The 121,361-nt window shown below is 43.3% G+C and overlaps 3 protein-coding genes, 1 long non-coding RNA gene and 2 pseudogenes across 10 annotated transcripts; 4 read left to right on the forward strand and 2 right to left on the reverse strand.

The window, feature by feature from the left end:
* Positions 1 to 25,733: 25,733 nt before the first annotated feature.
* Positions 25,734 to 29,448, reverse strand: LOC139563966 (myb/SANT-like DNA-binding domain-containing protein 4). 2 transcript variants are annotated; one of them, XM_071383070.1, is made up of 12 exons: positions 29,067 to 29,448; positions 28,717 to 28,787; positions 28,453 to 28,629; positions 28,301 to 28,362; positions 28,132 to 28,218; positions 28,003 to 28,044; positions 27,762 to 27,934; positions 27,647 to 27,682; positions 26,994 to 27,548; positions 26,809 to 26,924; positions 26,601 to 26,712; positions 25,734 to 26,506 (listed from the first exon to the last, which is right to left on the reverse strand). In XM_071383070.1, exons 1-9 carry the CDS (start codon positions 29,222 to 29,224, stop codon positions 27,392 to 27,394), a joined length of 963 nt encoding a protein of 320 aa, XP_071239171.1. In that variant the 5' UTR covers positions 29,225 to 29,448; the 3' UTR covers positions 25,734 to 26,506; positions 26,601 to 26,712; positions 26,809 to 26,924; positions 26,994 to 27,391. The 2 variants fall into 2 exon arrangements, with proteins under 2 accessions (XP_071239171.1, XP_071239170.1); XM_071383069.1 differs by lacking the exon at positions 26,809 to 26,924.
* A 22,079-nt stretch (positions 29,449 to 51,527) lies between these two features.
* Positions 51,528 to 53,000, forward strand: LOC139564076 (IgGFc-binding protein-like; annotated as a pseudogene).
* A 3,613-nt stretch (positions 53,001 to 56,613) lies between these two features.
* LOC139564077 (alpha-tectorin-like) lies at positions 56,614 to 57,387 on the forward strand (annotated as a pseudogene).
* Positions 57,388 to 73,205: 15,818 nt separating this feature from the next.
* On the forward strand, positions 73,206 to 102,987 carry LOC139563979 (FXYD domain-containing ion transport regulator 6-like). Of its 6 annotated transcripts, none has more exons than XM_071383087.1 (10): positions 73,211 to 73,625; positions 85,127 to 85,183; positions 85,362 to 85,388; positions 86,205 to 86,231; positions 87,973 to 87,993; positions 88,475 to 88,498; positions 89,031 to 89,105; positions 91,343 to 91,379; positions 102,486 to 102,526; positions 102,649 to 102,987. In XM_071383087.1, exons 2-10 carry the CDS (start codon positions 85,132 to 85,134, stop codon positions 102,657 to 102,659), a joined length of 315 nt encoding a protein of 104 aa, XP_071239188.1. In that variant the 5' UTR covers positions 73,211 to 73,625; positions 85,127 to 85,131; the 3' UTR covers positions 102,660 to 102,987. The 6 variants fall into 6 exon arrangements, with proteins under 6 accessions (XP_071239191.1, XP_071239188.1, XP_071239190.1 ...); XM_071383088.1 differs by lacking the exon at positions 73,211 to 73,625 and adding an exon at positions 84,881 to 84,899; XM_071383090.1 differs by lacking the exon at positions 86,205 to 86,231 and having other exon boundaries at positions 73,206 to 73,625.
* A 2,909-nt stretch (positions 102,988 to 105,896) lies between these two features.
* On the forward strand, positions 105,897 to 108,109 carry LOC139564179 (uncharacterized). Its single transcript, XR_011672706.1, has 2 exons — positions 105,897 to 106,761; positions 106,848 to 108,109. It is a non-coding gene; the product is annotated as an uncharacterized lncRNA (long non-coding RNA).
* Positions 108,110 to 116,358, reverse strand: LOC139564178 (NF-kappa-B inhibitor delta-like). Its single transcript, XM_071383439.1, has 11 exons — positions 116,192 to 116,358; positions 112,928 to 113,089; positions 112,557 to 112,798; positions 112,231 to 112,436; positions 111,938 to 112,043; positions 111,648 to 111,794; positions 111,484 to 111,535; positions 111,195 to 111,361; positions 110,782 to 110,898; positions 110,379 to 110,543; positions 108,110 to 110,285 (listed from the first exon to the last, which is right to left on the reverse strand). The coding sequence occupies exons 1-11, from the start codon at positions 116,205 to 116,207 to the stop codon at positions 110,214 to 110,216; spliced, it is 1,452 nt and encodes a 483-aa protein (XP_071239540.1). The 5' UTR covers positions 116,208 to 116,358; the 3' UTR covers positions 108,110 to 110,213.
* Between the last annotated feature and the right edge of the window lie 5,003 nt (positions 116,359 to 121,361).

Here is a 121,361-nt window from a genome sequence, read left to right on the forward strand (position 1 = left end):
TGCACACAAACATACCATTTTTCCCATACAGGCAGCTAGATGAATAAATGCCACTATTTCTGTCTCTCACGAACACACACTGCTGTCATGACTGACGTGAGTGAAAAAAAACACTGATGTGGCAAGATAGCTGAGAAATGAGGAGAGAGAGAGAGAGAGAGAGAGAGAGAGAGAGAGAGAGAGAGAGAGAGAGAGAGAGAGAGAGAGAAGCTAGATTAAGCTTTTATCATACAGCACAGTAAGAACATACATAAATATAAAAAGAGAGCAAAAGAATAACAGACAGAACGAACCAAGTGAGCAAGAGAGGGGGAAAGGGAGAGGGAGAGAAAGAGTGAACTCTACCTGATGATTTGTTATTCATTGCCATTCAATTTCAAAATGTAGTGGCTCTGCTTTCTATTGTTCAGTGAGAAAATATTCATATTGAAATGTTTACTCAACTGCCCCCTCCACAGAAGCTGTTTATCTAGGTGAGTTAAATGCAAATAGCCTCTTTCTATAACCCATAAACAACAAATGTCCCTTACACTATGGCAACAGGCCACAAACAGCAATTATGGAGCAGGTAAATACGTACATAAACACAAACAGTACAGTCAGAGCACATTACCTGCTATTGAGAGCATGCACACAGGTTGCCATGAAGCAATTCAGCATCAGGCAACATAAAAGTGTGGCATTGGGCTGGCTGCGTGTGTGAACCAAATGAAGAAATGGGCCGTTTCAGCATGAAACCCACAGTGGCAAAGTACACAGAGAGGATGTGACAATCCTTTTGCAGACATGCCATCATCATCGTCATCACAGAACCAAATGGAACATTTTTAACAAGGCCCCAGATTCTGCTATCTGTCTGCCTGAGTGTCTGTCTGACCATCTGTCTTTCTGTCTGTCTGACCAACAAAAGGAACTACAGACAACAGAGACCGTCACAAGACTAAGGAAGTGATTCTAACATGATGATGACCACTGTGCTGACTGCCACTACCACCATTACTGAAGTACAGTACATTGTACATGTGATGTGGTTGGCCTGTGGCACGCTGACTTGCATAACAGTGTTATACAGGATTATACTGTGTCTCTTTTAGGGAAACTTTAATGCTATTCAATTAGACAAACATCTCTAACAGCCATCTGATGGAGAGATGCCACTGCTGTTCTTTGTTTTGTTAATGCAACAGCACTATCACCATGACCAGACTAATCCCTACACCTAGACCAGACCAGTGTTTTCCCTACACCTGTAAAGGTGTGGCGGGCTCCTCAACCTAGCTCTGATACCTAAGAGAAGAAGTCTTCAAGTGATTTCAATTGAAACTTTTAGAAGCCCTGTATACTGATGTATGGGCCTTTGCATCCTGCCTGGAAAATAATCTAGTCTAACACTGACATAGACAGTGAGCTTGAAATCCTTCAGTGAGCTTGAAACCTGAGGTTTCAAGCCCACTGAAGCATTTCAGTATTCCATGTTCATCCGAGCCTCTTTATGATCTAGACCTTCATAGCTGGGTCTCACATGCCTCTCAGAAATACAGTCGATTCAACAAATGTTCAAAATCCTCTGCCTTGGCTGCTCTGTGCACAGACTTCTCCCACCAAGTTTAAACCATATGATGTCAATGTGGGCTCCCACCACTCTTTGGGAGGAAACTTGAGTTAGTATAGTAGAACTAAAGGTCTCTAAAAACGGAATTGTTTGATCTGAGAAAAAATTCAGGTTAGGCTGACACACACATGCAAACACAAAAACACATTGTAGACACACAGGCAAAACATATGCACGCGTGTACAAGACAGGAGGTGAGAGAATGACTGCCTTGTCTGTGTTTCATGCTAAGTCATGAAGCCTGACTGTGTGATCTCTCCTTATCTGTCTGAAGCAACAGCCCTTTTCAACACAACTGGTTAAAGGCAAAAGTGCAGACCATAAACCTGCTTACTTATGGGTCTTTACATTTGAATTGCAAATGTAGCTTACTGTAACTATTTGGAGTGCATCATATAAAGGGCAGTGAGGCAGGTAGCAGCCTATAGGTCCAATGTTAATGACTGCTAATAAACAAACTTCACAAAACACTAGTATCACCTCAACTATGTGGTTGAGAATAAATATGCCAAAATGTTATAACTGCTTCAGAGTTTCAATCCAGACACTTTTTGAATGAGAAAACTTTCTGTGATTCATTATCATTACACAGTTAGGACAGCTTACAAACAGAACGTTTAGGTTCAGTAGCCTGCCTGGTGGTTGGAAAAAATATTTCCAATCTTAGTCATAAGTTGGCTGAGAAGATATTTATAAAGGCAAACTCGTTCTGCTTTGGCAGCTGTGCAGAATAAAAGACAGTACACTGCAGTGCACATGCAGGGTGAATGGTTTCTGTTCCAACTGAGAGCAATATTGGCAAGACAACAAAACACATACCAATAAGCCTATTTAGCCTTGGTAGAAATCCATAATACCCTTTTCTTCAACTTTCGCCATTGTTTTTGCTCTCATATGAAAATGATCATAAAAGAGGCAAAAAGATGTTCACCTTGTTCAGGTAGCCAACACATTACAGAATCTGAGCAAAGGTTTCCTGGTCGCCTATGTAGGCAAGACTGAGGCTACTGTAGACTAATTGATCATGTTTGTATTAATATATCAGCCCCAGACAACCAACAACAGAACATGAGCTGACATTTACTCAACTTGTGTCGAGGCATTGCAAGACCATTTAAACTATATATTTCAATAACACCAAAATATTTAAAATAAAGCATTTTGATATAGTAAACTTCCATACTCTCTTCTATAATATCATAGTCTATAAATGATAGGGTTGTCTTAATATTATAGATTTGGGTCTGTCTGCCGCCCACTCAAAAGGTACTCACCTACACTGACTTTCTGCACCGCGCGACTGGCTGTGTTTCACAAAAGGCTATTATGAGACTAAAATGAACCTGCAAGATGTTCACGCGCCGGTGGCAGGAAGCACTGTGATGCAGCAAGGGCCAAGTTCAGAGGAACTTGTTCGAAGCAAAAAGGGAATTCATTGGCGGTGTATCACATCGCTAAGTAGAAAGAAATACCCTAAATATGTTGTTGACATGTTTGTGCGGATGTTTTGCAGGGAAGATATGAAAAATTCCCTTGTGTTACAGTACGCCTAGGCCTATACAATACACAGACACATATGCAGCGCGGCAGTTGTCTGAAAGTTTGAATTTTCCATTGCAATGTTCTGAAATGAAAGCTCTATCATTTGGTTGTAAAATTGAAGTCAATTTTACAGCCCTTCTTCGACAGAAAGAGGTATTTCAGTGTGACGTGGTCATGTTGTTCCCTCCATGAGCTCAAACTCATCTGTCAATCTGAGCAAATTAGGGCCAGCTGTCAACACCTTGCCGGTGTTCGAGGGAATCAAATCCGTGATTGTTATGGATTTGATGAAAAATTAAATGATGTATACATTTAACGTAGAGCTATAACTAACAGAATACTACCCTATCACTGTATGATTGTATGAAACCTATTAGAATCATAAAACTAATTCTAATGTGTGTAGTTTTAGTCAAGAATTAGAACAAGGACTTTCTGTTCCTTTTTTGTCAGACAAGCTGGAATACTATGTTCCTTACAGGACATTCTGTCCCCACCCTGGGAGGGGAGAGACCTTGGGCTTGTAGTAGATTGTTTAACAGGTGGCAGACAACGTGTGAGTAGGAGAAGACTTGTGAACTATGTTGCCATTGTATCTGAGAGGAGGAGGGACATTTATGACGAAATGTGAGGTATATAAACCAATGTACAAGAAATGATAGGCAGCGCGCTCTCGTGAATAAATTATCTGACTATTGTAACTGGGCCTCCGTCTGATTCATTCCAACCAGTTTCTTACAAATACTGGGTTTCAGGCTGAGTAATTAATACAGTTGGGTTTATGAACACTGAGAACATAATTCTCGTGACAGTGATACATTGTGGGCAAAGTGTCACTGTCTGACTGATCTATAAATAATAATGAATAGTTATTTATAATGCAAGGTGATTTGTAGATCAGTCACCAACTGCAATTCAGTCCATGGCTGCGTTTAGACAGGCAAACCAATTTTTTCTTCTTCACTAATTGGTATATTGAAAGTTAAAAGATCTGATATGATTGGTCAAAATACAAATTAGTGGAATAACTATCAGAATTGGGCTACCTGTGCAAATGCTTCAATTTTCATTAATGATGCTCATGTGTGTGAATTTGGGGTTAGCAACGTATTTTTTCAACAAAAAATACGACAACTTAAATTTCATTTTATCCAACTAAATAACTGTTATTGTTCCCAACAATTAAGTGTAATTGCCGTTCCAGATGTAAGTACTACATTCTTATTATGGTTTAGCAAGCCTTTGCCTGTTGTACATTTCCATATATTGTGTATGTGACTTCTGTGTGCAAGGTCATTGGAAAATTCTTGAAATAGATTGATGGAGCCCTTCCGGGTATTTCTGTGTTCCCTCGTGGGCCGGCCCTGGACATGTGACATAGGCGGCCCCTAGGGCCCCGGCTGAGTTGTGTGTTGTTGTTTTTAAGAACTCAGTCGGGGTCTCAACTTACTGTTGAGCGTTTGAGTAGTAGAATACACAAGGTGCAATTTCTAATTTGATTGAGCATCAGTAGTTTACCTATTTTTAATCAGTCATTGAATTAGCTCACGTCAGCTATTATTTTTAATACTTTTTTTTATATGTAGATTGGTAAGTTAGTTTACCCAGCTATCTAAAACTTGTAATAATAATGGCTGAATTACCGACTGGGCACGTCAAGAGGGCGTCCACTCAAATGTCTACCCATGAGGTGGGGGCCCCGAAAAGGATAAGGCTGGCCCTGGTTCCCTCATGCTGCCTTTGCCTGTTACAAAGTCTGCCATCCCATGTCATTCCCATCATTATTTCTCAAGTGAAAGATCACCCTGTTTGTTTGATTATGCAAGACAAAGGTTGTAGGTCTTGGCCCAAGCCTTGGATTGATATGCAGGCCATTTAGGCCAATACTGAGTTGTAAGCCTTCTCTTAATAAGTTATACCATAGCTATTTGATATGTATTGTTAGATGGGGCCCCTATGCTACAAGACAAACAATTATTTGATTATTTAATAAAAAGTCCCTATATCTACAGTGGGGAGAACAAGTATTTGATACACTGCCGATTTTGCAGGTTTTCCTGCTTACAAAGCATGTAGAGGTCTGTAATTTTTATCATAGGTACACTTCAACTGTGAGAGACGGAATCTAAAACAAAAATCCAGAAAATCACATTGTATGATTTTTAAGTAATTAATTTGCATTTTATTGCATGACATAAGTATTTGATCACCTACCAACCAGTAAGAATTCCGGCTCTCACAGACCTGTTAGTTTTTCTTTAAGAAGCCCTCCTGTTCTCCACTCATTACCTGTATTAACTGCACCTGTTTGAACTCGTTACCTGTATAAAAGACACCTGTCCACACACTCAATCAAACAGACTCCAACCTCTCCACAATGGCCAAGACCAGAGAGCTGTATAAGGACATCAGGGATAAAATTGTAGACATGCAACAGGCTGGGATGGGCTACAGGACAATAGGCAAGCAGCTTGGTGAGAAGGCAACAACTGTTGGCGCAATTATTAGAAAATGGAAGAAGTTCAAGATGACGGTCAATCACCCTCGGTCTGGGGCTCCATGCAAGATCTCACCTCGTGGGGCATCAATGATCATGAGGAAGGTGAGTTATCAGCCCAGAACTACACGGCAGGACCTGGTCAATGACCTGAAGAGAGCTGGGACCACAGTCTCAAAGAAAACCATTAGTAACACACTACACCGTCATGGATTAAAATCCTGCAGCGCACGCAAGGTCCACCTGCTCAAGCCAGCGCATGTCCAGGCCTGTCTGAAGTTTGCCAATGACCATCTGGATGATCCAGAGAAGGAATGGGAGAAGGTCATGTGGTCTGATGAGACAAAAATAGAGCTTTTTGGTCTAAACTCCACTCGCCGTGTTTGGAGGAAGAAGAAGGATGAGTACAACCCCAAGAACACCATCCCAACCGTGAAGCATGGAGGTGGAAACATCATTCTTTGGGGATGCTTTTCTGCAAAGGGTACAGGATGACTGCACCGTATTGAGGGGAGGATGGATGGGGCCATGTATCGCGAGATCTTGGCCAACAACCTCCTTCCCTCAGTAAGAGCATTGAAGATGGGTCGTGGCTGGGTCTTCCAGCATGACAACGACCCGAAACACACAGCCAGGGCAACTAAGGAGTGGCGCCGTAAGAAGCATCTCAAGGTCCTGGAGTGGCCTAGCCAGTCTCCAGACCTGAACCCAATAGAAAATCTTTGGAGGGAGCTGAAAGTCCGTATTGCCCAGCGACAGCCCCGAAACCTGAAGGATCTGGAGAAGATCTGTATGGAGGAGTGGGCCAAAATCCCTGCTGCAGTGTGTGCAAACCTGGTCAAGAACTACAGGAAACGTATGATCTCTGTAATTGCAAACAAAGGTTTCTGTACCAAATATTAAGATCTGCTTTTCTGATGTATCAAATACTTATGTCATGCAATAAAATGCAAATTAATTACTTAAAAATCATACAATGTGATTTTCTGGATTTTTGTTTTAGATTCCGTCTCTCATAGTTGAAGTGTACCCATGATAGAAATTACAGACCTCTACATGCTTTGTAAGTAGGAAAACCTGCAAAATCGGCAGTGTATCAAATACTTGTTCTCCCCACTGTATATACCTTATTTAAAAGTTATCACTTGAATGGGGCGGCAGCGTAGCCTAGTGGTTAGAGTGTTGGACCTCCAACGCCGAAAGGTTGCAAGATCAAATCCCCGAGCTGACAAGGTACAAATCTGTCATTCTGCCCCTGAACAATGCAGTTAACCCACTGTTCCTAGGCTGTCATTGAAAATAAGAATTTGTTCTTATCTGACTCGCCTAGTTAAATAAAAGTAAAATTGATTTAAAATGGGACTGCACAGAATTGGGTATGTGTGGTGTGAATCATCACTCAGGGTAGACCATATACATGACATATCTTGTGAAATATCTCATGTAATCCACACATGCAACATACTGCTATGTTGCCTCTCCCTTAAGCCACTCAAAACTCATCAGTTGAGTAACTACTTGTGTTATTAGTGGGGTGGGGCTACCTGTGTCTGTTCATGAGATAATGAAGACATTGACCTCCCTGGATATTGTGCCATTTAATGTCATGGTAATGCTGGGGGCACCTTCGTAGACTCCTAATTAGGCCCCTCTCTCCCATTGTTAGTCAGGTGGTCATGTGTCCTCCAATGGAAGCTTTCAACCATCTGACAAGCAATGCCAGATTAGTGCATTGTCTGGCAGCTTATAATGGCTTTTGACATGCAGCATGTAAAGTGTTGTAGCTACAGTTTAGATAGTCACCTCTCTTCCCTTTCTGTCTTATTCACGTTAGTCTTGATTAAAACTAAGCTATGTAGGATTGTTGACAGCGCAGTAACTGAGGTTTGGGTTTAAATTGAACATACTGTTAACAGAGCACCTTGTCTGTAGGCTATGCTTTAGGGAATGTCCATATTAAAACAAAGCTTTTCTGTAGTGGCTATCCCTCTGTAAGCATTATACTGTAACCCCCTTGTTGACTGTCAATCATGAACTAGTCTAGCTCCGAACCTGTGTATTATAGAGTTTAGTTTTACTGCTCATGCAAAAAATACTAAAGCCGTTTCATCACAGTCCCACCTCCTAAATTATACAAGATGGTGTTGAAAGTGGATAGTTTTAATGTAATTTTAGCCTTACATCTGACACATTAAAATCAAGGCTCTTGCTATATTCTAAGTTTATACTGGAAATCATCACTCACCTCAAGTCGTGTTGACACTTCTAGCTGTGCTGAGTTGATTCTAGACCACTGCTATGTTTTGTTCCACTGTCGTTGTGATCCCTGGCAACATGGGAGCTTCCTGAGAATGTGCACATCAGACAGAGGTCAGGAACCAGGATCTGTGCTCTGAGTTCTCTCATTGGCTGCTGAGCCAGGTGCAATCTGACACCTGCCCTGATAGTGTTATCTGTTTTCCAGTACTTGCACACTGCTCAGTGCTCTTAGCTTGATGTGAAACATATACAGTAGGTTTTACTTACAGGTGATCAGTGTGAGCTGTGAAAGTAATCACTTTTCTGCAAATGCAACGTTCCAACAATTAGTTTCATAAAATGTTAATTTGCTCTCCTCGACTAGTGTTTGTACAATTTATAGCTTTTTCAGATTGAAGACATCTCATTAGCCCCATTTTAGTTTTACCATGGGAATGTCCTATAGCCTGATCCTCCACATAGGCGCTGGAGAGGGTTCAGCTCCAGAGTAAGGCCACCCTGTCTAGGACAGGGATTCTTTCTCAGAAGGCTGTAGGTGTTGCAACAGGTTACACATGCTCTAAACAGGACATTGACAACTGCACTTACGGCTTTGCTGACCTGAAGCCAGTTTCTAACTTGGAGTCTGACTTTGTTTTCCCTCCCCTGACTAATGCTAACATGAACTATCCAGCCATGTGTAAAAAACAAGGTATGTACTACAACTAGAGACGAGCTCATGGCTCCATAGGTGATTTTACTTTTCAACCTTTTTAATTAAAAAAATAAACTGTAAAATTTGGTTTCTTCAGGTAGGTACAAGCAAACTAACCACTGACTACTTTGTTTTTGTATCTGCAGATCCTTGTGAGGAGATGCACTGTGGACCTCACAGGCTGTGTGTAAAGAAGCACGGAAAGCCTGTCTTCTCTTCAGAGTCTAACATCTGCTCTGTATAGGGGGATTCTTACTACCGCACCTTCGTCGTAGTAACACTTTGCCGTGATTGTGGCTAGTACGTGTCCATACTGTCTCGTTGCTTTTGCAGATCAATAGTCAGAGGAGGAACCTGCCCCTAGCCCTGGGCGCCGGCTCTCTGCCTTTATACCCTAGCAGCTCCACCGTTGTCTTGGAAACAGACTTTGGCCTGATGCTGCGGTATGACTGGCATCACAACCTTGAATTGGAAGTGGCACCGGAGCTGTCTGTTTCACTGTGTGGTCTCTGTGGAAACTACAACCACAATGCAACTAATGACTTTGCCACCCCTGATGGAACCGTGGCAGCTGTGGACTTCGCGCTTCGCTGGAAAGTGGACACTGACGGAGCCTTATGCACAGAGGAATGCAGCGCCTCATGTCCTGTGTGCAGTACAGGCCAAGTGAACTCTAAACCTGCATTGGGTTCGGTTTCAGGCTGCTGCAGAGCCACGGCCATGTTGATCCTGACCCGGACGTCCGCAGCTGCAAGGCTGACCAGCGTGCTGCCGATGGAGCTCCTTCTGCTGTTTAGGTCGATGCAGGCCTACTCTGACATATGTCAGAGGCTGGGGCTCAGAGTCTTTCAAGGCCGGCTACCTCGCAGTGCAAGGCTGGCTACCTGCTCAGTGGCAGCCACTGTGTCCCATACAGCAGGTGTGACTGCAGACATCAGCGTCTCTACTACCTCCCCAAGGAGATGTTCTGGATGGACTGCCAGTGTCGGAAGCAGTGCACCTGCCAGCCTTCCTCCAAGAACGTCACCTGTGTCCAAGCCCAGTGTCAGGAGGACAAGATGCGCAATATTCTGGCTGGGCTACCATAAGGAAGAGCTAAGGGTGTGCACAGCTCAAAGGGATCGGCATTGCACCACTTTTGACGGGAACAGGTATGACTTCCAAGGCACCTGTGCGTACCAGCTGGTGAGGCACTTCCCTAGCTCGGGAGACCTGCCTGGTTTCAGTGTGGCGACGCAGAACAAGAGGGGGCCGACACCAACACATGGTTACTCTATTGAGATCTCTCATTACTGGGATGAAGTAGTTGTGGTGAGTTGGCCTGTTTTGGATACATATTGAACAGAGTTCCTGTCTGCACTATTGTCTAAAAATATCAGTGTTAGAAGATTTGTAATATCACCTCGTCTTGGACATGCCCTTTTGACTACTTCTCAATCTTGTTTCAGGTGAATGGGATTATTTTGAGCCTTCCTTCAGTGTTGAGCCAAGGCAAAGTGAAGATCTACATGATTGGGCTCTCCAAGTGTATTGAGACTGACTTCGGTGTCCCGGTCACATACAACCGGGACCTCCTGACTGTCCAAGTGCCCAGGGTCTTCTCTGGCTCCCTCTGTGGCAACTTCAACACAGGCCCAGAGGACTATCTAACAGACAATGGGGACATCAATGCCCGAAGTTGGAGGCAGCTTATGATAGAGAAATGAACATTACATTCTCTGGCAACAGCTCTGATGGACATACCTGCAGTCAGCATGCCAAATCCATGCTCCCTCAACTTGAAACATCTGTGGCATTGTGTTGTGACAAAACTGCAAGTTTTAGAGTGGCATTTTGTTGTCCCCAGCACAAGGTGCACCTGTGCAATGATCATGCTGTTTAATCAGCTTCTTGATATGGCACACCTGTCAGGTGAACAGATTATCTTGGCAAAGGAGAAATGCTCACTAACAGGGATGTAAACAAGTTTGTGCACAAAATTTAAGAGAAACAAGCTTTTTGTGCGTATAGAACATTTCTGGGATCTTTTATTACAGCTCATGAAACGTGGGACCAAAACTTTACATGTTGCGTTTATATTTTTGTTCAGCATGCATTTTCTGAGTTGTAGTCATTGGTACACACCTTTGCAAAATGTTTTGCATCAGAAAATAATTGTTTGTATATAGTAGTCCTGTTTGGTTCCAAGGGAATACATTTCTGTTATACATGCTCTGACCAGAACATTTGACTGTTTTCTCATGTTCCAAGACTAGAGGTTTGATTACTCGGAGGGCGTAGTCAGTAATGACACATTATCACATTTATTATGACATATTATTTATCATCAATTCCCAAACCTGAATTTATGCAGCTCTAATGCGGCTGTAATCCCTGACATGTTGCCACAACTACACCACAGACCAAAATGTGCCATGCTTCATTTAGCCCAGGCTGTCACAAACAGCCCTATGATTAATGTCTTAACTGTATGTGAGTCACTACACCTGTGTACAGGACTTGACTAATCCCAAAACCTTTGTGGGGTGTCAGTTGAAGGGAGGGTTGTGTAACAAACACACACTGACTCATTGTGTTTCTGCAGAAGTGGGAGGTTTCCTGGTTGGATGGGTGCTCTGAGGTGTACATGTTCCGCCCCTGGCTCCCTGCGCTGAGATTGCAGCCTCTGCCCTAAGGGTCAAGCTGCACCCTTCTTGAAAGTTCAACAACAAACACAATTTAATTTTACCGATGGCAATTTGAATGCACAGAAATACCATGGTCAGATCCTGAGGGCCGTTCTTTTTTTAAGGTATCTTTGACCAACAGATGCATATTTGTATTCCCAGTCGTGAAATTCATAGATTAGGGCCTAATGAACTTATTTCAATTGACTGATTACCTCATGAACTATAACTCAGTAAAAGCTTTATTGTTTTATGTTGCGTTTATTTTTTTGTTCCGTATACGTTGGATGTATTCGGCCTGACGTATTTACTAGGATTTATACTATACCTATGATTCATACTTCCTCAATGCTTTCATTCTCCCTGAGTTGGCAATGACCTTATTTATTTCACCATTTTGCACACACTTTACACCAAATCTTGAATGCTAACCTACAGGGGCTAGTGGAATTGTTATTGTCAATCAAAAACTTGGTCAGAATTAATTAACCTGTCAATTGTTCAGAAGCTAACGGCATGCATGTCAATCTCTATCACACTGCTGGTTGAGTATACATCAACTTTAGAAAGATTCCAACAGCGCAGTTTTTTCCTCTGTGCAGATTAGAATGCCTGTTCGGAATATTTGATGCCACTCAATAGTCAACGCATTTATAATCATCTACTTTAAACGAACAGACTGTAATAATCACAAGAACAATGGACAATTTTGATATGCTTTGAAATTTGATACATTCAATTAGGAACACGGTCAACTGCAGTAGTCGTCAAATCTGTGTGAATTCTCTCAAGAGCCTAATTCTTGTTGCCTGTCTTTCCAGTCCAAGCCCTTAATCTGTTGACCTGGCCCAGAAAGCTAATTGCTGGGTGCTCGGAGGCCACCACTACTGCACCTTTGATGGCCTGGTGTTTAACTAACATGGAAACTACTCTGGTCCAGAAATGCACCCACGCCAGTACGTTACAAATACACACATGCATCCTCTGGGCATGTCTATTTGTCAACCGTTCTGTAATTGTTTTCCATCGAGTGATTGTTTAACATCCCTTTTGTAATAAGAGTTCACTGGGTCATTCTCTGGGTGACTGATGGGCTGTGTTTGAATAGAAATTTGTGTCAAGTTCAAGTCTGTATGGCATTTTAGCCAGACTGGGTGAAAAATGGAGATTACAGAATTGTACAAAGCCTTTCAGGGAAGACATTTTTAATAAGATAAAAATAAGTTATGTTTCAGTGGAATGACTTTGAAGTGGAATGATTACTCGGGTTGATTGCACAATTTGAGAGCTGCCAATCACATGTTCCAATGCCATTTTAGTTAATCATTGCCTATTGACACATTTGATTATATTAATTATTCCACACAAGTAAATGTTAACATTAAATACATCAACCCTCTACTCTGAAATTACCCTTTGTCTCCTTTCTCTCTTTGAAGGTGAATGGCCAGAGAAGGCTCCTGCCTGTGACTCTCCATTCTGGCTCGTTGAAGATCCATCAGAGCAGTCTGTTCTCGGTCGTTGACACCAGCTTCGGCCTCCATGTCAAATACGACTGGTTCTACTACATCCTGGTAAGCCTGCCCAAGAGACGCTCTGACATGTGTGGCAACAACCATGGCAACAAGGATGATGACCTTCGCACACCAGAGGGTGCTACTGCTGTGGATGAGGCGGCCTTCGGCTGGAGCTGGAGGAGGGTCTTGGACTAGGAGGGTCAGTCCTGCCATGCGGACTGTGGAGGCCCCTGCTCCAACACGGATCTACAGTACAGTAAGGAAAGCTCCAGGACGTCTGGGATCTGGTCGCAGCAAAACCCTCTCAGTTGGTGCCATGATGTGGTGGACCCTAGGGTCTAATGTCATCAGTAAGTGCAAGAACCAGGAAGTCCTGTGCCAGGCTCTGCAGGCCTACACCGGTGCTTGTCAGTCCGCCCAGGTTCCAATCAAGCCATGGAGGAGCAGCACCTTCTGCCGTAAGCATTCAGACTGGTGTTACATTCAGACATGTAAATGTATTTGACATGGCTCTGCAGTGTCGTTTGTCTTTTATGTAGTTTTAATGTCACATGCACAAGTACAGCGAAATGCCTTTCTTGCAAGCTCCAAACCCAACAATGCAGTAATCAATGTAGCACAAAAAAGGTTAGTGGTGGAAAAAGTACCCTATTGTCATAGTAAAGATATTGTAGATTAATAGAAAATTATCAGAGTAAAAGTGAGTCATCCAGTAAAAGTCTAAAAGTATTTGATTTAAAATATACCTAAGTATCAAAAGTATAAATCATTTCACATTCCTTATTAAGCAAACCAGACAGCACAATGTACTATTTTATTTTATGTTTATGGCTAGCCAGGGGCACACTCCAACACTTACGCAATCATTTACAAAAAAAGCATTTGTGTTTTGTGAGTCCGCCAGATCAGAGGCAGTAGGGATGACCAGGGCTGTTCTCTTGATAAGTGTGTGAATCTGACCATTTCCCTATCCTGCTAAGCAGTCAAAATGTAGCAGGTACTTTTGGGTGTCAGGGAAACTGTATAAAGTACATTATTTAGGAATGTAGTGAAGTAAAAGTTGTCATACATAAATAGTAAAGTACAGATACCCAAAAATAGTACTTAAGTAAAAAATACTTTACAGTACTACTTAAGTACCTTACACCACTGTGTAATGTAGAACAAAAACACACAATAAATATGATCCAATACCATTTTTACAATGTGCAGGGTTACTGGAGTGATAGAGGTTGATAATGTATGTATAGGGGTAAGGTGACTAGGCATCAGGATATGATAAACAGAGTAGCAGCAGCATACATGATTGTGTGTAGATTCAGTATAAATGTGCATGTTATATGTTTATGTTTTTGAGTGTGTATAGAGACAGTGCAGAAATAAAATACAAGGGTCAACTTGGTCCGTGTAGCCATTATGTTAGCTATTTAGCAGTCTAATGGCTTGGGGATAGAAGCTGTTCAGGAGCCTGTTGGTGTCAGACTTACCACTTGCATCGGTACCGCTTGCCGTGAGGAAGCAGAGAGAACAGTCCATGGCTTGATTGGCTGGAGTCTTTAACGATTTTCGTACCTTCCTTTCACACCACCTGATATAGAGGTCCTGAATGGAAGTCGGCCTCAGTGACGTACTGGGCTGTCTGCACCACCCTCTGTAGCGCCATGCGATCGAAGGCAGTGCTGTTGCCATACCAAGCAGCGATGCAGACAGTCAAGATGCTCTAAATGCTGTAAAACTTTGAGGATTTGAGGGACCATGCAAAAACGTACTTTTTAAATGTATGCATGTATGTAGTGCATTAGGTAAGTATTCATACACCTTCCCTTTTTCCAACTTTTCTTATGTTACATTCTTGTTCTGAAATGTATTAAATATTTTTTTTCATCAATCTATATATATAGTTCAAGACCTATAATGACAAAGCAAAAACAGGTTTTTAGAAATGTTTGCACATTTCTTAAAAATGAAAAACAGAAATAACTTGTTTACATAAGTATTCAGACCCCTTGTTATGAGACTCGAAATTGAGCTCAGGTGCATCCTGTTTCCATTGATCATCCTTGAGATGTTTCTACAACTTGATTGGAGCCCACGTGTGGTAAATTCAATTGCTTGGACATGATTTAGAAAGGCACAGACTTGTCTGTATAAGGTCCCACAGCTGACAGTGCATGTCAGAGCAAAAACCAAGCCATGAGGTTGAAAGAATTGACAGGATTGTGTCAAGGCACAGATCTGGGGAAGGGTATCAAAAAATGTCTCCAGCATTGAAGGTCCCCAAGAACACAGTGGCCTCCATCATTCTTAAATGGAAGAAGTTTGGAACCACCAAAACTCTTCCTAGTGCTGGCCGCCCGGCCAAACTGAGCAATAGGGGGAGAAGGGCCTTGGTCAGGGAGGTGACCAAGAACCCGATGGTCACTCTGAAAGAGCTCCAGAGTTCCACTGTGGAGATGGGAGAACCTTCCAAAAGGACAACCATCTCTGCAGCACTCCACCAAATCAGGCCTTTATGGTAGAGTGGCCAGACGGAAGCCACATGACAGCACGCTTGGAGTTTGCCAAAAGGCACCAAAAGGACTCTCAGACTATGAGAAACAAGATTCTCTGGTCTGATGAAACCAAGATTCAACTAGCATCACATCTGGAGGAAACCTGGCACCATCCCTACGGTGAAGCATGGTGGTGGCAGCATCATGTTATGGGGATGTTTTTCAGCGGCAGGGACTGGGAGACTAGTCAGGATCGAGGGAAAGATGAACGGAGCAAAGTACAGAGAGATCCTTGATGAAAACCTGCTGCAGAGCGCTCAGGACCTCAGACTGGGGCAACGGTTCACCTTCCAACAAGACAATGATCCTAAGCACACAGCCAAGACAACGCAGGAGTGGCTTCGGGACAAGTGTCTGAATGTCCTTGAGTGGCCCAGCCAGAGCCCGGACTTGAACCTGATCGAACATCTCTGGAGAGACCTGAAAATAGCTGTGCAGTGACGCTCCCCATCTAACCTGACAGAGCATGAGAGGATCTGCAGAGAAGAATGAGAGAAACTCCCAAAATACAGGCATGCAAAGCTAGTAGTGTCAAACACAAGAAGACTTGAGGCTGTAATCGCTAAGTACTGAGTAAAAGGTCGGAACACTTATATAAACCAGATTTCTTTTTGAATTTGCAAACAAATCTAAAAATCAGTTTTTGCTTTGTCGTTATTGGGTATTGTGTGTAGATTGATGAAAAACCAACAACAATTGAATCAATTTTAGAATAAGGCTGTAGCGTAACAATGTGGATAAAGTCAAGGTGTCTGAATGCAAATGCACTGTATATATATATATATATATATATATATATATATATACAGTGGGGAGAACAAGTATTTGATACACTGCCGATTTTGCAGGTTTTCCTACTTACAAAGCATGTAGAGGTCTGTAATATTTATCATAGGTACATTTCAACTGTGAGAGACAGAATCTAAAACAAAAATCAGGAAAATCACATTGTATGATTTTTAAGTAATTAATTTGCATTTTATTGCATGACATAAGTATTTGATACATCAGAAAAGCAGAACTTAATTTTTGGTACAGAAACCTTTGTTTGCAATTACAGAGATCATACGTTTCCTGTAGTTCTTGACCAGGTTTGCACACACTGCAGCAGGGATTTTGGCCCACTCCTCCATACAGACTTTCTAAAGATCCTTCAGGTTTCGGGGCTGTCGCTGGGCAATACGGACTTTCAGCTCCCTCCAAAGATGTTCAATTGGGTTCAGGTCTGGAGACTGGCTAGGCCACTCCAGGACCTTGAGATGCTTCTTACGGAGCCACTCCTTAGTTGCCATGGCTGTGTGTTTTGGGTCGTTGTCATGCTGGAAGACCCAGCCACGACCCATCTTCAATGCTCTTACTGAGGGAATGAGGTTGTTGGCCAAGATCTCGCGATACATGGCCCCATCCATCCTCCCCTCAATACGGTGCAGTCGTCCTGTCCCCTTTGCAGAAAAGCATTCCCAAAGAATGATGTTTCCACCTCCATGCTTCACGGTTGGGATGGTGTTCTTGGGGTTGTACTCATCCTTCTTCTTCCTCCAAACACGGCGAGTGGAGTTTAGACCAAAAAGCTATATTTTTGTCTCATCAGACCACATGACCTTCTGCCATTCCTCCTCTGGATCATCCAGATGGTCATTGGCAAACTTCAGACGGGCCTGGACATGCGCTGGCTTGAGCAGGGGGACCTTGCGTGCGCTGCGGGATTTTAATCCATGACGGCGTAGTGTGTTACTAATGGTTTTCTTTGAGACTGTGGTCCCAGCTCTCTTCAGGTCATTGACCAGGTCCTGCCCTGTAGTTCTGGGCTGATCCCTCACCTTCCTCATGATCATTGATGCCCCATGAGGTGAGATCTTGCATGGAGCCCCAGACAGAGGGTGATTGACCGTCATCTTGAACTTCTTCCATTTTCTAATAATTGCGCCAACAGTTGTTGCCTTCTCACCAAGCTGCTTGCCTATTGTCTTGTAGCCCATCCCAGCCTTGTGCAGGTCTACAATTTATCCCTGATGTCCTTACACAGCTCTCTGGTCTTGGCCATTGTGGAGAGGTTGGAGTCTGTTTGATTGAGTGTGTGGACAGGTGTCTTTTATACAGGTAACGAGTTCAAACAGGTGCAGTTAATACAGGTAATGAGTGGAGAACAGGAGGGCTTGTTAAAGAAAAACTAACAGGTCTGTGAGAGCCGGAATTCTTACTGGTTGGTAGGTGATCAAATACTTATGTCATGCAATAAAATGCAAATTAATTACTTAAAAATCATACAATGTGATTTTTTTGATTTTTGTTTTAGATTCCGTTTCTCACAATTGAAGTGTACCTATGATAAAAATTACAGACCTCTACATGCTTTGTAAGTAGGAAAACCTGCAAAATCGGCAGTGTATCAAATACTTGTTCTCCCCACTGTACATACAGTGGGGAGAACAAGTATTTGATACACTGCCGATTTTGCAGGTTTTCCTACTTACAAAGCATGTAGAGGTCTGTCATTTTTATCATAGGTACACTTCAACTGTGAGAGACGGAATCTAAAACAAAAATCCAGAAAATCACATTGTATGATTTTTAAGTAATTCATTTGCATTTTATTGCATGACATAAGTATTTGATCACCTACCAACCAGTAAGAATTCCGGCTCTCACAGACCTGTTAGTTTTTCTTTAAGAAGCCCTCCTGTTCTCCACTCATTACCTGTATTAACTGCACCTGTTTGAACTCGTTACCTGTATAAAAGACACCTGTCCACACACTCAATCAAACAGACTCCAACCTCTCCACAATGGCCAAGACCAGAGAGCTGTGTAAGGACATCAGGGATAAAATTGTAGACCTGCACAAGGCTGGGATGGGCTACAGGACAATAGGCAAGCAGCTTGGTGAGAAGGCAACAACTGTTGGCGCAATTATTAGAAAATAGAAGAAAATAGAAGAAGTTCAAGATGATGGTCAATCACCCTCGGTCTGGGGCTCCATGCAAGATCTCACCTCGTGGGGCATCAATGATCATGAGGAAGGTGAGGGATCAGCCCAGAACTACACGGCAGGACCTGGTCAATGACCTGAAGAGAGCTGGGACCACAGTCTCAAAGAAAACCATTAGTAACACACTACGCCGTCATGGATTAAAATCCTGCAGCGCACACAAGGTCCCCCTGCTCAAGCAGGCGCATGTCCAGGCCCGTCTGAAGTTTGCCAATGACCATCTGGATGATCCAGAGGAGGAATGGGAGAAGGTCATGTGGTCTGATGATTCAAAAATAGAGCTTTTTGGTCTAAACTCCACTCGCCGTGTTTGGAGGAAGAAGAAGGATGAGTACAACCCCAAGAACACCATCCCAACCGTGAAGCATGGAGGTGGAAACATCATTCTTTGGGGATGCTTTTCTGCAAAGGGGACAGGACGACTGCACCGTATTGAGGGGAGGATGGATGGGGCCATGTATCGCGAGATCTTGGCCAACAACCTCCTTCCCTCAGTAAGAGCATTGAAGATGGGTCGTGGCTGGGTCTTCCAGCATGACAACGACACGAAGCACACAGCCATGGCAACTAAGGAGTGGCTCCGTAAGAAGCATCTCAAGGTCCTGGAGTGGCCTAGCCAGTCTCCAGACCTGAACCCAATAGAAAATCTTTGGAGGGAGCTGAAAGTCCGTATTGCCCAGCGACAGCCCCGAAACCTGAAGGATCTGGAGAAGATCTGTAGGGAGGAGTGGGCCAAAATCCCTGCTGCAGTGTGTGCAAACCTAGTCAAGAACTACAGGAAACGTATGATCTCTGTAATTGCAAACAAAGGTTTCTGTACCAAATATTAAGTTCTGCTTTTCTGATGTATCAAATACTTATGTCATGCAATAAAATGCAAATTAATTACTTAAAAATCATACAATGTGATTTTCTGGATTTTTGTTTTAGATTCCGTCTCTCATAGTTGAAGTGTACCTATGATAAAAATTACAGACCTCTACATGCTTTGTAAGTAGGAAAACCTGCAAAATCGGCAGTGTATCAAATACTTGTTCTCCCCACTGTACATACATACATACACACACACACACATACATACATACATACAGAAAAATTAGAAAAAAAACATCAAGTGCTTCAGTATGATGAAACTGGCTCACATGATGACCGCCACAGGAAAGGAAGACCAAGAGTTACCTCTGCTGCAGAGGATAAGTTCATTAGTGTTACCAGCCTCAGAAATTGCAGCCCAAATAAATGCTTCAGAGTTCAAGTAACAGACACATCTCATCATCAACTGTTCAGAGGAGACTGCGTGAATCAGGCCTTCATGGCCGAATTGCTGCAAAGAAACCACTACTAAAGGACACCAATAAGAATAAGATACTTGCTTGGGCCAAGAAACACAAGCAATGGACATTAGATCAGTGGAAATCTGTCCTTTGGTCTGATGAGTCCAATTTTGAGATTTTTGGTTTCAACCCCCGTGTCCTTGTGAAATGCAGAGTAGGTGAACGGATGATCTCTGCATGTGTGGTTTCCACCGTGAAGCATGGAGAAGGAGGTGTGATGGTGTTTTGCTGGTGACACTGTCTGTGATTTATAAAAAATTCAAGGCACACTTAGCCAGTATGGCTACCACAGCATTCTACAGTGACACACCATCCCATCTGGTTTGCGCTTAGTGGGATTGTCATTTGTTTTTTAACAGGACAATGACCCAAAACACACCTCCAGGCTGTGTAACGGCTATTTGACCAAGAAGGAGAGTGATGGAGTGCTGCATCAGATGACCTGGCCTCCACAATCACCTGATCTCAACCCAATTGAGATGGTTTGGGATGAGTTGGACCGCAGAGCGAAGGAAAAGCAGCCAACAAGTGCTAAGCATACGTGGGAACTCCTTCAAGACTGTTGGAAAAGCATTCCAGGTGAAGCTGGTTGGGAGAATGCCAGGAGTGTGCAAAGCTGTCATCAAGGCAAAGGATGGCTACTTTGAATAATCTAAAATAGATTTTGATTTGTTTAGCACTTCTTTGGTTACTACATGATGCCATGTGTTTTTTCATAGTTTTGATGTCAATTGAAGTGCATGTCCAGACTGACAAGCATCAAGACTCTCCTACGAATTTACTGGTCAAGGTGAATGGCACCATCGTGGAGATTACCATAAAAACATTGAAACTGTACAGGTAGGTTTTCACAATAGTGAATAATAATAATGTTTAATAATAATTAAACATTGCCAGTATAGCCTACATCTATTCAAGGCACAGTAACAAGAGGCTGATTTATTTGGGGCATCTTTGAACAAGCAGTTTTTCAGTCATTGTATGTTTAAATATAAAAAGGGGTATATTCGATTTGACACTTCAGGCAGAAATTCCAGCCCTAATCTGTGAATGGTCATCATTCTGAAACATTTGAGGTTAGGGTTTCCTCCCCCTACAGGTGAATGGAGTCCAGAAGAACATGCCCCTCCTCTTCAGTCCCTCCACAGTGGTTCATGCTGTTGGTCTGATCATCTACATCCACACAGACTGGGGCTTCTCCATCAGCTTGAGAGTAAAGGCAAATATTGCCATCATCCTCTCTGGAAAATATTCCAACACCACCTGTGGCCTGTGTGGCAACTAGAACTCTGACCCTGCTGATGAGCTGACAGGGAGGGTTTCAACAGAGTTCTTGAAGTTGTGGAAGAGTGGAGACTACCCATGGTGTGTGGACCCCGGCTTTGGAAACTGTCCGAAATGTTCCCCAGAGCAGCTGACCCTCTTCTCCAGCTCAGGGGTATTTGGGAAGATTTTGTAGGTCAACGTAACTTTCCGAGACTGTCACGTCAAAGTGGACCCAGCTGGATTCTTCAACCTCTGTATTGGTGACCTGCGTGTCATCACAAAGACCAACAGCTTGCTCTATGTTGGTGGCTGGCTGAATAGGCTGAAGCCTGTAAGATGGACAGTGCTGAGGTTCAAGCCCAGAGGAGCCCCAACTTATGCTGTAATTATGCACCTCTATCAGCTTGTTCCACAAGCAAAAACGAATTAACATTCTCTGGAATTGCAACACTGCGCTGTTTGGCGTTAAGCATTGCTGTGTACTAAATGAAATTTGGACGGCTTGTAGATTCTTCTGAAAGTGTGGTATTAACATTTCATTGTGTTTGGTTAGTTGATATTGATCACACATCGTTGGGAGACACACCGTAGGGAAATGCCAGAGCAGTGGTATTATTAGCATTCACACTCAGATACTTGCCTTGTAGTTTTGCACCATGGATTTTTTACATGCAATTTATTCTCCAGCTAAGATGTTGATAGGTTTTATAAGGCTGAAAATGAATAGCAGGTGCTTGTTTAGAAAACGGTTACTATTATTCAGGCAGTGCCTCTGCTGCCTCTTTACCACTAGATGGCAGTAACACATCATTGATTTACCCAGTGGAGCCAAAATCACTCATGCCTATTCACTGTATAACAACTAAACAATGCCATTCTCCCTTCACAGACAGAGCCTGTCCAAAAGGCACAAGCTACACCTAACACTGCTCTGGTCCTACTCTCATCTGCGAAGGTTGGCTCAACAAAACTGTGGCGCTGCCTGCAGACCACTGGGAGAACTGCTTCTGTGAACTAGGCCTGGTGCTCAGTGGCTCCCTCTGTGTCCAGCCTGAGAACTGCGGCTACTTCCACCATGAAGAGTACCTGGTGTTGTCCTGTGAGAAGAGATGTGTGCCGTGCAGGTGGACACGTCTTGCCATAAAATCTCCCATTGGGAGGGGGAGGAGTGTGGGGTTCAGAAGGGAGTACATGGCAGCTACCCAAGCCCCAGTGTGGCACACTGTCTAGTGGATGGCGGATCCCACTACAACACGTTTGACGGGCAGGCGTTTGAGTTCCATGGGATGTGACTACATCCTGCTCCATACCTGCCAGCTGCACTCTAAAACTGTGGAGGAGTTTATGGTGGCTGTGCGTCATGGCAGTGAGAATGCATCCCGGGAAATACACATGGTCATCAATAGGATGAAGATGGGTCTCTGGCCATCTTGGAGAGGTTCAGGTAAAGGATGGGTTTCACCATCAGCATTAATATTTTATGTAGTTTGATGCAGATACTGCCTTTTTTTTTCTTTTTTTTTTGTATTATTTTACAAATTAACTTTACATAGTTAGGACTGACTGTACAATATGTAATCAACAGTGATCTCAACTTTCCCTTTTCCCCAGGGTCAATGGAGTCCTTGAGAACCTGCCCTTCTCCCACAGTGATGTGAGTCTGCATCAGAATGGTCATCTGGTAACCATCCAGGCGCTTGGGTCAGTCCAGGTCATCTCCAGTCTACACAACCTGCTCCTGGTAAATATCTCTGACTCATCCTACTAGAGCATGGCCTGTGGCCTGTGTGGGAACTACAACAATGACCCCATGGATGACCTACAGGTGCCCAGGGGAACCCTGACCTCTGACCCCGATGGGTTTTGTGTCACCTGTTGAGATGGGTCATGTGCAGGCCTGCGTCCCCCTGCAGTGATGGGTTTGGGGCTAACTTCCCCCTCTGTCAGTGCCCCTGCATGGCTGTGAGCTCTACTGTGGCCTACTCACACTGCCTGGCGGCCCCTTCTCCTCCTGTCACTCTGTAGTCCAGCCACAGACCCACTACTCCCACTGCATGGCTGACCTGTGTGTGGCAGGGAACCAGACCCAGCAGCTGCTGTGTGAGCAGCTGCAGGCATATAATGTGGAGTGTCAGGAGGCAAGGGTCAAGGTGGCTGTGGTAAGTTTCCCCTCTGACAGAAAATGGCATCATATTGCTCAAATGTGTCCCTCACAATGCATTCAATCTATAAAACTCTGCTGATTACCCTTTAATAATTATAATATGGAAACTTAAGCTAAATATATATTCTCATGAATGAAGCCAAACAAGATGCCATAAATGTCTAATTAGTCATCTAGGTCTTCACTGGAGATCTGTTTAACATTAATGTGGGCCTATTTACAAATGCATGTATTAATCATTACTATTCTATTCCTCAGCTCATTGCCCCCAGTTCAGCCACACAGCCTGTGTGCCAACGCTTGTTCCTCTCTGTGCCCTGGAGCGGCGGGGTCTGTGCCGTGCCCAGATGGCTGTGAGGAGGGGTGCCAATGTGACCAATGGTCAGTCCTGCGTACCAGCAGGGCAGTGTGGCTGCTGTCAGGACGGGAGGAGGTTTTAGGTATGTTTATAGAAAAGCCTACTGATGGAGTAAGCAGAGCTGATTATTCATCAAATAAAAGCAAATATTGAAATGTCAATCTCAATATACTTCCCTTTAAAAACTCACCCAAACAGCACATCATGCATATCAAAGTCATAAGTCTATGCTATGGTTGAACTGGTAATGTTTAATTACTCTGTATAGTTTGTTTATTCAAACCTGTGTCTTTATCCTTGGCCTCAGAGAGCAGGCCTCTCCAGGAGTGCACTATGATCTGCACCTGTGGGGCTTCCCTGGTCTGTGAACCATTTGCTTGCCCTGACCAGCATGTCTGCACTGTCTCAAATTAAGTCCTCGGCTGCCACAGCACAGGTACAGTAGGTAACATTACTGCTCTTGTCCCTGCACCAGCATAGTCATCTATAGTCATCTACTGTAGTCAGCAATATGGACTGTTAGGCTGAGTTAACATGGAGGGGATTGGAAATAGGGACAACCCTGTGCTACATTCACTTCCCTTGTTGGAGTACATATAACATATAATATTTCCGGAATAAAACATCTCAAATTGATTTCTCTCCCCAGATGTGATCTGTCCAGTGATCAGCTACTGTGATGACTGTGGGTCAGCCTATCCACACACACACACCTGTGAGTCCAACTCCAAAATGTACATCCAGATCTGTGTGCAGGGCTGCTTTTGTAATGCCGGCTTCGTCCAGAGCAGTGTGGCTGTACTGATGCCAGAGAAATCTACCACAGACTCAACACCACCTTCTGGACCCCAGAAGACTGCGGACAGCTCTGCCTCTGTGACCCAGCTACCGGGGAGATCCTCTGCACCCCTGCCCAGTGCCCCACATGCTTACATCTGTAAGCAGCTGGAGGGCAGGCGAGCCCACGACCCCTCAACTGTACCTTGATGGGTGGCAACATTTCATTCGTTTTGACAGGCAAGAGTTTTACTTCAGGGATAGCTGTTCATACATGCTGGCTCAGTCGAGCTCCAATCAGACAGGGTTGATCCCCTTTACCGTCAGCATCTCTGCTGCCAGCTGCAACAGCAGTTTAACTTTTTCCACCTCAGGTTAATGGCCTGCACAATCCCTTACCATACTCCTTCCAGAAAGGCCTTGTGGTGACCTCTCTCCCCCTCGTCCATCGTCATCCAGATTGAGTTTGGCCTGCAGCTGATTCTGTACAAGACTGGCACCACCATGGTCATCCTTCCCCGCACCTACTACTCTGCTGTGTCCGGTCTCTGTGGCAACGGCAACAGACAGGACGACTCCCTGCTGCCGGACGGCGAGCGTGCTCAGAACACGCTGGAGTTGGCCCACAGCTGGAAGACGACAATAATTGCTTGCCCCAGACACTCTGCCTACCTGGATTGCTCAAGGTGTCGGCTACTGCCACCCTTTACACCGGGACTTCTCAATTCCGGGCCAAAACACTTGTTTTTTGTTTCTACCTGGTAGTTCATTGCCCTCACCTGGGGCCTGTTGCACAAAACTAGGATAAGGGATTAAGCCAGGATATCTTGGTGATCCTGGCTCAATTGATCCGTAATCCGGTTGCACTAAAGATGGATAGGGGGCAGGAGGATATGTTATGGTATAAATTACCATGGAGATTTATTCTGTGGAGCTAGCCTGCTCCAGACCAGGCTAAATTCCAGGATCTATTTAATCTCATCCCTAATGTCAGTCAGCAGTCACCACAAATGGAAACCAATAGTTATTTCACTGCTCACTATACATTGTTATCACATATAACTAGACCCACTGTTATTATTTAAACGTTTGTGATCATTAATTTCAATGATTTTGGATAAAAAATGATTTTTAGATGATGTTGCTATCATTAGATAATTTACAGTTTCCCATAGACTATAAGGCTATATATAAAATGATAGAATATTAGGGCCACAGAGGGGAAAAAAACACAAGTCATAATATTGTAACCAGTTGTTTTAAAGGAGGACAGTTGTTAAAATGACAGATGTGGGGCATTTCGTGAAATTGTACTTCAGTATGGTTTCATAAACAAAGACATGCTGATGTGCCAGAATATTAAGTATCACATTGTCATAAGTATCAAAACTGTAAAAACAATATGTAGCTTTTCTGCAGAAAGAACCAGCCTCATAAATTTATGACTTTATCCTTTTTCTTCAGTGTGGCCCTAGTACTCTGTCATATAAACAAATACACATTCCATATGAATATAAAAACACAATGTGTAACATTATGTTCCTTTATTGAATAAGGACAAAACAAAGCAGGTAAACCATCAGCTCCTTTCGAAACTGAAGTCACAGTGACTCTACAAGATGGAAAGCACAGAATCCAAGCATATTATACAAAATGATACATACACATTCAAAGGTCTGTATATAACACACCCTGCATGTCTGCACACTAAAATAAATGCAGGACAAATCCATACACATCAACTGAACAGACAAATGAATGGATGCAGTAGCCTCCCTGCAGCCTTGTATTACACACAGTATACCGCACAAACATCATAAGAGGCCAAATTCGTCAAAAAACGAACCCAAAAAAAACCAAATTCCTCTGCCACCGCAGGACATTTAACCAAAATTGAAAGCACACATACTAACTAAAATAATTCAACACATATTGGTCCCTCAGCAGCCGACCACTGTCATCATCAGGGAAGATTGCCGGATTGTCCCAGTCCATGGCTGGTGGCACTCTGGGGGCCCTCTCCTTCCTCAGGCAGGCCACATTGTGGAGGACAGCACAAGCCACAGTAATATCACATGCCCTAACAGGGCTGACCCTTAATTTGTGAAGGCAGTGAAAGCGTGCCTTCAGGAGGCCAAAGGTCATTTCAACTCTGGCCCTGGTCCTGGCATGGGCATGGTTGTAGGCCTGCTGTGCTTCCTGGGGGTCTGTGAAAGGTGTCAGGAGAAAAGGCTGGCAGCCATACCCCCTGTCTCCCAGCAACACACCAGAGAATTCACCTGTCAACACAAAATCTCATCATTACTACCTCATAAACACAGTGATATTCTTGACACAGCCATGATGGTTATAAATAGGGGTTGTGTGGCTTACCTTGTGATAGGCACTGATAGATTTCAGAGGCCCGAAAGATTCTGGAGTCATGGACTGAGCCAGGCCATTTTGCCACAACATTGCTGATCACACAGTCAGCATTGCAGACCATCTGAAATCATAAGATGAGGAATATTACACCAATCAATGCACATCACTGGCAATGCAGAGTGTTCGTCAATGGACAATATCAAAAAGTTATGTTCACCTGAACATTAATGCTGTGAAAGGATTTCCTATTCACAAAATCGGCCTCATGGGCACCTGAGGGGGCTTTTATCCTTATGTGTGTGCAGTCCACTGCACCAATGACATTGGGGAAACCTGTCACACAAAGTAATGAGTATCCTACTATGTGTTAACAGTTGTCCTGTAATTTGTAGATCCTCTTACCTGCAATCCTATAGAACTCCTCTTTGATGTCACAGAGTCTTCTGTGGCCAGGGAAGGAGATGAAGACATCTGCTAATGCTTTGATAGCCAGACACACACTCCTTATTGTGCGGCAAATTGTGGCCTTGTTCAGCTGTTCTGCATCCCCCACTGAGTACAGGAAGGCTCCACTAGCAAAAAAGCGCAAGGCCACACAAACCATTTGCTCCACACTCAGTGCATGGCTCCGTGCAGTGCGGTGCTTAATCCTGGGACCCAGTAGTCTGCATAGATACCTGATGCCATCTGCAGAAAACCTGTATCTTTCATATAGATGGTCATCAGGGAAGGCCAGTGGGTCCAACCGGTCCCTGAAGACCCTTTCTCGCCTGAAGGCTCTCCTCAGCACAAGTGCTTCTTCATCCACCACATCTCGCACGAATGGGCATGCCATTGTCAGAGCAGAAAGGAACACACAATTTTGGGCCTTCATATAGGCTAGTGGCCACACCTGGTGCTGGGGGGGTGGGCAAAAGAGGGCGATGCCTTATAACGATGACTTGGTTGTACTGATTGCTGGGAAAATAAAAAAAACCTTAGAAAGATGCCACCGTCCTGTGTGCTCACAATAAGAGCTCATATGTCATGGCTCACTTGACTTTACGAGAATATACCTAATTTTTATTTTGAGCTGTGTCATCTTCTTGGAGCTGGGGGAGGAAAGAAAAATAATGATTAATACATTTGTGTTACAGTTAGCATACAGTGTACATTGAAGGCATATCTCACCTCCCTCTCAAGTTTTTTATTTCAAGGTCCAGTTTCCTAATTGTCCTCTTTTTTATTTCGGACTCCAGTGCAAGATTTTCCATCTTTTTCTTCTTGTACTGAATGTCTATGTCTGCCAGTTCTATTTGGCGCCGGAGGTGGTTGCCATACAACTTTCTGATAGCTTGTGAGCTCTGTGAACACAATACAATTAGCGCAGCTGGAATTTGGCAGGATGTGGTGTCCTTTTATTAATACGCACTATGTTGCCAGGCTGGTTTTCCCACTGTATAGCATCTGGGTCCTGTAAAAGAAATTAGATTTTTTGATTTTGATGAGGACTCCTCACCATTGTAGAGTAAATAGTACTTTCACAGTCTTAACATGATACCTCATGCCTTCTGGAATCCAGAGAGATGGTCTCCTCCTCATCATCGTCTCCATCATGTGCTGTTGCTGCTGCACTGGGGCCTTCACCCTATCACATTTAATCGGATTCATATTGAAGCTAGTAGACAAGACATGCCAGGCCTACAGTATGCCTTTGATGGAGTACTCACTGGATCAGCATCGTCTGGTGCTTGTGCTGGTGGCTCTAACAGGAACACAGTGCTGCCAGACACTGCAAGGCAATAGGTAAACCAAAGTCAGACAGTCCAAATTGATTCAATATGAATGTGGTTGTATCCCATGTAGAGATGGAAGGACATACCTTGAATGAAGCGGGTGGCATCTTGGGAGGAACCTATGCTCGTCTCTTTCCCCCCAGGGATCCCCTCTAAGACGGGCCTGCCTTTATTTAGCTCCAAGGCCATGTCCTCTGCTGGGGTAAGGTCAGCCTTTGGTGACCCACCACCCGTGCCTTGTCTGTGGGTATTCTTTTTCACTGCTAAAACAGTACAGACAATGTGTGAGCAGGCACCTTCTGGGTACAATATATGCTTGTGCTTTGTTAAATATTAGTCAGGGACCATACCATTCTGCAGAATGTTCTTGTATTTGATTTTGACCTGCTGCCATGTCCGTTTTGGCCCGTTCATGTTTAATCTACACACACACACACATTTAATGGAGTCACACTGCAAAAAATTACTTGGTATTTTTGTCTTGTTTTCAGTAAAAATATCAAAAAATGTATCATAGCTTTATACAGTGTGATGGAGTTACTTTACACAATTTCACTCATATCTGCAGTGCATTTCAATTAAAAATTTAACCGTTTCATAATTACAGTACAACTGCATTTTTGGAGATGTGAATTAAATATTTGAATTGTAATTGTGATGTTTCAGCGGAGCGGTGAGTGTGTAATTGTGCACTACTTACGCATTCAGGCGGTCTGCAATACTTTGCCACGCTTTTTCTCTTTGCTTTATCACTGTGGCGGTGTTGCCTTTCTTCTTAATTATATCTTTTACCTCCTCGTATGCCTCCATGAGGATTTGTGCTTCCGACGGGGAAAAGTACGCGGCTCTAGTTGCCATGGTAAATCAGTTAATCTGTGATCTGTGGCGGGGTCTATTTGAGTGAGCCGTGAGCGCGCACCTATCCAGGATTGGTTTCACCTGGCTTAATGAATCCGTGTCTGCTCATCCTGGCTTGGTCTTTGTGCAACCAATTAAGCCTGGACGCACATGTTTTGGCTTCATTGAGCTCAGCTGAGTCATTTATCCCGGATGTCTTAATTCTACTTTTGTGCAACAGGCCCCTGGTGTCTCAGGTCTGAATTAGTTCCTTATTAGAAGATGAAAAACAAAAACGTTTCAGCTCTCCAGGACTGACGTTGAACAGCCCTGCTGTTATCAGGGTTGTGTAGAAAGCCTAAAATCACAGCTGCTATCAACTAGTTTACTGTTCCCTTTGCCCCTCATACCAGGCCTTCAATCATGGATATGGGATCAATAGAGGCGCAGTATTTGGAGACCACAACTGGGACTTTCCCAGTCTAATTCATACTCCTTCCTTCACACATCCATTCAAAATCGATTTAAAACGCCTTCAGAAGACTTAGTTTCAGCTCAACACCTACACAACATGAGGTTTACTTTCATGAATAGTCAGTGTTGGAGATTCCCAGGTTCATTGTATTGATAATCTCTGAACCACAGGATTGCTCCTCATTTGTGGTGTTCCACAAATGTTGAAAGTTGTAATTGTAGCTGGAGGTGTACTCGTGAAAATCATGGGGCATTAAATCAGCTCTGACTCACCTGGAGCAAGTGTAACCAATGTGTCAACCTTGCTTAACAGCCGATAGTAAATCTAATGGTCTTTTTACATAAATATGCAGAATGCTTAGCAAGCATCCATCTTGGCCGCTAGTTTTTGTAAACGTTGTTAGTGGCGCTAATCATTTAGATGTTATTTTTAATTGGGCCAAAGCAACAGGTTGGTAGTTTCATCCAGTTGTTAAGACCTTCACAAACTTTTACAGATGCACCATTGAGAGCATCACGTTGGGCTGTATCACCTTCTGGTGCAGCAACGGCACCGTCCGCAACAGGGCTCTCCAAAGGGTGGTGCGCTCTGCCCAACACATCACCGGGGGCACACTGCCTGCCCTCCAGGACATCTACAGCACCCAATGTCATAGGAAGTCCAAAAAGATCATCAAGGACCTCCGCCACCTGAGCCACTGCCTGTTCACCCCGCTATCATCCAGAAGGCGAGGTCAGTACAGGTGTATCAAATCTGGGACTGAGAGACTAAAAACAGCTTCTATCTGAAGGCCATCAGACTGCTAAATAGCCATCACTAGCCAGCCTCCACCCAGTACTCTGCCCTGAAGTTAGTCACTGTTACTAGCCGGCTACCACCCGGTTATTCAACCTTGCACATTGAAGGCTGCTGCCCTATGTACATAGACATTGCACACTTTAATAATGTTTACAGAATTTATATTTTCCCCGAACGAACTGCGACCCAAATAGTGATCCACAGTGACAATAACATATGTTCTTCACTTAGTGTTAATTAATTCATTTGAAATGGTGTACGCATGTCAAGTTTCACTCCATGAGGGGAAATTCCATATACAGTGAAGGGGTTAAACCAAGGCCTCATACCTTTTAAAGGGTTAGTAAATTGTGTTATGATAAACTAAGGTCTCCTCTTCAGGAGACCTCTGTGTGTGTGTTTACACCTGTTTTGAGTGTTGTGCCCTTCAGACACTATCAGAAGGCGAAAACCGCCTACGCTCAGACTCCTCCTGTCTGGGCCCCACCAACCGGTTCTGAGAATACGACTGGTTTTCTAAGAACACAAGGCTGCCGCAGGCCTGATGGAAACAGCCACCTGTCAGAAGATGCTTGGACTCGTTCACCTTGTTATGACCCTATATTTGTGATGAAAGGTCAAGTTTCGGTCAAACCCACTTCTGAGCTTTTAATTGTTGACAATATGGTTGCTGCTGTCAGGGGGAGGTTAGATTTATTAAAATGTTGTTGCCAGGGAAACACACGCAAGGAGGACTGGAGAGGCTATATGAGTTACAGGATGTCTTAGACATTTTGCAGAACCTGGGGAGAGATATCATATGCTGTACTCTGTACCAACTTCTGCCTACAATTGTATTACATTTACATTACATTTAAGTCATTTAGCAGACGCTCTTATCCAGAGCGACTTACAAGTTGGTGCATTCACCTTATGATATCCAGTGGAACAACCACTTTACAATAGTGCATCTAACTCTTTTAAGGGGGGGGGGGGGGGTTAGAAGGATTACTTTATCCTATCCTAGGTATTCCTTAAAGAGGTGGGGTTTCAGGTGTTTCCGGAAGGTGGTGATTGACTCCGCTGACCTGGCGTCGTGGGGGAGTTTGTTCCACCATTGGGGTGCCAGAGCAGCGAACAGTTTTGACTGGGCTGAGCGGGAGCTGTACTTCCTCAGAGGTAGGGAGGCGAGCAGGCCAGAGGTGGATGAACGCAGTGCCCTTGTTTGGGTGTAGGGCCTGATCAGAGCCTGAAGGTACGGAGGTGCCGTTCCCCTCACAGCTCCGTAGGCAAGCACCATGGTCTTGTAGCGGATGCGAGCTTCAACTGGAAGCCAGTGGAGAGAGCGGAGGAGCGGGGTGACGTGAGAGAACTTGGGAAGGTTGAACACCAGACGGGCTGCGGCGTTCTGGATGAGTTGTAGGGGTTTAATGGCACAGGCAGGGAGCCCAGCCAACAGCGAGTTGCAGTAATCCAGACGGGAGATGACAAGTGCCTGGATTAGGACCTGCGCCGCTTCCTGTGTGAGGCAGGGTCGTACTCTGCGAATGTTGTAGAGCATGAACCTACAGGAACGGGTCACCGCCTTGATGTTAGTTGAGAACGACAGGGTGTTGTCCAGGATCACGCCAAGGTTCTTAGCACTCTGGGAGGAGGACACAATGGAGTTGTCAACCGTGATGGCGAGATCATGGAACGGGCAGTCCTTCCCCGGGAGGAAGAGCAGCTCCGTCTTGCCGAGGTTCAGCTTGAGGTGGTGATCCGTCATCCACACTGATATGTCTGCCAGACATGCAGAGATGCGATTCGCCACCTGGTTATCAGAAGGGGGAAAGGAGAAGATTAATTGTGTGTCGTCTGCATAGCAATGATAGGAGAGACCATGTGAGGATATGACAGAGCCAAGTGACTTGGTGTATAGCGAGAATAGGAGAGGGCCTAGAACAGAGCCCTGGGGGACACCAGTGGTGAGAGCACGTGGTGCGGAGACAGATTCTCGCCACGCCACCTGGTAGGAGCGACCTGTCAGGTAGGACGCAATCCAAGCGTGGGCCGCGCCGGAGATGCCCAACTCGGAGAGGGTGGAGAGGAGGATCTGATGGTTCACAGTATCAAAGGCAGCCGATAGGTCTAGAAGGATGAGAGCATAGGAGAGAGAGTTAGCTTTAGCAGTGCGGAGCGCCTCCGTGACACAGAGAAGAGCAGTCTCAGTTGAATGACTAGTCTTGAAACCTGACTGATTTGGATCAAGAAGGTCATTCTGAGAGAGATAGCAGGAGAGCTGGCCAAGGACGGCACGTTCAAGAGTTTTGGAGAGAAAAGAAAGAAGGGCTACTGGTCTGTAGTTGTTGACATCGGAGGGATCGAGTGTAGGTTTTCAGAAGGGGTGCAACTCTCGCTCTCTTGAAGGCGGAAGGGACGTAGCCAGCGGTCAAGGATGAGTTGATGAGCGAGGTGAGGTAAGGGAGAAGGTCTCCGGAAATGGTCTGGAGAAGAGAGGAGGGGATAGGGTCAAGCGGGCAGGTTGTTGGGCGGCCGGCCGTCACAAGACGCAAGATTTCATCTGGAGAGAGAGAGGAGAAAGAGGTCAAAGCACAGGGTAGGGCAGTGTGAGCAGAACCAGCGGTGTTGTTTGACTTAGCAAACGAGGATCGGATGTCGTCGACCTTCTTTTCAAAATGGTTGACGAAGTCATCCGCAGAGAGGGAGGAGGGGGGAGGAGGATTCAGGAGGGAGGAGAAGGTGGCAAAGAGCTTCCTAGGGTTAGAGGCAGATGCTTGGAATTTAGAGTGGTAGAAAGTGGCTTTAGCAGCAGAGACAGAAGAGGAGAATGTAGAGAGGAGGGAGTGAAAGGATGCCAGGTCCGCAGGGAGGCGAGTTTTCTTCCATTTCCAGCTCTCCTGCTCTCTTTAAGTAATTTTAATACTTAAAGAGTCTGTTTCATTTCCATTACTAATATATGTTTGATAATTATAGACCTGATCATCTGTTGAAGAAATTGACCAACAACAGTATCTATGCGAATTACTCACAGGTTGGAGCTGATTTTACATTCCATATAATCTTATTTGTGGATGTCGGGCCTATGTCAATACAGGATCCCAATGGCATAAAGTCGACTGACACGCCCTTATTTTGAGGCAGAGAGAATGTATTAATTTGATTAGTGGATCAAATGCTCACCTCTAAGCTTGTAAGGGCTCTGATTAGTAATTAGCTTGGGATCATATTTTAGTATTTAAGGACGGCATCCTTTTGATTTCCTCATGCCAAAGTCCCCTCGCAGTTAAGATCTTTTGACAATATTTCAAAAAAAATCATCTCATTATAATACGTTTCTTAATTTAAGAAATAAGTGAGTGACGTGGTGCAAATAATATTTAATGAGGATTGGAACGACTGCATTTCTTTGGTTTCAGCCATGGGGACCAAACTACTGGATGGATTTGTGGCTCTATTTGTCTGTGGTAAAAGGGTTTAATTAATTGTTGACTAATTATCTGAATTATGTGACAATTAGTTATTATGAATATGGAATGTTGACAAATAATTCCTCCATGAGAATATGAAATTACAGTAATTATTATTTTGCATTCTATTAAACTCTATTATTAAACTATTATTAAATAATATAATAAAATTCTATTATTTTTAGTGCCAATTTGCTTAAAATTAATGACTACTCAAATTATAAGGCAAATTAAGTATCGTAACCATTTGTGATGCCACAATAATCATACTGAAACACAACAACTACTACTAAGCGATACATCTGGGTCTAAGGAGATTCACTAGGTAGTGTTTGGCATATATTTTTAGTTTAGGACCAGTCCAGGATGCAAATTCAGGAATAGTTCAATTTTTGCATCCATGGGTCTCACAGGGTTAACCATCTATGATGCCTAGTTCATGACCTTTTAATCCATTTCTGTATAATAATTAAAAATGTCCCCCTTTAAATTAATGTAGTTGATTATTGAGCCTGCCTCATGAAGCAGGTTCGGTTCACTTGGTCAAAGTTAGTGCATTGGGCTAAGTGGGTGAATACTTCCCAGGCTCTGCCAGCGCCAGAGGGGTTTTCAATTACACTCTGGTTTTTAGAGCACATGGATTATAATAATTAACACTGAATAGCAGCTCAAATGTCACTCTGAACACAAGCAAATCTCAATTTCGATGCTCATCCTTTACATGCCCCTCACTCAGATTCTTCCCCCATTTAATATTCCAGTACTCACCTCAATATTTATATTCCTTGTTCTTCCAGGTGGACAATGAGTTGGTCAATTTGCCTATGTACCTGAACAGCAGTCATGTGTCTGTCTACAGGAGTGGCTGGTACTCTGTGGTCACCAGCAGCATTGGCCTTAACATCTCCTTCGACTGGAACAGTGCAATGTTTGTCACCCTGCCCTCCACCTACCAGGGCGCTGTCTGTGGCAACTACGATACCAGTGCCAAAATGACCTCGTACCCAGGAACGAGGCCACCCATGCCCATTCAGAGGACTTCGGGGCCAGTTGGCGCTTGGAGCAGATCCCTAGCTGTGTCCACGGCTGTAAGATGGCCTGTCCAAACTGTGAAGTCAACCAGAAGACGGTTTGAGACGGGGGAGTTCTGTGGGTTCCTGAGGGACCCCAAGGGGTCTTTCCGGGACCACCTAACCGCAGTGGACCTGGTGGGATACTTTGAGGACAGTGTGTATGACGCGTGTCTGACGTGTGTCTGTATAAGGGTGGGCTCTGTCAGGCCATCACAGCCTATGCATCAGTCTGTCAGGTAGCCAGGGTTAAGGTGTACAGCTGGAGGACTGCCCAGTTCTGTGGTGAGTAGTCCACACACTGTTACATTATAAAATATCTGATTTCTGCTGTGAGTGTTGGAAGCGGTTGACACACTGGTGAAATAAGGTTTCTGTGGAAAGTGCTGAGACATTTTTACAACCATTAAATTGCTTACATGTAAGATGTTTTTTGTTTGTTAGTGAACTCCTTCCTGTGTCTCCAGCGGTGAAGTGTCCAGCCCACAGCCACTATGCGTGTGGTTCTGGCTTTCCTGACACTTGCTAGAGCCTGTCCCCTCCTTCAGGCTGCCTGGCCCAGTGTAAGAAGGGCTGCTCCTGTAACGAGGGACAGATCCTCAGCGGCTACCACTGCGTCCCCGTGTCCATGGCAACTGCTACTACAACACAGACCAGATTTTCTACCCCAACAGGAAGTGTGACGAGGAGTGCAAGTGCACCCAGGATGGAGAAGTATAAATAACTGGTCCTCAGGAAGAACATTATGGGAGCCCTGGGAAGCAGGAGAAGGCATGTTTTACTTTTAATTAATAGTCTTCACATAAGCCATTTTCTGTGATCACTGGAGCAAATCGTAATAGAGCATTCTATTCTTTAGCACTGTTTTAACAAAGTTTGACCATGTTCACCAGTTGTCCATGTTAAACTGTCTATCCTCTGCCCTAGGTGAATGGAGTGTTCAACCACCTGCCCCTGAGTGGCGGGCTGTGAAGTTCTTCCAGAGGGCTTCCACTATGCCATCAATACAGACTTCAACCTGCACGTCACCTACGCCCTTGTCTACCACGTTACAGTCACCGTGCCTGGAAACTACCGTGGCAAGACCAGCTACCTCTGTGGCAATTTCAATGGTAACCATGGCAACAACTTCCTCCAGTCATTGACAGTTGAGACTTGGCAAGCTGACAAAAGACATTAACACAGTCGGGAAGTGGCAATCCCAGGTAAGGTGTGACGATGGTTGCGCCTAGAATTCCTGTCCCATGGCAAATAAGTGCCGACGGATAAGGCTGTCGTGCTTCGAGCTCTTAGAAAACTTTTCAGGATTTAGTTTTTTATTTGTTATTTCTACCATTATTATCCCAGCAATGTGTTTGTGTTATTACATACAGCCGGGAAGAACATTTGGATATCAGAACGGCGGTAACTCCTCCGGCATTACGACCAATAATGCAATTTTCCCGAACTTTGTTCGTATACCCCAGGGCAATTGAACCGATCCCAGAGGCGGTTACAAAACTCCAGCGGCGGAAAGAGGCCCGCAGGACGCGTGCACACAACCCACCACTTCCAAGTATATTACTTGCAAATGTTCAGTCTCTGGATAATAAAGTTGACGAGCTCAGGGCAAGGATTTCCTTCCAGAGAGACCTAAGGGATTGTAACATACTCTGTTCCACGGAAACATAGCTCTCTCGGGATATACTGCCTGAGTCCGTTCAGCCAGTTGGTTTCTCAGTTCATTGCACAGACAGGAATAAATATCTCTCCGGGAATAAGGGCGGGGTGTATGTTTCATGATTAACTACTCATGGTGTGATTGTGATAACATACAGGAACTAACGTCCTTTTAATCACCTGACCTAGAATACCTCACAATCAAATGTCGACCGCATTACCTCAAAAGTTCATTATCTTCGGTTATAGTCACAGCCGTGTATATTCCCCCTCAAACCGATACCACAACAGCCCTCATGCAAACTGGAAACCACATATCCTGAGGCAACATTTATTGTAGTTGGGGATTTTAACAAAGCAAATGAGGAAAACGTTACAGATGTTTTATCAACACATTGACTGTAGTACTCGCTCTGCTAAAACACTTGCCCACTGCTACTCCAACTTCCGGGACGCCTACAAGGCCCTCTCTTCGGCAAATCTGAGCAACTCTATTTTGCTCCTCCCTTCCTATTAGCAGAAACTCAAACAGGAAGTACCCGTGCTAAAGACTATTTAACGCTGGTCTGACCAATCGTAATCCATGCTTCAAGATTGTTTTGATCACGCGGACTGGGATATGTTCCAGGCAGCCGCCGAGAACCACATTGACTAATATACGGATATGGTGACTGAGTTTATCAGGAAATGTATAGGAGATGTTGTACCCACTGTGACTATTAAAACCTGCCCTAACCAGAAACCGCAGATAGATGTCAGCATCCGCGCAAAAATGAAAGCACGAACCATCACATTTAACCATGACAAGGTGACTGGGAATATGGCCGAAAACGAACAGTGTAGTTATTCCCGCCTCAAAGCAATCAAACAGGCAAAACGTAAGTACAGAGAAAGTGGAGTCGCAATTCAACGGCTCAGATGCAAGACATATGTGGCAGTGTCCACAGACAATCACAGACTACAAAGGGTAGTGCCATAAATGCAGCCTGCGGGCTCTCCTCTGTGGCTGATGTGAGTAAGCGTGTTAACACTCGCAAGGCTGTCGGCCCAGACGGTGTCCCTAGCCGCGTCCTCAGAGCATGCGCAGACCAGCTGGCTGGAGTGTTTACGGACATGTTCAATCTCTCCATCTTAGATGGAAAGTTACGGAGGATGGTAGCGGACTATAGCCACTCCTATCTGTCATATCTTTAATCTGAGCCTAGAGGAACGCATTTGTCCAAGTAATTCCGCTACCCAAGAGTAGTAAAGCGGCCTTTACTGGTTCTATCAACAGACCTAAAAGCTTGCTGCCGGCTCTTAGCAAACTCTTGGAAAGAATTGTGTTCGACCAAATACAATGCTATTTCTTTGTAAACAAATTAACAACAGACTTTCAACATGCTTCTAGAGAACTGCATTCAACATGTACTGCACTGACACATGACTGAAAATTAGTTGAAAGAAATCGATAAGAAGATTGTGGGAGCTGTACTGTTAAATCAGTGCAGCCTTTGATATTATTTACCATAACCTGTTGTTGAAAAAAATATATGTGTGCTATGGCTTTTCAACCTCAGCTCTGAATCCACATAATGGCAATCTAATAGAACTCAAGTGTTTTCTTTAATGGAAGCTTGTCTATTGTCAAACATGTAAAGTGTGGTGTACCGCATGGCAGCTCTCTAGGCCCTCTACTCTTTTATAATTTTACCAATGACCTGCCACTGGCATAAAACAAAGCATGTGTCCATGTATGCTAATGATTCAACCATATACGCATCAGCAACCACAGCTAATGAAGTCACTGAAACCCTTAACAAAGAGTTGCAGTCTGTTTTGGAATGGGTGGCCACTAATAAACTGGTCCTGAACATATCTAAAAGTAAGAGCATTGTATTTGGTACAAATCATTCCCTGAGTTCTAGACCTCCGCTGGATCTGGTAATGAATGGTGTGGCTGTTGAACAAGTTGAGGAGACTAAATTACTTGGCGTTACCTTAGATTGCAAACTGTCATGGTCAAAACGTATAGACTCAATGGTTGTAAAGATGGGGAGAGGTCTGTCCATAATAAAGAGATGCTCTGCTTTTTTGACATGACATTCCAAAGGCAAGTCCTGCAGGCTCTAGTTTTGTCGTATCTTGATTATTGTCCTGTCGTGTGGTTGATTGCTGCATGGAAAGATCTAGTTAAGCTGCAGCTGGCCCACAACAGAGCAGCACATCTTGCTCTTCCTTGTAAGGGTGCCATGCATGCCAGTCTCTCTTGGCTAAGAGCTGAGAAGATACTATCACTTCTTTTCATAAGAAACAATGTGTTAAATCCCTAATTGTTTGCATAGTCAACTGACACACACACTTATCACACCAGACATGCCACCAGGGGTCTTTTCATAGTCCAAATCCAGAACAAATTCAGAACAAATTCAGGAAAACGTACAGTATTATATTGTGCCCTTATTGCATGGAACTCCGTTCCATCTCATATTGCTCAAATGAACAGCAAACTGCAATGCTCTACTTTCCGGCTACCCGGATAAAGCACTAAATAAACTTCAGTTAGTGCTAAATACGGCTGCTAGAATCCTGACTAGAACCCAAAAAATTTATCATATTACTCCAGTGCTAGCTTCCCTACACTGGCTTCCTGTTAAGGCAAGGGCTGATTTCAAGGTTTTACTGTTAACCTACAAAGCGTTACATGGGCTTGCTCCTACCCATCTTTCCGAGTTGGTCCTGCCGTACATACCTACACGTACGCTACGGTCACAAGACGCTGGCCTCCTAATTGTCCCTAGAATTTCTAAGCAAACAGCTGGAGGCAGGGCCTTCTCCTATAGATCTCCATTTTTATGGAATGGTCTGCCTACCCATGTGAGAGACGCAGACTCGGTCTCAAACTTTAAGTCTTTACTGTAGACTCATCTCTTCAGTAGGTCATATGATTGAGTGTAGTCTGGCCCAGGAGTGTGAAGGTGAACGGAAAGGCTCTGGAGCAACGAACCGCCCTTGCTGTCTCTGCCTGGCCGGTTCCCCTCTCTCCACTGGGATTCTCTGCCTCTAACCCTATTACAGGGGCTGAGTCACTGGCTTACTGGTGCTTTTTCATGCCGTCCCTAGGAGGGGTGCGTCAATTGAGTGGGTTGTGTCACTGACGTGATCTTCCTGTCTGGGTTGGCGCCCCCCCCTTGGTTTGTGCCGTGGCGGAGATCTTTGTGGGCTATACTCGGCCTTGTCTCAGGATGGTAAGTTGGTGGTTGAAGATTTCCTCTAGTGGTGTGGGGGCTGTGCTTTGGCAAAGTGGGTGGGGTTATATCCTTCCTGTTTGGCCCTGTCCGGGGGTATCATCGGATGGGACCACAGTGTCTCCTGACCCCTCCTGTCTCAGCCTCCAGTATTTATGCTGCAGTAGTTAATGTGTCGGGGGGCTAGGGTCAGTTTGTTATATCTGGAGGACTTCTCCTGTCTTATCCGGTGTCCTGTGTGAATTTAAGTATGCTCTCTCTAATTCTCTCCTTCTCTCTCTCGGAGGACCTGAGCCCTAGGACCATGCGTCAGGACTACCTGGCATGATGACTCCTTGCTGTCCCCAGTCCACTTGGCCTTGCTGCTGCTCCAGTTTCAACTGTTCTGCCTGCGGCTATGGAACCCTGACCTGTTCACCGGACCTGCTAAAAAAGCCAACTGACATTTACTCCTGAGGTGCTGACTTGCTGCACCCTCGATAACTACTGTGATTATTATTATTTGACCATGCTGGTCATTTATGAACATTTGAACATCTTGGCCATGTTCTGTTATAATCTCCACCCGGCACAGCCAGAAGAGGACTGGCCACCTCTCATAGCCTGGTTCCTCTCTAGGTTTCTTCCTAGGTTTTGGCCTTTCTAGGGAGTTTTTCCTAGCCACCGTGCTTCTACACCTGCATTGCTTGCCGTTTGGGGTTTTAGGCTGGGTTTCTGTACAGCACTTTGAGATATCAGCTGATGTACGAAGGGCTATATAAATAAGTTTGATTTGATTTTGATTTGACCTGGTTTCAAAAAAACGTAACACCTCAGAGCACAACGCCTCTCCCCTATTTGACCTAGATAGTTTGTGTGTATGTATATGAGGCTACGTGTGCCTTTTTCGTTGTTGATCTGGTTCTGTCTATTGATGTTCTGTATTATGTCATCGGTCATGTTTTGTGTGGATCCCAGGAAGAGAAGTTGCTGCTTTTGCAACAGCTAATGGGGAACCTAATGAAATGCCAAAAGTCTCACCTGTTTTTTAATCAGTAATTACCGCAGGGGATTCTGACATTTCTTAATTAAAATGGTTCAAATGCAATTTAAAACCACACTTTCCTTCCCTTAAAAGGACTTGTCAGGCTCCTTGTTTGGTACTTGTTCTTTAAGAGAAAAAGTGGTTGAATAGTCCTAGCATCGCTGCATACCCATGGCTGCCTGATCTGTGCTCTTACTGCAGCGGTTAAATAACATTTGCACTTAAAATGGAGTTCAAGATACATAATTTAAAGAGGGAATGAGGATACGTAGAGTCTCTCTGCAAGTAGTTTACAGTATTGTAGAGAAAGAGAAAACACTTCTACTAGGCATAGGATTAAAGGAAATATTATGATTGGACACTGAAGGAATACTGTAGTGATGTTCTATGTACATTCCCTCGTTGTACTACTGCTCTATAAGAAGAGTTACATCATACTCTACAGGTCAACCACTCGCCAGCTAGAGAAGTCCCCAACGATCACAGTCACATCTGTGGAGGATTGCCTGTTGGCTGTTATGTCTTCCTTGACAATACCGTTGTAGTTGCCGCAGCGCCGAACACCTGCCAGCGCCGAACACCCGCCAGGTGGTTGTCAATAGTAACCAAGAGCTCCTGGGAGATGGAGTAGGGGACACCCTCTCGATGACCACTGTCCTGTCGGCGACGCTGATTGTCTGGAGTGCTGGGGATGGACACAGTCTGGCCGTTGATCTGGGCGATACAGGAAGAGGACAAAGACAGTCATGTCCATTACAGAATGGTGTTATCAAAAATATATTTTGTGGATGGTCATATGTCCATTTCTTTGCCCTAACAGCTGCTACAGTAAATGTGCTCTGTGTAATATGTCTCATCCACTCCCTCATCACTCGTTCCTCAGCCTTACTCACCCAGGTGTTGTGCTGGCTGTTGATAGTGACATCCATGGAGAACACTTAGACTGTAGCCACATTGGGATAGGCTCCCTTACTATAGACGTGTGCGTAAACCACCACCCTGAACCACTGGCCAAAGGTCTGGTCACACAGAGGCCACCTCGAACGCCGCTATGCCCACGGCCGCCTCATGCCATTGAAGGAGGTGAAGTGGATACCAGGGTGGACCATGCAGTGCCCCTGCTTGCATTGGCATCCTCTGACAGTCCTTCAGCCCACTGAACTCTCCTCTGGCACAGATCAGCTTCTCACACCTCACCAGCCCTGAGAGGCAGGGCAAACACACTTCGAGTCACAGACTTTTGTTAACACCACTTGGCCAACCTGAAAATATAGAACATATTTGCTGAACCAAGGGATCATCCATCTACTGTGGTATGGGAAACTTAAGTGTAGATTCTCAGGTATACTGGTTGAATTGGCAATTTAAGTGAATCCTGGTACTTCAGTGCTAGTAATGTAGAATACAATAAAACATTATGTAGGGTGACCTAGCATTAATAACGGTGTTGAATAAAAGGTAGAGCCTCACCATCAGATAGTGGCCTTCGTAGATGCATCCGCACGTATCCATGGAGACACACTTGTCGCCATCAGAGACGAAGCCCACGTTGCACTGGCAGCCCTCAAAGCAGAGCAGGTGAAGGAGTCCACCAGGCTGGCACAGCTAGTACCACAGGTATCGGCTCACAGCTCATAGTGGGATACCATGAAGGAATAGAGTTGACAGTGGATTTAAATTTGCAAAACTACTACAGTATATAACTTCTACATCACCATTTATGCAAAGGGTAGTTAAAGAAGAACTTTGCTTTTTAAAACCAAATCTACATTTCTTATGTAAATGGCATGTTCTAGAAGGGCGCAGACAATTTTTTTTGGTGTGACTTCACTTCTGTTAAAGAAACTTCCCCAACTAGATATTAACTTCCTCATCCTTGTTGTGCAGTAAGGGAGCTCTGTAAAAACATGATCAAATGCTCCAAAAACACCCAAATATGTCCTTTTAGAAACGGAAAAGCTCTCAGTATAGCTTTTGCAGGTCTTTAGATGTGGTACATTCTCCATGTAGCCTGCTGCTAGAACAGAGAGGTATCGCTTGAGTCGCAACAAAATGGAATATACTGTACAGTTGCAGGTAAAGTTTGGAATGACAATTTCATGTGTAGAACACCTAAAATCCAGCATTTCTATACTGAGAGCGTTTCCATTGGGTGTCACAGGGGCTTCCAGGAGGCCCACTTTTTCTTTGTTAAGTTTAGCCAAAGGGCCCTTTCTCCAAGCGCCAGGCTCACGGTGCGACCACAGCCTTGGATGGGATTACGGGAGACCCGGAAGTTATCCATAGCCTCGCCCGGACACTGACATTTTATGAGACTCCCGTTTACACAAGATAGTATCACCAATATCAGGTCAGTTGAAACATCTCTGGTGACGTTTTGTATAGCCACACCTGTAACTACCTGTATAATGGTCCTATTTTGGGGGGTTAAATCACATTATCTGGTGTTACAATCTGTAGCTAGAGGGAACACAGAAACACCCTTAAGGATCCCATCAATCTATTTCAATAGTTTTCCAATGACCTTGCAAGGTGTGCTGACCACAGGCTAAAAGGGGTTGAGTAGTCTAATAGGCCTACTTACCAATACCAAGGAGTTAGTACACTTGGAGCAGCAACAGAAGCTTTATTGCTGGTGACCGAAATACAACTTGATGTAGGTTGTCATATTGTTTGTTGTAGACATACTTACTTGTGTGGACAATGGGACGTTGCTAGCCATTAGCTTAATTGCCCTGCAGTGGCACAAGCTAAGAGCAAAAGATGTCCCAACAATACAACCAGCACCTGAACTGTGCTTATGATGAACTCGCTCACTCTATGATATCATTGAGATCCACAAACAATCGCTTAAGTGCCGCCACCTACTGCGCAGGAATGTACGATCCATCATGATCTGCCCGATTCTGTACTACCATGAAAATAACAGCCAAATAAATCCACACTAACTTCTACCACAAAAAACCCTCCAACACCCCTGCCCATTTAAACTTGATCTATAACATACTGAAATGCTCCACCCTTAGGTTTGTTCAGCATGTCAACAACATTTAACAGTAAAATCCGCTACCCCAAATATCTCTTTTGCCATTTCTGCTTTCGACAACCCGAGTCGTATTGATAACTTTATTCATTATGTCGTGTCTTTGGCATAATTAAAAGTGAAGACTGTTATTTTATCAAATAAATTCTCTGTAATTATTATTACGGAATTAAACTAATCATGTAAATGTAATTAACTAGGAAGTCAGGGCACCACGGAAAATCTTCAGATTACCATGTTATAATTTTCCGAATATAACTTTTCAAATATTTTAATATCTGATAAATTAGTCTTCTATTAATGAATTATTCCTTACCTCACGTCAGTCTCATTCCAAACGTTGTAAATTGTTGGTTATCTGCACGAACCCAGCCTTTACTATGAATTATCCATACACCAATTGGCTTAATCATTTATTTACTAACTAACAAAAATGAATAAACAAACAAACAGTAGATATGTTACTAACAAATGATAGGGAAGATTCCCTAATGGGCTAAGCTGATATGACGGCTTGCTGGACAAAGGAAAGTGGGTGTGGACTGAGAAAGTGCGGGAAAGACAAAAGTGATCACTACAAACCATTGATAACTATATTAATTGAAATGCTAATCCTTTGCTCATGAACGCTAACTCATTCGGGAATAATTGTAATCAATATATATTTACGCCCATGTGTCATGATCTTTTCTGTTGAAATCCAGTCCGTCTGCTGGAGAGTTCATCCGAGTCTCCCTCTCGCTCTCTTTCCGTTTCCCTGAAGATCAAAGTCTTTCGTGGTTAGAATGGATACTTCAGAGTACCATTCAGAAATGTTCTCATAAAGATTTGCTCTTATTCTGTTGGGACCGATAGTCTCAGAGTTGAACCATTTATAGCTGTGTAGCCAATGCTCCAGCTTACACCGAGGTATGCGTGGTCTGAAGAGGATTTCCTCAGGAGGGGGTTTTATTCGTAACAATTGAAAAGGTGGTTCTATGACGCCAGATCATGTCTGTGCTCACGGGGACGGGCCAATGACTTAGTTAAACTTTAAAGGGAATACAATTCTCTCACATTAAAGGTTTAACATCACATTACATCATTTCACAAATAGTTTCATCTTTACTCATTCATTTTATACAATAATTAGATAGAAATCTCATAACGGAGGCACCTGTGTAAACAGAGTTATGGAAATGTGGCTGTATTGTTTTTCATGAGGTCACAAACATGAAACAAAACGGACCGGGTCGTAGCTGGCTTCTCTACCGACCATTTACACATTCTCCAAAACATGGATATTGTTCAGTTCTCAAATTCTGTGATGTAGGAGAAGTTCCTTTGTTCTACTGTGAAACTCACTCTCTCTATACTGCATGGCCAGGGGGAGAGAGTCTCCACCAGGAATTTACGACCTGAGATAACAGAACCTGGGTGTAGGAGAGAGTGAGGGGAGTAAGCCACGATCTATACCCAGAAAGGGCCACATCATGACAATTATCTAAGTGTCCTTTGACGCCGCACATTCATGAGCGCAAGATTTCTGAACAGGCCGCAAAACCATGCCAGAACCAGCAGAAACACCAGCCCCGACATTAGGTCCACTTAGTATAGGAGCAGCATTGGAAGCTCCATCATTCCATACTGTAGTTCCATCAATCGGTCTTATAGCCTTTACATATGACACATCATGACAAATTCTATATCTCCGAGCCCCTCTCTGCACCTGGCATCCACCAAATGCTAAACTATGTCCCCCCCACAATTGCAACACTTAACCTTCACATTGCGCCCACATTCACCATAATCATGTTCCCCTCCACACTTAGCATATCATTTCCTTCCTTTACATTGAACAGCGACATGTCCCATTCTTTTGCATTTAAAAGTATGGCAACTGCTCGGCATCTGACCATAAGGCGCTACAGAGGGTAGTGCGTAAGGCCCAGTACATCACTGGGGCCAAGCTTCCTGCCATCCAGGACCTATATAATAGGCGGTGTCAGAGGAAAGACTCCAGTCACCCACGTTATACACTGTTCTCTCTGCTACCGCACGGCAAGTGGTACCGGAGTGCCAAGTCCAGGACCAAAAGGCTCCTTAACAACTTCTACCCCCAAGCCATAAAACTGATTAACAATTAATTAAATGGCCACCGGACTATTACATTGACCCCCTCCATTTGTTTTGTACACTGCTACTACTCACTGTTTATTATCTATACATAGTCACTTCACCCCTACCTACATGTACAAATTACCTCAACTAACCTGTACCCCCACACACTACCTCAGTACTGGTACCTCCTGTATATAGCCTCATAATTTTTCCTTTCAACTATAGTTTACTTGGTAAATATTTTCTAAACGCTTCTTAAACGTCTTAGGTATAGGGGGCAACATTTTCACTTTTGGATGAATTTGTGCCCAAATTAAACGGCCTCGTACTCTGTCCTAGATCATATGATATGCATATTATTATTACTATTGGATAGAAAACACTCTGAAGTTTCTAAAACTGTTTGAATTATATCTGTGAGTAAAACAGAACTCATATGGCAGGCAAACTTCCAAACAAGGAAGTGAAAATTCTGAATTGGGTCGCTGTGAAAGGCATCGCCTATTCAATTGCATTATATTTATGGATCTGTATGCACTTCATACGCCTTCCACTAGATGTCAACAGGCAGTAGAACGTGGAATGAAGCGTCTAGCCTGATGTGGGACCGAATGAGAGCCTTTGGAGTGACAGGTCAGGCAGATTGCCAGTACTTGGCCGCGCACATTGGGAATGTCATTTCTTTGTCTGCAATGTGTTATAGACATGAAGAAATTCTCAGTCTGGGACGTTATTGGATATATATGAGAAAAACATCCTGAAGATTGATTCTCAACTGAGTTTGACCAGTTTATTCGACTTTTAATATCACTTTTTGAAGTTTTCGTTCATTGCGCAAATGTTTATGGACACGTGAGCTACACATGCTAGCCAAAGTTGCTAATTCGACAGACGTAATGGGCATTATAAAACAAAACAACGATTTATTGTGGAACTAGGATTCCTGGCACTGCATTCTGAGGAAAGTTCATCAAAGGTAAGGGAAAATTTATGATGTTATTTCGTATTTCTATTGACTCTGTTGACTCCAACATGGCGGAGAATGGCTGAGCGCTGTCTCAGATTATTGCATGCTGTGCTTTTTACTAAAGTTATTTTTTAAATCTAACACAGCGGTTGCATTAAGCACCAGTGTATCTTTAAATATATATGTTAAACATGTATCTTTCATCAAAGTTTATGATGAGTATTTCTGTATTTCACGTGGCTATCTGTAATTACTTTCGCTATTTTGGAGCCATTTCTGAACATGGCGCCAATGTAAAACCACGATTTCTGGCTATAAATATGCACATAATCGAACAAAACATAAATGTATTGTATAACATGATGTCATAAGACTGTCATCTGATGAAGTTGTTCAAAGGTTAGTGATTAATTTTATCTCTATTTGTGGGTTTTGTGAAAGCTATCTTTGCAGTGAAAAAATGGCTGTGTTTTTTGGGATATGGTGGTGTGCTAACATAAAGGTTGTGTTTTCGCTGTAAAACATTTTAAAAATCGGACATGTTGGCTGGATTCACAAGATGTTATCTTTCATTTGCTGTATTGGACTTGTGATTTCATGAAATTATATTATATGATATCCCTGTGGCACTAGGCTAGGCTATGCTAGTCAGCATTTCTGATGAGAATGATCCCGGATCCGGGATGGGTGATCCAGAGAGGTTTTAAACTGCACTGTTAGGGCTTGTAAGTAAGCATTTCACTCTAAGGTCTACACTTGTTGTATTCGGTGCATGTGACAAAGTTTGATAAGACGGAAATGGAGATGGGACAAATTCTCTGACATTGAAACTAATGAATCTTATCTGTACTTTCCCAGGCATGACTTTCTCAAACGTACGCAGTACTGATAGGCTTTCACTTCTTTGACCAGCTTTCCTACTAATAAAACTTTTGGCCTCGATCACTCTTCCTCCCTTCACATTTTCTTTAATATCGTCTATGGACATACATATTGGGACCCCATTGACGACTCCCCTCAATCTTGCATAAGTACCAGGAACATGTCTTTTAATCTTCAGAATCTTCTCTTGCTGAGCTTGGTTACGACAAAATATTAACAATCTACCACTTCCAATGAACCGAGCTAATTTGACCTCACCTACCTCTTTCTCTACGACATTAATTAGAAAGTCGGATAAGGTGTAAATGAGGCCATGTGTTCTCAAACACCTTCGCGACTTTCCACTCCAACACATTATTACTCTTGCTTCTTACCTTGACTTTCTTTATTAGACTCTCCACTGCTTTCAGTATCATGATCTCTCTTCTTCCTTTGTCTTTCCACTACAGGCCATTCCAGTCCTTGACCCTCATCCTCCCACTCCATACCATCAGAACTGACACCAATATTCTTTGCGATCCAGTACAGCGGTTGCTTCACCAACTTTTTCCTCAACTTCCACGTTCAAACTTAACTGTCAATCGGAGTCGCTAACATGCTAATTAGGGCCAGCTGTCAAGCGTCAACAACTTGCCCGTGGGAAGATCTCAATTGCTCTCTCCTCGTTTCCTTCTCAAAAACCATTGGAGGAGAAAGTCAGGGGGAAGGACCTTTGGCTTTCTTATCCAATGGGTTTTGAGAAGGAGCCGAGGAGAGAGGACCCGTGGCGTTGCAATTGAGCTCTTCCTATTGTTCGAGAGCATCAAAACGACTCCAGGCTAACTGATCTACAAATCACCTTACATCATAAATAAAGACTCATTCATATTTGTAGATCAGTCAGTCGGTAAACAATTTACCCATGATACCTTGCGGTTTTGATATTTATTTATTTTATTTTTTCATACTGTATGTGTGTGTGCATGGTCATTGGGAACACTCTTGAAATAGATTGACGGGATTCTTCGGGGTGTTTCTCTGTACTCGGTTCCCTCACGCTGCCTTTGACTGCTACAAGGTGTGCCACTCAATGTCATTGTGACTCCAGTGAAATATCACCCCATTTGTTTGATTATGCAAGACAAAGGTTGTAGGTCTTGTCTTGGTGGCCAATACTGAGTTGTATGCCCCTTAAAGATTATCCAGTAGTTTCTAAGGTTACACCCACAACCCAAAAGTGGTCTTGAGAAATGTGTACTACAGTAGGTTCCCGACTGTCATAGTTCTCTCGCTACTGTCTCTCACTCAAATGGCGACGTGCTGAAATCCTAATTGCTTGGCCCATGTGGTGCAGCGTAGTAGCTAATGTTAGTCACCTATTCACAACAAATTGCAACTCGTAACTTATTGTATGAAATGGATAATGGACATCCCCAACTTGTTACACAACTTAACATACTAATTGGAGTAGCTCAGCTTTACAAGGTTACGTTTCCCATGGAGTCCAGGTTGGTTCTTTAAATAGACCAAGTTCTATTTTAACGCTTGGCTCCGCAGACCAGCCTTCACAAGCGCAAGTGGTGTGGGGTAAATTATTGAATAACGTGTGTGTACATTGATTTTGCAGTGTGCGCACACAATGTTGCCAGTGAGGTTTCTATGTTACGAGCGAGACGATTTGTCATAGCAGCCAATTTCTTATTTTTTTTAAATGTAATTTACAACAATGACCGGGGGAAATGACACAATTGGCATCTGGACAGGGCCGTGTGTACAGACCTTTCAGGGGCAGGTGCTAAAAATGGCAAAGGACGCCCCCACATGAGAATTTACTTATAATTCATAACATACAAATGCCTCAGTGAAAATTGTTATCTTAGGTGTATTTCTTTCTGCAAAACTCACTCATTGCAAACTAGTTACAGTGCCTCGAATGGTGGTCCAACGCCGTAACGTGAAATTGCTTGAGCCCCGTCGAGGGTGGAGCAGATTTGTTTTTGTGTATACAACAGTAAAACATTCTGACTAATTGTTTCAACACTCGGCAGCTCTGGGAAATGTGCCGATCTATTAAACATGGAACCAATCAGAACTCTTGTGCATTGTGATGAAGGCAGCCAATGGCCTCCTTCTATGTAAACACAGCCTCTTGTGAAATCGCAAGCTGCTGTCTGGTGAACAGATATAGCTTGCTCCCAGACTGAAATAAGATATCTGTTTTTTGAGTGCACTTGGAATATGCAGCATGCCATACAAATTGTCATATTAAGACCTAACACTGACCATTTTAACCAATGTATTGAAAGCTAGCCAGCTACTGTAAGTTTACTCTATGGATTTCATTTTTGAATCATGTTGCTAGAATGGTGGTTTAAAAATGACGGCTGCATATTAGCCAATGCACATGGCATTACTTCTGAACCAGAAACATTGTTATTAAATAGCAGCTGCCCAATACCATGGTGGATGCATTGGAATAGAAGGTATGTTGAAAGATATAGGATTATATTACAAGCAGCTGGGAAATGAATGTTTCAAATACTAAATATATTTTACATTTCTAAATGTAGTGTAACCTACAATCAGTGGCTGTGTGCCTTCAAAGTATTTACAGCCCTTGACTTTTTCCACATTTTGTGTTGCAGCCTGAATTTGAAACTGATTTAAATGTAGATTGCCACTTATATATACACACCACATAATGTCAAAGTGGAATCGTTTTTGCAAATGATTTAAAAAGCTGAAATGTCTTGCGTCAAGTACTCAACCCCTAAATAAGTTGAGGATACGTTTGCTCAAGTTGCTTGGAGTCACTGTGCAATAGTGTTTAACATGGTTTAATGACTACCCACATGCATGGGTCTCTCAATCGAGCAGTGCATTTCAAGCACAGATTCAACCAAAAAAAGACTAGGGATGTTTCCAATCCTTGCAAAGAGCACCTATGGGTAAAAAGAATATCCCTTTGAGCATGGTATTCATTACACTTTGGATGGCGTATCAATACACCCAGTCACTACAAAGATGCTGGCGTCCTGCCTAACTCAGTTGCCAGAGGAAGGAAACCGCACGGGTATTTCACCATGAGGCCAATGGTGATTTTTTAATTTTTTAAAGCAGTTAGAGTTTAATGGCTGTGATGGGAGAGAACGTTATATTTATTCCACAATACTATACTAAATGACAGTGAAAAGAAGGAATTTTGTACAGAAGAAAGCACTAAAGTAATACTGTGAAGCAATTCACTTTTTGTCCTGACATACTATTACTGAGTACCACTCTATATTTTCAAGCAGTGGTGGCTGCATCCTGTTATGGGTATGCTTGTAATTGTTAAGGAATGGAGCTAAGCACTAGGAACATCCGAGAGAAATCTGGTTGTCTGCATTCCACCAGACACTAGGAGATGAATGAACTTTTAGCAGGACCATTACCTAAACACAAGGCAAAATCTACACTGGAGAAGGTAGCTGTGTTTTGACTTAAACCTATGGCAAAACCTGCAAATGGGTTTTATAGCAATGCTCAAACTAATTTGACAGAACTTGGAAGAATTACGGCGTCGCCGTAGACCAATATGTGGGTGGGAGTGTGCGCTGTGAACACAACCTGTTGGAGAGTTGTTCTGTGGGCTGGTCACCCGTGTGCTGGATGGACCGTTCAAGCAATGACACTGTCATCAACCCCCAGGCCTACTTTGACAACTGTAAATATGATGTGTGTATGGGAGGAGGCCTCAGACAATTCCTCTGCTGTGCCCTGGAGGCCTACACTGAAGCCTGCCAGAGAGAGGGCATCCAGATACACGACCGGCAGAAAGTGGCACAATGCTGTGAGTAACCTATGTTTGTATGCCATGCTTCTATCCAGTAAATAAAATTACAACCTATTGAGTCTTTACTCTAACCCCTCCTTCTATAGCTGCCAGATGTCCAACCAACAGCCGCTGTGTGGCTCTGCCTGTCCTGCCACCTGCTCTGACCCCAGTGCCCCCTCCAAATGTGAAATCCCCTGTGTGGAAACCTGCACATGCAACCCTGGCGTCGTCCTAAGTGGGGGCCAGTGTGTTCCCAGCTACAGCTACCAGGGCCGTGCCAGTTGGTGACTCCTTCTGGGCTGATCAGGTCTGCCGACGACGCTGCTCCTGTATCCCTGAGTGGCAAGGTTGACTGCCAAGGATGTATGTTGCCGGGTGGGGCAGGCATGCCAGGTGGTAGATGGCATCAGGGACTGCCACCCTGTGTCCCACAGCACCTGCCATGCCACAGGGGATCTCAACTACCTGACCTTTGATGGGCAGAGGTTTAACTTCCAGGGCACCTGTGTTTACCAGCTGGCAGGCCTGTGCTTCACAGACCCGGGCCTGGTGCCCTTTGAGGTGCGGGTGCAAAATGACTTCCGGGGCAGAAGGGTGGTTTCCTATACCAAGCTGGTGGAGGTCAGGGTCTTCAGCCAGAGCATTGTCATCAGTATGGAGAACAAGGGCCAGATCAGTGAGGAGATCGCTGATTTATATGATGAGATTGCATATCACAATGGACAGAGGTGGTGACTGCATTGTTCATCGATTTAACTTATGTGCAACTGTAGGATGACTGTTTTCACCCTGAAAGACTGATAGCATGTTGATGTAGCTCATTGTCTAATGTCCTCATTGTACAATGCATGAGGTCATGAAGTCTCTTCTAACTGCATTTGAATCATTAGTCCATTATTTATATTGTGTTCTTCCAGGTGGACAATGAGTTGGTCAACCTGCCTATGTACCTGAACAACGGTCAGGTGTCTGTCTATAGGAGTGGCTGGTATGCTGTGGTCACCACCAGCTTTGGCCTTAAGGTCTCCTTTGACTGGAACAGCGCAGTGTTTTTCACCCTACCCTCCACCTACAGGGCACTACCTGTGGCAACTACAACACCCGGCCTCAAGATGACCTTGTACCCAGAAACGAGACAACCCCTGCCAGGCCAGAGGACTTCGGGGCCAGTTGGCGCGTGAAGCAGATCCCTGGCCGTGTCCACGGCTGTAAGGGGGGGCTCTCCCAACTGAAGTCAACCAGAAGAGGCGGTTCTGTGGGCTCCTGAGGGACCCCAAGGGGCCTTTCCGGGACTGCTTTGCCGTAGTGAACCCGGTGGGATACTTTGAGGACTGCGTGTATGACGTGTGTTTGTATAAGGGCAGGAGGGATGTGCTCTGTCAGGCCATCACAGCCTACACATCAGCCTGTCAGGTAACCGGGGTTAAGGTGTACAGCTGGAGGACTGCTTAGTTTTGTGGTGAGTAGTCCACACTGTTGCATTGTAAAATGTCTGATTTCTGCTGTGAGTGTTGGAAGTGATTGACACACTGGTGGAGTAAGGGTTCTGTGGAAAGTGCTGAGACATTTTTACAACCATTGAATTGCCTACATGTCACCGTAATCGTGTTATTGGCAATAAATTGTACATTAGTATGTAGACTCATGACCATGAGTAGCTCTATTTTCGTTACTGAACTCCTTCCTGTGTCTTCAGCGGTGAAGTGTCCAGCCCACAGCCACTATGAGGTGTGTATCTGGCTGTCCTGCCACTTGCCAGAGCCTGTCCCCTTCCTCAGGTTGCCTCGCCCAGTGTAACAAGGGCTTCTCCTGTAACGAAGTACACATCCTTAGCGGTGATCACTGTGTCCCCTTCGCCCAGTGTGGCTGTGTTCATAGTGGCCGCTACTACAACACCGACCAGATGTTCTACCCCAACGGGAAGTGTGAGGAGTGGTGCAAGTGCACCCAGGATGGAGAAGTATAAATAACAGAACTTTTAATAGGAGTATTTGTATTGAGATATTACCTTGCTGTATGGATGGATGGCTGTACAGAAATTCCCTTGCACTTGTATTTTCAGTGATTCAGAATATCTGATCATCTGTAGGTGGAATGCAAGAACTTCTCCTGCGGCCCCAACGGGATGTGTGAGGTGGCGAACGGAGTCCTCAATTGCCATCCTGTGGGGAAAGGGGTGTGTCCGGTGGCACCCACTACACGTCTTTCGACAGGCTGGCGTATGACTTCCAGGGCATGTGTACCTACACCCTGGCCAAGGGCAGTGGTCTGGAGAGGATCCACCTGGTGGGCTTCTCTGTACAGGTGGAGAACGAGAAGTGGAACAAACAGTTGTCTGTCACCATGCAGGTGGCTCTGGATGTGTACAACTACACCCCGGTCCTCAATAAAAATGTTATTGGAGTTCTGGTAAGTAGGAGGGGGCTTGTTGGTTTCTTACTTTGAATTAATGAAACATCTGCTTTCACAAGCCGTTTTCTGTGTTTGTGATCATTGGAGCAAATCGGGATGGAGCATTTATTCTTTAGCACAGTTTTGGAAAGGTTTGACCACAAGACTGTTTATTCTCCAACCAGGTGAATAGAATGTTCAACCACCAGCCCCTGAGTCTGAGTGGCGGTGCAGGTCTTCCAGGAGGGCTTCCACTATATCATCACAACGGCCTGCACGTCACCTACGACCTCGTCTACCACGTTACGGTCACTGTGCCTGGAAACTATCGGGGCAAGACCAGCAGCCAATGTGGCAATTTCAATGGTAACCCTGGTGATGACTTACTCCTGCCCAACGGCAAGCTGTTGAAAGACGTCACCACCTTCGGGAAGTTGGTGATCCCGGGCAAGTTGTGTGATGCTTGCACCCAGAACACCTGTCCCAAGCGTGACCCGGCACAGAGGGCTGTGTTTGAGAAGCCCCACTACTGCGGGGTCATCACGGCCCCTTTGCCACCTGCCATAGCAAGCTGGACCCCAAGCCCTACTTCAACGACTTCATCTTTGACGTGTGTGCCTTGGAGAGTGATGGAAAGGTCCTGTGTGACGGCCTACGCCTTCAACTGTCACATGGCAGGGGTTGACGTCAAGAACTGGAGGACGGCGTCATTCTGTCGTAAGTGCCCTCTAAGAGTTACTACTGTTCCCTGAGACTGCTACTTAGGTTACTCTATATATGATGTGCTTCTGAAGAATGCTGCTGAATCCAAATTTCCAACACAAGCCTCTAGTCTACTCTTGCTTAGTGTTGCAATCATGTGTGTGGCTTACTTTCTCTACTGTTCTTTCTACCTCAGCCAATAGTCACTGCGAGGTGTATGTGGATGCCTGCTCAGACCTCGCAGAAATAGACCAGTGTTCCAACAGTTGCTCTGAAGGCTGTGAGTGTGACGCAGGCTTCTTCTTCAACCGACAAACATTCATCGAGCAGCACCAGTGCGGCTGCTATGAAGATGGACGGTCCTATAAGGTAGAGGTTTGTGGTCTAGGATTTATCTGAAGGAGTTAGACCTGGTTTGGAACTGTTCTCAATTTGAAAGTGGCATGATGCATTGTGTGTCCCCTGACGTAATTAATTTCTGCCCAGCCTGGTGAGGTGTCGTTCGAGGGAGACTGTGGCAGGAAGTGTTCCTGTGACCCAGTCAAGGGCCTGGTGTGTGTTGACCACTCCTGCCCTAAGGACACCAAGTGTCTGGTCAGGAAAGATGTCAAGGCATGCTACGACACTGGTAAGGCCCAAACACATCTCTGAGCAGGGGAATACATTCTGAATACTAGAGAGAACACTGCAGTAAACTCCATATTCAATTGCTACATTTAGTGGATTGTTACTGCACCCTTATCCTGTGTAGATTCGTGTAAAGCTGCTAACTGCCGTATGAAGGAGACGGCGAAGGGGCAGGCAGTGTGCCTTCCCCGGTACATAGGGACCTGTTGGGCCTGGGGTGATCTCCACTACCAAACCTTCGACGGCTACAACTACGACTTTCAGGGAACATGCAAGTACGCCATCTCCACGACCTGTGGGGATCTAGCAGGACTGGTGCCTATCTCTGTCGCCGAGCAGAACGATAACTGTGGCAACAAGGCAGTGTTGTATGCGAGGGAGGTAGTATTGGCGGTGTACGGTTTTAACATCATCGTACTCAAGAGTCATGTGGGCCGCGTCATGGTGAACACATACTTGCTGTACTGCAATGTGTTTTTCATAATGCACGCCAAGATTCATTCATTTAGCTTATATTGGGGGAGACTTCATGACTCACTTTAATGCAACCGCTGTCCTCAGGTGGACGGGGAGGTAGTGAACCTGCCTCTCAACCTGGGCCAAGGTCAGGTGACTGTCTCCCAGCTTGGAAACATGGCTGTTCTGCAGACAGACTTTGGCCTGCAGGTCTTCCATGACTGGAACTCGAAACTGGTCATCCAACTTCCCAGCAGTTACAACGGCAATGTGTGCGGCAACTTCAACGACAACCCCAGAGATGACCTGCTGGACCAGGCCGGAAAGGCAGTGACGACGGTGGTGCAGTGGGCCAATGTCTGGAGGGTGAGGGGCCTGCCTGAGGATAAGTACACCCCCTGCTTTGACAGCTGCCAGGGGAAGGACTGTTTGCCGTGTGACATGACCCAGACGAAGCAGTATGAGTCAGCGGCCTTCTGCGGGGCCCTCATGGCCAAGAGTGCTGTGTGTACGACATGTGTTAACAAGTGGGACAGGAGGATGCTGTGCCAGGCCTTGGCCACTTATGCCGATCTGTGTCGGCAGGAGGGTGTTGTGGTCGAGGACCAAGTTTGGCTGCCGTACGTAACTGACAGGGATGAAAAGGCTCAGCATAATCTCTATGCACATTAGGAGACCAGCGTACTGAATTATGCCCTTCAGCATCACTGTGCTGAAATACCTGGTGTAAACTTGAAAAGTGAGATGACAGCCATAAGCTGCCAGCCTCACAGTCACTACAAAGCGTGTGCCAACCCTTGCCCGCTTACCTACCCCTTATCAAATGAGGGCCCGCTATGTGCGAGTGTCTGCACGGAATCCTGTGTGTGTGACGAGGGTTACGTCCTCAGCGTTGGGGGTCTGTGCCTGCCAAACCCTGCGGCAGCTCCTACCAGGGTCGCTACTACAAGGCTGGTCAGCGCTTCTGGGCAGACCATGTCTGTGGGTGCCTGTGTGAGTGTAACACCTCTCTGGGCATGGTGAACTACTTCGAGGCCTCCTGTTCGGCCAATGAGAAGTGCAGTCTGGTGGATGGGGAATGCTCCTGCCTACCACTCAGCCACGCCACTTGCACCACTGCAGGTGACTCATTACCATACCTTCGACAGGCACCGGTTTGACTACCAGGGTACTTGTGTGTACCAGCTGGTGGCGGTGTGCACCCAGAAGCTGGGCCTGGTGCCGTTCAATGTGACAGTGCAGAATGACCACCGCAAGACTGTGGCCTACACGAAGATTGTCATCCACGGCGTCTCCCTCACCATCAGCAGGGACGACCCCTTCAGGATCCTGGGGAGTTTTGCTGGATAGGGACAGATGTATAGAGGGGGGTTAGTATATTTACAGGCACTAGAATTATGTTATTTAACACTGGTAGTTTATTCTACCACTCATGATGCTGTTACAGCTATTTTAATTAAGCGGTCTAGTCCTGAATCCTTGCGGATTTAATGAAATTAACGTTTAACTGGGAATTACAATGGACAAAATATTAAATCTATAGGCTTCCATATAATTGTCCTTCCTCTTTCGTCCCAGTTGGATGGACAGCTTGCGTCCCTGCCCCTGGAGCTGACGAGTCAGCTGATGGTGTTCCGCAGTGGCCGAAGGGCGGTGGTGGAGACTGCTGCGGGCATCACGCTGACCTTTGACTGGCACAGCACGGTGCACGTCAAACTCCCCAGCACCTACCAGGGGGCAGTCTTCGGCCTGTGTGGCAACTACAACTCCATGCCTCAGGTCAACCTCACTATGCATGACGGTCATCCCACGCCCAATGCCACCTGGCTGGGTGCGAGCTGGCGGGTGGCCCTTGTGCCTGGTTAAAGGGGACACAATGCCAGTCCTGCTCGGACGCAGAGAAGAACACGTACAGCTCCTGCTGTGGCATCATAGCAGACAAGGCCGGCCCCTTCAAAGAGTGCCATGGCGCCGTGGACCCTGCTCCGTACCTGGAGGACTGTTGTCGATGCCTGTTATAATCATGGTTACCAGGGGTCGGTGTGTGATTTGTGGTAGAGGCCTACGTCTCTGCCTGTCAGAGCAAGGGGGTGACAGTCCATTCCTGGAGGAGTGACGGCTTCTGTCGTGAGTCGGTGTTACCTTACATCATATATGCCATTTAGCATACATTTTTATCCAAAGCCATGTCTCCCTCGCTAAAGAAGTTTCTAACCTCGAGGGTCTCTTCCTGGTTCAATAAAGGTTACTTAGTCATGCATGCATACATTTTTCGTATGGCTGGTCCCAGGAATCAAACCCACAATCCTGGTTTGGGGGGTGGATCAGCTTTTATAATCCAGGTTGTGGCTTCTAGAAATGTTTGCATAATTTCCAATCATCAACAACTCAACCTTCATTGTCCCACAGCTCTGTCCTGTCCAGCCAACAACCACTATAGCCTCTGTGCCCCAGGCTGCCCTGCCACCTGTGCAAGCCTCTCCACATGTCGCCAGTCCTGTTTTGAGGGCTGCCAGTGTGACGAAGGCTACCTGCTGAGTGGTGACGCATGTGTACCCGTGGCCCAGTGCGGCTGCTCTTATGGGGGGCGCTACTACAGGAAGAGGGAGACCTTCTACCCCCAGTGTCAGTGTCTAGAACAGTGTACCTGTGGGGAGAACTGGGCAATCTCCTGCCAGAAGGCCAAGTGTGGTGTCGGGGAGGCCTGCAAGGTGGTAGTTGGGGTGCCACCCAATTGGAGAGGCCACATGTTTGGCTACAGGTGACCTTCACTACATGTCATTCGACGGCCACAGGTTTGACTTCCAGGGCACCTGTGTCTATACGCTGGCCAAGGTGTGTGAAGACTATAAAGGCAGACTGACCGGCTTCACCGTGACTCAAGGGAATGAAATGGGAAGGTGGCGGTCACTAACGTCATCACTGTCTGTCTACAGCCATGTCATCAGCGTTGTGCAGGGGATGAGCTGGAGAGTGATTGTAAGTGAACAGCTTTTAGAACTTGTAGTCCTTTCTGCGATCCTGTTTGACCTTGTCCTATCCAACACAGGTGGATGAGGAGCTGGTGAACCTCTCTCTCTGTGCTGGCCGGGTCATGGTGACCCAGGAGGGTTGAAACATTATCCTCCAGACAGACTTCGGCCTGCGGGTGCTCTATGACACCGTGTACTACGTCAAAGTCATTGTTCCCTCCACTTACAGAGCAGGATGTGTGGCCTCTGTGGCAATTACAACACCAAGCCAGATGACGACTTCCGCCTACAAAACGGGCAGCGTGGATTTGTTTGGGCAGGCGTGGGTGCTGGACCTCCCTGGGGCAGTGTGTGGAGACTGGTGGGCAGTGCCCAGTATGTGATCATGCCAAGGCATCCCAGTATGGCAGGCTAGACTCCTGTGGCATCATGGCAGCAGACAACATGCCCTTCCAGGCCTGCCACAATAAGGTGAACCTGGCAGCATACATGGCCCACTGTTTGACGTGTGTGCCATGTACGAGGACAGAAGGACCCTGTGTAAGAGCATCCAGGCTTACGCCATCGCTTATCAGCACGCTGGGGCTCAGTTACAGCCCTGGAGGAGCAGCTCCTTCTGCCGTGAGTCTGAACCATTAGTCTTGCATATTTAAATCAAATCGCATTTATTTATGAAGCCCTTTTTACATCAGCCGATGACACAAAGTGCTGTACAGAAACCCAGCCTAAAACCCCAAACAGCAAGCACAGTGGCTAGGAAAAAATCCACTCAACTCTCTCATGGTATCCCCCCGCAGCTGTCTCCTGCCCAGCTAACAGCCACTACGAGCTGTGTGCTGACACCTGTGGTACTAGCTGTGCCAGCCTGGTGGACTCCACCTGCTTTGAGGGCTGCCAGTGCGACGTGGGCTTCGTCTCTGACGGTGACAAGTGTGCCTCCATGGATGCGTCTATGAAGGCTAGTATCTGATGGTGAGGCGCTACGTTTCATTGAAACCCCTTATTCATGCTAGATCACCCTACATTGTCTATTGTACATGCCTAGCACTGTTCTATATTTCCAGATTGGCCAAGTGGTGGTAACCAAAGGCTGTGACACTAAGTGCGTGTGCCAGGCCTCAGGGCTGGTGAGGTATGAGAAACGTGTCTGTGGGATGAAGGACGGGTTCAGAGGATAACAACTCAAACGGGGACACTGCATGGTTCACCCTGGTGCCCACTTCACCACCTTTGATGGCATGAAGGGGTTTATGGGGCTGGGGGTCTTTGAGGTAGCCTCTCTGTGTGACCAGACCTCTGCCCAGTGGTTCAGGATGGTGGTGGACGTACGCGTCTGCAGTAACGGAGTCTATCCCAATGTGGCTACAGTCTGTGTCTTCAAGGATGTCACCGTCAACAGCCAGCACAACACCTGGGTGAGGGATGAGACCTCCTCCACAGAGCACATTTACTGTAGCAGTTTGCGCAAAGAAATGTAGATATATTTTTGACATCATTCTGTAATGGACATGACTGTCTTTGTCCTCTTCCTTTATCTCCCAGGTGAATGGTCAGAATGTGTCCCTTCCCAGCACTCCAGCCAAACAGCTGTCTGTCAGCATCGCCGACAGGACAGTGGTCATCGAGAGGGATTCTGGTGTGCGTGTCACCTACTCCGTCTCCCAGGAGCTATTCATTACTATCGACAACCACCTGGCGGGCAAGGTGTGCGGCGCCTGCGGCAACTACAACGGTATTGTCAAGGATGACATGACAGCCAACAGGAAATCCTCCACAGATGTGACTGATCGTTGGCTCCTGGAGGGTTGGGGACTTCTCTAGCTGGTGAGTGGTTGGCCTGTGGAGTGTATTGTTACTCTTATAGAGCAGTAGTATAACGTGGTGATGTACATAGAACATCACTACAGTATTCCTTCAGTGTCCAAACAGCCCCAAAGCATGATGTTTCCACCCCCATGCTTCACAGTAGGTATGGTGTTTTTTGGATGCAACTCAGCATTCTTTGTCCTCCAAACACGACGAGTTGAGTTTTTACCAAAAAGTTATATTTTGGTTTCATCTGACCATATGACATTCTCCCAATCTTCTTCTGGATCATCCAAATGCTCTCTAGCAAACTTCCGATGGGCCTGGACATGTACTGGCTTAAGCAGGGGGACACGTCTGGCACTGCAGGATTTGAGTCCCTGGCAGGGGAGTGTGTTACTGATGGTAGGCTTTGTTACTTTGGTCCCAGCTCTCTGCAGGTCATTCACTAGGTCCCCCCCGTGTGGTTCTGGGATTTTTGCTCACCGTTCTTGTGATCATTTTGACCCCACGGGGTGAGATCTTGCGTGGAGCCCCAGATCGAGGGAGATTATCAGTGGTCTTGTATGTCTTCCATTTCCTAATAATTGCTCCCACAGTTGATTTCTTCAAACCAAGCTGCTTACCTATTGCAGATTCAGTCTTCCCAGCCTGGTGCAGGTCTACAATTTTGTTTCTGGTGTCCTTTGACAGCTCTTTGGTCTTGGCCATAGTGGAGTTTGGAGTGTGACTGTTTGAGGTTGTGGACAGGTGTCTTTTATACTGATAACAAGTTCAAACAGGTGCCATTAATACAGGTAACGAGTGGAGGACAGAGGAGCCTCTTAAAGAAGAAGTTACAGGTCTGTGAGAGCCAGAAATCTTGTTTGTAGGTGACCAAATACTTATTTTCCACCATAATTTGCAAATAAATTCATTAAAAATCCTACAATGTGATTTTCTGGATTTTTTTTCTTCTCATTTTGTCTGTCATAGTTGAAGTGTACCTATGATGACAATTACAGGCCTCTCATCTTTTTAAGTGGGAGAACTTGCACAATTGGTGGCTGACTAAATACTTTTTTGCCCCACTGTGTGTATATAAATTATATATATATATACACTGCTCAAAAAAATAAAGGGAACACTTAAACAACACAATGTAACTCCAAGTCAATCACACTTCTGAAATCAAACTGTCCACTTAGGAAGCAACACTGATTGACAATAAATGTCACATGCTGTTGTGCAAATGGAATAGACAACAGGTGGAAATTATAGGTAATTAGCAAGACACCCCCAATAAAGGAGTGGTTCTGCAGGTGGTGACCACTTCTCAGTTCCTATGCTTCCTGGCTGATATTTTGGTCACTTTTGAATGCTGGCGGCAGTGGCGTGCCATGGGCCTGGGGCCTGGGCCTTCAGTGAGGTCCCACACAGTCCCACCCGAATTAATCCACCTCTTATTACCATCATTATGATGTCATGGCTCTAGACACTATACATTTAGACAGAAACGCAGTATAACCAGTATGACGTTGCGTCACCTTGAAATTGACAAAAATTGACATTTTTGGGTAAACGGTGTTTACCCAAAAACATGACACAATCAATGAGTCTTTTCAATATTTCCCTATTTTTCTTCACCTTTTCATTGTGCAGCTCCGTTGCCCTGCGCGCTTGTTCGTTGAGCTGTAGATCCACTCGGGTGTCCCCAAAAGTTTTCAAAAGCACCATTGCTTGTAAGTGCCCAGCCGTACTTTGGTGTCTCGTTGCTGCCTTGGTTAGACAACTCAAGTTTGCAAAGCCAGTGTGGCTCCAAACACCAAATCGATCACTTGCAAATAATAGGCATTCCCAGCAGTACAGTTTGCAGTGCTTCTCGGAGCCTGTGAGCCATTGATAGCGCTCGTAGTTGGAACTTTGAAAGTGGCGAACGAACCCCTTTCCCGCCTGTGACAGGCTTTGTAGCGTCGGCGTCGGGCGACCTCTCCTTACAATGTCTAACTTTTCTTAAAGTTCGTCTTGAGAATGGCTTTATAATTATATCCTCGACCAAATCGATATCTTCTCCTCCTTCCACCATTGTGGGTTGAAAAAACAGCTTAGTAGTACGCGAATTAATTCATTTATCAAATTCAGTTTCCTAGTTCTGCATAGACCTGCCCATAGGACCTGCCTCTCAATATTGGTAATCCAATCAAAAGACGTGCACGCACTACGCCTGCTAGCTGGCTCCTGTGTAACACTGGAGCCAGCCAGCAGGCATACAATAGCCAACTCTAAAGCTGATTGGTTGACACTAAATTTTCATTTCCATTCACTTTAAGCTACAAGCGCCCGCACTGTTGATTCTGAAGGCCTGAGGGCAGATTTTAAACCCCTGGCAACACATGATGGCTGAATATGATTGGATAAAAGATCTAACATAAAGACCAGCTCTCCAAATCTCAACCTGGGGCTGGAAGCAGTGCAACCGAGAGGAAAGCTATGAAATGAAGAGTATAACTCTTACTCTGGGGAATAATTTAATACATATTTGTGGGAAAATATATATATATATATTTTTTATTCTGATGATGTTTAAGCCAGCAGAGAAGGCCTTGCTGGCCCTGACGGCCCACCACTGGCTGGCGGTGCTTTCACTAGTGGTAGCATGAGACGAGTCTACAACCCACACAAGTGGCTCAGGTAGTGCAGCTCATCCAGGATGGCACATCAATGCGAGCTGTGGCAAGAAGGTTTGCTGTGTCTGTCAGCGTAGTGTCCAGAGCATGAAGGCACTACCAGGAGACAGGCCAGTACATCAGGAGACGTGGAGGAGGCCGTAGGAGGGCAACAACCCAGCAGCAGGACCGCTACCTCCGCCTTTGTGCAAGGAGGAGCAGGAGGAGCACTGCCAGAGCCCTGCAAAATGACCTCCAGCAGGCCACAAATGTGCATGTGTCTGCTCAAACGGTCAGAAACAGACTCCATGAGGGTGGTATGAGGGCCTGACGTCCACAGGTGGGGGTTGTGCTTACAGCCCAACACCGAGCAGGACGTTTGGCATTTGCCAGAGAACACCAAGATTGGCAAATTCACCACTGGCGCCCTGTGCTCTTCACAGATGAAAGCAGGTTCACACTGAGCACATGTGACAGACGTGACAGAGTCTGGAGACGCCGTGGAGAACGTTCTGCTGCCTGCAACATCCTCCAGCATGACCGGTTTGGCGGTGGGTCAGTCATGGTGTGGGGTGGCATTTCTTTGGGGGGCCGCACAGCCCTCCATGTGCTCGCCAGAGGTAGCCTGACTGCCATTAGGTACCGAGATGAGATCCTCAGACCCCTTGTGAGACCATATGCTGGTGCGGTTGGCCCTGGGTTCCTCCTAATGCAAGACAATGCTAGACCTCATGTGGCTGGAGTGTGTCAGCAGTTCCTGCAAGAGGAAGGCATTGATGCTATGGACTGGCCCGCCCGTTCCCCAGACCTGAATCCAATTAAGCACATCTGGGACATCATGTCTCGCTCCATCCACCAACGCCACGTTGCACCACAGACTGTCCAGGAGTTGGCGGATGCTTTAGTCCAGGTCTGGGAGGAGATCCCTCAGGAGACCATCCGCCACCTCATCAGGAACATGCCCAGGCATTGTAGGGAGGTCATACAGGCACGTGGAGGCCACACACACTACTGAGCCTCATTTTGACTTGTTTTAAGGACATTACATCAAAGTTGGATCAGCCTGTAGTGTGGTTTTCCACTTTAATTTTGAGTGTGACTCCAAATCCAGACCTCCATGGGTTGATAAATTTGATTTCCATTGATAATTTTTGTGATTTTTGTTGTCAGCACATTCAACTATGTAAAGAAAGTATTTAATAAGAATATTTCATTCATTCAGATCTAGGATGTGTTATTTTAGTGTTCCCTTTATTTTTTGGAGCTGTGTAGTTGTAAACTCTCTTGGTAAATAGTGTGGTGTACAGCTTATCATGAGATACTCTACCTCAGGCGAGCAAAACCTCGAGACTTCCTTGATTTCGTGCACCAGTTGTTTACAAATATGCATAGGCCGCCGCCCCATGTCTTACCAGAGGCCGCTGTTCTATCCTACCAAAAAAGCTTAAAACCCGCCATCTGTATGTTAATCATGTCGTTGTTCAGCCACGACTCGGTGAAAACACAAGATATTACAGTTTAATGTCCCGTTGGTAGGATACAGTACATGCTCGTAGTTCGTCTATTGTATTATCGATTGATTGTATGTTGGCTAATAGGACTGATGGTAAAGGTAGATTACCCTCTCGGTGACGGATACTTACAAGGCATCCGGACCGTCGGCCACGATACCTCCGTCTTTTCCTCCTGCGAATTATGTTGATGAGGGCCTTGTCGGGTGTCTGAAGTAAATCCTTCCGGTCAGACTCGAAGAAGAATTCCTCCAGTATTGGGTGAGTAATCGCTGCCCTGATATCAAGAAGCTCTTTCTGGTCATAAGACACGGTGGCAGAAACATGTACAAAATAAGTTACAAATAACGTGAAAAAACATGCACAATTGGTTACAGGATCATAAAATGGCGGCCATCTCCTTTGGTGCCATTATTATGTCCAACCGGGTCATCAGCCAAATGTGAAGTCAATTGACTGCTCAATGGCGCTGCCCAGGTTGTCATTTATGCTATAATGGCACAGATTCAAAAATGAGTTCCCTATCTATCTCTATGGAAGGAATAGATAGAAAAGGGGTGTGTTCAATCGGTAAGCCTAACGAAGCTGTAGACGGAAGTAGGGGAGGTGCATCTGATAGCCAAAAGTCGGACACTAGCTAGGTTTCCATCTAAAATCTGGCGACAGATTTTCATGGGAATATTCTAAAATCCTCAAAGAAAATGTTCACATTTTCCCGCCAGTGGTGTTTCCACCAAACTGACATGTTGAGGATAAAAGTCAGTGCGTGATGACATGGTGCGCACACTTGGTTTTCATGTACCAAATAAAAATTGAATGTTAAATGTGTTTCCATTGCATTTTTAACTCTACCAATAGTTTTGTCACAAACTGTTGCATTAAGTAGCAAACGTGCTTACTCTTTGCATGTGCACTCTAGCCAACAGCTGGCAGACACAGTGCGGGTAGGTTAGTCTACATGAGATTATTATGGATAGACAGACTCAAATCTCTTGCCAATTTAATAAATGGATTTAATAAAGTTATCACTCGTCACTTTAAATAATGCCACTTTAATAATGTCTACATATCCTACATTACTCATATGTATATACCGTATTCTATACCATCTGCATCTTGCCTATGCCGCACGGCGATCGCTCATCCATATATTTATATGTACATATTCTTATTCATCCCTTTACATTTGTGTGTATAAGGTAGTAAATATGAATTTGTTAGATTACTTGTTAGATATTACTGCACTGCCGGAACTAGAAGCTCAAGCATTTCGCTACTCTCGCATTAACATCTGCTAACCATTTATTGATATTTTTATTTGTCAAACAGCAGTCAAGCATCGATCATCATGTCACCAGGAAAGGAGCATAAAGTTCATACCGTGCACTTTCACCACCCTGTGAAGTTCATCATTTATTTAATCTGTAGCCTAATAAACGACATGCTTTCCAGAGTCTTAGTGGGAGGACCACACACCATGTCATCGCGTGACTCCAAATTTACTTTGATTATTCTTTCAATATTTGCGCATAAAGGTGTTTCCACTGTCATTTCTCGCATAATTCATTTTATTGACACAAACAGATACCACCATGTCAAACCAACAAATTATGTGTTGGCATTTGTAAAATTGTACCGTAACTGTTTCCATGACAGCTGTCATGATTTATTTTAATAAGGTATGACTTTACTCCCATTAAAAACTGGATGAAAATGTGGTTAGTGTCACCAAACAACTGCATTACACTCAAAATAATTCGAATTCAGATGCTAATCTGGTTGACGACCCTAGTTAGCTAGCTAACCAAACCCATTATGATTGATAGCTAGCATGCAAGCTATCTTGACTGCTACATGCAACAATAACAGTCAAGTTTATTCTTAATGAATGTCTTAACAGTCCAAAACAACATATAAGCCTGTTAGATAAATTTATATTATGAAATGTACAGGCAAAATGCAAACCACTACAGAATCTGTCTATCTGGTTACACTTCCACATCCAGTTGAGCAGTGGCTCTCCCTGACGGAGACATCCCTTGAGTCCCGCTCAACATCCACTCGAGGGCTCCAAAATGGACTGTATAGCTCACCTGGACAGCCTGCCAGGGGGAGCCCTCGAGTGGATGTTGAACTGGATGCGGGACTACCGCCTCTAGTTCAACATCCACTTGAGGCTAATACTCAATGACTCGAGGGCTAGGCAGGCTACTCACAGTAGTAGGCCTACGTGGAAAAGTCTTGATGTGTGGGATAGCATGTAGCTAACTTTGTAGGGCCCAAGCCAAGTTGGCGTAACCTGTCGCTTCCAAGATGGCATAGCAGTTCAGACGTTCTTTTTTTGTCCTCGTCTTGTCGTGTCCTGTATATATATATATTTACACCTTTCTTCGCATATCTTTATATATTTTATTATCCAAGAACTCAACTACAAAAGCTTTCCTGCAACCCGCCTCACAAATTACAAAAAAAAAGTATTATTTACCTCAAATCTGAAAATCCACAGTGGAAGCTAGCCAGAGGCTAGCCAGAGGCTAACCAGAAGCTAACTAGAAGCTAGCCAGTAGCTGATCTGAAGCTGCCTAGAAGTTAGCCGGTTTGCTGGCTAGCGTTGGTGTTTCAGCTGCCCACGTTTGTGGTCTTCAGCTATTCCTTTAGCTCGATAATCTATCGGCACTTTTGTGCAACGCGACTCGGACCGGAGCATACCGGGACTATTTTTCTCAGTGTCCCCGGATTTCAGCCGCAGGCTCTGGACGTTTGCACCTTGATTTCACAGCTAGCTAGCTGCAAACCGTGTGACTATTGGCTTACGTCGATCCCGGAGCAAACTTAAATTATTCCGGAGCTAGCCAGCTGAGGCGTTCCATCAGCCACTCCTGGGCTACAGTCACCTATCCGGACCCGTTTTTTTTTTTTTTTTTTTTTGTTGCTGCAGATGCGGAGCCCCATCGGGCCTTCACGACTGACTGCCGACATTATCTGCCCGAGGGAGTTATCCAACTGGCACCTCCGTCGCAACGTTACCTGAACGCTCATCTGGGGCCCGCTAATCGTTAGCTGTCTTATCGGCTGCTATCTGAATAAGTATATCGGACAATTTTTCTTGGGTCACTATAACTATTTTGCCAATTGGATTGATCCCCTCTACCACACGGAACCCCACTAATCTACCGACGGAAACGCACGAGGTGTCTAAAAATAGACTTCCATCCTATGCTATCTTGCTACTGATAGCCATCTACCCGGCCAGCTGTCTGGATCGCCGTGACCCCAACCAACCTCTACTCACTGGACACTTATGATCACTCGATTAAGCATGCCTCTCCTTAATGTAAATATGCCTTGTCCATTGCTGTTCTGGTTAGTGTTTATTGGCTTATTTCACTGTAGAGCCTCTAGCCCTGTTCACTATACCATATCCAACCTCTCAGTTCCACCACCCACATATGCGATGACATCACCTGGTTTCAATGATGTTTCTAGAGACAATATCTCTCTCATCATCACTCAATACCTAGGTTTACCTCCACTGTATTCACATCCTGCCATACCTTTGTCTGTACATTATTCCTTGAAGCTATTTTATCGCCCCCAGAAACTTCCTTTTACTCTCTGTTCTAGTCGTTCTAGACGACCAATTCTCATAGCTTTTAGCCGTACCCTTATCCTACTCCTCCTCTGTTCCTCTGGTGATGTAGAGGTGAACCCAGGCCCTGCAGTACCTAGCTCCACTCCTATTCCCCAGGCGCTCTCTTTTGATGACTTCTGTAACCGTAATAGCCTTGGTTTCATGCATGTTAACATTAGAAGCCTCCTCCCTAAGTTTGTTTTGTTCACTGCTTTAGCACACTCTGCCAACCCGGATGTTTTAGCCGTGTCTGAATCCTGGCTTAGGAAGACCACCAAAAATTCTGACATTTTCATCCCTAATTACAATATTTTCAGACAAGATAGAACGGCCAAAGGGGGCGGTGTTGCAATCTACTGCAAAGATTGCCTGCAGAGTTCTGTTTCACTATCCAGGTCTGTTCCCAAACAATTTGAACTTCTACTTTTAAAAATCCACCTCTCTAAAAACAAGTCTCTCACCGTTGCCGCCTGCTATAGACCACCCTCTGCCCCCAGCTGTGCTCTGGACACCATATGTGAACTGATTGCCCCCCATCTATCTTCAGAGCTCGTGCTGCTAGGCGACCTAAATTGGAACATGCTTAACACCCCAGCCATCCTACAATCTAAGCTTGATGCCCTCAATCTCACACAAATTATCAATGAACCTACCAGGTACCACCCCAATTCCGTAAACACGGGTACCCTCATAGATATCATCCTAACCAACTTGCCCTCCAAATACACCTCTGCTGTTTTCAACCAAGATCTCAGCGATCACTGCCTCATTGCCTGCATCCGTAATGGGTCAGCGGTCAAACGACATCCACTCATCACTGTCAAACGCTCCCTGAAACACTTCAGCGAGCAGGCCTTTCTAATCAACCTGGCCGAGGTATCCTGGAAGGATATTGATCTTATCCCGTCAGTAGAGGATGCCTGGATATTTTTTTTAAATGCCTTCCTCACCATCTTGAATAAGCATGCCCCATTCAAGAAATTTAGAACCAGGAACAGATATAGCCCTTGGTTCTCTCCTGACCTGACTGCCCTTAACCAACAGAAAAATATCCTATGGCGTTCTGCATTAGCATCGAACAGCCCCCGTGATATGCAACTTTTCAGGGAAGCTAGGAACCAATATACACAGGCAGTTAGAAAAGCCAAGGCTAGCTTTTTCAAGCAGAAATTTGCTTCCTGCAACACAAACTCCAAAAAGTTCTGGGACACTGTAAAGTCCATGGAGAATAAGAACACCTCCTCCCAGCTTCCAACTGCACTGAAGATAGGAAACACTGTCCCCACCGACAAATCCACTATAATTGAGAATTTCAATAAGCATTTTTCTACGGCTGGTCAAGCTTTCCACCTGGCTACCCCTTCCCCGGTCAACAGCACTGCACCCCCCACAGCAACTCGCCCAAGCCTTTCCCATTTCTCTTTCTCCCAAATACAGTCAGCTGATGTTCTGAAAGAGCTGCAAAATCTGGACCCTTACAAATCAGCCGGGCTAGATAATCTGGACCCTTTCTTTCTAAAACTATCTGCTGAAATTGTTGCCACCCCTATTACTAGCCTCTTCAACCTCTCTTTCGTGTCGTCTGAGATTCCCAAAGATTGGAAAGCAGCTGCGGTTATCCCCCTCTTCAAAGGGGGGGACACTCTTGACCCAAACAGCTACAGACCCATATCTATCCTACCCTGCCTTTCTAAGGTCTTCGAAAGCCAAGTTAACAAACAGATTACCGACCATTTCGAATCCCACCATACCTTCTCCGCTATGCAATCTGGTTTCAGAGCTGGTCATGGGTGCACCTCAGCCACGCTCAAGGTCATAAACGATATCGTAACCGCCATCGATAGGAAACAATACTGTGCAGCTGTATTCATTGACCTGGTCAAGGCTTTTGACTCTGTCAATCACCGTATTCTTATCGGCAGACTCGACAGCCTTGGTTTCTCTAATGATTGCCTCGCCTGGTTCACCAACTACTTCTCTGATAGAGTTCAGTGTGTCAAATCGGAGGGTCTGTTGTCCGGGCCTCTGGCAGTCTCTATGGGGGTGCCACAGGGTTCAATTCTTGGACCGACTCTCTTCTCTGTATACATCAATGATGAAGCTCTTGCTGCTGGTGAGTCTCTGATCCACCTCTACGCAGATGACACTATTCTGTATACTTCTGGCCCTTCTTTTGACACTGTGTTAACAACCCTCCAGGCGAGCTTCAATGCCATACAACTCTCCTTCCGTGGCCTCCAATTGCTCTTAAATACAAGTAAAACTAAATGCATGCTCTTCAACCGATCGCTGCCTGCACCTGCCCGCCTGTCCAACATCACTACTCTAGACGGCTTTGACTTAGAATATGTGGACAACTACAAATACCTAGGTGTCTGGTTAGACTGTAAACTCTCCTTCCAGACTCACATCAAACATCTCCAATCCAAAGTTAAATCTAGAATTAGCTTCCTATTCCGCAACAAAGCATCCTTCACTCATGCTGCCAAACATACCCTTGTAAAACTGACCATCCTACCAATCCTCGACTTCGGTGATGTCATTTACAAAATAGCCTCCAATACCCTACTCAATAAATTGGATGCAGTCTACCACAGTGCCATCCGTTTTGTCACCAAAGCCCCTTACACTACCCACCACTGCGACCTGTACACTCTCATTGGCTGGCCCTCGCTTCATACTCGTCGCCAAACCCACTGGCTCCAGGTCATCTACAAGACCCTGCTAGGTAAAGTCCCCCCTTATCTCAGCTCGCTGGTCACCATAGCAGCACCTACCTGTAGCACGCGCTCCAGCAGGTATATCTCTCTGGTCACCCCCAAAACCAATTCCTCCTTTGGCCGCCTCTCCTTCCAGTTCTCTGCTGCCAATGACTGGAACGAACTACAAAAATCTCTGAAACTGGAAACACTTATCTCCCTCACTAGCTTTAAGCACCAGCTGTCAGAGCAGCTCATAGATTACTGCACCTGTACATAGCCCATCTATAATTTAGCCCAAACAACTACCTCTTTACCTACTGTATTCATTTATTTATTTTTGCTCCTTTGCACCCCATTATCTCTATCTCTACTTTGCACTTTCTTCCACTGCAAACCAACCATTCCAGTGTTTTTTTTTTACTTGCTATATTGTATTTACTTCGCCACCATGGCCTTTTTATATTTGTATTTATTTTTATATATATTTTGTTTGCCTTCACCTCCCTTATCTCACCTCACTTGCTCACATTGTATATAGACTTATTTTTCACTGTATTATTGACTGTATGTTTGTTTTACTCCATGTGTAACTATGGGTTGTTGTATGTATCGAACTGCTTTGCTTTATCTTGGCCAGGTCGCAATTGTAAATGAGAACGTGTTCTCAATTTGCCTACCTGGTTAAATAAAGGTGAAATAAATAAATAAATAACCAAGCGTAGCCTTTTGTTTTTTTTCCCAAGGTTTGTAATTTTCTTGTTTTGTTCTAACCTGGAACTGACTCTTCTGTTGCCTCTGTTTGAAACTGCTTGGCCAACCTTAGAGATAGAATAGGCTATACAGTAATCCCTCGTTTATCGCGGGGGTTACGTTCCGAAAATGACCCGCGATAAGTGAAATCCGCGAAATAGAAAACTTTTTTTTTTTTTACAATTAGCAACTATTACATGTATACAAATACAGTGACTCACGTGTAGGCCGTTTCGTCGACATTATGGGTTTAGGAGATGTTCGAAATTACAAGATAATTTGGCCAACTTAATGTAAATTTGCCAAGCTGTTTTATGTACGTACACATAACTGCACGAGACGACAAAATGATAGCACAATTCGTAGCATGTTTTGATACAAGAAGCGGGAGTGAGTTTTTAGCGAATCAGAATGCAGAGCACAATGCACCAAAAAAAAAAAAAAAATGCATTATGAAAATCCGCGAAATAGCGAATCCACGATAAGTGAACCGCGAAGTGGCGAGGGATCACTGTAGCCCACTTTCTGGCATGCTTAGGAAATAATTTTACTCCCACTGAATGTTACCTCACTCAGACTTAACATACAGTGCTAAACTTGTTTTGAACTGTGAAATAATTATGGAAAATATCTCAAAATGCCAAATAACTGCACACAATTGTTATGTTATTAAACAGCCTAAAACCGATTTCAGGGCAGCCTAAGCAGCCAATAGTTGGCGCTATATCTGCACTACTGTCAAGGATTGATGTGCCTTCCCGGTAATACCCTCGTGTCCCCCCATGGAGTGGCTCGTAGTTGTATATAACGCAACCCCCATTCAGCTGCAAAGGCATCATCAAAGATTTGTATAACTAACCCAAGATAGACCACAGGCTGTCGTTTCCAATGGGAGCAAATGAATCATAGTGGGCAGAACAAGCAAGCGTTCTATCCTGTATTTTCGATTTAGGATGGTGCACACCCTTGACTGAACACGGTGTACAACAAATTGTTGGAAAATTGTGTTTAATTAGTACACATTTACCCCGTTTTTAAGCAGCTCGACATTAAAGATGGTTAATGATGTTGATTATGCCTTTGCAGTCTGAATGGAGGATGCTCTATTTACGAGCCGGTCCACAGGGGACACGAGTGTATTACCGGCAATGCACATTAAACCGGCAATGCACATTAAACCTCGACGATAGTGGCGCTAGATATGCACTATCGGCTGCCTAGGATAGATTCAGGGGTGTGCTCCCTCAGTCCGCACACAGTTCATGCATTTAAAATGTTACACACGTTTTCCAACACTATAGCAATTCGGTGACTGAATCTGCGTTTGTTTGGGGAAAACAAACATCAAAATAGAGTTGGTGGTTAGGTTGTTTACCTCTCAGTAGCTGGGTAATTTTTGAGGGCCGATTGCGTTTCTTCTCAGACCAACCCCTAACCCCCTCCCCCCTCTTTCCCCCGCCAGACGCTCAGATATACTAGACTACGAAAACTTTGCTGGATGTTTCAGGAGAAACATTTCAGGACCAGATTTTAATTATTTTTAATAAATGTATGTACACTAAGTACGCTCATTAAATCGTGTTTTACAAAGGGGACTTTTTGTGTCGGTAAATTAGAACACTAGAAACATTGTTTCTGAAGGAGCGCACTGGGCAGAGGCAAGGCAGCGACCCCAAGCCTTTTTGTTATTCATCTAATCTCCACAGGCACCTCTTTTCCATTAATTGGACTTGTGACAGGTAATTTGTTTTCATTTGCCATACTTCTTTTACCAAAAGGTTCACATGTTTTGACGGGGAAAATTACAACTAGGCTACAACAACGTGACTGCTCTGACAGGCTGTTATACATGTGCTTTGGGGAAGAAAGCTGTTATTGACCTGTGCGTACAGCTTTAAAGTTTGTGTATAAATTGCTAAACTTATTTAAATAGCCTTGCAAGTAAGCCAATTTTTTCGTTGGTTTTAAGAACATTTAGACTACAGAATGTTCCCCATATCATTACATTTACAACGATTTGTAAATATCTTTGAGAGCACTTGACCATTTTGTAATTTATTTATTTCACCTTTATTTTATCAGGGAGTCATACTGAAACCAAGGTATATTTTACAGATGAGTCCTGAATTACAGAAAATACACGCATAAAAATGCAAAATGCACATAGAAAGAAAAACATGGTCATAAAAACAAACACATTCATCAGCAATAAGGTCATCAATCTTCTTTCAGGATTGCCCGAGAGTTTAGTTTAAGAACATCTAGTTTAAGAACATTTAAGCTTGTTCCACAAATAAGGTGCAAGAAAAGTAAATCAACTTTTAGTTAACTCATCAAAATGCTTTTTAAAAGACAGCTTTTCATCTATCCAGAAGCCCAGATATTTGTTAACAGGGACACGGATCAATTTGGACACCATCCAAAGTACATATTATCAGTTATATTTATGCGCACTAGAGAACAACATATGCTTAGTTTTACCTGCATTCAATACTAATTTCAGGTCAATAAGGTTTTTCTGTAAGACAATGAAGGTAGACTGTAGGTCAGATAGAGCCTGGTCAACCGTGGGGGCAATGGCATACACAACAGTATCATCAACATACAAGTGCAGGATAACATGTTTTACAGACAATATTGTTATTGTAAAAAGTACAGGGCCCAGAATCGACCCATGCGGGACACCTCTCGTTATATACAGGTAACCTGATTTAACACCATCAGTAGATACACATTGAGTTATATTGGTCAAGTGATTATTAAAGGGGTTACATGCAGCCTGGTCTCGGGCCAATTGAAGAAAGACTGAATTAGCAGAGAGTGATCAACAGTATCAAAAGCCTTTGGAAGGTCAATGAAGAGGGCAGCACAATGTTGCCTTTTATCCATACAGTAAACCACATAACTAGGGATGCAGCAGAGGTAATGCTATGACATGGTCTAAAACACGATTGATGTACATTTAAAAAGGTAGGAAAGATCTTAGCTGAGAATTAATCAAGGGTTCAAATATTTTAGCTAGGCAAGACCGTTTAGAAATAGCATACATGACATAAGCCAATGACTGTATGGCAGCGATCATCAACTAGATTCAGCTGCGGGCCGATTTTTACTTGAGCGTATGGTCAGTGGGCCGGATAAGTAATTATAAATAATTTGTAGACCGCAAGAAGCCCAAACAGATACACTATATATACAAAAGTATGTGGACATCCCTTCAAATTAGTGGATTTGGCTATTTCAGCCACACCCGTTGCTGACAGGTGTATAAAATCGAGCACACAGCCATGCAGTCTCCATAGACAAACATTGTCAGTTGAATGGCCTTACTGAAGAGCTCAGTGACTTTCAACGTAGCATCATCATAGGATGCCACCTTTCCAACAATTCAGTTTGTCAGATTTATGCCCTGCTAGAACTTCCCGGCCAACTGTAAGTGCTGTTATTGTGAAGTGGAAATGTCTAGGAGCAACAACGGCTCAGCTGCGAAGTGGTAGGCTACACAAGCTCACAGAATGGGACCGCTGAGTGCTAAAGCGTGTAAAAATCATCTCATCGGTTGCAACACTCACTACTGAGTTACAAACAGCCTCTGGAAGCAACGTCAGCACAATAACTGTTCGTCGGGAGCTTCACAAGCCTGAGATCACCATGCGCAATGCCATGCGTCAGCTAGATTGGTGTAAAGTTTGCTGCCATTGGACTTTGGAGAAGTGGAAACACGTTCAAATCAAACTTTATTTGTCACATGCGTCGAATGCAACAGGTGTAGACCTGGCTGTGAAATGCTTACTTACAGGCCCTTAACCAGCAGTGCAGTTCAAGAAAGAGTTAAAGTATTTACAAAATAAACTAAAGTAAAAAAAATAATAAAATAACGAGGCTATATACAGGGAATACCGGTACCGAGTGAATGTGCAGGGGTACAGGTTAGTCGAGGTAATGTAGGTAGGGGTGTACTTGTAGGTAGGGGTGAAGTGACTATGCATAGATAATAACCAGCGAGTAGCAGCAGTGTAAAAACAAATGGGGGTGGGGGATGTCAATGTAAATAGTCCGGGTGGCCATTTGATTAATTGCTCCGCAGTCTTATGGCTTGGGGGTAGAAGCTGTTAAGGAGCCTTTTGGTCCAAGACTTGGCGCTCCGGTACCGCTTGCCATGCAGTAGCAGAGAGAACCGTCTATGACTTTGGTCTCTGGGCTTTCCTCTGACACCGCCTGGTATATAGGTCCTGGATGGCAGGAAGCTTTGCCCCAGTGCCGTACACACTACCTGGTTAGGGTGCTCTCTCTGGTGCAGCTGTAGAACTTTTTGAGGATCTCGGGACCCATGCCAAATATTTTCCGTCTCCTGAGGGGGGGAAGGTGTTGTCGTGCCCTCTTCACGACTGTATTGGTGTGTTTGTGGACAACAAGGAACTTAACTCTCCACCCGCTCCACTACAACCCCGTCGATTTTAATGGCGGCCTGTTCGGGCCAGCCTTTTCCTGTAGTCCACAATCAGCTCCTTTGTCTTGCTCACACTGAGGGAGAAGTTCTTGTCTTGGCACCACACTGCCTGGTCTCTGACCTCCCTATAGGCAGTCTCATCGTTGTCGGTGATCAGGCCTACCACTGTTGTGTCGTCAGCAAACTTAATGACGGTGTTGGAGTCGTGTTTGAACAGGGAGTACAGAAGGGGAAGTCCAGGATCCAGTGGCAGGGAGGTGTTTAGTCCCAGGGTCCTTAGATTAGTGATGAGCTTTGTGGGCACTATGGTGTTGAATGCTGAGCTGTAGTTAATGAACAGCATTCTCACATAGGTGTTTATTTTGCCCAGGTGGGAAAGGGCAGTGTGGATTGAGATTGTGTCATCTGTGGATTTGTTGGGGTGGTATGTGAATAAAAATATATATATATAATTCTTCACATTTTCAAGCAGTCCGTTTTATATTTTCCAACGTGGCTATACATTTGGGTGAGGTTTTATTTTCGCCTGAGTAGCCTCATTTCACTGCCAAAAATAAAATTAAACCAACTAGTGTTCAGCGAAATAACAACGCAATGTCAAATACAGCTAGCCTAGTCAAATAATTAACATCCAATCACATTAACCGTTACTCTCTCGCGGGAATTCCAGAAATGGTCCATATGTGGCCAAACGTAGCTGCTGCTCATTCCGTTTGCTCGAAAATTGGTGAATGGTTAAAAAAAAGTAAGGCCTGCGTCCATAGAGACACATACCAGCTCTATGGTAGTACTGCTACTACCAGCAGTACTACACCTGTACCTGTCAACGACACAACTTGTTCTGCTTCCACGAGCCCATCCAATGCTAGCATAAGTATTTCTACATTTGCTGTTAGCCCAGCTAGCATGGACACTGATAGTTGTGAATCTGATGCAGCCGAAGAGCTACTGCCCCCTTACCCGGGAAAGCACCGAACAGCAGATGGGGACATTGGACCATCGAAGAGGCGCAAATATGATGAGAACTACATTGATTTGGGGTTCACTTATATTTGGAGTATTGCCTTTCATCAGTCACAGTGTGTTATATGTGCAAAAGTACTATCTCACAACTCAATGAAACCTTCACTCTGGCGCAGACATTTAGAAGCAAAACATGCCAAAACATGCCTGAAAAATGTTTTTTTATGCGAGAATTAAGACGACTTTAGATTAGTAAGACATATAAATGCAACAGATACCATTAATAAGAAGGGGCTAAAAGCGTCTTATATGGTGAGCTACCGAGTGGCTAGAACAGGCAAGCCCCATACTATTTTGGAGGACTTAATTCTTCCAGCTGCTGGGGGAAAAGGCCAAAAAAACTATACAGACAATGCCTTCATCAAACAACACTGTTTCACGACGCATCAGTGACATGGCAGGACATGTTTTGAAACAATTACTGCTTCGCATACAAGCCAGTGAATTCTATGCGTTACAGCTGGATGAGTCAACAGACGTGGCGGGCCTGGCACAGCTCCTGGTATATGTCCGTTATGTATATGGGGGGTCAATTAAGGAGGACATCCTCTTCTGCAAACAAGGACAACAGGAGAGGATATTTTTTAAGTACTGGACAGCTTTGTGACATCAAATGGACTTTGGTGGTCAAGATGTGTTGGTATCTGTACTGATGGCGCAAAAGCCATGACAGGGAGACGTAGTGGAGTGCAAGCAGTTTCTCCCAACGCCACTTGGGTACACTGCAGCATCCACTGAGAGGCACTTGCTGCCAAGGGAATGCCTGACAGCTTGAAAGACGTTTTGCACACTACAGTGAAAATGTAGTTTGGGCAAAGCCCCTGAACTCTCGTGTTTTTTCTGCAATATGCAATGATATGGGCAGTGACCATGTAATGCTTTTACAACATACAGAAGTGTGCTGGTTATCAAGGGGCAATATATTGACACGAGCTTAATGTTTTCTTTACTGACCGTCATTTTCTCTTGTCTGACCGTTTGCATGATGACGGGTTTCTCACACGACTGGCCTATCTGGGTGTTGTTTTTCTCGCCTGAATGATCTGAATCTAGGATTACAGGGACTCTCCGCAACTATATTCAATGTACGGGACAAAATTGAGGCTATGATTAAGTTGGAGCCCTTCTCTGTCTGCATTAACAAGAACAACACACGGGTCTTTCCATAATTGTATGATTTTTTTTGTGTGCAAATTAACTCAAGCTTACGGATAATGTCAAATGTGATATTGCGAAGCACCTGAGTGAGTTGGGTGCGCAATTACGCAGGTACTTTCCCGAAACGGATGACACAAACAACTGGATTCGTTATCTCTTTCATGCCCTGGCTTCAGTCCACTTACCGAATAGGAGTGCCTCATCGAAGTTGCAACAAGCGGTTCTGTGAAAATTGAATTTAATCAGAAGCCACTGCCAAATTTTGGGATTTTTGAACACTGATGCCCTTTGCAAACACATACCTATGTGAGAGTGGATTCTCGGCCCTCACTAGCATGAACACTAAATACAGGCACAGACTGTGTGAAAAATGATTTAAGACTGAGACTCTCTCCAATACAACCCAACATTGCAGAATTATGTGCATCCTTTCAAGCACACCCTTCTCATTAACCTGTGGTGAGTTATTCACAATTTTCGATGAACAAATAAGGTTTTATATGTAAGATGGTTAAATAAAGAGCAAACATGTAGGTATTACAGACTTTGTCAGTGAGAGCTTGACAATGTCAGTGAATACACTTGCTAGTTGGCAGTTCTCTGGAGTGATGACTCACACATCACCATCTGGCAGTCCGACGGACAAACTTGGGTTTGGGAGGTGCCAGGAGAACGCCACCTGCCCGAATGCATAGTGCCAACTGTAAAATTTGGTGGAGGAGGAATAACGGTCTGGGGCTGTTTTTCATTAATTGGGCTAGGCCCCGTAGTTCCAGTGAAGGGGGATCTTAACACTGACATTCTAGACGATTCTGTGCTTCCTTTGTGGCAGCAGTTTGGGGAAGGCCCTTTCCTGTTTCAGCATGACAATCCCCCCCGTGCACAAAGCGAAGTCCATACAGAAATTGTCTGTCGAGATCGGTGTGGAAGAACTTGACTGGCCTGCACAGAGCCCTGACCTCAACCCCATCAAACACCTTTGGGATGAATTGGAATGCCAACTGCGAGCCAGGCCTAATTGCCCAACATCAGTGCCCGACTTCACTAATGCTTTTGTGGCTGAATGGAAGCAAGTCCCTGCAGCAATGTTCCAACATCTAGTGGAAAGCCTTCCCAGAAGAGTGTAGGCTGTTGTAGCAGCGAAGGGGGGACCAACTCTATATTAATGCCCATGATTTTTGACTGAGATGTTCAACGAGCAGGTGTGCACATACCTTTGGTCATGTAGTGTATAATATTTGAGTAAAACATAATCTGTTCAAACCTTGCTTAAACTTGTATATGGTCACATATCTCTCTATTATGCGTGGGAATACTTTGGAACAGATTTACAAAATGAAAATCACTTGCTTTAGTTTTTACAGTTTTTTTTTTGCTTAGAAAACTTAGGTGGCCAAATGAAATCACCCGGGAGCCACATTCGGCCCCAAGCCACCAGTTGGCATAGACCTGCTGTACCATAAATGTTAAAACTGACTGGGTTAACAGTTTCGGTGCTTGTAGTAGCCTAGTCTGCTTTTCTTACTTTTTATTTGTCCTTTTCAGTTCAGGCAAAATGCAATAACCTCAACTCTCTAGGCATGGGAAGTAGCTATTTATAGCCTAATGGGCTAGATGAAAACCATGACTGAGGTTAATAGTATTTTCTAAGAATAACTTAGTTTAAACTTTGTTTACTTGAGGGTGAGCCTAGTCTTCTTTAAAGTAGAATGCTGTAACAAACACGAGTATTGTCCTTTGTTATAACTCTTGCAGCATTTGGTAGATTAAGATATTGATTGGCAGTCCTTTGTTGTTAATCCTGTTCTTATCCCTGGTTTGAGTGTTTAAATCCCTGTTTCTCTCTAAACCATGCCACACTGCTCCAACTCAGAAACCTTAAGTATGAGTAGTTATAGTCGCCTTATGGAACAGCTTCTCTATGCCTTGGGCTAGGGATGGAACAGATAGGGTCTGTGCCAAAAGATGAGCTCTGATCAGAGTCAGTGGGGCTAATCGTTTTAATCACTGTCATATTATTATATTAACTACAGTGACGGCCATCTGATGCCCATCACAGTATGGTATTCCTTCATATGGAAATCTACATAATGTATAGTATGAGTTCTGCCACCTCATCTGCTGCCAGAGTAGTTCTTAATTATCATATTTCAGTTGTACAGAAGTTGGACAGAAGTCCTGAGGACAGTGACTTAATCTGACAGGTGATGCAGTGAATACATAATTAGATATATAATATGGCTAATTTGTATGTTCACCGTTCAATTCTCCCAAAATCCCACATTCATGTTCTGCACATGAATCAAATATGCTCACAGTTCCCTAGAGATTAGTGTCAGGTGAGTACATTCTTCTGCAGCACTCCAACAAACAAGATTTTGTTTAAAGAAACATTTAGGCTTACAGTTGAAGTTGAAAGTTTACACACAGTTAGGTTGGAGTCATTAAAACTCATTTTTCAACCACTCCACAAATTTCTTGTTAACAAACTATAGTTTGGGCAAGTCGGTTAGGATATCTACTTTGTGCATGACACAAGTAATTTTTCCAACAATTGTTTACAGACAGATTATTTCACTTATAATTCACTGTATCACAATTCCAGTGGGTCAGAAGTTTATATACACTAAGTTGACTGTGCCTTTAAACAGCTTGGAAAATTCCAGAAAATTGTCATGGCTTTAGAAGCTTCTGATAGGCTAATTGACATCATTTGAGTCAATTGGAGGTGTACCTGTGGATGTATTTCAAGGACTACCTTCAAACTCAGTTCCTCTTTGCTTGACATTCATGGGAAAATCAAAAGAAATCAGACAAGACCTCAGAAAAAAAATTGTAGACCTCCACAAGTCTGGTGCATCCTTTCAGCAATTTCCAAACACCTGAAGGTACCACGTTCATCTGTACAAACAATAGTATGCAAGTATAAACAACATGGGACCACGCAGCCGTCATACCGCTCAGGAAGGAGATGCGTTCTGTCTCCTAGAGATGAACGTACTTTGGTGCAAAAAGTGCAAACAAATCCCAGAACAACAGTAAAAAGGACCTTGTGAAGATGTTGGAGGAAACGGCTACAAAAGTACCTATATTGACATAACCTGAAAGGCCGCTCAGCAAGGAAAAAGCCAGACTACTAGTTTGCAACTGCACATGTGGACAAAGATCTTACTTTTTGGAGAAATGTCCTCTGGTTTGATGAAACAAAAATAGAAGTGTTTGGCCATAATGACCATCGTTATGTTTGGATAAAAAAGGGGGAGGCTTACAAGCCGAAGAACACCATCCCAGCCGTGAAGCATGGGGGTGGCAGCATCATGTTGTGGGGGTGCTTTGCTGCAGGAGGGACTGGTGCACTTCACAAAATAGATTGCATCATGAGGAAGGAAAAGTATGTGGATATATTGAAGCAACATGTCAAGACATCAGTCAGGAAGTTAAAGCTTGGTCACAAATGGGTCTTCCAAATGGACAATGACCATACTTCCAAAGTTGTGGAAAAACGTCTTTAGGACAACAAGGTCAAGGTATTGGAGTGGCCGTCACAAAGCCCTGACCTCAATCCTATAGAAAATCTGTGGGCAGAACTGAAAAAGCGTGTGCGAGCAAGGAGGCTTACAAACCTGACTCAGTTACACCAGCTCTGTCAGGAAGAATGGGCCAAAATTTCCCCAACTTATTGTGGGAAGCTTGTGGAAGGCTACCCAAAACGTTTGACCCAAGTTAAACAATTTAAAGGCAATGCCACCGAATACTAATTGAGTGTATGTAAACTTCTGACCCACTGGGAATGTGATGAAAGAAATAAAAGCTGACATGAATCATTATTTCTACTGTTATTCTGACATTTCACATTCGTAAAATAAAGTGGTGATCCTAGCTGACCTTAAACAGGGACATTTTACTAGGATTAAATGTCAGGAATTGTGAGAAACTGAGTTTAAATGTATTTGGCTAAAGTGTATGTACACTTCCGACTTCAACTGTATCTGCTCTCTGTAACAAAACTCAGGACACTTTCTGCCTAGAGTGCCAATGCCTCCACAAACAACACTCCAGTGTGGGAGTTTTGGTTTAAGAGCCACAACCGGTAAACACATGATGGAGAAAATCTAGAAGGGCTTGGACAAACATCTGTAGAAAGAATGGTCTATGTGTGAAAAACAGACTGTAGCGGTGTGCGGCATGCCGTCGTGAGCAGTGGACTGCACATTCCAGCTGAGAAAAAAAGATGAGTTACAGTGCCTTCAAAAAGTATTCACAACCCTTGACATTTTCCAATTTCTTTTGTTACATACTGAATTTCAAATGGATGAAACTTAGATTTGTTTGTCACTGGCTTACACACAATACCCCATAATGTCAAAGTGGACTTATGTTTTTTTAATAATTTTTTTTACAAATCAATTAAAAATGAAAAGTGGAAATTTCTTGAATCAATAATTATTCAACTCCTTTGTTATGGCAAGCCTAAATAAGTTCAGGAGGAAAAAATGTGCTTAACAAGTCCCTTAACAAGTTGCATGGACTCACTCTGTGTGCAATAAAAGTGTTTAACATGATTTTTTTGAATGACAACCTTATCTGTACCCCACACATACAATTATCTGTAAGGTCCCTCAGTAGAAGAGTGAATTTTAAACACGGATTCAAACACAAAGACCAGGGAAGTTTTCCAATGCCTCGCAAAGAAGGGCACCTACTGGTAGATGGGTCAAAAAATGTATATATTTTTTTAAAAGCACACATTGAATATCCCTTTGAGCATGGTGAAGTTATTTATTACACTTTGGATGATGTATCAATACACCCAGTCACTACAAAGATATAGGCGTCGTTCCTAACTCAGTTGCCGGAAATGAAGGAAACCGCTCAGAGATTTCAGCATGAGGCCAGTGGTGATTTTAACAGTTACTGAGCTTAATGGCTGTGATAGGAGGGAACTGGGGATGGATCAGCAACATTGTAGTTATTTCACAATATTAACCTAATTAACAGTGAAAAGAAGGAAGCCTGTACAGAATAAACATATTCCAAAACATAACCCTGTTTGCAACAAGGCACTAAAGTAATACTGCAAAAAATGTTTCGAAGCAATTCACTTTTTGTGCTGAATACAATGTGTTTTGTTTGGGGCAAATCCAATACAGCACATTACTGAGTACCGCTCTCCATATTTTCAAGCATAGTGGTGGCTGCATCATGTTATGAGTATGCTTGTAATCGTTTAGGACTAGGGAGCTTTTCAGGATAAAAAATAAATGGAATGGAGCTAAGCACCGGCGAAATTCTAGATGAAAACCTGGTTGTCTGCTTTACACCAGACACTGGGAGATGAATTCAGCTTTCAGCAAGAGAGTAACCTAAAACACAAGCCACATCTACAATGGAGTTGCTTACCAAGAAGAAAGTGAATGTTCCTGAGTGGCCAAGTTACAGTGATGACTTAAATCTACTTGAAAATCTATGGCAAGACCTGAAAATGGTTGTCTAGCCATGATCAACAACCAATTGGACAGAGCTTGAAGAATTTGGAAAAGAATAATGGGCAATTGTTGTACAATCCAGGTGTGGAAAGCTCTTAGAAACTTACCCAGAAAGACACTCAGCCGTAATTGCTTCGAAGGTGATTCTAACATTTATTGACTTAGGGGATTGAATACTGACCTAATCAAGATGTATTAGTAATTTATTTCACTATAATATATATATTTTTTACGAATGTTAGAATTTTTCTTCCACTTTGACATTACATGGTGTTTTGTGTAGATCGTTGACAACAAATTACAATTAAATCAATTTTAACCCCACTTTGTAACTCAACAAAATGTAGAAAAAGTAAAGGGGCGTGAATATTTTCTGAAGGCAATGTATCTCTTTAACCCCCTGACCAAATATCAAGTGCAACTCAACCCGGGTCTCTCCTCCCTGCATCTCGATACTGCCAGGACAGGATACCTGTGTTCTATGGTGCAGACACTGAAATAGCCCCCTCTACCCTTACCCCGAGTCAGGAGCTAATAACATAAAGAGATCATGGGGGAACTGTTTGAGTCTAGCAGCAACAGACTCTGGCCTCCATAGGTCAGCTATAAGATCACAAGATGTTAGGGTTATTCGAATGCATCACCTCAATGTTTAATTCCTCCCCGCTGGTCAGGGGCACAAACAAGGAATGTGAAGTCAAGAATAAGTGCTAATTCTGTAGATGTACCTATTCCCTGTAGTTTCATTTCTTGAGAGAGATTGGTGTGATTTCAAGAACAGTCCTTTCTTTGATAGTGAAGTGTTAAAGTTGCAGGGTGTTGTGACTCCCCTCACAACCAGACCTGTCAGACACTGGTGGTGGGAGCTCTTCAACACTCCTCTGGTCAGGACAACTGTAAGCCTGTTATGTTTCCTCATTATGAGCATAGCAGTCTTTCCATTACGTTATGCTTGAAATATGTAATTGTCATGTATCATGACAATTGAGTCCCCCTAGGGGATTTGAACTTGGTTCTCCAATAAAGTATTTGCTTTCTGTTTTGCCATTTTTCTCCTACACTTTCAGTCGTTGTCTTTGGGAGGTCCTTCATGTTTCTGGTGGTTGTTTCCCTTTGTCTCCAGGTGACATGGATCTCTCTCTGTTGGTGGCTTTCTGCGCCTGTGTTCCTCCTGCTTTGGGTGAGCTTTTTCCTTTCACTCTTTTTTTTGTTTGAGCTTCTCTTTCAAAATACTTGACTCCAGCACATGAATGGTGACTGAGGAGCATTCACAGTGTGGTTGAGGGAACTGTAATGTTTTATTCAGAGTGCCAGTGATTTAAAGAATGAGCTGGTCTCTGGTCTGTCTGTACTAACAGGGTCAGGATTTGGCAGGGAGATGCCAGGTAAGTTTGCAGTGCATTGGATGTCTCAGTTGTGTCAAAGGAATGAGAAATGCAGTCTGTCTGCCTTGGAATGGACACAGAATGCATGGCCATCTTTGTTGGCTTATCAGTTGCCCTAGAGCAGTGTTTCCCAACTCCAGTCCTCGAATACCCCCCTTTTTTTACAGTACACATTTGTATGGTAGCCCTGGACAAACAAACCTGATTCAACTTGTCAACTAATCGTCGAATCCTCATGAGTTGAATTTGGTGTTTTTGTCCGGGGCTACAACAAAAATGTGTGCTGGTGAGGGGGGGGGACTGGAGTTGGGAAACACTGCCCGGTCCTCCCAGATTTTTCACATTTTTGTTTTAACCTTAAACTGGCACACCTGATTCAATTAGTCAAAGGCTTGATGATTAGTTGACTAATTGAACCAGGTGTGCCCATTTAGGGTTAAAACAAAAGTGTGAAATGTCTGAGGGTTGGGAAACTCTGTCCTAGAGTATGGCTGTCTGTAGAGAAACTGAAAAGGTCATTCACAGTGCAGTGGTTCCCACTAGGATGTTTTTCAGCAGTGGTGGCAGAGTTAGTGGGGGGAGGTTGTGGCGGATGGGGTCAACCTGGATTATTCCTGGGGCAGACATCAACATAATAAATAAATAAATATATATATATATATATATATTTTTCAGTGTCGGCCAATGCATGTAGGGGAGACACTGCAATGTGATAGAGGAAAGTGTATAGTGTCATATTTTAGCGAACTGTGTAGTGTCTTAGGAGTGCCAGTGATTTAAAGAATGAGCTGGTTTCTGGTCTGTCTATACTAACAGGGTCATCTATAGGCAGGGACATGCCAGGTAAGTTTGTTTTATTGGATGCCTCAGTGTTGTCATAATGGAATGAGAAACACGGTGTCTGTTTTGGAATGGGCACTGAGAATGCACAGCCATATTTGTTATTGGCTGGTCAGTTGCCCTAGAGCAAGGTTTCATCAAACTCAGTCCTGGGGTCCCCATTTTGGTTTTTGGCCTAGCACTACACAGCTGATTGAAATAACTCCTCGTCGGGGTGCCAGGACCGAGTTTGGGAAACTCTGCCATAGAGCACATGTGTTGAACTCGGCCCTCCGTGAAATGAGTGTCTGTGGGTTTTCGCTCCGCCCTAATTAGTAAAGAACTCCCCTCACCTGGTTGTCTAGGTCTTAATTGAAAGGAAAAAGCAAAGACCAGCAGACACTAGGTCCTACATAGAATGAGTTTGATACCCCTGCCCTAGAGTATAGCTCTCTGTAGAGTAACTAGCTTTGCTTTGTCTGTACTTACATAGTGCACAACTATATTGATTAAGTACTATTGTGTAAGGATTTTAAGTTATGATTAAATCCAGTTCATTTGAAATGGGCTCATCTAGACTGGTGTAAGAAAGAGCCTTTGCTTTCCTGGCCAGGATTAGCCTTTTTCTCATGTGAGGGATTTTAGTAATCGGTCATTTGAAGTGCAGCTAAGCCTCCCATATTGTAGTAGCATGTGGCGCTAGGCAGTCCTACACTGCACTTTGGGTTGTGTTGTGCTGACTTGTTCCTGAGCAGATTGCCCTACATTAGTTGTTTTTCTCCTCAGTCAACAGGGTGATTTGGGCAGGATATGAGTTCCCCTGGTAATGGAGAGGAATGACACCAAACGAAAGTGTTTGTCGGACATTAGGCTTATCTACTGCACCAAGCCCTGCTGGCTCGTGTTGTCGTTCTCTGACATCCTTTAGAAGAAAACAAAATGAAAATGTCAGCAGATACGAGATGAGCCAATCAGAGGAGCATTTCATTGTTAGAGCGCTGAGCAGTGATTATTGCACTACACCTTGGAATCTTCAAGAAGTGGTTCTATTACCTCTGTACTCAACGAAGCAGGAGTCATTTATTTGCTGTTTGGTGATCCAGATAACGTGACATCCATGTGATTTAGATTCTTAATCTAAATTGTATTGTGAGGGAAGATGTGACATTTGGTTGATTCTCAAATGGTTACTCGCACTGCACAAGCCAACATGCGTGCGCACACACACACACAGTGAAGTCTGCTTTATTACAGCACCTACCTGAGCTGACATGGGTCACTGGCCTTGGGAAATGACTGCAGAGTGGGTATGGTTATAAATGCGTCAGGACTTGCAACTGTGTGGTGTCTTGCATCATTGTAGCTTTAGCATTTCCACTACATTTCAACCGCATTTTGCAACTTCCCCTTTACTCTTCTGAGGAGAGAGCAACCTGATTGTTGCCAGATTGTATTTAAAAGCATGCACTGTGTATCGCATCACCCAGTGGTGTAATCTGTGTAAGTGCATGCACCATTCCTAAACCGTCAGTACAAGTGGACCATATTTTTAAAAAGCACAGAACACTACAACCAGTCTTACTATCATGTGTACAGTAGTCACTATTTACATTCAATGTACACCTATGGAACTGGAACACTTGACTACAGTTATGAAAGTAAACAGAGCCTAAAACCAGTTATGAAAGCTTCGTAGTTCACACCAAGCACACAGTCAGAGCTATTCTCTGTCAATCATTAATGCTTTCTCTCTTTTGTTTTCCAGCATCGACGATGGATGAAAAGGGTAAAGGTTTCTTGTTGTTTCAAATGAACATTACTGTACTGATTGTATTTCACTTTAAAGAGCATGTTGGCAAATCACATACTTTTTGGTCACTTACCATCTTTTCACACCAGTTGCACTCAAAACTCAGTTGATGTTTGAATTAGTTTAGCTCCAAACATGGTGTTTAAGTTTCTATTGAAAGGGACCACTATGAATGTGTGTGATTTAAAGGAGATTTAATTCCCAGCAGGGCCACAACATTTTGATAAGTCTCCCACCGGTTCCTTTACAATGCATGCCATCTGGCGTCATGCGCAGCTCTGTCTTCTATTTGCTTTGGCTGGCGAGGGGACAAGTGGCCGAGGGGACATGTGGTCTAATGTGCCCTTTTTAATACCATAGCTGCAATTTCAATGTAGATATAATAACATTCTACAAAATGCAGTCACACACTAAATGTATCTGGTTTTCATGTATTCCCTCTCCTTCTCCCCTCCAGACTATGACTCTGCATTTCACTACGGTGAGTGGGGGATGGATCAACATGGACTAACTCCACTGGGGGTAAACGTGACACATATCTGGGAGGTCAAGACGGGCTCGAGTTTTCCCTCCATTTTTCCAGGAGCGTCAGTTCAACTGGCAAACAGTCCCTCCCACTCTGCTGTAGTAGTCTCATTTCTTAACACATTGCTCTATCCTGTCTTCAGTAGGTCTATGCATTCAGACACATTATAGGATATATTCAGCTCTTACAGTGAATATCCTTCCATGTTTGAGGCAGTAATATCAATCAAAATATAGATACCTATAGATGTGTACCTGATGGATTTATCAATCGTGGCATATACAGTAGGAGCGTATGTTTGAATTATCTCATAGGAATGTGATTGATGGTGTCATAATTACATAGCTTTGCTATGCTGTATACACCCAAAGAGGGTACAGTGCATACGTATGTACTGAATAATATGTTTTAAGTTACACTGTGCCTTGCACATGTTCCGTAGAAGTGGTCCTAACTGTGCAGGGATAAAAATGTATTTCTGTTTCAGACTATGAATCTCTGAGGATCGGTGGACTGATCTTCGCTGTGGTACTGTTTGTCATGGGCATTGTCCTCATCGTCAGTAAGTCTGTCGGCCCAACTATGGTTATACTTAAAATACCATTTGAAGTATTACACTTATATTGAAATAAAATGTGATTAGTCCCATAAGTTTATTTCTACTGTACCAATATCATTCCATAATTGTTGTATTTCTGCGCTGATCCATTGGACAGCCCTTTACCAGTCCAGTCCTTATGAACAAGCTTGGGATCAGTTACTTGCTGGGGGCTGGGACGCAGGCCAACATGCCTTGCACAACGCCCAGACACCCAACACCTCTCTACCCTGTAGACATCTGCACATCTAGGGCACTGACTAAAACTGACCTGGACACTATGCAGCCTTTTCCCCTCATCTCATGTTCTTGCACTCATCCACCCCAGGCATAGCTGCAGCCCCCCACCCACCCTAACTCTTAGTCCAAGCATCCATTACAGGGGGCAGAGGGAGTGCCCCCTCTCCTGCTACTACACATGTGCAAAGAGAAGGATTTGGATCTTTAGTGTTCTGTACAAATCAATCATTCAAGCGCTTAGTTTGGGTATTTTTTACTGGATAGGGTCTTGTAAAATATGTAATATCCCAATATTCCAACTTCGAAACAGATCAGTTGCTGAAGTATCTTCATTCTAGTGTTAGTTTACCAGGCAGCATCTTCATTCTAGTGTTAGTTTACCAGGCAGCATCTTCATTCTAGTGCTAGTTTACCAGGCAGCATCTTCATTCTAGTGCTAGTTTACCAGGCAGTATCTTCATTCTAGTGCTAGTTTACCAGGCAGCATCTTCATTCTAGTGCTAGTTTACCAGGCAGCATCTTCATTCCAGTGCTAGTTTACCAGGCAGCATCTTCATTCTAGTGCTAGTTTACCAGGCAGCATCTTCATTCTAGTGCTAGTTTACCAGGCAGAATATTCATTCTAGTGCTCGTTTACCAGGCAGCATCTTCATTCTAGTGTTAGTTTACCAGGTAGCATCTTCATTCTAGTGCTAGTTTACCAGGCAGCATCTTCATTCTAGTGCTAGTTTACCAGGCAGCATCTTCATTCTAGTGCTAGGTTACCAGGCAGCATCTTCATTCTAGTGCTAGGTTACCAGGCAGCATCTTCATTCTAGTGCTAGGTTACCAGGCAGCATCTTCATTCTAGTGCTAGGTTACCAGGCAGCATCTTCATTCTAGTGCTAGTTTACCAGGCAGCATCTTCATTCTAGTGCTAGTTTACCAGGTAGCATCTTCATTCTAGTGCTAGTTTACCAGGCAGCATCTTCATTCTAGTGCTAGTTTACCAGGCAGCATCTTCCTTCTAGTGCTAGTTTACCAGGCAGTATCTTCATTCTAGTGTTAGTTTACCAGGTAGCATCTTCATTCTAGTGCTAGTTTACCAAGCAGCATCTTCATTCTAGTGCTACTTTACCAGGCAGCATCTTCATTCTAGTGCTAGTTTACCAGGCAGCATCTTCATTCTAGTGCTAGGTTACCAGGCAGAATATTCATTCTAGTGCTAGTTTACCAGGCAGCATCTTCATTCTAGTGCTAGTTTACCAGGCAGCATCTTCATTCTAGTGCTAGTTTACCAGGCAGCATCTTCATTCTAGTGCTAGTTTACCAGGCAGCATCTTCATTCTAGTGCTAGTTTACCAGGCAGCATCTTCATTCTAGTGCTAGTTTAACAGGCATCATCTTCATTCTAGTGCTAGTTTAACAGGCAGCATCTTCATTCTAGTGCTAGTTTAACAGGCAGCATCTTCATTCTAGTGCTCGTTTAACAGGCAGCATCTTCATTCTAGTGCTAGTTTACCAGGCAGCATCTTCATTCTAGTGCTAGTTTACCAGGCAGCATCTTCATTCTAGTGCTAGTTTACCAGGCAGCATCTTCATTCTAGTGCTAGTTTACCAGGCAGCATCTTCATTCTAGTGCTAGTTTACCAGGCAGCATCTTCATTCTAGTGCTAGTTTACCAGGCAGCATCTTCATTCGAGTGCTAGTTTACCAGGCAGCATCTTCATTCGAGTGCTAGTTTACCAGGCAGCATCTTCATTCTAGTGTTAGGTTACCAGGCAGCATCTTCATTCTAGTGCTAGGTTACCAGGCAGCATCTTCATTTTAGTGCTAGTTTACCAGGCAGCATCTTCATTCTAGTGCTAGTTTACCAGGCATGTGTCTTTGACACCTAGGATGGAGAGAGGCCTGTCAACTCTGGCTATATCATCTTTCCATCATAGTAGCTCTTCTTCACACCAATTTCTCTCTGTCTGCAGGCCAGAAATGCCCATGCAAATCAAGTCCGAAGTCACGGTAAGTTGGACAAAGAAGATAGTGTTGATTAAACATGGCATAGAAAGAACTTTGTGCGGTCCAAACACTTAAGACACACCCTCGTCCACTTACCCTCGCCTTATGCCTGTTATGTACGCCTCTAGGAAGAGGGAACGCAACACCCTGCTACAACTCAACTCCCCGTGGAGTGAAAGAGGTATGGGATTGTAGGTGTGAGTAAGGATGACAAAGGCAGAGAATTTACCGTTTACTGGGAATTTATTCCTTCACACCGTAAATTTGGGGAAAAGGGGCTGATGTAAAAGGTTCAATCGTCAATTGAATCTGGTATCAGGATAAAATGTGATTCAGAGTCACCGAATATACTTTAAGTATTTTTATTTAACATAAGCGATAAATGGTAAATGCAATTTTTGTATATACGGGTTCACTGTATCACCACGCAGGGTAAAGCAGAGAACTGACTGAAATAGTACAGATATCTTCTTTTATACTGTGACAGATGTAGTTCCAACTTTAGAGTTGGCCTGTCACAGTAGAGGCTTAGCGTGTTTAAACTTGCTAGCCTATCGGTGGTGCCCAGGCTGGTCCCAGCCTCACAGCACACAGGATCCAGATATCCGGAAGTGTTTGTTGTGAAGTTTGAGCTGATTTGTCGGTGGCTACACTGCTCAGTTTCATCATTCAGCATTTTTCCATCTTGTCTCAACTTTCTGGTTTGCACAGTCGACCACCTAGATTAACAACAGCTTTTCTGCAGTCACGCTATGTTTTGTGATTAACATGTCCTATTTCTATAAGGCATATATTTTTGTTAAAAAGAGAACAAAACCATCCTTCACACTGAACGGAACCAAAGCAAAGAAAGTAAATGTCAAAGCCCCCTCTCCTACCTTACCTGCCTACCCACTACTTACCTATCTTAGCACCACCTGGTGCACTAACCAAAATACAGGGGGTGGTCTGCCCAGGTCTTACCTAGTGTGCATAGACAGTAAATACTACGTGTTGTGTATGCCCGCAGGCCTCTTGCCTACGCACTCCCTAGGTGCCTTCCCCTTCTCCCCTGGGAACAAATGAAACAGAATAATACAAACTACTTCACAAAAAAAAAACACAGGACATAACCATCAGCTCTCTCTGAGCAACAATTAATACAGGAAATACCAATCAGCTCTCTCAGCAACAACCACAGAACATAACCATCAGCTCTTAACAACGAACACAGGACACACTAATCGTCTCTCTTCTGAGCAACAGAACACTGGCTGTATCCCCTGACGAGAGGGCGGGGTCAGATCTCCAATCATCGATGTGGCCGACCAATCAGCTGCTTGGGGGGAATTTCAGGAAGCCATTTCCTGAAACACACACATACAAACAAAACCACAACACAGAAACTGGGGAACTTAACAATGCCCTTGGGAAGTCTCCGTCGCCATCTTGGAGGGTGGTCCAAATGATTAGCCAAGCAAAGGAAGTTTACAACATAAGCCCCTCAGTCCTCGCTTTTATTCGGCTTTGCGAGTGTACAATTATGTTCACTCCGGGGCCTGAAACTCCAAATAATAAAATTTGCGACGATTGTACATCCGCTAAGAAAAGTCAGTGAAAACTTAAAAACAACATCAATGGAGAAGTCAACATACAAGTGTAAGTAAAAACTAATGCAAATAAGTTAGAAATTGTGCTACTAATGCACATGACGGCACAAACACATCTCGTAAAAAGTAAGTTTTTGTTTGGTTATCTTTTGGCAATTGTAGAAATAAAACATTTTCCTTCTTCAGAAGTTCCAGTTAGGCAGGCTAACGTTAGTTAGCTAATTAATTTGCTAGCTATCTTACAGTACGTGTATATTAATAATGATATATTTAATATAAGTAGACATGCACTCATGATTGACTGTAGCGCATATAAAGCTACCGGTGGCTGAAAACACAATCATCACAGGATGAACGAGTGATGCATTTCCGGCCAAAGATGGTCCATTCCTTCCTCCCTCGCCCCTTTTTTTTCTTTTTTTTTAATCCTTTTTTTTTGTGTGTTTTTTATAGTAAATTTACATTTTGTGTATATGAAATTTGGCCAAAAGAATAATGAAATTAATTACATAAAAATGTTTCAGCTTATTTTTATCATATCCAAGCAGTACATCTCTCCACAATAGTGTAAAATCTTCATAAATGTGTTCAATTATAAATCTACTGATGTCTTGTCACAGTTTTCTTACATGTAAACAATGCCAAAAAAGATGCAACACTGTTTCTGGGTGGTCATTACAAAAGGAGCAATTTGAATTTATGTTTTCCTTAAACTCCTTAATATAGTGGTTGGCAGGGTAATATTTATGAATAATTTTAAAGGAAACCTCCTTAATTTTGTTAACCAGTAGGTATGTGTATGGCAACATCCAAACTTTTTTCCAACAGATATTATCAATAAATCCATTCCAATAAGGCATGACATAAGGTATAGATACAACATCCTGCTGAAACAAGGTTCGTATCGCTCTGTTGTTGAATGGGCCAAAAGAGAAACAAATCTTTCCTACTGATGAGTCAACAGGGTCAATAGGCTCTGAGGGTCAGGTCTTGACACGTTCCTGAATAACAGAGCAACACCTGAGGGAATGGCGTCTAAAACAATTGCAAAATCTTTAGGTGATACAGGGACCTTGTAAAGAGATAAGAATTCCTTATAACTGAGTAAAAGACCCTCTGCATTTACCAGTTGGCTCACCAATAAGATATTATTTTGGAACCAATATTCTAAAAACAAAGAAGTATTTTTATACAATATATCCCGATTATTCCATATATAATATCTGTGTGGAGAAAAATTGTGTTTATAAATTAAGGACCATGACAAGAAAACCTGCCGATGAAAAGCTGAAAGTTTCACTGGAATTTTGTCAATATTATAATTGCACAACAACATGAAGTTAAGGCCACCAAAAGTAGAGAAGACATGATGAGGAATAAAATTCCAGATAGAAGTGGGTCTTCTTAGGAATTGTTTTATCCAAATGATCTTAAAAGTATTATTTAAAGTAGTAAAGTCCAGAAAATTCAGTCCACCATTCTCAGTGTTCATTACAACAGTTTTCCTAATGTAATGGATACGGTTTCTCCAAAGAAAGTTGAAAAGCATCTGGTCTATCTCCTTGCTTATTTTACTGTCAAGATATAAAGATAGAGCGCCATATGTTAGTCTAGAGATACCTTTGGCCTTGGTTATTAGGACTACCTTTTAAAGATAAGTCCCTCTGTAGCCATTGATTTAGTTTCTTCTGGGTATTTTTAATAAGAGGGTTAAAATTTAGTAAGCCTCTAGACTTCTGATCCTTTGTAATGGTTATGCCTAAATATGTAAGTTCTTCTTTAACTGAAATACCATAATATAAAGGTGTCACACAATCTTTGACAGCTATGAGTTCACATTTATTGATGTTAAGGTATAGACCAGACACTTTGGAAAAGGATTGTATCACATTGATCGATATGGGAATTTGGTTAGCGTCTTTCAGAAAAAGTGTAGTATCATCAGCCAGCTGGCTTATAATAATTTCTTTACCAGCTATGGAAATACCTTGTACAGAACTATTTTTTTAAAGAATTTGTAAGAAGTTGGGTGATTAATAAAAACAGATACGGGGAGATAGGACAACCTTGCCTAATTCCTCTCTTTAACTCAAATCTAGTTGAGGTGCCATATTTCAATTTGATAGAGCTGTTACCATTTGCATAGAGAGTCTTAATAGCCTTACAGAAAAAAATCCCCAAAGCCAAGTCTCTCAAGGGAGTGGAAGAGAAACTGATGCTCTACTGTGTCAAATGCCTTATAAAAATCTAAAAATAATATGAAGCTATCCTCAGTTATTAGGTCTGAGTAGTCAAGTATGTCTAATACTAGTCTGACATTGTTAGAAATATGTCTGTTCCTCATGAAGCCAGACTGTGTTTCATCAATGATTGCATGCAGAACTTCTTTAATTATTTTTGCAAGTAGTAAGGCTAATATCTTATAGTCATTATTAAGAAGACAAATTGGACGCCAGTTATCGATGAGCAGCACTTCTTTTTTAGGCTTAGGTATCAGTGTTATTAACCCCTGACTCATTGTAGGAGGGAGAACATTGTTTTTAATACTCTCTAAAAAGACTTCAAATAGGAAGGGAGCTATTTGTTCAGGAAATAATTTGTAAAATTCTGATGTAATTCCATCAACACCTGGTGATTTATTGTTCTTTAGATGTTTGATAGACTCTATAATCTCTTCAACTTTGATGGGTTCATCACACTGTTTATATTCTATATCACTGATAGAGTGAACATTATTCAGTGAGTTAAAAAACATATCTGTGGATTCCTGACAGTACGTAGAACTATACAATTTTCTGTAAATATTGCTACAGTATTTAGAGATTATTTTTTGGTCATCTGTAATAACACCATCAATGTTTAATTTATGGATAGTGTTATTTTTAGAGTGAAATTTCTCAAGTCTAAAGAAATAGGATGAATTCTGTTCTCCCTCCTCAATCCATTTTTTCCTAGATCTAATAAAGGCTCCTTCTGCTTTTAACCTTTCACGAGCCTCTACCCCGGGTCCGGGATCACCCCCCACACCCCCCACACACTGATTAGCATAGCTAGCATAGCTTCACAAGTAGATAGTAGCATCTAAATATCATTAAATCACAAGTCCAAGACACCAGATGAAAGATACAGATCTTGTGAATAAAGCCACCATTTCAGATTTTTAAAATGTTTTACAGGGAAGACAAAATATGTAAATCTATTAGCTAAACACGTTAGCAAAATACACAATTTCTTTGTCCACCATTTTTTCTCTCCACCAGTAGCTATCACCAATTCGGCTAAACTAAGATATTGATAGCCAATAACCTATAAAAAACCTCATCAGATGACAGTCTGATAACATATTTGTGGTATAGGATAGGTTTTGTTAGAAAAAAGTGCATATTTCAGGTAGAAATCACAGTTTACAATTGCACCGACCATCACAACACGACTAGAATTACTATAGAGAGCAACGTGTATGACCAATTTACTCTTAATAAAACATTTCATAAGAATAGACAAAGCATAGCAATGGAAAGACCCAGATCTTGTGATTCCAGACAATATTTCAGATTTTCTAAGCGTTTTACAGCGAAAACACAATAAATCGATAAGTTAGCATACCACATGTGAAAACGTTACCAGAGCATCGATTCCAGCCAAAGAGCGCTATAACGTAATCACCGCCAAAATATATTAATTTTTTCACTAACCTTCTCAGAATTCTTCCGATGACACTCCTGTAACATCATTTTACAACATACATATACAGTTTGTTCGAAAATGTGCATATTTAGCCATACAAAACCGTGGTTACACAATGAAAATACTAGGAAATCAAGCCTCAAAATGTCTGACGTCATCTTTCAGAGTGATCTAGTTTAATTGAAAGCTAATCATATACTTGACTAAAAAATACAGGGTTGACAGGAATCGAAAGACAAATTAGTTCTTAATGCAACCGCTGACTTACATTTTTAAAATTATCCTTACTTTTCAATACAGGGTTCGCCAAGTGACGCGATAACAAACAAAATGGCGAAATATGCGTTTAAAATATTTCGACAGAACAACGATTTATCATATTAAATATTGCTTACTTTGAGCTGTTCTTCCATCAGATTCTTGGGCAATGTATCCTTTCTATGTTGTAATCTTCTTTTGGTCGATAGATGTCCTCTGTCCTTCGAAATGTCCACTAACAACGACCGAGACCCCGAAACGTTCCCAAAGCTAGAAAGTGATGACGTACAGACACCCAGAGGAAGACGTAGGCAGTGTCGGTTTCTTCATAGCATTCACTGTCACCTTAAAAACAGACTCCAGATCAGGGGTAAAAATTTCTGAAATCTGACCCCTGTCATGAAAAGTGCTGTAGATATAGTTCTGTACCACTCAGAGACAAAATTCCAACGGCTATAGAAACTAGAAAGTGTTTTCTATCCAATAATAACAATAATATGCATATTGTACGATCAAGAATTTAGCACGAGGCAGTTTAATTTGGAGACCAAAATATGCTAATGCGGAACAGCACCCCCTATAGTTCCAAGAAGTTAATCTATATATATTATCCAGTTGATTTAACCTGTACCACCCCCCCGTTCCGCTAGCGGAACTCCTCCCACATTCCACTGAAAAGGCAGAGCGCGAAATTCAAAAAATATTTTTTTAGAAATATTTAACTTTCACACAAGTCCAATACAGCTAATGAAAGATACAGATCTTGTGAATCCAGCCAACATGTCCGATTTTTTAAATGTTTTACAGGGAAAACACAATATATATTTATGTTAGCTCACCAACAAATAGAAAAAAGCACAGACATTTTTCACAGCACAGGTAGCAAAATCAAAATCAACCAAACTAACCTAGAACAAACCAAAGAAACCAAGAAACAACTTAATCAGATGACAGTCTTATAACATGTTATACAATAAATCTATGTTTTGTTCGAAAAATGTGCATATTTCAGGTATAAATCATAGTTTACATTGCGGCTACAATCAGAAATTGCACCGAAAGCAGCCAGAATAATTACAGACACCAACGTGACATACCGAAATACTCATCATAAAACATTTCAGAACAATATATGGTGGATAGCTAATGAAAGAGAAAGATCTTGTGAATAGAGACAATATTTCCGATTTTTGAAGTGTTTTACAGCGAAAACACCACATATATTTATGTTAGTTCACCACCAAATACAAAAGACAGACAGACATTTTTCACAGCAACGGTAGCATGCAAGTAGCATGCACAAAGCTAACCTAACTAACCTAGAACCAACCTAAATAACCTAGAAAAAACTCCCTCAGATGACAGTCCTATAACATGTTACACAATAAATCTATGTTTTGTTCGAAAAATGTGCATATTTTAGCTATAAATCAGTTTTACATTACTGCTACCATCATAGCTACCATCATAGCTACAGTCAGAAATCGCATGGGAGTAGCCAGAGTAAATACAGACACCAACGTCAACTACCTAATTACTCATCATAAAACATTTCAGAAAAATATATGGTGGATAGCTAATGATGACAAATATCTTGCGAATACAGCCAATATTTCCGATTTTTGAAGTGTTTTACAGCGAAAACACAATATATCGTTATATTAGCTTACTACAATAGCTAACACACAGCAGCATTCTAGTCAAACGCTAGCGATAGCACAGTTCGACAGATATATGAAATAGTATCCCAAATTGGGTCCTTATCTTTGTTGATCTTCCATCAGAATGTTCTCCAAGGGGTCCTTTGTTCAGAACCGTCTTTATTTGGAACCAGAACGAACGATTTCCCTCTTGAATTAGCAAGCACACTGGCCGTGCTGTGCTAACCTCTCCGTCTTGACAAAATTCTTGCGTCGCATCACGTCTAAAGTCCAGAATACATTTCAATAATATAATTAAAGTATATTGAAAAAACATACTTTAGGATGATATTGTGACATGTATCAAATAAAATCGAAGCCAGAGATCATATTCACCTATAACGACGGTTTTCCAGGAGGCTACTCCAGATCCAACTTCGCGCCTTCCAAAAAAAATAAAGTGCGCACTTCTCACTCCAAGAGGTTGTATACAACCCCTGAACGAGATAATCAACTCATTTCTGCTCTCACTTCCGCATGACACCCAGGGGAAGGCGTATGACGTGTTTCTACAGTCATAAGTGACATGCCCTTTTATAGACAAGGTCTTAAAGAGAGACTTCGCATTTGGAAATCTCACTTCCGGATAGGAAAATGTCTGTAAAAATAGTTCTGTTTCACTTAGAGAAATAATTCAAACGCTTTTAGAAACTAGAGACTGTTTTCTATCCAATAGTAATAATAATATGCATATTGTACGAGCAAGAATTGAGTACGAGGCCGTTTAAATATCATACGATTTTCCCCAAAAGTGAAAATAGCACCCCCTGGTCCTCATTTAATCTATATATTATCTATTTTATTTAATCTATATATATTATCCAGTTTATTTTGTAACTCAATTAGTTCCATCTTCTCCTCCCCCGAGAGGCCGGCTGGGGACCTCTGAGAAAGGGAAGTTATCTTAATGATCACCTTTTCCTCCTCAGCTCTTCTGGTCTTAGCAAGATTACTACCATATTTTCTAAGGTATTTGGACACCTCAAATTTAAAGAGCTCCCAGTTCTTGGAATAAGTTTTTTCTTCACAAGCCCTTTCCCAAAAGTGTGAGAGCAGATCTTTAACCTCAAATTTAACTATATCATTATTTAATAATGAGCTATTTAGCTTCCAGTAGGATGCTCTACCAAGGTTAGTATCAATGTAAATGGCCCTATGGTCTGTGAGGGGAGTAGTACAGATATTTGTAGTAACACACTCACTATCAATACATTTGGATATAAGCCAAAAATCTATTCTGGATTGTCTGGAACCTGTTTTGTTACTCCAAGTGAATGATCTGTCGGCCGGAAACCTCTCTCTCCATATATCAATAAGATCAAACTTTTCCATAAAAAGTATTGAACCCAAATTCTGATTGGTTGGTCTACCTGGGGGCCATCTATCAATTATCTATTGTAATGTTAAAGTCCCCTCCAATCAATAATAACGAATTGGGAAATTTAGATAACCAATGAAGTATATGTTTCTCTATAGATTCAAGCAATTCATCATTCTCATGTTTGGTGTTGTACCTGTAGAAGTTTACAGTAATGAGCGTAATGTCATTGTAACTGATCACAAGACAAATAAAGTGACCCAAGTGGTCACATTCCGAGTGTAGAATATTACCACTAAAGGTATTTTTCATTGTAGTGACCCCAGCAGAGCGTTCAGATCCATGGGAAAGCCAAATATCGTTGCCCCACTGTGACCTCCAAAAGTTGGCATCAGTCGAAATTCTTGAAGAAAGCAAAAATCTGTTCAAAATTGTTTAGCAAATAAAAATAAGGCCTTGCGCTTCACATTGTTTCGTAACCCCCTAGCATTAAGAGAAACTAAAGACAAAGACAAAACAACAAAGATTATATAAAAGTATAAACTGTAGTAGGATGAGTCAAAAACATAGGAGCAGTGAACGTAAACAATAAGGAACCGAGATCTGCACCATTTAAGTCAATTTAAAGTGAAAATATCTTATTCCATAAACTTTGAACTAGATGTTATCCGGCTTTGAAATTCAACTCAACTGAAAATTATGTTCAAGACCAAACCAAGGGTTCTTGTAGTAAGAGAGACAAAAAACCCTCTTTAGTGTAATCAGGTACTATTCTGAGAAATAAAATATAAAATAATAATTTAAATAAAAGGGTACCTACTATTTTAAGTGCATATGAAAACTGATCATAAAATACTTGAATAAAAATGTTTATATATATACACGTTCCTAAGATCTTTTTTTGGAAATAAGTATTAATAACTAAATGGGACAGTAACCGTGTGAAGTCAGAGCAGACCTGTATGCCCTTTAATACAGTATCTTAATTACTGTATACATAAAAAATAAATACAGCTTTCAATCTTCTTCGTAAGTTTGTAAACAAAATAGGCCTTCTGGTCATACAAGAACAAACTAATAAATTGAGGTACCTGAGTATTCCTGAAAAATAGTCACCTGATGCTTGTTAGGTAAACAACATAAGGAAAATGAGTACCATGGCTGAAACCATCAACCTGTTCCTTCTGGTGAGATTTTAGGGAGGAATATGGATTTCTGAACCGTTGATGAAGCCTCGTCCTCCGACGAAGTAAGCAGCCTTTCCCTAATTTCGTGCTATCTTGATCCTTGGCCACAACTTGTTCCTTCTTTCTATGTCCTCCGGGCTGAGATGCTCGGCGAAACGCATACCATGGCTCTGAAGGAAGGCGTTCTTCCTAGCAGCTTTCCAGACAGCATCCCGGTAGAATCTGGCAGTGAAGAGGATGATGATACCCCTTGGTCTTGAATCGTTTTGCTGTTGCTTCTTGCCGAGGCGATGCACAACGTCGATGGTATCACCAACTTTGTTCTTCTCTGCAGGCATAACTTCTTGGCAGATGCGGATGGCCTCTCCTCGCACATCTTCATTCTCCACCTCTGGCAAGCCGTAGAGTCTCAGGTTCCATCTTCTTGTGTATTGTTCCAGATCAGTGAGACGTCTATGGTAGACATTGTTATTCTTTTCCACACTTTTTTCAACTTTTGCCACTCTCGTTTTCACATCCTTGATTTCACCACATGCAAACTCCAGTCTTTTTCATGCCTTCGATAACCATGGTGTTCGCGCCAACCATTTTCTCAATGGCGTGAGACCTGGAGTTGATGAGTAAAGAGAGAGTAGCCACGATGTCAGAGTTCATGTTGGGTTTTTTGGAGGGTGGAGGTTTGCACGGAGTAACCGGTAAAGAGGGGAATTCGTCATCTTCAACAGCATTCGAAAGCATGACATTATCCATAGGACAATGGTAGTTATGGCAGTTGTCTATACGCACGTTTCTCTCTTGTTGATTAGCAATAGAACGGCTAACTTCTTCCTTTCTTTTTTTGTCACGACTTTGCTTGGACATGCCGAAATAAATTATCCAATTATTATTCCAGTAACAGGAAAGGTGTTATATCTTGAACAAATAAAAATAGTAATGACTGTAAACTTGTTTTTTTTTCACAATCTTTCTGAAGTTTGGTACGGAGCTCGGTAAAAAAGCGTCTGTTCAAGCCGCCATCTTGGCACCTTCTCCTCCCTCGCCCCTTGCCCTGCAAGTGTATACTCGTCAGACGTCATGATACCTCATCAGAAGTGGCCACTTAATTTGAGGGCTGATGTGTTTGGACCCCAACCCTTGACTGAGTTCATTGTAAGGCCTGTAATCTCTAGACCCGCAAGAGGAGCTTTTTAGAATATTCTTAACAGTTAGACAGAAGCTTCAGTACTCAGTTCGAGTTTTAATACATTTTCCCCCTATGTTTTAGGGTTTAGATGGCTTGGTTAGGTATTGTATACTTTTTAATCACTGTCCAAGTAGTGATTTTGCTCTAGTGGTTTACCTGTTTGTTTTTTTCAATTTTCCTCTCTTAGGCCTGCTGGGGTACCTGAGGCAGAGGCAGGGGCTGTGACAGGTAAAATCATCTATATCTTTGTCTTCAATGGCATATTGGTCTTTATCAAACGTCTGATTTTGTATGTATCATTTTATTTATGAAACCAATACATCTCATCATGTTTACCATTCTGCTCTCAGGTCCCCAGTGATGTAACGTCTCGCCACCAGGCTGCAGCATTGGACAGTGGAGGACTAACTATGGCTATCTCCCAGAGAGCACAAGGCTCCTTTTTTAAATCTGCTGATATGTTCTCTTGACATGTTTTTTATTTTCTCTTTTTTCTATATGAATGAATCTACAGCGACAGTATTCTGAGGGCGTAATTGGTTGATGCAGTAGGGTCGGCTATAAAACCTTCTGTCATATGTGATAGACACACATGAACAAGCGATTTTGTAAGTTAGAAGTTGACTATTTATGACTATTTTAAATTGTAATATTTCCACACTGTTAAATAAAGTGATGTAGATGGGTAATTGTTTGTGTTCCGACTTTTCCCACAATCAGTCACTGGCATAGATGGTCTCCCTGTCAGTCACTGCTACTGGCACAGTCTTTCCCCAGTAGCGCAGTTCTAATGGATATTCAGCACACCCGTTTTGCTGATGTTGCACCTTTCTGCAGGCAATAGTAGATGAATTCATTCAACCTCCTGACAAGTGCAGCAACATCAAACATGCTGCAGCCTATTGTCTATAACCATTGTTGCATGCTAATCTGATAGGCCACTTTTGTTAAACAAAAAACTATAATTTTAGCATGAAAATAACTCCGTTATGGTTATTGGTATATTCTTGGCCAAAGAGGATCTAGCTGCAGGATGGATGAGGGAGAGGACCTGTCAAAGACAGCTTTTCAATAGTGACAGATGTATTTCCTCCATCTAGGAAAGTGGCCACAATCGAAAGAAGAGGGGGGTTGACTGCATAAATTAAACCTTTTTATCATCCCATTAGGAAAATACTTGAAATCATAATTCCCATTTGAAGTGATAAGAATTCTCCTAAATTCACTTGGTCACTCAAATATAGGCTAACTAAGGCATTCCTTGTGAAATAATGTAGCTCATTAAACTAGAGTAAAATTATTGCATAAAAGATTACATGTATTTTCTGCCTATAACACCACCAAGGACTTGCAGATGTTTTCTTTACTATACATTTACTCTGTGTATTTTTATATAGATGAGAAGACGGGAATTCCTTTGTGCACAGCCTCTCCCTTGTTGCTCTGTTGCTAGGAATATCTTCTCCCCTCTTGCCGCATTACAGGAGAGACCTGTTAGCGCATTCCTCCTCTCGCAGTTTCCCAGCCTCCTCGGGCATAATGATAGTAGGCTACTCGAGTGCAGTAGAAAACCATCCGCATTGGCAGGCACATTTTTTTTCAACTTCACACGGTCTTTGGGGGATACCTCAGTAGACTGAGGCTGCAGTATTGAACAGCCTATAACCGAATGCAGTGCCTGTGCATCACCACCAGAGGACCCCCCTCATGCCTTCTAAGTGTTGGTGCAATTTACTTTATTGAGCCGCAGTTTTCTTTATTTTCTTCCAATCCTACTCCACACACCTCAAAAGTGCGCGTCTTCCCATTTTCTGTCCGCTGACCTGAAAACCTGCATCGGGGCGCAAGAGAGACTCAGCAGACAAAGACCCAGTATATCCACACTGCAGTCATGGCAACTGAAGGAGGTTTGTCTTCTACTGAATGTAGCCTATGCTAGAGCATTTTTAAATTTAAAAAGACCAAAACAATTGAAACTTCATAGTGAGTTTCATAATGTTTTTGTTGTTCTTCAGTTCAGTGTTTTAGGTACAGGTTCTTTGCTCAGGCTGTTCTTGCACATTAATTATTTCGGCTAAGCTTGCTCCTAGACTCATCCCATCAATTTCTAATTCATGGAATTGATGAACAATTGGTGCATTGCTGCTAGAGCGCCATTACAGGCTAGGCTACTTTTCCCATGTTTTGATCCATTTCCATTTAATATATGAACATATTGCTTATTATTTTTCTAATTACGTAATACTCACCGTCTTTTTTGTAAATTAATAGTTTTCTTATCATTTGTGAATGGTTGTGTTGGCTTGCCCATCAGGGTGCAAGAGGGGAGGGGTAGTGCGCTGGGGAGAAGTTGAAAGCGCCAACTTAGCCATTACATAAAGTGGGGGTTCAGCAACATAAATCCGCATTGTCGACGCTCTGTTTAATAAGTGCTGCCAAGATGATCTTATAGCCTACTGCTCGTTAAAGTCAAGAGATAGCATATTTACTTGAACTATGGCTGGGAGCTCTCATCTGAAGATATTGGAGAACAGTTCAGCACCAGCGGTGTGGACAGCAATTTAGTGTATAAAATAAAATATTGTACTAACAATTATTAGGATTGTTCTATTTTTGAACACATCCGATATGGATAATCGATACATGCAACTTGATTGATTGTCTTGTAAATCGCGTTGCACTGAACGCCTCTCGTGCGCTTCTAACCCACTTGCTGTGGGCGGTCTTTTTCTGCTGAGCAAAGACTGCATTGATCAGCGCTCCGCAGTCAAGCAGCACTGAGACATATGTGGTCGTCTTAAGAAAACGCCTAGTAAACTGGAAGATTTACGCATAAAATATTCCTGTTGGTGTAGCGCTTTGATTTTATTTCCAGTTGGTCTATTCGTGTGATCACATTAAGCAAAAATAACGCACTAACTCAAATTGCAATTGCTTTCAACGCTATCATTAGTATGCCAACTTAGAATCAGTGATTAATACGAGAGCAAAATCTGTCCACATTAGGCTACTCATATTTCGACGTTTTCCCAAAACCGGTCTAGTTCTGCTGTCCATGGTGCTGAACCGACTCCCATCCCAAAAGGGCGTCCCCATGAGCTTGGACTCGGGTTTTTGGCTGTTCACTTCTCCAGCACTGCACGATTCTGCCGTCTTTTATAACTTACATTACATAATGTTAGAACCTTGTTATTAGGCCTAATGTGGATGATTCTGATTAATAATTTGTGTTTTCTGTACAGAATCGATGTTTCATGATCAAAGTGACTTTGAATATGGTGAGTGAATTCATTCGAATGGATTCATTTGTTATTTGAGTCGGCCCAATACATGGCATGTGAGTTGTACCATGTTACTACTACTAATGGTCATGATTATAGATTTTTTTTGTGGTTTCAGATTATGAGACACTTCGAACTACAGGGGTCATCATTGGTGTGATCTTGTTTGTGTCTGGTATCCTAATAGCTCTTAGTAAGTATACTTGCACACACACCGGCTAGTCTGTCACATGCTCACCCGTAACTCTCTGAAGGTTACTGTAACTTTTCATCCCTTCAACAGGTAAAAAACTCACATGCTCAAAATCGTCTTCCAAGTAAGAGTTTGCACATGGCTTGGCAGTTGCTCCGCCTGTGCATGTGGAATGCATCAGACTTTGGAAGAGGAGTCCCCACCAAATACAGGATGGCTTTACTAATACTATTTTACTGTTACCATGTCTGTTGTTTCCCCGTCTCTCCTCTCCCACAGTGGAGCCCATGTCTGAATGCTGCCTATTGGTTAAGATATTACAGTCCCGCCCTCCCTCCCTAAATCCAACAACACTGCCCAGGCATTCAACTAATTAAGCAATCACCCTTATACAGAGCAGCATATTACAGTCAAATGTCTCAAGATAGTCTAGTAGTCTAACTCTGTGCCATCTTTGACATTTTTGAACATAAAGTGTTCTTGTCAACCGAAAAATATTAAGGAAATGTCCTGCATTAGGACTTTAGGACCCCTGGTTGAGAATGGGGGCCGTTGTTGCATGGGTTGGCAGTGTGGGTGGATGGCCTCAAAGAGTGTATGTTTACAGCCAATGGCATGCCGACCCAGTCTCTCCCTCTCCCCTACCCTTTGAGAGAGGACACCGATTGGGAAGATCCTGACAAATCTCTGCATTTTGCCCCAGATTGAATCCTGTGATCGTCAAAGCTTTGTGGCCCCAGCCCCTTCTGTGCATGGATACAGTTGACCTAATCCCTCTAAAATACCTTCTCTTTGGTCAGAACACACATGATCTTGGTTACGTTGTGGTTGTTTCCACAAAGCTTTGAGGTGAACTGAACTGTTTAAACTATCCAGGATTGCTTCCTTTAATTCCCTTTCTCTCCTTGTGTTATAGTGAATAATTGTATTTTCTTGTCTTCTCGTCTTCAGCTCTAATCCAGCAGGCACCCAAATACCAAAGACAGAGGGTAAGCCGCCATGGGAGGGAGGTAGGGAGGGAGGGAGAGAGAGAGAGAGAAAAATAACACACTCTGTCCTCTATCTTGTGTTGCAGTGCCTCCTCAAACAGTATAGATGAAGTGTGCATGGAGGCGAGGGAGAGTCACCATGGGAGGTGCTGCAGAGAGGCCAACACACACAATAACACACTCTCACATTTATGGCTGACACACACCAGCACCCATTGGAACATCAAGTATGGTGCACACCCAGCCCAAGCTGACCAGAAGAATGACTGAATTGTCATTCTTGATTTAAATAAAATGTATATCAAGCCAAGCCAAGATGAAGATGTTACTCTTAACCGTCTTTGTGACTTGTGTATTAGGTGCTATCAATCTACCTTGCCCAGGAGAGAATGTAAAGTAGCCTTCAGTGCTGATTTGGGGTTTATCCTTACCCCAATCTGCACCAAAAGCACCTAAAAGCAAAAAAACATACCTGGCCCAAGATCAGCTTTCAGGTGCACTGTAAATCTATATCATGATATGGGTAGTGTTGAAACAGAACTGAATGCTGTGCTCTCTCTGTTCCTTGCTTTGACTTCATGCACACCCAAGAAAGTTGATTGCATGTCTCGTTTTACTGTATAGTACTCTCAATGCACTTTAGAAATCTACAACTGTATTATCCAGTCGTGAGAGAGAGGTCTTTTACATTTATGATTTCACATTGAACCTGTATTAATAACCTCAAGCATGAATTAAGATATCAAACCAACCCCGTTATCCCACTGTGTTTTACTGATGGTTGGCTCAGGATCTATCTGCTGTCATTTCTGATGGCATTAAGTGGATTGTCGTGGGTGGTTGTGTTCTAGGTGGCAATGAGAAGAATGTCAACCCCATGTCAGATGTTAATTTTACAGCAATTTGAAACAGAAGCAGAAATTAAGTCTCCTATCATTCTCTGGGTTCTGTAAGAGGGTGCCACCAGTATAGTATTGTATGTCAACAGCCTTTTTCTTTCTCCTAATGCATTTTAAATTAGATTGCACGAGTAGAATCATTCAAAGCACTAAAAGGGTATTACTTGGGTTGAAGGAATGGGCATTTTAAAAGTGTATGAGTTTAAGCTTAATGAAAAGGTCAATACATTAAGATAAGAAGGTACAGTAACTACCTGCAAATAAAATGTCTGTATTATCATTATTTAGAGCTGTTTCTAACTTGCTGCAAATACAATGTCTGTTATCTTCAGATATTTTTATTTACCGGTATGCAGCACTAGTAATGCCTGATACTGAGCCAGTGGCGTGATTCTCACCAGAGCTAACCAATAAGACAGCTGCTGCAATAAAAATCACCCTGTATACAATGGTCTTATTTGATTTATTGTTTACAGTTATTTCCCATATCTTTTGATCTGAACCTTTATCAATACATACATGTGGATTAAAATAGAGTATAAAATAGATAACAAATAGAGATAGTTGAAGAACAGATTTAATTCCAGCGTAAAGTTTAGGCAATTCAGTTAATCAGAAGGATACATTCAGTGAAAAGTAACAGCAGTTTTACACTGTTACAAACTGTCAAAGTAGACCCAAGCAGCCAAAATCACCAGATTCTCTAGTACCATTTTTGAACGATAACATTAGTTATTCTCCCTCATGTTAACTCACCTATGATTTAGACCTAGGAACACATGAAGACATCTCTGTATGTTCCTAGATTAAGACTGCCCAGGTTCCAAAACTAGAGGAAATCACATTCAAGTCTGGGGAAATGTTGTGTCATATCTCCAATGAGATGTTTTATTTTATTGTATTTTCTATGCCACTTACAATGATGAAGTAGCATATTCACTACAACAATATTTCAAAGGGCACATGCATGCTACCTCATTGGAGATTTTTTTTTTTTAAACAGTCATAAAAGGTATATGAGTAAGTGATGGATGTTTTCTTGTCACAACAAAACATGTTGTGGTATTTTCAATCATGAGTCATGTTTGAAAATACCTGATTACTTTAAGGTGAAACGAGTCATAACTGAAATACTCCTCCTTATAATGCCCTTTAAGAAATAAATACTAATGGTACTACATTGTATACACTGTTGATATGTTATATAATATTATATAGCATGTGTGGTCAATATCAACATATTCCCTTTACACAGTAAATGTAAAATGTTCTTTCCATAAGTCATAGTATGAATGAGACAATATACAGGGTGTAAAGTACTTAAAGTAAAACTACTTTAAAGTACTACGTTTTTGGGGGTATCTGTACTTTACTTTACTATTCATATTTTTGACTACTTTTACTTTTACTTCACTACATTCCTAAAGAAAATAATGTACTTTTTACTCCATACATTATCTCTGACAACCAAACGTACTTGTTACATTTTGACAGGGAAATGGTCCAATTCACGCACGTATCAAAAGAACATCCCTGGTCATCCCTACTGCCTCTGATCTGGCGGACTCACTTAACACAAATGAGTGTTGTAGTGTGCCCCTGGCTATCTGTAAATTAAAAATATATATATATATATATATATATCGTGCTGTCTGGTTTGCATAATATAAGGATTTGAAAATATGAATACTTTTACTTTTGATACTTAAGTACATTTCAGCAATTCCATTTACTTATGGTACTTAAGTATATTTAAAACCAAATACTTATACACTTTTACTGAAGTAATATTTTACTGGGTGACTTTCACTTTTAGTTGAGTCATTTACTATTAAGGTATCTTTACTTTTACTCAAGTATGACTTTTGAGTACTTTTTCCACCAATGACAAAATATTAGCTATTCAATGAGTGCTGTGAATATATCAAATATAAAAAGAAAATACCTAGTTAAGTTATAAAAGACATTGAAAGCATGAGCACAATGGTACACTGTGTCACATGCTTAGTGAAACAACAACCACCTTTCAACAAACCAATATGATTTCTGACCATGGTGGGAAGTTTTGACAAGAGAATGAGTGGGGGTGGTAGCCCAGAAACCCTCCTCAGATATACCTCTAAGGGAGGGTACTCACACAATGAGTCTGGGAAGTCTTTGAATATAATGTAAACGATTTCATAGAAATCAAGGTTGTACTGAGTGACAGTAATGTCAGGGGGGACTGGAATACCACCTGTTACCACTGCTCATTGCTAGCTATCCATTAAACAAAAACAATAGCCGCCCATTAAGCTAGAAAAATACATAAACGTCATTGCTAACTGAATTCAGATAGGGACCAAAATCATGTCAATCAAACATATAGTTTCAAAGTGAATGCTCTAGCATATATTAGAGATTCGCAGTGTTTGAAAATCCTCACATGAAGATACGCTAGAATCCCTCCCTGTTGGAAGTACAGATGTCTGGATTCAACCTACAGTACAGACCTTCAGTACTTCCTCTGAAAAGAGGTGGAGGGATACACAGGGACATAAAAAGTAGTCCGGGTCACTCTTGGTCCTGTAAGGACATTACACGTCGACGAGAGGAAGCACTTCGCTTCTTCAGGATGAGCTTGAGCTGAAAACAGACGGGACAGGGATAGGTGAGCTGAGATTATATGAATGAAACAAAATGGCCATTTGCAGTCTGTCTGTCTGTCTGACTGCTCACCTGTTCCCCGTGGGGTCCACTCTGCAGCAGGTGTGCAGGCTGGTCGTTCTCCAGGTTGCGGATTCTGGGGTCGGCCCCTCTGCTCAGCAGCAGCCTCAGCATCTCCTCCTGGTGTGGGCTGCCATGGAGACCAGCAGCCATGTGCAGCGCGGTATGACCGTGGGCCTGTCGGTGAGGAGGTAAAGGGAATCATGAAGCTGTGAGTATTGACCAACACTAAGGCAATAATTAGATATGCACACACTGTCGATGAGTCTCCCTTTCTTTTCACTCTTTTCCTTTCACCTTTTCACACACTGCTGAAGATGTTCTACCTCTCCTTTCTCTTTTCATGGAGTCTCTCAGGACACAGGTCAGTTTCTCTACACCTTTGAAGAGCGGACAATCTCACAGCAGCACTGACCTTCATGTTGACAAAGTCCCTCATGTTGTCTAGGGGGGTCTTCAGCAGATGGCGAACCAGCTGGATGTTCCCCTCCTTCACAGCCAGGTGAAGAACAGTCTTGTTACTTTTGATTTCCTGGAAACAGAGGAAAACACTGTATGAAGCCTCCAAAGGAAACCGCAACGTGCCGAAAGTGAGGAAAATATTCAAAACCCATCATAGATTTTTGCAGGTGTGAGGTTGGGTAGACAAAAAGCTGACTAATAGCTCCAGATTTGATTTATTTTCTACCAAAATGAACCATGCCATTCCCTTGGGAGGACGGAGGTATAGATGGTGTTTTCTACTTATTGAGTACTGGCACCTCTTGTAGAACACTGGCTCTAAAATACTAACTCTGGTACGTTACATTTACGTATTGCATTCAGTACCTGGCTGGTCAGGGAGGCTCCGGTGTTGAGTAGCATCTGCAGCCAGGAGAGCTTCTCCTCTGCCAGGGCATGGAGGCTGGCATCACCCAGCCCTGTGGAGGAGAGGGAGGAGAGAGTCTTCATGGTGCCACTGTGGGAGATGGCTGCACAGTGCAGAGGAGTCAGACCTGAGACAGGAGTGGGAAAATAGTTTATTCTATTGTTGTTACTTATTCTGTTGTCTTACTATATAATTTGTCAGATGTCTTTTGAGTAATGGTTGTGCTCTTCTCATTTGACTGGATGTTACCTTCAAAATTGCGAGCCTCCAGGTTCACTCCAGGCCCAATGGAGAGAATAACCTACAAATACAGATCCAAAGATTGAAAATGGTTATTCACATCATTCTGTTATTTATCTAGATTGAGCCCTAACAGATGATCACTTTGGTTGAAGGCAGTGCTGCTGGTTTACCTGCATAACCCTGGGGAAGCCATAGGTTGCAGCAAGATGAAGTGCTGTTTGACCTTTGACATCACAGGCATTTATATCCGCCCCTAAAGACAACAGATCCTGGACGATTTCCGGATGGTTAGCAGTCACCGCCACCAGCAAAGCAGTCTGGGAAACAGGATAGGGGGGGTTAATGCTATTAAACTAAGGCTCAATATGTATGGCATCCACACATTTATTTTAGAGGAAGCATATTTGGGTTGAACTCAATCCTGTGTTCTCTAAAGAAGAAGTGTCTTCTTGGTGCATACCTTCCCCTTGTGTTCCTTGGAGTCTAGCCTTCCCAGCTCAGCAAGCCTCTCTGCTGCAGCGAATGCATACTCCCTCAGGCCCTTGGCTGTATAAATATGCAGAATCCTGACAAAACGAGACAATGTGACAAATTGGTTTCAGGTGACACCTACAGTCGAAAATGTTGTAAAATCTCATGAGACATAAGACACTTTAATTTGCCAAGTTTCTCTTAACATTTTCTCAAACTTAGTCATTTCTACTTTCTCAAAATCAGGTCACAAGCTGATGATACACACACACACACACTTACGTGTCTCCGTCGTCATCTTGCCAGGTGGTTCTACTGTAGTCCATCCCTCTGAGGAACATCCTGGCTTCCTCCAGCTTAGTGACATCCATCTGGCCACTAAACACCTGCTGGACAGGTTCTGTGGGGCCCAGGGCCCCCGACGACCAGGGGAAGACAGCGGTCTGCAGGGGCCCAGAAGGAACAGCCTCGGTCACTGGACACTCCGTCTGTAAAGTAAAAATATTGCTATCATCAGAAATGCTATAGCACATACTGTTCATGTACTTAATAGCACGTGAACAACAAGTAGTCAAATTGCTTCTGTTCGAGAAACCAGTCCTCCTTACATAATGCTGAGGCATCCTGGTGTCTGGGTAGTCCTGAATCTGCTGTGTGTTGTAGCTGGAGGCCATCTGAGGGCTGTAGGCCGGAGTATGGCTGTAGTCCATTGAGGAGGATGGGCTGGAGAAGTAATTGTTCCCCATAGGGGAGAATGGACCTTCCTGTATGGCCGAGAGGGCTTGGTGCTCATCCATAGGACCCCATCTCTCATACCCCACTGCCATATCTGAGTAGCTGCTGGCTACACCTGGGAGGGTCACAAGTTAACCCATCTGTCAATGTCAATGGAAAAGTATTTGAATCATTTGACAATGTATTTGACCCAGGTCTGGTTGGGTTGCAAAGGGCTTACATGGGTGATTCAAGCAGTACTCACTTGTTGAGGTAGACTTCTCTGGTGTTGACACCTGTTGGGAGAGGACAGTGGCAGTGGAGACACCGGTACTGGTTGTTGCCGTCGAGGAGGTTTCCCTCTTCCTCTTCTGCTCCAGGAGTTTCTTCACTGTGGGAAGAGTGTAACACGGCTTCTCCTTCGGTGCTGTGGAGACAAAGGTGATGTTGCAATGAAAGATCTTTGGTGGATAGTCATGAAGTCGACCGTGACATTTTTTCTCTATTGGGGTGCTTTTCTACAATGGTCTACTATTCTTATCAGACATGTATTACTACAGAGCGACACAGCTAAGGCTGTTGGTATAGTGTTATGACATAATATGAAGTAATGTGGTAATTTTGGATAACGCTTCATTCTTTAGTTTTTGGATTGAAAGGATTGGCAAAAAGAGGCCATTCTCCTCCAGCTCTGTGATTTCCCATGATTCATCTATGATATCATGTTTACTCTTTTTCCCCATCACTTTCTGTTCCATTCAGCAGCCAGAGGAAAGAGAGATAGTGGTGAAAAATATAGGTATCTGAGGTTTCCAGCTTGATATTGCTCGTGTGCAGCAAAACAGGGTAGTTTTCCTCGAAGTCATCACCCCGCACGTGAAAGACAAAGCGACATTTCCACTGAGGAGCATAAACAGGTAGAGAGAGAGCTCTGAGGAACCTATTCCATTAGGAAAACAGGCTGTGAGGTCAGAACTAACAGATAGATTCAATAGAACCACTACCATGTGGAGGCTTGCCACTACACATTTTCTGTGACTCTTTCCTGTCTAGCTCCGTTACGCTGGCTGTGGTAAACCACAACACCTTCCTGTCACTGCTGTGTGTGCCGAGAGCACGTTACAACCCAGAAGTGAAGAGTGAACATATAAACGTGGGCCATGTCTGCTCTGCTGTGTGTCTGGGCTGGCAGCCATAACATAGTGTCTGACTATTAGCAGGATGATTCATAAATGTGGTCATGGAGTAGATTGGTTCTCGCAGATATCTCACATCACCTGTCTTTTTCTTGGAAGACAATCAAGCCATAGAAAGGGGGCTTTTTGGGGTGTGAGCCTGAGTTTTTGGTCTAGTTGCAATAACATATTTGAATGCTACAGGAGTCTCATCTATTCCTCAAGGGGATTCAGTGAACATAGGAAGGAGTGATAAAAACACACTTTTGTAGTGCCATCAACACAGTTTCAGTAGAACGTAAAAATCGCTGACTGGAGAGCGAGAGTATAGTGAATGCCTGGTTGAGGGGTGTGTTGCATTTTCACTTTTCGTATCCCTCTCACAACGAGGAAAGTTTGGTATCACTTGAAGCCACTCAAATGGATACAAAGGAGGAACTGCCTTTTTGTTCTGCAATTGTGGAAACTCCAGAAGTTATTAACGTTCTGTTCCTTGTCTCTCTCTTCTCTTGGACCTGAGTTTTACTTGTCTCTCAATTTTTTCCATCATTTATTTTCTCTTTCCTCAGTTTACTGTCTTGCTGAGTAAGGAATAAAAGACAGACTACTGGCACTTGCATAACTAAAAATAAGACGGGAGATGTCAAGGAATTGTAGCTAAACTAAAATTAAACATTACATCAATTACATGCGCAATTTTCATACCTTATAACAACGATTATAAACATTACTGTAAGAGACTCCTATTGTATTATATTATTATTAAAAATGTATTGCTACTACTGTTATAGGCCAAATAAGAATCAATTTGCCAAACTATGACATATTGGTAAAATGAAACTGAAAATGGGTTGTGACCATCTCAAGACCTTATTCCAATGTATCTAATGAGTTCATCTTCATACCATACATCATCAGATACTGTAAAGTGAATCCCCCTACGTCAGTGAATCCCCCTACGTCATTTCTCAACATTCACCACAGTGTAGGAGGGATGAATACTAATAGAGGGGATGCCTCATAGGGGTGAGAGAGAAAGGGTGATCTACACACGGAAGGGCAGCTCTTGCCAGTGGTGCATACTGTAGACAATAGGTGTGCCTACCTAAAAATAATCTCATGCAAATATTTGACTAGTAGTGCATCTTGGGGGATAGAATAACCCCCCTACAGATACAGGATAGGCTACAGTCGGGTATTAACCCTTAAATGCAGTCTACTGTCCATGTCCAAAGCCAGTATTTATTTTAAAACACCCACAGAGAGGGAGAACTGTCCTCAATAGATGTTCTTTGTCACCAAGCAGGCAACAAAGATCCTAGCTGTAGTCTGTAATATTACCTACATAGTGATGTTGTGCTCTATAAAGCATATTCCTACTTGAGTTTGGGTATAGAATAATGCACGTAGTACTCTACAAGTCCATTTGAACCTAGAGTTACAGTACATCATTAGGCAGACAAATAATTATATCAGTGCAGAAAGATATTTACATCAGCCTATTGCACTAAACATCTTCAAATGTCGATTTTTACAGTTGTCAAAGTTGGGACGTTAGTTAAACGATCCATGACAAGGAGACAGGGCTGCCTGGGATACCCTGTCTGAACGCTGTTGCGATGTAATATTTAAATCGCGGAAACCCCTGGCCATTTAGTCATGCGCGTGGGCGGCGGGGATTCCGACGACCTTTCTGTTTTCTGGCTCAATATGATACGGTGCCGAGCAGAGAAAACGAATTGAACTTCCTCAATGAGTGTGGCACTGTGTAGACTAATATATTGCATAGGATTGACTAGTATGCTACACTATGTCCGTCGCCGGCAGTGGCACTCTGCGCAAAATCAAGTTCATTATTGCGTGTGTAAAATAGCCTATCCGGATTCCCCCTTCACACCCACGGTTAAAAGGTGAACTGAGATGTTACGAATATGGGCGAGGGTTGAGAGGGTTTCCCCGCTGTCTGTTTTCAATACGCAAAAGTAGGCTATTGTTTTCATCATTGCCTGTAAATGTTGACTTAACTTCTTAATATTAACGTTTTTAACAATCTCACATTAGTTTGATGCACTCAATTGTATGATATGATATAGGCCTACCCACTTTATAACAACCCTCATTTCTTTTGAATGTTAGTCCTGACTTGTAGGCTACTTGCCACTTATTAATCAAAACAATGATGTAACTTAGACATTAGGAATGGATGTTCAAAACTGAGCAGCAAGAGAATGTAAAAAATAGCTTTTGATTGTCAATGACACAACATCCGCTATATGATCACAATATTCGTATCTAGGCTTATTAGTAGCCTGCGAGTCAATGTCATATTCATCATCAACATAACAAACACTCACATTTCTGCCAGTGCATGTCAGAATCCCTTTTTCTTTGTAGCACCTTGTCAGCTCCTCTTGGTCCAAAATATTTGATGTCTCTTCTTCAGGGTTTGAATTCGCAGCGGTTCCTGGTCCTGCTGTAAGTGTCAGATTTGTGTGTCTCTTCTGTCACAGGCTCGTTATAATCTTGCTACTATGTACACACATAACACGTTGCCGGTGACGCCATCTCCATTTCCAACACCACGCCCACTATAGTCTGTGAACATTGGGTGCGCACGAGCACCACATCAAAGCGCAGCGCAACGCTCCACTTGCTCAGAGATGGAGGGTGAGGGAGGGAGGGAAGAGGAGGGCGTAGACAGAGATAATATTTGTTATGTTAACCAACTGACTTTCCAGAATATTTTCTGAATTAACAATGTATGTTCTGATTCAAAGTGTGGGGATGATTTTGGCTACCAGGTTACCTTCTAATTTGTTTGTATGTGTTTTGTGTGTGTCAGTGGTGATTTTAACATGTGAATCTTGGTGGGGCAAAAAGTGGTATGCATGCCAGTAAAGCCACTACACAACACAACACTAAACAATACATTAATTGCAGTTTAACGGTGACAAACTGTGATCACAAACGGCCTACATAAAGCTGTCCCAACAGCAGTCCCAACATCTTCCCACTGCTACACCTGGCTATGAGCGGAGCCTTGTTTGGCAGCGAAACAGTCCATTCAGCCTCATTTACTGCTTTAAAAAAACATAGATGATATGGCTGACTTGCTGAAACCTTAAAAATTAGGTTTCTAATGACAATTGAGATGTACAAACTATGAAATAAGGGGACGACAAGCGTCGGTAGCCATGAAGTGCTTTGAAAGGCTGGTCATGGCTCACATCAACAGCATCCTCCCGGACACCCTAAACCCACTCCAATTCGCAAACCGCCCCAACAGATCCACAGATGACGCAATCTCAATCGCACTCCACACCGCCCTTTCTCACCTGGACAAAAGGAACACCTATCGACTACAGCTTAGCATTCAACACCATAGTGTCCACGAAGCTCATCACTAAGCTAAGGACTCTGGGACTAAACACCTCACTCTGAAACTGGATCCTGGACTTCCTGACGGGCCGCCCCAGGTGGTAAGAGAGGGCAACAACACGTCTGCCACGCTGATCCTTAACACTGGGGCCGCTCAGTGGTGTGTACTTAGTCCCCTCCTGTATTCCCTGTTCACCCACAACTGCGTGGACAAACACGACTCCAACACCATCATTAAGTTTTCTGACAACAGTGGTAGGCCTGATCACAGACAACGATGAAACAACTTATAGGGAGGAGGTCAGAGACCTGACCGTGTGGTGCAAGGGCAACAACCTCTCCCTCAATGTGAGCAAGACAAAGGAGCTGATCGTGGACTACAGGAAAAGGCGGGCCGAACAGGCCCCCATTAACATCGACAGGGCTATAGGGGAGCGGGTCGAGAGTTTCAAGTTCCTTGCTGTCCACATCAACAACGAACTATCATGGTCCAAACATATCAAGACAGTCAAGAAGAGGGCACGACAAAACCTTTTCCCCCTCAGGGGACTGAAAAGATTTGGCATGGGTCCCCAGATCCTCAAAAGGTTCTACAGATGCACCATCGAGAGCATCCTGACTGGTTGCATCACCGCCTGGTATGGCAACTGCTCTGCATCTGACCGTAAGGCGCTACAGAGGGTAGTGCGAACGGCCCAGTATATCACTGGGGCCAAGCTTCCTGCCATCCAGGACCTATATAATAGGCGGTGTCAGAGGAAAGCCCATAAAATTGTCAGAGACTCCAGTCACCCAAGTTATAGAATGTTTCCTCTGCTACCGCACGGCAAGCGGTACCGGAGCCCCTAGTCTAGGACCAAAAGGCTCCTCAACAGCTTATACTCCCAAGCCATTAGACTGCTGAACAATTCATAAAAATCGCCACCGAACAATTTACATTGAACCCCCCCTTGTACACTGCTGCTACTCGCTGTTTGTTTGTTACCTATGCATAGTCACTTCGCACCCACCTACATGTACAGATTACCTCAACTAGCCTATACCCCTGCACACTGACTCGGTACTGGTGCCCCCTGTATATAGCATCGTTATTTTTATTCTTATTGTGTTACTTTTTATTATTACTTTTTATTTTAGCCTACTTGGTAAATCTTTTCTTATTCTTGAACTGCACTGTTGGTTAAGGGCTTGTAAGTAAGCATTTTCACGGTAAAGTCTGCACTTGTTGTATTCGGCGCATGTGCCAAATAAAGTTTGATTTGATTTGATAAGAGGCAATCCGTAATTTCGATTAGACATTAATGAGCGAACTAGGACAGTAGTCAGTATAACAATTTTTTTAGCTCTTTTGAAATGTACAGCGACAGAATTCAGAATATAGGCCGTACAGTGTTCTCCCTGTACACCACGTCAGAACCGTAAGATAAATAAAGGGGCATATAAGCAGACAATGGAAGCTCTTACAATATTCAATGATAACATTTCTCTAAAACAGCTTATAGGCTACATGTGCACCACCAAGTCAGAACAGTAGGCGAAATTAAGAGGGATAAATAGACCAAACTATTAGGGTGAGGCACATGGGCTACTAACATCTTACTACACAACATACATTTAGTATTACTTTCTTAGCTACAGTATACATATCTCCCTGACATATTGCATAATTTATGCAGCAGCATACAATACATTTTTGGACTCACCTTGTTGTTCTGTGCTCAACAGGAAGGTGGCGCGGTGGTCCTTCATGTACAAATTCATGTAGAAAGAGAGGGAGAATAAGAAAGAGATTTCCTTGATGTAGTAGGAATCTTCCTATATGCCATCATCACGGACTACTGTATTATTTAGAAACCTTTAGTTCCTCTTCCTCTCCACTGCAGCGGTTGGTATCTGCATGAGGAGGACATCTAACTGAACAGTCTCATTGGCTGCTTTGGTCTCAAGTCAATGAGAGGAGGGGAATCCAGCATCAAAGCATACACCCACTATTCCTTATCAAACTGTTAAGCGTCTACATGCATGCTAGGAAAGACATGAATCTGGCTTGTCTAATTTTAGCACAAAGTGTTTATATTGACATGTTTAGCATTTCTCAGGCATGGTTGAGATCAAGTCCATTTGAACTCAGGTTATTGGGGAAAATAATTAAGTCAGTCATTTATTTGAACAATCTGCATATATTCTTTAATTCAATGGCAATTTATCCTAGATTGACAAAATCGAAGGGTTATTCAACCCAGAACCTTTAGCCTGCTATGCCTCCAGCATAGGATTTAATAATTCTTTATACAGCTGATTCAGTGTGTTTTTGTCCTCATGGAAAGGCTAGGATGCCCTCTAGTGTCTGTTTGATACACTTTAATACACTTACCCCATCTAGTGTAGTGCAAGCTCAACTACCACTTTCCTCTGTGTTAGGAGGGCTGAGGAGCAGTCTTGACAAGGACAGTCCATGGAGTCTTTTTAACTTCATGAATTGAATTGAAGTCTTAATTAAGATGCATGATAAGTATCATTGGATGGTTTGAACTGTATGATTTGGAAATAAGGTGGCATCTGTGTAGCCTATCCCAACTTAGACTTTTTAAAGAATATACAACTTTTTATCAGCAAGTTACCTATGTTCACAATGGCAAATACACTTTTTATTAAATGAACACCCACAACCTGATGTGAATTATTATTTTATAGGTGACCTTTTTCACTAAATAGTCTGAAGGGAAAAGTTTCCAATCAAGCTGCTCCATTTCTGCGCTACTGTAATGTCAGTCAGATGTGTATACCTGCTGTTTGTAGACAAGGTGGACACAATGATGAGTTATCATTGTTGACTGACGAGAGTGTTACAGCAGGTGAAGGGCCTCAGTAAGTGTTACTGACTCAATCAACATGCTAATCCCTGATTCAGACAGAGGCAGTATCCACTGTAACAGAGACCTTCACTGGTAACACCTTCAGAGGATGGAGAATACAGTGGTTCCTGATGTATGGAAAGACTCTCTCAGTGAAAGTGTGTGTGAATGTGTGTATATGTGTGTTATTATCTGGGTCAGAGAATGACAGCTTTCCTCTGTACCAGTCCAGCTGCACTCTGACCCTCTTGGGTTTCTGTCTCACGGTTAGGCGATCAAGTCTGTGAACACGTGGCACCATTAGAGCGTTACATACCTATCCTTTCAAAACCACGCACCCCAGGATCCTCTACACATGCCGAAGTCTCCCTTCCTCCAGCAAGACTATGTGATCACACCAACGATCCATCCTGTACTGTCCTCAACCTCATCGTGTGTTCCTGAGTTAAAGCCCTCAGAGGCCAGGGCCATTGTATAGTCATCAAATCTCTCTGGGTTGTCAGGAAGTTGCAGTATATCATCAGACAAGATTAGATGTGAGTTTGCAGTGCTGGGGTCTAGAGTCACTGGAACTGAACAGAGACAACACAAACATACCATAATGAAATAAAATTGAGGTAGGGACATAATCTTATTATTCAGCATAAATTTTATTCACTAAGCATATTTCTTGTTTTCTGTGTTGGAACATTTTAGTGGCGTTAACGTTTTATCCCAATTGTATCTAATATTCACTGTATTGAATTCTTGCCTGCATCTTCTCCCAGACTCTATACTGCAGGTTACCCATGTGCTTTGCCACATCAATCAGTCCTCCTGAAACCCTCTCACGGTCCGGCAGTGTGCACTGGGTTCTGGAAGAACAGACAGGAGTCAGTGGGGTTGGATACTGAACCACTGAGAAGAGAGAGACTGGAGGCAGATCACTTACCTTTCCAAGGTGGCACTGTAGTGCTGCAGAGAAACAAAATACATTTGATCCATATCTTATAATACCAGGTATTTTGAGAACACTTTCTTACTTATAACAATGGCCTGGGGAAGAATGATCTCTATAAAGTACAGTGGTCCTTACCTGTAGGAATTTAATGTTTTTAGGCCCCAGCTCCTCTTCTATGGTTCTGATTGTGTCTGAAAGTGATGATCTCTCTCTGCTCATCTCCTCAATCTTCTCTTTCATCTTCTGACTCTTCTGCTTCTCTTCCTCCCTTAGTGCAACTATCCTGATCTCCTCTTACTCTTGTAGGTACAAAGGAAGCTTCTCAAACTCCTCTCTGTGTGCTGAGCCTGG

Source organism: Salvelinus alpinus, chromosome 35 (assembly GCF_045679555.1).
Source record: "Salvelinus alpinus chromosome 35, SLU_Salpinus.1, whole genome shotgun sequence".
Classification (NCBI taxonomy): Eukaryota; Metazoa; Chordata; class Actinopteri; order Salmoniformes; family Salmonidae; genus Salvelinus; species Salvelinus alpinus.

Bases quoted from the DNA above. Each gene is read 5' to 3' on its own strand.
- LOC139564178 (XM_071383439.1), bottom strand. The intron at 112,044-112,230 runs GTAAGTGTGTGT...TCGTTTTGTCAG, and splicing joins CAAGATGACGACGGAGACAC to GATTCTGCATATTTATACAG. The intron at 110,899-111,194 runs GTACTGAATGCA...CTCTGTTTCCAG, and splicing joins GAGCCTCCCTGACCAGCCAG to GAAATCAAAAGTAACAAGAC.
- LOC139563979 (XM_071383087.1), top strand. From the start codon at position 85,132: ATGGATCTCTCTCTGTTGGTGGCTTTCTGCGCCTGTGTTCCTCCTGCT. The intron at 86,232-87,972 runs GTAAGTTTGTTT...TTTGTTTTCCAG, and splicing joins TATAGGCAGGGACATGCCAG to CATCGACGATGGATGAAAAG. The intron at 91,380-102,485 runs GTAAGTTGGACA...TTCCTCTCTTAG, and splicing joins AAATCAAGTCCGAAGTCACG to GCCTGCTGGGGTACCTGAGG.
- LOC139563966 (XM_071383069.1), bottom strand. From the start codon at position 29,224: ATGGCAACTAGAGCCGCGTACTTTTCCCCGTCGGAAGCACAAATCCTC. The intron at 28,045-28,131 runs GTATCATGTTAA...TTTCTTTTACAG, and splicing joins TGGATTCCAGAAGGCATGAG to GACCCAGATGCTATACAGTG. The intron at 27,935-28,002 runs GTGCGTATTAAT...TTGTGTTCACAG, and splicing joins AAAACCAGCCTGGCAACATA to AGCTCACAAGCTATCAGAAA.